Source organism: Phyllobates terribilis, unplaced genomic scaffold (assembly GCF_046119375.1).
Source record: "Phyllobates terribilis strain yellow unplaced genomic scaffold, ASM4611937v1 Scaffold_12__6_contigs__length_324123572, whole genome shotgun sequence".
Taxonomy (NCBI): domain Eukaryota; kingdom Metazoa; phylum Chordata; class Amphibia; order Anura; family Dendrobatidae; genus Phyllobates; species Phyllobates terribilis.
Window position 1 is genome coordinate 186,056,814 of NW_027362772.1, and position 144,179 is coordinate 186,200,992.

General features: G+C 44.7%; 2 protein-coding genes across 5 annotated transcripts; one reads left to right on the forward strand and one right to left on the reverse strand.

Moving 5' to 3' along the window:
• Positions 1-3,960: 3,960 nt before the first annotated feature.
• KLHL21 (kelch like family member 21) lies at positions 3,961-59,335 on the forward strand. 2 transcript variants are annotated; one of them, XM_073656531.1, is made up of 6 exons: positions 3,961-4,120; positions 7,451-7,576; positions 38,670-39,731; positions 48,399-48,804; positions 53,009-53,081; positions 54,286-59,335. In XM_073656531.1, exons 3-6 carry the CDS (start codon positions 38,687-38,689, stop codon positions 54,601-54,603), a joined length of 1,842 nt encoding a protein of 613 aa, XP_073512632.1. In that variant the 5' UTR covers positions 3,961-4,120; positions 7,451-7,576; positions 38,670-38,686; the 3' UTR covers positions 54,604-59,335. The 2 variants fall into 2 exon arrangements, with proteins under 2 accessions (XP_073512632.1, XP_073512631.1); XM_073656530.1 differs by lacking the exons at positions 3,961-4,120; positions 7,451-7,576 and adding an exon at positions 35,929-36,114.
• A 297-nt stretch (positions 59,336-59,632) lies between these two features.
• Positions 59,633-80,030, reverse strand: ZBTB48 (zinc finger and BTB domain containing 48). 3 transcript variants are annotated; one of them, XM_073656529.1, is made up of 11 exons: positions 79,840-80,008; positions 73,086-73,790; positions 71,182-71,450; positions 70,914-71,025; positions 68,994-69,086; positions 67,133-67,219; positions 66,317-66,471; positions 65,688-65,824; positions 64,598-64,762; positions 63,547-63,635; positions 59,633-61,475 (listed from the first exon to the last, which is right to left on the reverse strand). In XM_073656529.1, the coding sequence occupies exons 2-11, from the start codon at positions 73,785-73,787 to the stop codon at positions 61,176-61,178; spliced, it is 2,109 nt and encodes a 702-aa protein (XP_073512630.1). In that variant the 5' UTR covers positions 73,788-73,790; positions 79,840-80,008; the 3' UTR covers positions 59,633-61,175. The 3 variants fall into 3 exon arrangements, with proteins under 3 accessions (XP_073512630.1, XP_073512629.1, XP_073512627.1); XM_073656528.1 differs by having other exon boundaries at positions 59,634-61,475; positions 79,844-80,008; XM_073656526.1 differs by having other exon boundaries at positions 59,636-61,475; positions 79,940-80,030.
• Between the last annotated feature and the right edge of the window lie 64,149 nt (positions 80,031-144,179).

Here is a 144,179-nt window from a genome sequence, read left to right on the forward strand (position 1 = left end):
TCAAGCCACTGCAGACGCTGATGCAGAATTGTCGGTCAGATGGATTACAGCGTGGGACAGTATGTCGGACAGATGAGTATTGTTTATTTTATTTTTATTTCAGGGAACAATGGCTTCAGGGAATTAGGTTGTAAAGGGGAGTATAATGTTTTTTATTTTTATTTTACACCTGCTGGACACAGCAGGGGCTGAATACAACTGTCAACATTGTCCACGGCTCACGCTGATCGCAGCGCAAGCAGTGGACAATGATGTGCCTGCAGCACCCAGCGCTCGGGAATAGTGCAAACTGTACCGCTGATTCCCAGGCGCCGGTACGTGTCACACGGATGTCATCCGTGTGTCATCAGTGTGCACTTGTGTGGGACATTTTGCGGCCCGTGCTGTGGGTGAAAAACGGACATGTCAGCGTGTTTTGATCCACGGACACACGGTCCGTGAAAAGACACTGACATGTGCACAGACCCCTTCATTTGAATGGGTCTAACGTGTATAAGTGTCTCCGGTATTTGTGGAAACGGACACAACACATACTCGAAACATGGACGTGTGAAAGAGTCCTAAGGAGCTGTGATGTCCTGGCTCTGTACAATTTTTACTTCCAAATGCCACAAGACCTGCAAACAGCTGATCAGTGGGGATGCCGAATTTCGGACACTCACAGATCTGACACTGATGACTTGTCTAAAGGATAGGTCATCGCAATCTATGCCCTGAACAACCCGTTTAACATGTACGCACATGCTAGGGATCATAACTGCCATTCACGGCATCTTTCATATGGCAGTTGCCCAATATAATCTCTGATTTGGATACCTTTACCTTTGATGGTGACTTTACACTCCCGTATGGGGAAAGGGAACTTACAACTCAACGAAATAGCACCCAGGGGTGAAAACTGACAACCTACGTGTGAGTTTAATATGGAATATCTGGTGCAAAAATTATGGACAGCCTCAAAATTGTACTACCCATTTTAAAAAATTAATTATCAAGATCATGAATCCAATGCTGACTGTAACTATATAGCTGGACTTACCTGTCCCTTTTGTCTGCTTACCCCAATGGGATCCCGTATCTCCACATCCACCTGCAGCATTTTCAAGTCGGTGCAGCCTTTTTGAGAGGCGCAATGCTTGATGTTTTTCAGGTCCTCAACTCACAACAAATGTATACTGGTCCGACAAGTTCCAATGCACCAGGTTGTCCACTTACCCTCTTAGAGCTGTATTTAGTGTCACACCATTGCCTTCTCGTTACTCACTATTTCTATGCCCTATCTAAGATCCTACAACAGACCCCGGGGAGAGAAAAGCTCGGCCCACCTGAGTAGACTGGACAATTAGAGCAAGAGCGTAAAACTATGCTTGTCGTAGGTGATCTCCAATTTGTAGCTAGCGTTTCTGAACAAATGCTGAAGATTTGTAAGGTGCCTGTGTGCATCATCAACACTGCCCACTCCTAGGTGCATGCACATGGTAGTTTATTGTGCATGCGCCAACCCATGCCTTACCGGATCTCAGGTTTGTATGGGCCAACATTCAAATCCCTATTAACATGCATGCACAGATTGGTCAATCATGCACGTTTACTGCCACATAGAGGGAAGGATAAGAAAAAGCCAGATATCTATGGTGGTGCATATCTCCCAGGAGCAATGGAATGGCCATGCTAAAGTTCAACATGCCCATTCCTTTTTTGCTTCCCAACAGCAGGATACAATGAATCTGCAGCCATATGGCATCACAAATCAGATAAGCAGTTTTGCAATTTTTAAGCATAGTAGTCCTCACCACTGAGGTCCGGCTCTCAATGCCGTGCTACTTTGAGTGCTATGGTAAAGTGCTTTCACCCAATACCATATTATGAAGATTTCTCCTCTAGAAGTAATACTTTCATACGATGGAGAATGCCATAATTGTTTTCTTCTTTTTTTTTTTCGTATGATTTATAGGTGTAGACATCTCAGCTGCGATGTAGACTTTACTTGCCCCGTCGTTTCCTTATGTTGTTTCACAGCAGACATTACGAAACAACACATTGGCCCATAATCAGTTCATGGTAGTATGGGATGTAAATTGTGCTAAAAAAAAAAAGTTGCAAAAGATGAATTGCAACAAATTTGAGCAAAAAAACTCACAAATTTTCTGATTGCCTAATCTAAAAAGTGACAAGAAGTGGCCAAAGAGATGTAGTTTCAGTTACATTTACTAAGTAGAAAGCCTGAAAATAATGCATACTTAAATGCAAATGTACAGTACTTATAGCAGATGTACATTTGATTTTCTGCACCTTTTAATAAATTGACTCGCTCAATTAATAGACGGGAGCCAGTCATAGTCAGTGGATCATCGACTTTTATGGAAAGTCAGCATGCTCCTTAATAGAAGGAAGAAAGTCCTAATAAGTTGGCCACTGACTTCTAAGGAAAGTGCAGAGAGCATGCTCCTTGATTAGTGTAGAGGTAATTGTGTAGGGAGGAGGAGGAGGTGAGCTGTTCTCGTCACACATTGTCAATAGTGCATCATTTGCTCCTGTTGCCTCCAGCCTTATAAGGGCTCATGCACACCACCGTTTTAATCGGACGAGTGCTATCTGGGCCTGAATGGTCCGAGGATAAAAAATTGCTGCATGCACGATTTGCCTCCAAGAATCGGATGGCACTCGCCCATTCATGTCTATAGATCCGTGAAAAAAATCAGACCGTACTCCGATGAAATCCAAGTGCAGTTTGATTTTCACAGACTTACATAATGGAGAAGGTGGAGAATTTTTTTTTATCTCCACCTCCAAGAAAATTGGATCCCACTCTGATCAGAGTGTGATTGGCATAATCGGACCAATTTTCTAGGATGGAGAGAAAACAGTCAAGTGACACTACCCTTTTAGAGGTGCTGCCTTTCAATTTAAAGTGGTTTTCCAAGACGATGGCCGATCATTAGAATAGGCCACCAATATCAGATTGGGGCAGGTCTGACCCTCGGCACATTTGCTCATCAGCTATTTCAAGCATCTTTAGTGCATGGACTAGTGTAAAAACACAAGAAAAAGTGCTTTCACATAAATGTCTGTTCTCTTTGGCTCTCTGCAGCTTCACACAAAAGTCCGACTCATGGACGGATACAGAAGATATGCTGCATTAAAACTAGTACAGTATGGTCTGCAAAACAGATGGGATAAGTACATGCAAACATTTCTTTGGTCCTTGGTAGTGATGAGCGAGCATGCTCGTTACTCGAGATTTACGAGCATGCTCGGGTGTTTTCCGAGTATCTTCAGCGTACTCCGTGATATGTTTGAGTCACTCCGTGCTCATGATTTGCGACTGTTTGACAGCTTTAATAAATGTGATGAATGCCTGTTTCTTAGGCATTCCTCACATGTATTAAAGCTGTTAAACAGTCGCAAATCATGAGCACACCCGAACTTGCTCGCCGAAAGGGTTAACAGAACATACTCGCTCATCACTAGTCCTTGGGCATATATTTAGATATTTTTTAATGTGCACATTTTTAATGGATCATTCAACTTTTAGCTTTAAAAAGGCAACAGACAAGAATAAAAGGATCTTTAATTTTGCACAAAATTCTTTGAACTGCATGCATCAGGGCTCCTTCAGACGTCAGATGTTTTATCCACAGATAGCACTCGTACCTATGATAGTGAATGGGGTTGTTCACATGTCCGTGATTTTTTTGCAGTCCACGCACAATCACAGAGACATGTCCGATAACGTTGTGTCAGATCAAAATCGGCAATGCAAGTCTATGGGTATGTGAAAAAAATAGGACCGCACTCAGATGCCATCACAAAAACACTGATGAAGTTCGGATTGATTTTCTCCTATTAGAAAAATCCCTATCGTCTGAACGAGCCCTTACTGTTTCCACCTTTCACTACTTTCAGCACAGGTCACACCCATTGTGCAGATCAGTAACAGGATGTTTGAGCGGCCGGGATCTCCTGAGTGCTGCGTGTTTGCACAATATTTCATGTCATGCACATTATGGAGTCGGCCCGGTTTAGAGCGCGGAAGGAAGTGCCGTGTATACACCTTTATTTCTACAGAGACATACACTTACTGCAGTAAGCCAGAGGCGATAATACAGAGCTCAGCCAGGTGAGACGTCTGCCAGGTCAGTCAATGTGTAAGGTCGTCGTCACCTGTTGAGAACACCTGTGGCTATTAGGGCATGCTGAGAGTTGTAGTTCCCCAACAGCTTACAATGTTCTCTAGTTGTGGTGCCTTATGTACTGATATAGGTGGAGATATGGTGAACTACATGGCTAATCTTATGAATCTGTAGACATATCACTCTGCATGATGACTTTGGCTGAATGCATATTTTTTATTTTTTTTTTTAATTTTGCCATCAACATTGTGAATATGCCAACTTTTTTTCAAATTCAAGTTTTTTATTTTTGTGTTGAAAAAGTACAAGAAAATACAATATACATAGTAAAAGGGGTAGCGTAACTATAAATCTATGCATAACTACAGTACATTGGGGGGTACAGGGAGGGTTTTCCATCAATATCCAGATCAAGCATGTATTTCTCCATATGAAAGATAGAGAGAGAGGGAGCGGACCATGGCAGACCACCAATCAATAGAGTGCGATTATGATCATTGTTGTGCCGACATTCCGGATAACTTTAGTTGGGGGCTAGATGGTAGGCGTCAGAGTTTTGGAAATCCATCCAATCCCTCCAAATCACACAGTATCTATCAACATCAGCAGGTGAGAATGCCAACTTTTTAAGCATGTGAGGATAGGTTCACAAGTTGCATATTTAATGTGTATTTATGAATTGAAATCTGCATCGAAAATCCACATGTATTTTCTGCACTTAATCATGTGCTTTTTTGGGGGGGGGGGGGATGCAGAAATGCACTAATAAATGCAACAAAACAATGCCAGGCCAGTGGTCTAACCTGCGGATTCAGGGTCCCTATTAAAATGAATGGTTAAAATCCATAGCAAAAGGTGTGTTTCTGCAACAGAAATTGACATGGTGCTGATTTGAAAAATGCAAACAAAAGCCAATTTCTGGGCTGATTCCACACAAAAAAAAAACTCTCTCTGCATGCAGATGAGATTAAGCTGGAAACTTTGTACACATAGTAAAATTTGTGTAAACCCTTTGTTTTAGTGGGATTACCCAGCCAGCTAGGGTTTGTGCACAGGGAGTCTTTTTGCAGAGTTTTCGGAGCTGAATCTTTGAAGAGGATTTGGAGAATTTCCACTCAGTTTTTGCTCTAAATCCACATAACCTTAGGCCAGTTTCACACATTCACATGAACTCAACAGTCTCATATATATGCCTACGAGGCTGTTAAGGTCGACTAGGATACCCTCGGCCAGTCTGTATATTGCGGTCTGATTGTGGAAAACAGATGAGTGGCTCCCCGAGATCAGAGGCGCCATGTGAAGAATAGTCAGGCATATTGGATTTAAATTTTTCCATGGAAAATGAGCTGATATTTTTCAATTAATACAAACCATCAGCATCACGGACAAACTTTTTAGACTTTTGTTTCCATGATGAGCTTTTGGTGAGTTTTTAATGTCTGCACCATTTCAGCACCCATTAAGAAAATTTGGTTATTTTTGTTGCGTTTTTTTTTACATGCGTTCGTATCACTTTTTTTTGTCTCTTGTTGATATGTCGTGTTTTAAACAAAGCTGCTTTGTTTTTGATACGTCACAGTATTTGCCTTTGACAAAACTATATTGATACAGTCATGTGCGGATTACATGCGTTTCCACAGAAAAAAAATGCATGTGAATTTTTTTTACCTGCAGATAAAATGCAATTCTATGGGGAAAATCTGTACAGAAAACTCAGCGTACTGTCAAGAGAAATTGACATGTTGCAGATTTGAAACACGCACCGCAAGTCAGTTTATGCAGAGTCAAAAACTCATGCCCAGCTCCTACACATTGCATGTATACCAACTCCAGTTCACTTTTTGGTTTTGCTTTATGTTCTTGCACTCAGTGTAAACAAGCACCTGGCCTCCCTTTCTTTGAGCTGGGCCTTATACAAGTGCTTCTCACAAAATTAGAATATCATCAAAAAGTTAATTTATTTCAGTTCTTCAATACAAAAAGTGAAACTCATATATTATATAGAGTCATTACAAACAGAGTGATCTATTTCACGTGTTTATTTCTGTTAATGTTGATGATTATGGCTTACAGCCAATTAAAACACAAACGTCATTATCTCAGTAAATTAGAATAATTAACAAAAAACACCTGCAAAGTCTTCCGAAGCATTTAAAAAGGTCCCTTAGTCTGTTTCAGTAGGCTATACAATCATGGGGAAGACTGCTGACTTGACAGATGTCCAGAAGGCAGTCATTGACACACTCCACAAGGAGGGTAAGCCACAAAAGGTAATTGCTAAAGAAGCTGGCTGTTCAGAGTGCTGTATATTGCTGTACATCAGGATCCATTTGGCCACTGCTTTCTATCCTATAAATAAAAGTACTGCTGTGTTGTTGTTTTTTTAGCAATATAACCAAACAAACATATGCAAAGTTTTTTTTCCCATAGAAACCAATTCCCACGATGAGTATTTGGTGCGTTGTTTTCAGCCGCGCATTTTTGTGGGCAAAAAATGTCAGCATCTTACAGTTCTACTACTGTGGATGAGACTTATGTAAACCTCATGCCCACTGTACTGTTTTTTTCTTTTTTTTTTTCTTTTACTCTATGGAAATTGACCTGCGGTGCTTTTGTTAAATCCACATGTCAATTACTCTTGCGGTAAATATGCGTTTTGTTTTCAGATTTACCCCGTAGACTTGATTGAAATTCGAAACAGTCGCAGATAAAAAAAGGAAAAAAAATATGCGTTTTAGTACAACCGAGGGTTGGATCAAAATCGACGGTGTAAGTCAACGGATCACACTCGGATGTCATCTGAGTGCAGTCCGATTTTCACATAGGAGGTGGCGAAAGTTTTTTTTTTTTAAATTCTTCACATATGAGAAAAACATACTGATCAAACTCCGATAAGAATAATTGGTCCCTATGTGGAAATCAGCCCCTTGTTTGTATATCGCTTCTCGATAAAGAATCGTACACGTCAGACGTATGAGCCCCAGACGGCGGGAGCTGAACCTTCCCTGCTCCTCCTTATTAGAGCTGTCAGAAATGGTAGAAAGAACAGACGGGGCTGACACCAGCAGAGCGCAGTTTGCATACCAGGACAATGCTATTCATTCAGGTTGGATTATACCATCATCATGCAAAGGAGGAAGGGATCCGCTTTCATCCCATAAATGCAAAAGCCTTTGAATACGCAGCACAATTTTGTGTCTTTTTCGGTCTTTTTACTCCACAACAAGAAGGGACATGGCTGACAGGTTGAATTATAGTGAGAATTTTTTATAAGTACTGCAGAAAAGACCTTGAATTTCCCCTTTTCTCGCTCCCAGTACGCCGCCCCTGGTTTAACTGCACTAGCTGGCTGCAGCAGAAATAGCCCAGGGAGAGGAATGTGAGGACGCCTAGCATATTCGCTGCTCCTAAGGTGAAGTGGGATCGCTGTGCAAAGACCCTGTGTAAGTATAATCGTCCTATCCGTTATTTATATAGCACCGACATATTCCGCAGCCCTTTAAAAGCATAGTAAACCGCAGACGTTGTGCAGCAAAACAATGTGCAACAATACTGATGCACTAATGCAGAAACGAGCCTGCCCGATGGAGCCTACACTCTCTATGTCATCTTTTGCCAAAGCCCAAAGTTTATAGTGCCGGTATCCAGAATTGGAGCACTTGCCCACTGAGCCAGGTTATCAGCGCTCAAGTATTGATTCCCATAAGCCAAGCATTTGTCACGTGTCAGGATCTGAAACTCAAGCAGGCAGATCATTATTTTGGAACACTAAGCCTTCACAGGGGCCTGTCTTGGCTTTTTTTCTTTTTTCTGCTTGTAAGGCGTGCATCATGCAGAGCGAGTACTGTGTGTGCGCGAAATACACTGGCTCCAAACCAAAGAGCGTTGTAGCTTACGGCTAGAGGCAGCGCGAGACCGTGAGCTCAGCTGAGCCGTGGCCTATGTGGAGCAATGACGGGAAAACTTTCAAGGAAGTTTTCACATAGTTTAGATTGTAACCTTCTTGCCCCAGAAAACTTGGAGGAGTTCTAAAGAATCTTCCTGCTTTCCTGACATGTCTACATTAATAATTGTATTAATTTCTCATGAAATAACAATTCTGGAGCATCTTTTCTTAGAACTCTATTTTGTGCTTATCCTCTGAGAAATTTGTAAATATATGTCACAAGTTGGGTATTATAAGAACACCTAACTGACAAAGTTGTGAGATATGCTCTTCTGTGACCCCACCAAATATTAGGGGTTTTTGGAGGGGGCAGGGTCCAATAAGAACTTCTGCTATGGGACACCATGATTTCTTTGTACGCCCCTGCTCATGAGGAAATGCCCAATGCTTCTGTCTCTTAAGATTTATTAATTAAAGTCTACTTTTTTTGTGCGACAACTCTTTTAAGTTTGTTTCCATATTAGATAAGGAAAAACTTCCTTAATTGTAGACTTTTTTTTAAAATAAACATCAAGGTTGGCCGGTGACTTTGTCCAAGTTTCTGTATTTGTGTTTGGCATCCCTGCTCTTGACGGTCTTTTGTTTTTTTCATTTTTATCAGGAAACTTTGTTCTATTGATATATTCAAGTTGTAAGTGTTAGAAGCTATAATCTATCCACAGAAAAGGTGGGAACTTCTAGATTGGTGGTGGTCGTCCTCTGATTGCAGAATGGGGCACTTTTATCCACATTGCAATGGAACACAGTGCTCATGTTTGACCTCCTCTCCGTTCAGTACACATGAGATTGCTGAAGAAAGCCAAGTACATTTCTCTAGCAGTTCCATAGGGATTGACTGGAGCGGCGGCCAAGCATGAGCACTACGCTCCTTTCTAAGGCCACGGCCCCACTATTAGTATTTGGTCATTATTCGGTCAGTAATTTTTCTCAGGACTGGGAGACAAAACCAGGTGAGGAACAATCAGAGAAAAGGTATAATAGAAACAAGTCACCAATTCTGCATTTATCACCCACTCCTGGTTTTGGCTCCCACTCCTGAGAAAAAATACTGAACGAATACTGACCAAATACTGATAGTGGGGCCGTGGCCTAATGGGGATAAAAGTGCCCTTTTCTGGCAGTTGGTTGGGGTCTCAGGTGTTGGACCACCATCGATCTAGACATTATCACCTATCAAAGGGATAGGTAATAACTTCTTTTAACCGGAATAACCCTTGAATATGCTAAAATGTAATGTGAGGGCAACCAAAATAAAATGAATTTTGATGCCCTTATCTCTACATGCTTGTATTGGGACATGGAGGACCAAAATGCATGTGTATTCCCCACCATTAGCTCCATATTCAGGACCCTTCAAATACAGAATTAATAAGGATAGAATATACGCTTATGTGTAACTCCACTTTCAACAACATAATATATATAAAAGTTTTAACAACTCCGCAAATACTTTCTGTACTAATTTTGCGTTTTGACCAGTGGCTTACCGCCAATGGCGGCAGACCACGCCACTGCTGTGGGGCCCGTGACCGCGGGGGGCCTATGAGCCGAGGGGCCCCAAGCAGCGGGGGGACCCAAGCAGCATGGGGACGAGTTGTATTGGTGGATAGTGGAGGGGGGAGGGAGGTTGCGGCAGAGCGGAGCACATCACGTGTGCCCGCTACTAAAGGGACATGAATATTCCCTCTTCTCCACTCCCATGGGCGTGGAGAAGAGGGAATATTCATTCTCTTTAGTAGTGGGCATGGAGGAGCGCTGAGTCGCAGCTCCTGCTGACAGTGCCTGCTACTAAAGAGAATGCATATTCACGCTTCTCCACGCCCATGGTCCTGGCGTGGAGAGGAGTGAATATGCCGGCAGCAGCAGCTCACCTCGGGATCTGAGAATGCGCGTTGCTCAGATGCTGACATGAGCTGCTGCAGCAGACAGGACGCAGCGCTAGAGGAGAGGTGAGGAAGGAAGGTGAGTATTAGTGTTTATTTTTTTGTGTGTGCAGTGATTGGGGGATAAGGGGGCCATATATACCAGGATTGGTGGTTTGGGGGGGCCACACATACCAAGATTGGGGGATCGAGGGGACCACATATACCAGGATTGGGGGATGAGGGGTGCCATATGTACCAGGATTGGGAAATTTACTATTAGCTGCTGCATTTCCCACCCTAGGCTTACACTCGAGTCAATACGTTTTTCCAGTTTTTTTGTAGTAGAATTAGGGGTCTCGGCTTATACTCAGGTCGGCTTATTTAAAATATACGGTATTTTAAAAATCAGTGAGTACGTGGTGCCCATAATACCGCAGGACTGTGAGGTGCATTATACCATATGGGGGCTGCATTTTACCCTATGGGTGTGTAATATACTGCATGGAGGACTGTCTCCATTCAAAAATGTTAGATGGGGCTGAGGACTAGACTAGTTCATGTTATTCCAATCAAAATCCTCTTACAATGCCTTTATGGACCTTGTGGGCACAGTCATGGGGAACAGAAAAGGCCTTCCCCCAAATTGTTCCCACAACGTTGGAAGCTACAATTGTTCACAATGTCATATACACTGAAGTATTAAGAATTTCCTTCACTGGCACTAAGGGGCTTTGGCTGATCACTGAAAAACCAGATACTAATAGGAAGGACAAGGCAGTTTGTGACTAAAGTGCAGGAACATATAGGGGAAATATAAAACTGGTCTACCGGATAGTCCTGTGGTACACTGAATGATTCAGATCAACTTGGAACAAATGGAGAAGTAAAGCTTGTGCGGTTCTTTGCAAGGAAAGTGGTAACGTGTACATGGATTTTATATGTGGCTTTGGCTAAAGATATAAGAGTATATCAACTCAGCCTTACAATATAAATGAATATATTGGTGAAAGAAAGGAGATCATAACAGCATGTGTGGACCAGTGTGTGCAGTCAAAGGTTTAAGCAACTAAGTTGATGATTCATCAAAGCTTTTATGCCTGAATGCACTTTGAAAATGCATTTTGGAGGAGCCAGTATGGTCTCAAATTCACCAAAAATGCAGTTTGTTTGTTTTTACTACCCAATGCTGATCTTAATGAATCAGCCCCAAAATGTCTGAAGACCTATGCACACTGTCCATGTTGTAAGGATTTGTGTAGACTGCGCTGGGTTCACACTGTACTTCTGTTTTTATGTAACTTTCTATAAAGGCAGACATTTTGGCATATTGTATCATACACTGTTATGGAGATATTCTTTCCTGGAATCCTCACTTCTAGTAGAGAATACAGTACACAGCACCATATGGCGGCACACAGATTTCCTAAAGTGCAATGATACAGAACTGTACCAGATGTATTATGTAGTCTGAAGGTGTCCTGTGGAATCTGGCACCAGGACATTAAAAAAAGTATTAGTCCTGTAAGTTAATCCTTTATAGATCAGACTTTCATGCATTGTAGTCACTGCCACTGCCAATTGTGAATGCTATTGCCATATAGGGGTTTATTTAGCTGTTAAAATGTTTGAGTCAAAATGCCATCCACATGCATACCAGGACCCAAGGTTACCCAGCAGAATATTACCCAGAGACAACACCTCCGGTGGCTTGCCACCTTCTTAAAGTGCATCCTGGTGCAATCTCCTACTCAAGGACACACTCCTGGATGTCCACATGATGTAAAGGGCTGTTCACACTGTGTTTTGCAGAGCAAAGTTTTGGGTGCATGCAGCCAGCCACAGTGTGTGGCATCACCCTAAGGCCTCATTCACACATCTGTGTTTAAACACATGTACGTGATAAAATGGTTCGGTGTTTTGCATCAGTGTATGGTCCGATTTTACCATCAGTGTTTTTCACAGATGGATCAATAAAGAAATAAATTACAAAGCTTCTTCTATACTTACAGGGATCTAAGGTGTAATGTTTCTCCTTGTGGAGAGCGACAAGCCAGGCCTGGCATGTCAGAGTAAGGAGACTTAGGCTGCATGCCCACGTAGCGTTTTTCAAGCGTTTATGCTGCGGAATTTCCGCAGCGTAAACGCTTGTGAAACGCTAGGTAATCCGCACCCCATGGTCCCCAAGGGGATTCCGCATGTTCTATGCACATGCTGCGGATTTTTCCGCAGCGTTTATGCTGCGTACAAAAATCCGCAGCATGTCATTTAATTTTGCGGAAGCGCAGCGGAACTCCCGCCATTGACTTGCATTGAGACGCACAGAAACCGCGACTGTACATTTTTACAAGCGGCTTCTATGCGTCTCTATGTGCGGATGGTACCCAGTTCTGGAGGAGAGGAGACTCATCCAGACCTGGGTACCATTCTACCTGTAAAAAAAGAATAAAATAACAAAGTTTATACTCACCTGTCCGGCGGCTTCTCTCTGAATGCCGGCAGCGCTGAAGGACCTTCGGTGACGTCACAGTCATGTGACCGCAGGCCCTTCACCGCTCTGTCTCGCGATATGCCGGCAGCCGGGAACGAGCGCTGCTGCACACACCGGGGCCTCGGGGGTGAGTATAGCTTTATTTGTTTTAATTTTTACGGTTCACACTGTATAAATCCATGCTGTTTGCATGGATTTATATAGTGTGACCTAGTTGTCAAGCACTTTCCTAGTGATGCTATCGCCTGGAAAGCGCTTGTCAATCTGCATGCGGAAACGCATGTGAATCCGCATGTATTCTGCAGGAAAAACGCATGTACAATCTGCATGCGTTTTTTCTGCCAGGGAGATGCAGAAATGCTGCAGAAATTTTCTGCTTCATTTCTGCATCGTGGGCACATAGCCTTATAGGCCATGCATGCTCCTCTAGGAAATTAAATATACAAATTACCTCTTGAGAGAGGAAGAGGACTAGAACTCTAGCGCCACCTATTGGAAGTAGCAATCCTAAATGTCAATATCCACTCTTTAATGAAGTCACATGGCAAGGCAATATTGACTCTTTAGTGAGGTCACATGGCAATGCAATACACTGTGTCCCCTGATTTTGTGTATGTATGCACATATTTTTAAAAAAAGAAAATGTTTATATATATATATATATATATATATATATATGCGACGCCCTCCCTGAGCGGTGGGGTTACTCGGAGCCGGGCGAATGCAGGGTGGCAGAGTGGGATGTCGTCGTGGCCGTGACCCGTTCCGTGCCTAGGGCAGTCACATGAAAATAATGGGCTTCTTTTAGGATGAGTGGTATTTCAACTACGCCACCTGTGGTGTCTGGTGAGGGCCACCAGCGCTGCTACAGTCCACTGAGGCTGGTGATATGGGCAGCTAAGATGGGACGGCTCCCCACAGGTGGAGCGGGCCTCAGGGCAGTGTTTGGTGATGGTGGGTGTATTGCCGCGCGGGAAATAACAGGCTGAAGCGGGGTGTGAAGTCATCCAGGGTTTTTACTCACTTTAAGATGAACTTTAGCCGCAAAGCTTCCCTCTGCTCCTCGCAGCGTACTGCGGCCACCAGGAAGGTCTCCACTTGACTGTTTGTGTGGTTAGAACTAGGTGTAAGGCCGGGTCCCACTGGATGAACGCAGGTAGAGAGATACAGGTGGCGTATGCCGCTCCGTCCGAATCCCTCCTGGGATCCACTAAGCCTCCGGGCTTTTCTGACTGAGACTTGAAGTAACAAAGTCAGATATCGGGGGCCGGTACCCCTCTTGCAGCAGGAGTCCCTCTGACTAGGCCAGAGTAAGAAATACAGGTGGCGTATGCCGCTCCATCCATATCCCCCTGGGATCCTTTTGCCTGTGGAGCCTATCTCCTCCGCTCCCCTCCAGGCCTTCTTAGGTCAGGACCTTGACCGGGTAGAGGCAGTGGTTAACTCAGACCCGCTCCTCGTCTCAAGGCCAGAGAATGAGGACCGTGTATCTTCAATCGGATGAGGCCTGTAGATGAACTCTGGTGGGTGACCACAATCAGAGACGGAGACCATTATCACTGATGAAGATCACAATCAAAGACCTTGAACTCAAGATGGCTGTTGGTTAAATATGATGCTATTAGTGCATCCTAAAAGTGTGTCCTCCACCCTCACCCACTACATGGTTCCCCCTATTTTTGGTTCCCCCCCATCTCCTCTATCCTGGGCCGGGGCAGCACCCTGGTGCATTTAGGCCCCCCTACAGGACAGGAGTGGTGTAGTGCTGAGTGGTAAAGTAGGGTCCTGAGAAATGCTCCATCCTTACCTGGAAGAGGAGATACCACACCTCTAACTGAGGTGCAGTACCCCTGTGGCGACTGAACCCTCAGCGGTACTATATATATAATATATATATATATATATATATATATATATATATATATATATATATATATATATTTTTTTTTTTTTTAAATTGTAAAGTGCTGCGGAATATGTTGGTGCCATAAAAAAAAAAAAAAAAATATATAATAGCTAGTTATGGCTTCAAGTAGCGGCATTGCTTTATTCAGTTGTATCCGTGTTTTAAAGATGTGGAGACATGTCATCAGCGCTGCCGGAGGTCTATGGCCAGAAAGACGGGCAGTTTTGCAATAACGAACATGCTTTTGATTTGTTTTTGGATTGCATATTGTTTAGCAGGATCATTATCACAGGTTATTTTACATCTACTAAGTTTGAATATCAAATTTGGGTGCATACAGTCAAAGGCAGTAAGTCATGCGTGTGTATGCAGCTTCTGCATGAAGCATTGGGTCACGCTAGCTGCATCATCACTATGTAACATTTTATATATTAGTTATTCAGTATCTTCACCTACAGTTGTAATTCAGCCTTTGTATTGTATCAACATGAGGAGGCATATATTTGTTAGTTTGGGTGCAAGCAATGCCTAACTAAAAATTTTTTATTTTTGATAAATATTAAATATTTTTCCCATCTGCCTGAACACTGAGTTCAGTTCTATTGACCATGCTTCTTGAGAAAACCAGATTGGCCTTTCAGGTGCTGGGTAGAGTCGGAGCGGGCTGGAAACTTGTCTGGACGTCTCCCTGCACTCATTAGTTTAAAATGTATGTATCTTGACTGCCCCTAGAGGAAAAGATAAAAACTGCGCATAAAAGCAAGGACATATTCACACCAAGTTGTTTTTTTTTTTCCTTCCACAAAATTTAAACCAAATAAAAAATGAGTGAACATACTCTTCATCTAAGCCAACACTTCCTTATGGTATCAGACTATGGCTGTCAGTTTTGTTCTTCACATTACAGAGAATATGAGAAATTCATTATTAAAAATAAATCAGTCAGTGCTACAGCATTCAAGAAATAGCCGCAGTGTCATCAGCTGTAAAGTGTGCAAGAAGCCAGCAGGAAAGTCTGCCATACAAAGTAAGGCCAGTTTCACACGTCCGTATATTTCCGGTACCGGAGATATCTGTGTCCCCTGTGTCACATCTGTGGCAACCGTGTGCCGCATCAGGAGCACACGTACCGGCGCCTGGGAATCCGTGTACAATTAGCCCTGTTTCCAAGTCCCGGGTGCTGAACGCTGCCCTCATCATGGTTGCTGCGATCAGCACCAGCAGGGACAGTGATGAGGGTAGTAGTGTCTGCTCCCGCAGTGTCCACCTGTAAAAATAATAACTAAAAAATCCTTATACTTACCGGTCCTAAGTGTCCCCCGCTGTAATCCATGCAACCAATCAGCATAGAAGCCGGGGAGAATGAAGTGCTGCAGCGCTTCATTCTCCCCGGCTCCTGGCGGCGACTTTAATGAAAACCTAAAGATCTTCTGCTAAGACCGGATCCTTCTCTTCCCATACATAATCACAAGTTGGAGAAGAGTTGGGGCGCAGTAGACTGTCAGCCGCATTAGACTGTCTATGGGGGCCTTTAAACTAGGAATACTCACAGACTTTTTTGTACTGAGATTTTCCAATTTTAAAGAGAATTTATGCTCAAAAAACGAGCTATTGGTGAAATCAGGTTTTTGTCTAACTTGTATTTAAAAAATATATAAAATTGCAACTTTTTTTTATTAATAAAAGTGAAATCTTGCAGTTTTCACAGTGGCCACTGGGGCTTTTTTTGACTCATACTTTCTGTCCTTTCAGGAGGAGTTTACAGCAGACTCATTATCAGCAGAGGCAGGTAACACCTGTATATACCGCTGATCCTCCAATCACAATAGATGATGTCACCGCTGACCCTGCTACACCTCCCTTCACAAGGATCTTTGCACACACTCATTAGATGCCTCTGTTGGGTCTGCCTATTGATGCTAATGTACATATTAATTTCCTGAAATCTGAAGTATTAGACTAGAATAGCTGCAGTGACCAATGTGAAAATTGCAAGATTTCTCATTTTTTATTTTTAATACAGATCAGGAAAGGAGAAAACTAGTTGCCATTTTTTTTTAAAAATACATTTAACACAAAAACCTGATTTAATCAATATCTAATTTTCTGATGACCCGTACCCTTTCCCATCTCCTAAAGTGATAGCTAGGCCATGCCATTATTACTTTATGATCGGTTGTGATCCGTCCTCTAGGAACCCCATGATGTTGAATATTGCGGGGCAGAGCACTGATGCAGCTCTTTGTCCTCTTCAGTGCAGGGAAATGTAGTGTGGTCCTGTGTAAGCGAGAGAAGCCGCTGCTGCGCATGGAAAACATGCAAATAGGACAGCAGTGCTGCATCCCCCTATAATGACCTGTTGGGGGTTGGCCAGTCCGTGCATTGTGGTCTGATCTTGGGCCGATTTACATGGTCGTCTGATGAGCCCTTATTGTAGGATTGGAAAGGAAAAATCTCTGCAAAAAAAAAAACGAATGTTAGGGGACAACTGTACACCGTAGATATTAGACTGTTCATGGATCTATACGTCAGGCGACCGTACACATGGTGTCTGTGACTGATGGGGTGAGCAATGGAGCCTGAGCGTCCGGTGGTACACCTGCCACAGCCATAAATTGTTCCACCATCACACGTCGCTCATTGCTATTGTGTTGTCACACATCTTGCATTAATCCCTTCCTATATTTCACAACTGTCTCACTCGGGGTGGTCTTATGCAGCAGAAACCGCTTCCTTTTTCCTTACCCGGGATGATGATGTGTTTCCCTTTCAGTAACTGTATATGGCTGCCGCTTCCTGTGCTTCCCACACGTCCCCATGATTGTCACTTCTCACCTTCTGTAGTAGTGCAAGTGGATGACTCAGATCTGGGGAGATTGTGTTTCAGACATGTAAGAATATATTACAGCACACAGGGGGATATATCAAAAGGGCTTCTCCATAGCAACAGCACAACATGGGCTCTACGGACAGGCAATTAAAGGGACATTTCACATACATGCAAAACTCAATATCCTGTGCTGAACGAAGATGCTGTGATATATAGCAGCCCATTTGAGTGATGGCCCATTGACAATTATTGATAGCTTCCACCGAGCTTCCCTCTCAGTATGTAACTCTTCCTGCCAGGAGACCAAATACATAATGTGTCTGTACAAGGGGTGTACATACCAAAAAGGGGGCTCATGCAGCTGCTAAGGGGCTCAATTGATTTGGAGGCCGATCCAGTTGGTCCTATCTCCTTTACTACTTGGCGTGGCAGCCTGGGCAGTTAGCAAACCGGGTGTTGGGAATTGATTTGATCTAAAAGCCACAGCATTTAAAGGGGTTATTCAGGACTATTACATTTTTTTTTTATTATGGGCCTGTAAGGTGGTAGCTGGACAGGTCGTGGATGGGAGGTATGTGTCCCTGAGGTGACAAGCCTTTATGATGTAGGACCTGGAGAAGCAGGCTCCAGCACACACAGGGCTGAGAGGTGTTTAATGTGCCTGGATTATGGGTCCAGGTTTTACGACCAGCTGAAAGAGCTGGGTGGGATCGGCTGCTCTCCTATCTCCAGTCCAGGTCTTGAAATGTCCTGATTTGGGGCAGCTGGGGCTATCTCACTCTGTGTGTTTTCAAGGTGAGGAGACCTTGCATGTGCTGCTCAGACCCTGCTGGAGTAAGAGAAAAACACTTATGGCTGAGCCCATGCTTGATATGGACTGGTTATTTCCAATTTTTGTTCGGTTATACCTTTTGTACCTGGAAGAGGCTGTTTTATTGTTATTCTGAATGGTTTATGGACATTTAATAAACCGCCTGTTTGTTTGAACCGACGAACTGCATTCCTGTGTGTGAACCAGCGTCTACCACAGAGCTGATTCCTTACAGGCCGAAGAACTAAAAGGCAGGTAGTTGCTAACAAAGACATCACACACACTCCTGTCAGTGATTTAGCGGCTTTTACTAAAGGCCCCGTCACACTTAGCGACGCTGCAACGATCCCGACAACGATATGACCTGTCAGGGATCGTTGCTGCGTCGCTATGTGGTCGCTGGTGAGCTGTCAAACAGGCAGGCTCACCAACGATCAGGGCAGCAGCGACATCGTGGAAAGAATCTTTCCACGATGTCCTGCTCCTGGTTACCAGCCTGCTGAAGCAGGAGCAGGCTGGTAACCATGGTAAACATCGGGTTACTAGGGGCACACGCGCACCTAGTAACCCGTTGTTTATCATGGTTACCACTCCGCCACAGTGAGCGGGAGGTTACCACTCACTTTAGCAGGCTCGTAACCATGATAAACAATGGGTTACTAGGTGCGCCTGTGCCCCTAGTAACCCGATGTTTATCATGGTTACCAGCCTGATCGCTGCTCCCGCTGGTCACACACAGCGATGTGTGCTGACCAGCGGGAGGGCAACGACCAAAAAATGGTCCAGGACACTTTGCAGCGATCAGCGACCTCACAGCAGGGGCCTGATCGTTGCAAAGTGTCACACATAGCGAAATCGCTGGTGAGGTCGCTGTTGCGTCACCAAAACCATGACACAGCAGCGATCTCGCTATGTGAGACGGGGGCTTAACGTCACATCGACAGAGCAGCGGCTTCTAATCCGCTCTGCTCTGTTGGTGGGGCGACTGCTGACATCATTCTGATTGATAGCCAGCTCCCCACTGTCTAACTGCGGGAACCAGCTGTCAATCAGCATGATGTCGGCAGTCAAGCCTTGTCGATAGAGCAGCCCGGAAGAAGAAGAGCTGCTCTGATGACGTAGAGGAGCTGAATCGCTGGCAGGAGCGGTCAGTGATCGCTCTGAGCCAGCGCCGGGTAAAACAGGCAGTTAGTTAACTACCTGCCTGTTAGCTTTTAGGCCCAAAGTAAAAAAATATATTCTTTTAAATGATAAAGTATTTTTTTTATTACAGGCTTTCAAAAACCATTACGTATAATGCAAGTGAGCTGTACCAATAACATGTTTTCGAATGCCACCTCATTCTTAATCATAGCTATTGGGGAATTGTCCGACAGATGATGAGAAAATTGGTGGAAAGGAGACAAAAGATGAATTCCTTATTTCCTGGATGGCAAATTTAGTTTCATAAGGGCCTCAGTTTGATCTTGCTATGGAGAACCATTTGCACCGATTAACACTGCGGAATAAAAGACCGTATAGTGCTCTGGCAGTATCATAGAGAATGAATGGTGTGGCAGTCGAGCATGCTCCATTCAAATAGGGATAAAAGTGCCCTGTTTTTGGCAATTGGTAGTAGGCTCAGCAGATGGACACCGATCGATCTAGAAGTTATCGTCGATCATGTGGATAGGTGATAATTTTTTCCTACTGAAATCACCCTTTAAAGTGTACACATTAGCTGAACATTAGCAACCATCTAATGTATATGGCGGGATCATAAATCTTCCAAGATGTCGAGGAAAAGAAGGGTCTATGCCCAATTATTTGGTTCTGGCTGTTTTCACTTCTCCCTCTTGAGAACATATGATCAGAAGTAATAGCTGTTGGCCAAATGAGTCTATGGACACCTTTTAGACTAGATAGGACTTCCTGAGACTGCCTTTGTGCACAAGTGACACTACTCTGTCCTCTTCCTCCTGGACCTGTCCTCTGCTTTTGACGCAGTGGACCATTCCCTCTTACTACAGACTCTCTCATCTCTTGGCATCAAGGACTTGGCCCTATCTTGGATCTCCTCATACATAACAGACCGGACATTCAGGGTCTCCCACTCACACACCACCTCCTCATCTCGCCCCCTATTTGTCGGTGTCCCCCAAGGTTCAGTTCTAGGACCCCTGATCTTCTCCATTTACACCTTTGGCCTCGGACAGCTCATAGAGTTCCATGGCTTTCAGTATCACCTCTATGCTGGTGACACACAGATCTACCTCTTTGGACCTGATATCACCTCCTTACTACCCAGAATCCCACAATGTCTGTCCGCTATTTCATCCTTCTTCTTTTCTGCTAGATTTCTAAAACTTAACATGGACAAAACAGAATTCATCATCTTTCCCCCATCTCACTCAACGCCCCCAACGGACCTATCTCTTAAAGTCAATGACTGCTCACTCTACCCAGTCCCGCAAGCTCGCTGCCTCGAGGTAATCCTGGACTCTGATCTCTCCTTCAAACCACATATCCAAACCCTTTCCACTTCCTGCCGACTCCAACTCAAAAATATTTCCTGGATCCACACATTCCTTACTCAAGAATCTGCAAAAACTCTAGTCCATGCCCTCATCATCTCCCGCCTCGACTACTGCAACCTCCTGCTCTGTGGCCTCCCCTCTAACACTCTCGTACCCCTCCTGTCTATCCTAAACTCTGCTGCCCGACTAATCCACCTGTCCCCCTGTTATTCCCCAGCCTCTCCTCTCTGTCAATCCCTTCACTGGCTCCCCATTACCCAGAGACTACAGTTAAAAACCTTAACCTTGGCATACAAAGCCATCCACAATCTGTCTCCTCCATACATCTGTGACCTGAACGCAACCTCCGATCCTCTCAAGATCTTCTTCTCTACTCCCCTCTTATCTCCTCTTCCAACAATCGCATACAAGATTTCTCCCGTGCGTCCCCCCTACTCTGGAACTCTCTACCCCAACATATCAGGCTCTCGCCTACCGTGGAAACCTTCAAAAGGAACCTGAAGACCCACCTCTTCTGACAAGCGTACAACCTGCAGTAACCACCTCTGCCCTCACCTACTGTATCCTCACCCATCCCTTGTAGACTGTGAGCACTCACGGGCAGGATCCTCGCTCCTCCTGTACCAGTCGGTGACTTGTATTGTTCAAGATTATTATACTTGTTTTTTATTATGTATACCCCTTTTCACATGTAAAGCGCCATGGAATAAATGGCGCTATAATAATAATAACATAGCTTCATGAAATGAGGTCCTGGAGCGACAAACTGCAGCATATACTAAAGAGAAGGCTGCAAGAGGAAAAGTAAACATAGACTTTGCATAGGTGTGTGATACTAAAGGGTCATTCCCAAAATATGAAGCTATCCCCTTCTCTAAGGATAACTTACTGATTGCTGACTGTCTAACCAATGGGACCCCCCCCCAATTATCTCTGAAACCCAAGTCTTGAATGGAGTGGAGGTGCACATGCTCAACCTTTGCTTCATTCTTTGCTTATGGGACAGTCAGAAATAGCAATGCTGCACTCTGCTTTCTTTAGCAATCCCCCAGTGAATGTCGAGCATGCGCACAGAGGTGAGGTCAAGCAGGCGCACCCCACACGTTGCATTCAAAAGTGGGCTCTGCAGAGTCCAGGTCTCAGGTTCCAGGACCCAATGTTTGGGATTCCAGACCACCAGCAGTCAGTAAGTTACACTCTATCAAAAAGATAGAGAGACTTCATATTTTGGGAATAACCCTTTTAAGTAAACCATGAGTATCTAGTTATCTCAGTGGAGATATTCTTTAATTTTTGGTTTGCAGAGATCTTTGGTCTGTATGTGACCCCCATCACTATTAATAAATGTGACTGATGGGATGGTCTTTCTAGGTGAGGGGAGTGTATATTTGTACCTAAATAACTTTTGGTAATATTTTCCCAGATAATGCCGTTTCTTCTGAAGGATATTTGTGAGGGTAAATCAGGACGGTTATATTTGCTCAGTATTAATATCTGACACATTTACATCCTCTTTTCTGTATAATCCCCATTTGTCAGGAGGAGATGGTATAATGTACCTGCCACCTTTTTATGAGGCCATAATGAAAACTACTTTTGTTCCTGTAATAATTCCTGAGCTTTTGTGACGGGAAGCGTCCGCTCTCAGATTTCGCAGAGCGAAAACGTTTTTTAAATACTCTTTATTACACCTGACTTGTATGAAAGGTGGATGAGGAATTTGAGAGTGGAGATAATAATCCAGATAATTTGCCCTGAATCTTCACAGCAGGAAGCTGAAGGGATATGTATAGTACAAATAGTGCTATTATACTGGGAGGACTGAGGGAAAGGAGCCGATCCTATTAGCATGCTATTATAGCCGTATAGAGCGCAATTTGTTACTATTACTACAGTGATATCGGTAGGTAAGATACTATGTCGTGGGAGATACAACCATACTCAAATACACCATATTTCTACACCAACAGATTAGGGGACAAGGGATGAGTGTGAGAGCTTAGTGGTGCGAAGAAGAGGATTGATGGAGTATTGGGGAGCCTGGTAGAAAATAATACACTTCCTATTTATCAGCTAAGCTGCAAACCTTTACAAAGATGGTACATGAAATGTTATTAGACCTTGACAAGGCTTAAAGGGGTTGTCCAGTATAAAAAACTCATTTCTATCTAGCTCTAAGTCAATATAGGGGAGTTTTTGTTCAAAATCCTCATCTCTTGGCCAGAGGGGAGAGCGTCTTGTCCTACAGTACACAGAATTATTGATTTTTAAATGGGAAAGGCGTAAGGCTTAATCCTTTAGCAGAAAATAATGTACATACAGTATACCTCAATGCTGGGGGTCACGGTGTGTGGAGGGGGCTGAGGAACTGAACTCCCTCTACAACCGCTAGATACTGGCTATGTTACATAGCCATCATCTGACTCTTAAAAGCAGCACGCTGCTGTCAACCATTTACATGCCACCATCAATCACTGAGTGGCACTTAAAGGGGTTTCTCCTCTGCTCAGACCTCTTCTTAATCCTCATGTTTCCCTCTTGTATAATAACACATATACTCACCTCTAGTGCTGGCGCTGTTCCAGTGATGTCGGTACTGGCCCCCCGGGGATTGTGTGACATTAGGTCACGCGATCCCTGTTGCCAATCAACGGTGGCTTCTCTCTGCCCTCCTTTGGACATACCACATACATCCGAAGGAAGTGAGAGCTGCTGTTCTCTCACTTCCTCCAGATGTATGTGACACATCCAAAAGAGGGTGAGAGTGAAGTCAGCGCTAATTGGCAGCAGGGATCGCGTGACCTAATGTCACACAATCCCTGGGAGAGCCAGAGCGCCAGCATCGGAGGGGAGTATAAAAGTCATTATTTTATAAGGGGGGGGGGGGGGGACATGAGGATTGAGAGTGGTTGTCTGTGTAGTGGACAACCCCTTTAAATGGAGCAGTTGCTGGTGCGCACATGCACTAATTTGCCCCACCCTGCTACATGATTCTGGGGCACTGCTGGCCCGAGGCCTGCTGAAATTAAAACGCCAGAATTGTGGTGTTTTTTTTGGTCATGGCACAGTCCTAAGAAACATGAAATAGAAAATGTTGCATTTACCCCAATTTGGTATCAATAAAACTATCGTTTGTCACACAAAAAAAGCAAACCCTCACCCAGCATCATTGATGGAAAAATAAAAATGTGACAGACTTCAGAAAATGGGAACACAAACCAAATGTTTTTTTTTACAAACTTGTAAATTTTTTTTTTTTTACCATTTGAAACAGAAAAATACCTACTTAAGTTTGGTATCGCTGTCATCGAACTCACCTGAAGAAGAGTAGTTTTTACTATGCAAACAATACTGTAAAAATAAAACAATTGTGAACTGCAATTTTTCACCATTTCATCACACTTGTTTTTTTTTTCCTGTTTTTTCTGTTCATTACATGGAAAAATTGAATGTTGTAATTCCAGACTACTACTTGTTGTGGGCTAAGGTCATGCAGGTTTGTTTTTTTTTTTTTAGACTATCCTCTCCAAAATCCTCAAAATTTTTTTTAAAAACTTTTCCTATTCATTTCTGTGGGAAATCAACTTTAATGTTCATGAAGATCTTTTTCAGTATTTTTTTTATTTGAAAAGGATTTGAAAAATGCCTGATTTTCCTAGGCAAAACTGCATTAGGAAAAAGCCGGTTGTCTTTTTCCTGCAGCAGCTTCGCTGGTGGTTTTTGCTGTCTTTTTTGTGGCGTCCCTAACCCTATGCTTTCAACCATAAAGAGTGGGTGGCTTCCAAATGAAGCCGTCTGAAGAATGCATGTTACTTTTTTTTAACTGCTTCACAGTTTAAAAACCCTGAAGCTGTTAAAAGAACTAACAAAAGACTGAACATGTGCACAGCAATGTCGTTTTTACATTGCTGTGCATTATGTTTAGTGTCGAGCGAGCATGCTCGACACTGCTCGGTACTCGCCCGAGCATCTCGCTACTCGGAATGTTCGGCGAGCACGAGCATTTCCGGGTTACTCGGGCGGGAGATCGGGTCTCCGCCCTGCACGTTTGGCGCTCTTTACAGAGCCAATGAACATGCAGGGCTTGCCAGCCAGTCAATGTAATGCTGTAGCCATGTTGTTTGTGGGCATTACCGTGATTGGCTGGCCGCACAGCGTCACCTCGAGTATTTAAAGCCGGGCGCCGCCATCTTGGACACAGTCGCTCCGGATCAGACAGTGTAGGGTCAGTGCTGCAGAGCTAGGGAGAGATTTATACTCTGAAATAGTTAGTGTAGGGTCTCTAAAGCCTGCCAAATCAAACAGTCCTTCTCAGGACTAATATCCATCCCAGATATCAGGCAGGCAGGCAGGCCGTATAGGAGACACAGTGGTTATACCAACAAACGCTGCATTACAGTCCTGTGTGCTCCTGTTGGTCAAATTGCTAGACTTAAACCCCCAGGCTCAGGGGCCAGGAAAAATCTTTTTTTTTTCATCTAAATCCTGCATTTTATTTTTCCTCAGTCAGACTGTACAAATACGCGTCTTATTAACCTTTTGGTATTCCCCCCCCCCCCCCCAAAAAAAAAAAATTGAGTGTGTCTGTGACTGTTCAGACACCAATATATCTGTTTTAAAGAGTCTGGTGTAGGTCAGATAACTACAACTGTGGTTTTGCAGTTCCACGGTTCAGATCTCTGTATTATCCACCTTTTTGCCTTTTTTATATAAAAAATAAAAAAATTGATTGTCTCGCTCAGTGTTTAGACACAAATATATCTGTTTAAAAGATTCTGGTGTAGGCCAGAGAAATAGAACTGTGGTTTTCCTCTTCCATGGTTCTAATCTCCTTTTTATTACCCTTTTATCATTGAGAGTGCGAGTCTAAGCTATTTTACTTCATTTACAATGGGCAAGGCGCGTGGCAAGGAACGTGGAACTGGACGTTCTGGTGATGGTGCGTGTAGAGGATGGGGCCGTGGCCAAGGTGAAAATGTGCCACAACCAACAGCACATCTTTTCGCTCCCACTTCTTGACCAAATTACTAGGGAAGCACACTACAACACCAGTATTGCAAACTGATCAGTGTGAACAGGTTATTAATTGGATAGCAGATAATACTTCCAGTTACCTGGGCACCACCACCTCCGGTCTGTCTTCCACACGGTCAAGTTTTAGTAGCCGTGAGTCTCGACCGCATACTCCTCCTCACCCTGATGCTCCTTCCTCCCACCATGCCGAGTGTCGTCAGACAGCAACTGATCCCACAGTTGGACACTCTGAAGAGCTGTTCACTGGTCCATATCCATATTTGTGCCCCTCGCCTGCTCCGCTTGAAGTGGTGGAAGAGGAGATCCCATGTAGCGATGCCCAAATATTTGAACAGCCACGGCCAGAGGAAGTCGACGCTGGCAATTTGTCACAAGAGGTGGACAATGACGAGACACAATTGCCACGTAGTGAGGAGGAGGATCGTGGTGCGCAAGTGGAAGAGGAGGAGGTGGTGGATGATCTAGTAACTGACCCAACGTGGCAGGAGGACACGCAGAGCGAGGCCAGCAGCACACAGGGGGAGGGAGGCAGAGTACCCCAACAGACAGGAAGAAGCAGTGTGGTGGCCGCACACAGAAGGCGGGCAACAGTTCCCATAAACACCAACACGAGGGACGTTGCCAGTACAACGGATAGGTCTTCCAGAGTCTGGAATTTTTTTAAAGACTCTGCTGATAACCCCAGAAAGGCCATTTGTACCACCTGCCATGCCAGCATCAGCAGGGGTGACAAAACTACCAGCCTGACCACCACCAGCATGATCAGGCACATGGCAGCAAAGCACCCGACTTTGTGGGGCGAACCCCAGGGTCCACGACCAGTGTCAGCGGGTGTCACCACTGCTTCTTCTGCTGTTGTGCATGTAATAAAACCCCCTGTTGTGCGTGCAAGGCAATCCCCTGTCCATACTGCATGCAAAGATGCCCCCTCCTCTCAGTCTTCACTTGTTATGGCAGTATCTCAAGAAACGGCATCAAGGTCTACATCCACGTCCCACCGCAGCGTTCAGTTGTCTTATATCCCAGAGCTTTGAACGAAAGCACAAATTCGCAGCCAACGCCCCACAGGCCACAGTCCTAAATTCGCACATTTCACGACTGCTTGCGTTGGAAATGCTGTCTTTTAGGCTGGTGGAGACGGAATCCTTCCGCAACCTTATGGCGGTGGCCGTCCCTCGGTATTCGGTCCCCAGCCGACACTATTTTGCCCGGTGTGCCATCCCCGCACTACACAAGCACGTGTCCCAAAACATCTGCCGTGCCCTCAACAACACAGTTACTGGGAGAGTTCACCTGACAACGGACACGTGGACAAGTGCTTGTGGCCAGGGGCGGTACATCTCCCTGACGGCACAGTCGGTAAACATAGTGGAAGCCGGGATCCAGTCGGACCATGGGACGGAACACATCCTCCCCACACCGAGGATTGCGGGCCCTATGTCAGTCAGAGTTGCCCCCACAGTGTACAGCTCCTGCGCATCATCCTCCTCCTCCTCATGTTCAGCCTCCATCTCAGATATCACCACATCAGTTACAAGCTGGAAGCACTGCAGTACTGCCTCAGCCAAGCGGCAACAGGCTGTGCTGAAACTCATAAGCTTAGGTGATAAACCTCACACTGCTTGTGAGTTGTGGACAGCTGTGAAAGAGCAGGCAGATCTGTGGCTGAGACCGCTGAACTTACATCCAGGCATGGTCGCGTGTGACAATGGCCGTAACCTGGTGGCGGCTCTGAGGCAAGGCGAGATCACACAAGTACCATGCCTGGTTCATGTGCTTAACCTCGTAGTTCAGCGGTTTCTTAAATCGTACCCCGAGTTGCCAGATCTGCTCGTCAAAGTACGCCGCCTGTCAGCTCATTTTCGGAAGTCGGCTACAGCTTCCGCCGCCCTTGCTGTGTTGCAGCAGCGTTTGCAGCTTCCGGCACACCGACTGGTGTGTGATGTCCCCACACGTTGGAACTCTACCCTCCACATGTTGGAAAGGATTTGTGAGCAGAAGAGAGCAGTTGTGGAGTACCAGCTGCAACAAGGCCGTTGATATTCAGTTCAGACTCCACACATAAGACCTCAGGAGTGGACCTGGATGTCTGACATATGTACCATCCTGACAAACTTTGAGGAGTCCACCAAGATGGTGAGTGGCTATGACGCCATCTTTAGCATCAGCATCCCACTTGTCTGTCTTTTGCAACGCTCTCTGCAGAGAATTAAAGAGGAGGCATTGCAGCCAGAGTATGATGAGATAGATCAAGAAGCCGTAATGGGCGATTACACACAGCCCAGCCTCATCTCATCCCAACGTGCATTGGGGGACAATGAGGGAAAGGAGGAGGAGGAAGAACAGGAGCTGGTATCATGCGCTGTAGATGGGAGTACCTGTACAACTGTCATACAGTCGGTTCAGCGTGGGTGCCCTGAGTACAGGGGGGAGGAGGAGGAGAGCATGGTCAGTCGTCATCTTGGTGAGGACACGGAAGTCTTGCCTGTTACCAGTCTGGCACGCATGGCTGACTTTGTTACGCTGCCTTAACCATGACCCTCGCGTTGTCAAAATGTTGGGTGACAGTCATTACTGGTTGGTGACACTTTTAGACCCCCGCTACAAGGAGAACTTTCACTCTCTTATTCCTGAGGTGGAGAGGTCTACAAATATGTGGCAGTACCAGAAGGCCCTTGCTGCAGAACTGTTAAAAAAATTCCCATCTGAACACGCTAGCGGCAGAGGTCACAGTTCGTTGACCAACCAAGGTGTACAGGCGAGAGAGACGCAACTCCAATCCAGCAGAGGCAGGGGAACACTGTCAACATTCTGGGACAGTTTTCTGAGACCCGCCCAGCTTACAGGCCCTGAGGCGCGGGGTACTCTCACAAGAAGTGGAAAGTTTCAAAAGATGGTGAGGGAGTACCTTGCCGACCGTACCAGCGTCCTCCGTGATTCCTCTGTGCCTTTTAATTATTGGGTATCGAAGCTGGACACTTGGAATGAACTCGCTCTGTACGCCTTGGAGGTCCTGGCCTGCCCTGCCGCTAGCGTGTTATCGGAGCAAGTTTTTAGTGCCGCTGGGGGAATTATAACTGATAAGCGCACTCTCCTGTCAACTGACAATGCTGACAAGCTGACCCTTATCAAAATGAACAAGGGCTGGATTGGGCCAGACTTCTCATCACCACCAAATGACAGCAGAGTAACATAAAGTCAAATCCACTGTGTTATTTCGGGAGGTGTATTCCCATGCACCGCTTTACACCCACACATGGGTATACGCGTCCTCATTTCGGCTGTCTTTTGCTCTTCTCCTTATCCTCAGCCTCCACCACCATTATACCATCAGGGGGACCGTGGTCCGTGTTGCCAGAATTGCAAGTTCCTCCGTCCTAATTTTTGGCAGCTTTTGCTTGGAAGGCATAGGCAAAGACTATGGGAGACCCACTCCCCAATAATGGGAATAATGTTTTTAATATGCTGTACTGCATGGCTCTTGTAAGGGGCATTAAAACCGTCTTGTTAAGCTACTGCGACCTCCACCACTTCTCCAAGGGGCATTAAAACCATCTTGTTAAGCTACAGCGACCTCCACGTCTCTTCCAAGGGGCATTAAAACCGTCTTGTTAAGCTATTGCGACCTCCACCACTTTTCCAAGGGGCATTGATATTGTCTTTTTATTCCACTGCGACCTCCACCATTCTTCCAAGGGGCATTAAAACCGTCTTGTTAAACCACTCTGAACGCCACAGCTCTTCCAAGGGGCATTGAAATGTTGTTTTTAATTACCTCTAACCTCCACGACTCTTCCAACGGACATTGCATTTCCTCCTAATTTTAGTCAGCTTTTGCTTTTCAATGCATAGGCGAACACTAAGGGAGACCCACTCCCCAATAATGGGTAGAATGTTTTTAGTATGCTGTAATCCACGTCTGTTTCAAAGGGCATTGCAGTTCCTCATAATTTTTGGAAAGCCTTCCATTCACTCAGGGCCGGCGTCAGCACCCGGCGTACCCGGGCAAGTGCTGGGGCCCTGGAAAATCAGAGGGGCCCACCGCCCAACCACTGTCGGGGCCCACCGCCCACTCACTGTCGGGGCCCACTCACTGTCGGGGCCCTGGTCGCTTCCTCGGCACCTGTTCAGTGACACAGGTGCTGCTTGATTGCCAGCACTTCAGACATGGCCGCGCACAGTGTGCTGTGTCTGCTAGTAATGACACGGCAGGATCGATGGCACTGCACCTTTAATTGTGCTTGTGTGTAGCCCCTGCCGCGTCATTACTAGCAGGCACAGCGCGCGGCCATGTCTGGGGGAGTGCCGGCAATCAAACACCGTCGGAGGTCCTGCACAGATGGAGGGGGAGCGGCCCGGACCCGACCGCAAGTGGGCCCCTCTGATGTTCCAGGGCCATGAAGTCTGTGACACGCCGGGGGCCCTGCACTGCCCCATACCCGAGGAGCTGCTGGACAGGACACTGGACCGGGGACAGGTGAGTGAGGATTCCCCAATCCCCATATTAAAAATATTTGTAATGGGTCTGTGTGAGTGCATGTATGTGAATGTCAGTGTGTGTATATATATTTGTCTGTTTTATATATGTTTTTAAGAATTTGTGTAAAAATGTGTGTATGTCTGTATGTGTACATATCTGTCTATCATGTGTGTATGCGTACCGTGTGTGCGTGCATGTGTCTGCGTACCGTGTGTGCGTGCGCATGTCTGCATATGTGAAGGATGAGGTGGCAGGCTGGGCCCTGTGTACTATATATATATTTCTCTGCCGTATCTGTGCATCATGAATCGTGTATGTGTTAAAGGGGCCCACAGAGACTCTTTCGCCCGGGGCCCAGAAAAACCTGGAGCCGGCCCTGCATTCACTGCTTAGGCCAACAGTGTACAGGAGACCCAGTTGCTATAAATGGAAAAAACGGTTTAGTTAAGGCCCTCTGACCTCCACGTCACTTCCAAGGGGCATTGGAGTGCATCGAAATTTTTGGTAGGCATTGCACTCACTGTATGCCCTATAACTGTGTAGCCGAACCGCTCCTTTTGGTACAGAAACATATCCTACAAGACATGTGTGGTTGACTGGCCTGATATTGATGTGAATAGTCCCTGTTCCTCCTGCTCTTTCTCCTTTGCCACCACTTTATCCGTCATTCATCACCTGAAGCTTTGTTTTAACGGGAGTCATAGAACTGGGATAATAGCAGGAAAACATCCAGCAATCCTCGGAGGAGGTAGGATATGCGCCAAAACGCTGACCACCTCAGGCCTAGCCGCTACTACATACATGCGCTTGCATTCTAAGGAACAGAAAGCTAAGGAGATGGATGGTCTCATGATCATGAATAATTTACTCGTTGTGTAGGAGATCCGACCACTGCTGCTGTCTACCTTCTGAACTTTGTGTTGAAGCCTGATTGACCCACGACCCGCAATCCTCTATGTCTGGAGGACGTGTTGCATCCCAGTGTCCAACTTTGTCCCGGCTTCCACAATATTAACCCAGTGTGAAGGCGTCAGTGAGATGGACCATCCCAGGCCACATTCACTTTTCCACGTGTTTGTGGTTAGGCTGTCCTTCAAATAGGGGCGGCTGGGGACCGAGTATGGATACCCGGCCGCCCCCTGGCGGCTGGGGACCGATCGTGGACACCCGGCCGCCGGGCGGCTGGGGACTGAGTATGGATACCAGGCCGCCAACGCAGCCATGACATGGTGGCCGGCATCTGCCTCCACATGCCTAAAAGGCCCAATTTCAAGTGCAAGCAAGCTACCAGTATGGTGTTGCAGCCTGGGGGTGGGTGGTGGCAGGTTGCACACTTATGCTTGCATTCCAAGAAAACAAAGCATATGCTAACTTCTATCATCATCATCATGCTCCTCACCTTGGCACTCTCAACTCCCCTGATGGAGAAGCCAGGGCCCACCGGAGGAGTCTGGTTCTTTGGTGGGTGCGCCCAATGCTGCCCTAAAGCAGGCCAGGCTAATAAAAGTGTGGGGGAAGTTCCCAGGAGAAATAGGGGCGGCTGGGGACTGTTTATGGACACCCGGCCGCCCCCAGGCGGCTGGGGACCGTATGTGGGCACCCGGCCGCGGTGCCGCTGGGGACCGAGCTTGGACACCCGGGCTGCTGGGGACTGAGTATGGATACCAGGCCGCCGAGGCAGCCATGACATGTTGGCCGGCGTCTGCCTCCACATGCCTAAAAGGCCCAATTTCAAGTGCTGTTCCCATGTCTTTTCAGCACTGTATGCATGTGTCACACAGCACATGGCCAGATAAGGTTGTAAAATGTTAAAATTACATTTCCCGGTGAATGCATTTGTCACGGTTGAAAGCAATACAAAAGTGCAAAAACGCATAAAAAATGCTACTTGTGAACATAGCCCAAGGTGTGGAGGAGTATTTTTGTTTTTGGTTATTTATTTTACCTTCTACACAAGTCTTTACCCTGGAAAGGAAGTTCCTTAACATATTTCACAGGAAAACTGTTTCAGTTTCGTTTTTGAACGTTTTATTGTGAGCCTGTTAAAGTGACTTAATACCTCTGACCATGTTGTTGACAGCAGTGACCTGGGGGTGAGAAATGCTTCCTGGGGCGATCCCCATGCTGTCCCCATGTCTTTTGAGCACTGTCACTATCGTTTAGGGCACTTTTTAGGCTTTCTACAGACTGCCGGGGAAGCCGCCGCAACAATGCTCGGGTCTGCCATAGACTAACATTGGGCTCGTTGCTCGGGTCGAGCACCCGAGTATCACGGCGAGCTTGGCCCGAGCTTCGAGCACCCGAGCATTTTAGTGCTCGATCAACACTAATTATGTTCATTTTTGCGGCTCTTCTTCAGGCGGTTGTTTCCATGTGTTTGATTTTCACAAGTGTCTCGCTTGCATTAGACATCAATGAAAGTTACATGTGACTACAACTTGTGTACTATTGTCTGCAATTTGTTTTTACAGCAAAATCGCAGCGCTAAATTGCTATGCAACTGCGTGACACAGACAAATTGCACAATTGGTTGCTTGTTTTGTCTGAGAATTGCTGTTGTGCCACACGTGATCTGCCTTACTTAAATATATTTTTTTACAATTTTTTTTTCTCCCTTTTTAGCCTTCACTGTTCCAGGACTAAAAAAGGACCTTTCCATGTTCCGTTAGATACTGCCCATTTCACCCCCAGCTGTTCCCAAAACCATAATTTCTTTTCCGTGTCCTCTCTCACTATACCTCCAAGCTTAGTACACCTGGAGGGTACAAAGGGCTTTACAATCTGTCGCTCCCTCTTTCCCCCACGTTCACACTGGGTAACGGCTCCTTCTTCCGGCTGTGAACCATAATTACAGTGTGAATTACTTTGCATTGCTGTAAATGTTCTGTGTGTTCCTGTACTGTTAAATAGACCACAATATTTGTGGAGTCCACATTGGCGCTCACCAATATCTGAATGGACTGCCTTGTTCAGACGTCTCAGCTGCCAGGAACCCCCAAAATATCCTGACCTCTGACAGGAATAAGAAAAAGACTCCAGTGTTTATGCGGTCCTGATATATATAGCTTTACTGTGTGCACGACAGACAATAAACCTAGATTTATTGTTTAGCACAGATATATTCGGCACACAATACCTTAAAATAGACTAGGGGGCAGCATAGAGTCAACGGCCATTCTTATAATTTTGGGACCACCAGTTACTCAAGGGACAGGCATGTCCTTTCACTGCTGACTACAGACTATATAACCACCCACTGCTGTCATACAGTATGACAAACCATGGCTGACATTGAGTCTACCCTGGCTGTCATCTGACAGGTCACAGATGACGAATGCCTTCAAGTGGAAATATAATCTGTTGCTTAAGAGGCCGAGACCCCAGCATGTACTGTCACTGCTACTTTTTATAGTAAGGTGACGCTACTCACACAATTGGTATTTTTCATCAGTTTGATTCTTGTACCTTCTAGGAGTATTTTTTAATGTCTTAGATCCAGGCACCCCTTATTCAAATAAAATACATTCGTACCCCCCCAAGGCTGAGCTGCTTTGTGGTGAACCTCATTAGGGCAGTGCATGAACACCCCTGAGATATAAAGGACCACAGGTAGTGCACTAAGGCTTTAGGGAATATTTAATATAGCAACCCTAAAATTACATCAACCTGCATGACAGTTAAAGGGGTTGTCCAGGCTTTGGGTTCAAGTCTGCAGTCACGCTATGTGACTACAGACTTGTGAATCCTCACAGCGTGCAGTGTGTGCTCTGTCAGGATTCCCAGGTGCCGGGAATGCAAGTATGTAATTTAAATACTTGAGGTCACGTCACATGCCAACTAGACATGCGTGGCCTTGCTTAATACAAATGTATTGAGTGAGGCTGGATACGTCAAGTTGGAATGTGGCTGGAAGTATGAAAATTACATATTTGCTCTCACGCGCCCGCCAACTCCCGGCGAATCCTCACACAGCCCACTGTGAGGATCCACAAGTCTGGAGTCATATAGAATGACTGTAGACTTGAGGTGGACAACCCCAATAAGGTAGGCAAGATATCATCGATCTTTCTCAAATCCTGTCTAGTTATACAGGGACATGGCCTCTGCATCAATATCGTTCTGGACGAAGCTGGGTGACAAGCCTTGTGGTCTGTGAAATGGCAGCCATATAGTTATCACCCTGCTTTCCCCAGAAAATAAAAAATATAACCAAGATCCTTTTATACTGGTTGATATGTCATTAAAAGGAATATATCAGCAGGCTTTGGTGTGTAATCCAAGAGCAACATGATGTGGGGGCAGAGACCATGATTCCAGAGATGTATTACTTACTGGTTTGTGTGTTGCTGTTTAAATAAAATCAGTGTTTAAGCAGCAGATTATCACTACAAGACTAGGTATCTCATGCCTCCTAGTCAACTTCTCTATATAATCCCACTCCTACCACTGATTGACAGCTTTCTGTGTACACTGTGCATAGGCAGAATGCTGCCAATCAGTGGTGTGTGTGTGTGGGGTTATACAAGGCTCCTCAGAGAACTGCTAAATCTGCAGCAGAGAACAGTGATTATAGCAAAATGACACCAAGCAGCCCAGTAAGTGACACATCACTGGAATCCGGTTCTGAGAGCAAAAATACAACTACTATAGTGTGGGTACATAAAAGTTTATATTACCTGGAATTTTTCTCTTAAAACCCCTATTAGGGCATATGATAGTAGGATGCCCACCCTTCCCACGCCATCTTTACGGTTTTCAAAAACCACAATGGCTTCGTACGGAGCAGTATTTAGTTTTTGGGTGAATTTGACCAAACTAGTCCGAAGTTGATCAGGCAGTGAACCATGTAATCAATATATTGTCAGTACAAACAGCATGGGATATAGATCATGAATGTAACGAGCCCTGCTGCCACCACCATCATTTCTGTGTACAGCGTGTGCCCTCGTGTTACAGTTCACATGGGCCCACAGGGCATTGAGTGCAGGGTCAGCCATGTAATGATTGTAGCCTTCAGGCATACAGTGAGGGGCACTTGTATCCTGATATGCCTACAAGAAACAATTATTACGCGTTCTCCACTTCTCGTTAAAGGAGCTGTAAAATTATACATTCTGGTTCCTTTTATGCAGGCATCCAATAGCTTTAAAAAATGGAGATTACTTTCTAGCAATGGAGCAGAATTAGATCAAAAGTGAAATGCCACCTACCCCCTCCCCTCATCATTATACATAGGGATGTATGGTGTATCTGCCAGAATGCTGCCCCCTGCAGGTGATGGCTAGGTGCTGACTAACACTTTCCCCGCATTCCTGGCACAGTCTTCTAGGAGCAGATGGTTATGAGCGCTGTGCGCTCTGGAAATGATGCTGTTAACATTTCCTAATCCCAGCAGACTGAGAAAGCAGATATTCAGGGTGGAGTGCCCATTAGCACATCCTTTTAACTCTTTCCATCTCTGAGTGCTCACCGTTAGGCTCGGTTTAGTATTTTACATCAGTATTTGTAAGCCAAACCCAGGAGAGGGTGAAAAAACGCAGAAGTGGTGACTTGTTTCTATTATACTTTTACTCTGATTGTTCCGCTCCTGGTTTTGGTTTACAAATACTGATGTAAAATACTGAACGTGTGAACGTGGCCTTAGGGTGAATTCACATGCTACAGATTTGTTGTAGAAATTTTTGCAACTAAAAAATCCTGTCCTAATTAGATAATTGGGACAGTTGCAGTCATTTTTGCAAAAAAACCCCATAAAACCTGCTATGCATGAACATACCCATAGAGGGCACAGCGGGTCTGTGCTGTGATAATGGGTTAACAGTATGTTGCCTGTGAGCACAGGGAACAATCTGTGGGGTCTGCTTACAGCCTGGGACACGTTTTTCCTTTTGCTGCGCCCACTGGGCGGACACTTTCATGACAAAGCCACCCTTGTAATGTAATGGGAGCAGCTGCAGTGTGGGGCGGTAGAGCAGAGCAGCAGCCAGTCAGTATCCAGGCGAAGGTTGGCACAGCACACAGCCCTCTCAGTACAGGAGATCAGCGCCACTCCAAAGGTCTGAGTACAGCTGACGCCAGAGCTCTCCCTATATCTAACAGCCACAGGTCAGTATGGGCAGAGATCACACCTTGGCGGCGACTTACTACTGCGAACAATCTACTTATAATCAGCAATTCACATTAAATGGTTAATAACCGATTAGAACTGTCCCACTGGCCGAGTCGTCGGGATCTGTACACCGCACCATTATATACTGCATGATATTTTTTCATACACATATATAATTCCATGAAAAAAAATTCATAGTCTACATATCCCAATGGTTGTGAAACTACAACTCCCAGCATTCCTAGAGAACACATCAGGAAGAATTTCTCATTGTAGATGCGCCACTTTTTTCCCTGTAGATTATTATTTTACTTATTTACTGCCATTAATTCCACAGCGCTTTACAGACCTTATCACTGTCCCCATTGGGGCTTACAATCTAGATTCCCTATCAGGATGTCTTTGGAGTGTGGGAGGAAACCGGAGAACCCGGAGGAAACCCACGCAGACACGGGGAGAACATACAAACTCCTTGCAGATGTTGTCCTTGGTGGGATTTGAACCCAGGACCCCAGTGCCACAAGGCTATAATGCTAACCACTGAGCCACCGTGCTGCTCCGGGAGGCGATTTTCATCGCTTTATAGAATCCTACCAGATTTAGGATTTGTTCAGTATTTTGCATCAATGTTTATAAGCCAAAACCAGGAGTGGAAATTACAGAGGAAAACGATAATTGAAAGAGTGTCACCTGAAAAATACTAATGTGTGATTGAAGTGTTTTGCGCTGTCATTTTTTTTTTTGTTGTTTCAGTGATGTGTATTTTTCCGGCAAAAATATTTCCCCCCCTCATATGTTCAACAGGGGAGCTCAAAAGAATATCAAGTGGGTAAAGACATCATCATTTAGTTCAGTCCATAGTGACTTTGGCGTTGCTTGAGAAGATGCTAATTAGTACCATGTAAATGATATATGACACGAGAGCTGCGGCTGCTGCTTTCTGCTATATTCTCCTTTTTATGACTGCGTTGGTGCTATCAGTTTACAGCTGCAGGATTCGAATCAGGATTTTACATTTTATATTTGTAAGTCAAAACCTGCAGTGGGTCCAGGAAGAGGTGTAAAACTTTGGATTTCACTCCTTTTTTGGCTTCCAAATACTGCGGTGTCTGATAGGTGGGGGTCACAACACTAGGGCTCATATCGGTCTGGCTACAAACTCTGAACAGTTGGGGGGGGGATTAATATGGAAACAGCCGAGCGCTGATTGCTCTTACAGTAAATCCCCAGGCTTTTAATTTAGACAAAGGGTGGTCCTGTGTGTCTGGTCGTTTCTATAAGGCCTCATTCAGACATCCTTTTTTTTCTTCATGTAAAAAAAACAGACCTATTTTCATCAGTATTTTGGATGTGATTTTCATCAGTTTGGTCAGTTTTTACTATCAGTGTTTTCTAATATTCAAAAAAAAAAAGCCAATGCTACACTCGTACATCCATGTGACCCGTTGTACATGTCCGGCACGTAGAATGTGTCAAAATAACCGACATACATGAAATCACTCGGGAAGGGGGTATCAGTCGGGGAGGGGTGCATGGGAGTAAAGTTGTGCCAAATTCTGCAACTTTTTAAAACCGTTGTATGTGATGAATCGATCAAACATCTGGAAAAGCTGCGAGTGATTATTATATCAGTGTGAGGGGGTCCAGCCTTTTATTCTCAGGCTGGGGCTGTTCTATTGTTGTGCCACATTGGCTAGTTATCTTTTTTTTTTTTTAAATTGGCAGCAATACAGATGACACACAAGGGGAAAACCGGACTGTTTTATATGGATGCAAGAATAGATAGGGATGGGTGATTCCAGCCACACGGCACTAGGATGCCATACCGATGCTGCCACCGTTCTGCACAACCCATAGACTTGCATTGAAGTGTTTTTTTTAATTGTTCTTAGGTTGGAAAATAAAAGCAGTGATCTGATTTGGTTGTCATGGGTACTGCCCTCTATTCATCTGTGTACATAACAGATTATTTGTTTATACATGGTATATTGGGGTCATATTTGTGGCATCCCTCCCCCCAACAACCAGTCAGATTCCAGTTTTCATTCTCTCTGGGAGGGATTGTAAATGTAAGCTGATTTGTGATTGGTTGGTGGCTTTGACCCTGATAACTAATCATTTTCTAGCTTTCCTTCTCTCAGAGAAGGGTTGCAAATGTAAGCTGGTTTCTGATTGGTTGTAAGGGAAACACCACCAACCAATCATTTTCTAGCTTTCATTCCCTCAGGGAAGGGTTGCAAATGTGAGATGGATTCTGACTGGTGGCTTTTCCCCTGACAACCAATAATCTTCAGGTTTCATTCTCTCAGTGCAGGGTTCTTTTGTAAGCTGGTTTCTGATTGGTTGCTAGAGGCAAAGCCACCGACCAATTATTTTCTATCTTTCATTATGTCATGGAAGGACTGCAAATGGAAGATGGTTTCTGATTGGTTTCCCTGGGCAACAACTGCTGTATTATTTTCCGGCAAGATGGTGGCCACGTGTGAGGTAGTTTGCAGCAGCCGGTGAGCGCCCTGTTATTCTCATGGTTTCTTTCTCTCGCTCTCCACAGATGATCCGGCGCTGACCATGGACAGAGCGCTCCTCTCCTCCTCGTCTCCCCCGGGCTCGGCAGAGTCCTCTCTTCCCTTCTTTGACTCCTCTCACGCCCTACACCTTCTGCGCGGCATCAATGAGCTTCGGACGGAGCAGAAGTTCTTCGACATGACGCTGAGCGCCGGCGGCCACGACTTCCCCTGTCACCGCACGGTCCTCGCTGCCGCCAGCACCTACTTCCGCGCCATGTTCGCCGGGACACTGAAGGAGAGCCAGGCGGAGCGGGTGGAGCTGCACCACGTCACTGGGCCCATCCTCGGCCTGCTGCTGGATTTCTGTTACACCGGGAGGGTGACGGTGACCCGGGAGAACGTGGAGCCGCTGCTGCAGGCCGCCGACCTCCTGCAGTTCCCGTCGGTGAAGGACGCGTGCTGCGCCTACCTGGAGCAGCAGCTGGATGTCAGCAACTGCCTAGAGATCCAGGACTTCGCCGAGGCATACGCCTGCCGCAGCCTGGCGGAGAGCACCAAGCGCTTCATCCTGGCGCACATGGCCCAGCTGGCGCAGGCCCGGGAGCTGGAGCGTTTACCATGGCAGCGGATGCTGGAGTACATCACGGACGACCGGCTGTGCGTGGACAAGGAGGAGACGGCGTACCAGATGATCCTGCGCTGGGTCCGGGCTGACCTGCCCCACCGCCAACACCGCTGGTCCGAGCTGTTCCAGCACGTCCGCCTGCCCTTCATCCGCCGCTTCTACCTGCTGGCCCATGTGGAGAGCGACCCCCTGGTTTATTACAGCCCCTCGTGTCTAAGACTCATTGGGGAAGCCCGAGCCTTCCAGTCCAGCGAGTACGACCGTCACGACCTGCCCTGCGAGCGGATGAGACCCCGGCCGTCCACAGGCCTGGCGGAAATCCTGGTGGTAGTCGGCGGCTGTGACCAGGACTGTGATGAGCTGGTCACCGTGGACTGTTATAACCCCCACACTGGGCAGTGGAGGTACCTGGCCGAATTCCCAGATCACCTGGGTGGTGGCTACAGCATCACCGCGCTGGGCAACGACATCTATGTCACAGGTGAGATGTCGCCTACGGTTGCATGGTGATTTTATGGTGGGCATAATCTGCAGGGAGAGGAGATGTAAGGCCACGGCCCCACTATCACTATTTGGTCAGTATTTTTTTCTCATTAATGGGAGCCAAAACCAGGAGTAGGTGATAAATGCTGAATTGGTGACTTGTTCCTATTATACCTTTTCTCACCTGGTTTTGTCTCCCACTCCTAAGAAAAAATACTGACCAAATACTGATCGTGGGGCCGTGGCCTAATGGGAATTATCCTTCTGTCCCTACAAAACACAGATCCCATATGCTAAAGGTACATTAGGACGAACCAATTAATCCCATGAACGAGCAAAATACTTATTCAATGGGTGATTAGACTGCTTGAGCCTGCCTAAATTCATCGCTATCAGAAGCACATCACCCAGTGTAAACAGGAAATGTGCTGCCGATAGTATGGTGCTGGATAGGGACAGAAAGATGGTAGGTAAGAGCTTTTCCAGTGTCAAATCTGTGCTGCGGCTCCCGGCGTTTGTTACTGTCTGAAGTCCTGGCGTCAAGTCATCAATACTGCATCCAATCACTGAGCTCAACAGTTGCTGCCTACAACTCGGGCAGAGCCATTTAGCTCAGTGATTGGCTGCAGTGCTATCGATGTAACGTCAGTGCTGCAGACAGTAACAGCCGTCAGGAGCAGCGGCAAAGATCCAACGCTGGACCCAGGGAGGGTGAGGAAAGTACCAGGGCTGTGAAGTCGGTAAACCAAACCTCCGACTCCTCAATTTCCTTGACTCCGACTCCACGACTCCGACTCCCTCATACATGGCTCATGTTTAAGTGATAAATTTACTGTAGCAGATTCATCTCAGCTAAAAGTCTAGACCCTTAGATCAGGAATAGGACAGACATTCATAACTTTCCCAAACTCTTATGGAAAAAAATATTCCCCACAAACTGCATTGAACTACTGTACCCAATTTATTATATATTTTAGGAGCTGGATTTGGTCCATTTTATACCGACTCCACGGCTCCAACTCCACAGCCCTGGAAAGTAGTTTGTTTAAAAAGTAAACTGTAGCTGGGGATGCGGTTTTCAAAACCAAAAACCCTTTTTAATAATTGTTCTGTTCCCATCATTTTTCGTTGTCTCATGTAAACAGGCTGGTAAGCGACAGGTGACAGGCTATGAAACAGTCTATCTAAGATGGCCATAAATTACAACTGGCATGAAAGGGTGTATTTGTGTATTTTGGTGCAGGGTAAACTCCTGACACATGCATGAAATGTATCTATATACCCGTTTTCATAACATAGGCTGAATTTCATAACATAGGCTGAAAGAGTGATCCAGGTACCAGGGCACCAGACATCCTCCTTTTGGTAACTTTATTAGTGCAGAACAATCACAATGTTTCGGCTGCACAGGGCCTTTATCAAGCCATAAAAAAAGAGAGATATTCGTATCATTTTTATTTATTTTTTTTAGGCTTGGTAAAGGCCCTGCGTGGCCGAAACATTGTGATTGTTCTGTACTAATAAAGTTACCAAAAGGAGGATGTCTGGTACCTTGATTCCTCTGTATTGCTATAATGAGAGAGTGTCCTTTTGACCATTGTCAGACAGGTATATATTGTGAATATGCATTTTAGAATAGCGTAGGCAATCTTACATGCAGGACATCAAGTAAGAAGATGTAAAAACCATGTCTTAAGGTGGCACACAGACTGCGGCTCAGTAATATTCTGCCATGTGCACGAATCCTGCAGTAATTTCCTAATCTCCAGATCAGTGTTTTGCACCGCTCTCCCTACCTTGGCTGGGCTCCTTATTGGGGTAGATGGGTTCATGCTCTGCACACTTCCTCGGCGAGTCCTTCTGTCTGATCATGCGCTCGTGTATTAATAGCCCAGAAGGTCTAAAGTATTGAATAAACAGCTAGAACCAGATGTAAATAGATCCATTTTATTTGCAGCTATATGAACATTTGCAGACTTTGAATCATGATACAGAGGAATCTGAGCGTGTTGAGGAAGACAAGTGCTTTGTAGTGTAGGGATGGTTTTGTGTGTGATGCCTGCCTGATCCAAAGATATTATTTGTGCCCAAGTGAAAGGTCCCTTAAATTGGCTATTTAAGTGAAGTGCGTGTCTGGCAGATGGCTATTCCTATGCACACACACACACATGCACTCTCAACTTGGCCTAGCATGCATGTGTTCTTAGTAGCAAGAGAGGAAATAAGTCAAATAAGTCACTGCCAGATGCCAGACATCTCTAGCTACACAACAAAGAAATTGGCATGTTGGTTTTCTTTTTTTTTTTTTCCCTCCTGGGACATCATCATCCATATACATTCAGCCAAATTTTGTCTAAAACATGACTTCCTTAATGAGAACATAAATGTAAATTTATAATACCTGAATAAAGCTGTTAGACTTCACTATTCTTAGAGAGTTTAGAGGGAAAAAAAGACAAAGGACAAAACACATAGATGAGGTAATTTAGTATCAGGCATAGCATCTTAATGCACTACTCTATTTTTTCTTTATTTATTTTTTAGCTTCACAGCCAGAGTGGTATCACTAATTCAAGTTCCCTAGTGCCCAGTAATATACTTACCAGCCGTCTTCGGCTCTTCCCGATCCCACTTCTCCATCTTGTGACTGCAGCTCCTGACTGACCAGAAGTCACATGTGATGGTCATAAGCTGTCAATGTAAGTCTATGAGGGTCTTGTTCTGCCTCTCATAGAATGACATTGAGTACTGACCTCCGACTCGCCCAGCAACCACTGGAGCTATCTGGCAAGTCACAGTCTGCAGAAGATGACCTGAATACTGCCGAGAACAGCAGAAGATGGCTGGTAAGTATATTACTAAGGGCAGGGAACTTGCATTAGTGATACCACCATGTTGGTAGAATAAAAAAAAACAAAAAAATGGTGGAGTGGTGCTTACACACGTTAGACAAAGGAGGCTAAACCTACCAATTCTATAAAGGGATTGTCCACTACTCAAACAGCCCCCTTCTCAAATGCTGTGTTTTCCCCTTGTAAAATAATAACACCTATACTTTCCTGTCAGCACTGTTCCAGGAGGGAGTCGGCGCTGGCTCTCCCAGGGATCGTGTGACTTTGTCACGAGATCCCTGGAAGAGCCAGTGCCAACACCGCTGGATTGGCGCCGACATCAGAGGTGAGTATAGGTATTATTATTTTACAAGGAGGGATTCAGAAGGGTTTTTTTGAGTGGACATTTCCTTTAATATGTGTGTGAGGATATTTCGACCCTTCCCCCAATAGACTATGATTGGGAACGTTGAATTTAAACACCCAATCTTTTGTTTTCCTGGAAGATGAGCTGCACCCAGAGGTGTGTGGTAGGAGACCACTCATTCCCCCTATTCTCATTAGAAAACGCATGGATGCTCCGCTGAACTGAGCTTGCATTTGTTTAGGGGGCGTTGTGTGAGAAGTGTACGGGTACCATTACTCTTATATCCCTACACAGCTGTTTATGAACACAGGAATATTGGCACAGATTTCTCCGTAGTGATGTACAATGTGTGCATTAGGAAGTAAGTGACAATACTGCACATTGCACCAAGTTTATCACCGATATAGGCGTGCATGGCCCATATTTGCAGCAGTCCATCTGATACATTATCTTGTCCTTGTGGCTAGCATAATAAATCATTTCCAGTGACAGTGTGACAATATAGTGGCACCCTGAGCCTGGTTCATGTCGGCCATTGTGTGTGATGGCTTGTCATATGGTTAATAGAGGAGCGCCACCCAGTGGTTATATTTGAGAGTTTTCACATTAGATCACCTGGATCTTTATTTCTCAGCTGTAAACTCTTATCTGTGCCAGGGATTTTTGACACCATGTCTCCCATAGAAATGAGCATGCTGTGTGTAAATACAGTAGTATTTGCTGAGCCTTGACGTTAAGAACTTGGCTCCTTTAGTACCTGGGATTGGTCATTTCTGACGGCATAGAGCAGATTATTAATGTTTTGCTGCTCATATTTGTGGGTCATCAGCACATACAGAACATCTCAGCTCAGTGACATGAACACAACTGTATAGAGATGTATAGATTAATCTCTGGGCGCAGATTATGTGGGGAGGGAGCATGCATATACTGGCCATATAGAGAACACATTGGTATATTGAAAATCCTTGCATATTAAATACACTTTGATTATTTTTCCTGCCATTTTTGCATTGTAATGTAGGAGTACACTTTGTGGTGTTCAGAGCTTGGCCCTGTGTGTAATTCTGCTTTAAGGACTGTGGTTACCACTCCCCCCCCCCCCACCAGGGTCTATTAATAACAATATGACTAGTAGAAAATGACATCAGTCCCCGGAGAGATGGAGCAGCAGGTGCGGGGACGCACAGGAGTACATATGGCTTTTCTCATAATCACCACTTAGATATGGAGGAGTAGAGGCTCAGCCGCTGTCACACTCACAACGGCTCCATTCTGCTGCAGAACAAACCTCCTCTGCTTGCCAACACTTGCCGATAGATCCGGATACTAAAGCTCCCCATTTCCATGTGGATTTTGCATATTTTATGTACTGTGCCCTTTAATTGTTGAAAAACTCTGGAGAGGGACAGAAGCGCACATAAAATGGGGCAATACCGTCTGGCAAGGGATAGGTATTATCGATGGTAGCACTCACCTAAGGGTGTCGTGTTAAGGCACAACACCTACAGTACAGACCAAAGGTTTGGACACACCTTCTCATTTAAAGTTTTTTCTGTATTTTCATGACTATGAAAATTGTACAGTCACACCGAAGGCATCAAAACTATGAATTAACACATGTGGAATTATATACTTAACAAAAAAGTGTGAAACAACTGAAAATATGTCTTATATTCTAGGTTCTTCAAAGTAGCCACCTTTTGCTTTGATGACTGCTTTGCACACTCTTGGCATTCTCTTGATGAGCTTCAAGAGGTAGTCACCGGAAATGGTTTTCACTTCACAGGTGTGCCCTGTCAGGTTTAATAAGTGGGATTTCTTGCCTTATAAATGGGGTTGGGACCATCAGTTGTGTTGGCAGAAGTCAGGTGGATACACAGCTGATAGTCCTACTGAATAGACTGTTAGAATTTGTATTATGGCAAGAAAGAGGCAGCTAAGTAAAGAAAAACTAGTGGCCATCATTACTTTAAGAAATGAAGGTCAGTCAGTGCGAAAAATTGGGCAAACTTTGAAAGTGTCCCCAAGTGCAGTTGCAAAAACCATCAAGCGCTACAAAGAAACTGGCTCACATGAGGACCGCCCCAAGAAAGGAAGACCAAGAGTCACCTCTGCTTCTGAGGATAAGTTTATCTGAGTCACCAGCTTCAGAAATCGCAGGTTAACAGCAGCTCAGATTAGAGACCAGGTCAATGCCACACAGAGTTCTAGCAGCAGACACATCTCTTCAACAACTGTTAAGAGGAGACTTTGTGCAGCAGGCCTTCATGGTAAAATAGCTGCTAGGAAACCTCTGCTAAGGACAGGCAACAAGCAGAAGAGACTTGTTTGGGCTAAAGAACACAAGGAATGGACATTAGACCAGTGGAAATCTGTGATTTGGTCTGATGAGTCCAAATTTGAGATCTTTGGTTCCAGCCACCGTGCTTTTGTGCGACGCCGAAAAGGTGAACGGATGGACTCTACATGCCTGGTTCCCACCGTGAAGCATGGAGGAGGAGGTGTGGGGGTGCTTTGCTGGTGACACTGTTGGGGATTTATTCAAAATTGAAGGCATACTGAACCAGCATGGCTACCATAGCATCTTGCAGCGGCATGCTATTCCATCTGGTTTGCGTTTAGTTGGAACATCATTTATTTTTCAACAGGACAATGACCCCAAACACACCTCCAGGCTGTGTAAGGGCTATTTGACCAAGAAGGAGAGTGATGGGGTGCTACGCCAGATGACCTGGCCTCCACAGTCACCAGACCTGAACCCAATCGAGATGGTTTGGGGTGAGCTGCACCGCAGAGTGAAGGCAAAAGGGCCAACAAGTGCTAAGCATCCCTGGGAACGCCTTCAAGATTGTTGGAAGACCATTTCCGGTGACTACCTCTTGAAGCTCATCAAGAGAATTCCAAGAGTGTGCAAAGCAGTCATCAAAGCAAAAGGTGGCTACTTTGAAGAACCTAGAATATAAGACATATTTTCAGTTGTTTCACACTTTTTTGTTAAGTATATAATTCCACATGTGTTAAATCATAGTTTTGATGCCTTCAGTGTGAATGTACAATTTTCAAAGTCATGAAAATACAGAAAAATCTTTAAATGAGAAGGTGTGTCCAAACTTTTGGTCTGTACTGTATGAATGCATGAAAAGCTGCTGCCCTGGGGCTGGAGGAAAGAGTTCTTCCAGAGGTAATGGCAAAAATGGAAGCTGGCACATTTAGGCGGGCTGCCCTGCGGGAATGAAGAACCTTGGGATTATTAATACCAACGCGTTTCTGCGCCCGACCGATGCCTTTCTCAAGGTATAAAAACCTAGAGGCTGTGTGTTGTATCAGTGGCGAAAATTTCCACAATTAAATCACCCGTGTCAGGAATGATATTTAGGGCACAGTCAGACAGCCATATAACATGGACGATTATCGCATCGCAGTGCTCGGACTGGCCGGTGGGTCTCTTGACCTCGTTGGCATGTATTTCTATGCAGCCGTCACACGCGTGTCAAGAGAGCCGCCGGCCAGTCCGTGCACTGCCAGGCAATCGTCGTCCATGTTATAGGGCCGCCTGATTGCGCCCTTAGATAAAATATCAGCCCCGTCCCTAAACTTTGTTCATGAACTGTAGAAGCACCCAAAGGAGGTGGTGATATAGCAGTTTAGGTCTTCTCTTCTCTGCTATAATGGCCACAGCTTTCATTGCTTTTCTCTCCAGTAGCGCCTACGGTTCTGCTTACTGTTCCTCCCATGCAGGTACGGCTAGCAGGGAGTCGTCGGATGGACTCGTGCCGTCAGGGCAGTTCTTGGGTTGTCTGATCGTGACTGCCTGGTGAAGCTGTACCTGGCCCGTTTGAGAATTCACTCTTTTATATTTGAGAGCCAGGTGTATATGCTGCTTGATAAAGGCTACAAAAAGTGCTGAAACGTAGGTAGTTTGGGTGAATTAAGGGTCCTTTTTAATTTTTTTTTTTTCATCAATTTTGGATGTGCTGCCCCATTTTTTTTGGGTTTTTATATAAGGAATAAGATACATAGCCAGTTTGGAGGAGTTTTGCACCCACTTAGGCTGTGCTGCTGTTTAAAAAAAATAAACACATATATTTGCAGCTGCGTGAGCAGGATTATGTCTGTAAGTGTTTTAAACCTGTAAACACAGAGATGTTTTAATTCATGAGCTGCAAACAGAAGTAATAAAAGTTTAAAGGGAGCATGTCATAAACTAAACTTAGGCCTAAACTGCTTTCTAAATATGTTCTTGCCACTATCGCTGTAGATCAGTGACTTTACACATGTGCCTCACAGTATGTTGTCTTGTGGGCAGGCCTAACCCTCCTCAGCGCCTCTTGCCAGACTCATCCAGCCGCTTTGGCTGTGATTGATTGCCACATCTCGTAGACCTTGCTCTGTCTTTGTTCACTTCGGTCGGCGCTTGCATTAAGTCATATTGAATCCACAGTTATGAACAGGGCAGAGTGTGATTTGACATGTGTCGGCTTTTAGGTGACAGACGATGGGGCAAGGCTTACAGCTTAATGTGAATGACACAGGGTATGGTCTGGGCCCACTCATCAGAACAATGATTTATGTACGGTGCAGGACATGTATAAAGTTATGGCGGGCTGCAGTGGTGATGTAAGAAAGCTGTCTAGTACGGGGACATGCAATGACAGATTTCTTTTACCGACTTTTTTGACATGCATATATTCCACTAGTAACAGTCTACACCATGACTGCGCACCCGGACCATGGGTTGTCAGGTATTTTAGCTCAGCTCTGTTAAAGTGTGTGAGACAGAACTGAACTACCAGACATAACCAGTGGACAGGGAGTTGCTGCTTTCCTCAAAATAAAGCACTATTTTTCCTGGACAGGCCTTTTTAAGCCTTTTTTTTTTTTTTTTTTTTTTTTAAATCTAAGACTTCTATAACTACCAGGAGCAGAAGTGGCTGATTGTCTCAAACAGAAGGGGATCCTGAGGATAAGGTTTATAACTGCTCCACCCTACAGACCCCAATCACTTAACCCTAAGTGCCCTAAACATAGTGGAGCTGTTGGGTTTTAGGAGGCCCAGATCAGGTCTGACGGTGACTAAACTCTGCACATGGGGTTGTTTTTCCCTGTAACTGGGGCATCTGTGGTGAATGTTACCAGATTTGTCATTTTGATTATGTAACCACATAAGTAAAAAATATTATAAGCAAAAGAAAAATAATCACTCATGCCTATTCACACTTGTCCTGTAGCCGTCCCGAGACTATGCACATTACATATCGTGACAAAATAGTTAACACATTACAAAACTTTATTCACAGTGTTGATTTGCACATTTAAAGAATTTAGATGACATGACGCCTCTGAAAAAAAACTGCATTTTAAATTCTGAAAAAACAAACGGCAGAAACATTTTGTGGTAGGGCTTTTAAACCACCAAGCACAGAAAATCGTTAACTTTTCTTGACTTTTTTTTTTTTCTTTTCAGGAGGTTCTGACGGGTCAAGGCTTTATGACTGTGTCTGGAGATACAATTCCAGTGTGAATGAATGGACAGAGGTCTCTCCAATGCTGAAGCCCCACGAATACCACAGCTCGACAGTGTTGAAGGGTCTCCTTTATGTCATTGCCTCAGACAGCACCGAGTGCTATGACCACACCATTGATTCTTGGAAATCCTTGCGGCCGATGTTATACCCAATGGATAACTGCTCCACCACCTCCTGCCGAGGCAAACTCTATGCTATAGGATCATTAGAAGGCAAGGAGACCATGGTCATGCAGTGCTATGACCCAGAGACTGACTTGTGGTCACTGGTGAACTGCGGGCGTTTGCCCCCATGGTCATTTGCACCAAAGACTGTGACACTAAATGGATTAATTTATTTTGTCAGGTGAGTGACATTTGTAACATCAGTGTGGCACAGTCCAAGTATTATTATCCGGGCTTGTAATTGGCTATTATAACATATATCTGACAGTGACATTAAAGCACCACTCCAGCATTATTTTTTTTTTATTGCGGGTCTGGAGTGGTGCTTCTAATGTATGGTCCCTGCACCTAGTCTGATACTTGCATGCCGCCGTTTTCCCCGTCTATCACCACTGCTTCCGTCAGTCTCTGGTAGTTTGTAACCTGGCCGATGGTTCCAGTGTTTCATTTAGCAAGCCAGAGGTCGCAACTCCATACAAGATGGTGCCACAGGACAGGTTTCTTTTGAAGGTTTCCATGGTAGGTGAGAGTCTGATATGTTGAGGTAGAGAGCTCCAGAGTAGGGGGGATGCGTGGGAGAAATCTTGTATACGATTGTGGGAGGAGGAGATAAGAGGGGAGTAGAGGAGGAGATCTTGTGAGGATCGGAGGTTGCGTGCAGGTAAGTACCGGGAGACTAGGTCACAGATGTGTGGAGGAGACAGGTTGTGGATGGCTTTGTATGTCATGGTTAGGGTTTTGAACTGGAGTCTTTGGGCAATGGGGAGCCAGTGAAGGGATTGACAGAGGGGAGAGGCTGGGGAATAGCGGGGGACAGGTGGATTAGTTGGGCAGCAGAGTTTAGACTAGATTGGAGGGATGCGAGAGTGCTAGAAGGGAGGCCACAGAGCAGGAGGCTTCAGTAGTTGAGGAAGATGATGAGGGTTTGCACTAGTGTTTTTGCAGAGTCTTGGCTGAGGAATGTGCAGATCCAGGAGATATTTTTGATTTGGATTCGGCAGAAAGTTGAAAGGGCTTAGACCTCAGATTTGAAGGAGATATTAGAGTCCAGGGTTACCCTGAGGCAGTGAGCTTGTGGGACTGGGGAGAATGGGCAGCCATCGACTTTGAGGAATAGATGAGATGGTGGAAAGATGATGAATTTGCTTTTATCCATGTTAAGTTTTAGAAATCTAGCAGAGAAGAAAGATGAAATAGCGGACAGACATTGTTGGATTCTGGTTAGTAAGGAGGTGATACATTTTTTTCTTTTTAACTATTAGGATGAAAAAAAAAAAAAAGTTTGGTATCACTATAATCATACAAAAAAACAAGCCCTCATACAGTTATGTTGGCAGAAAAATGAAAACGTTATGGCTCTTGGAAAAAGGGAGGAAAAAAGAATGCCAAAATGAAAAATCACCCACTTGGAAAGGAGTCAAACATGATCTAAATTGATTTGTTTTAAGTCACCTCCCCGCAAAAATTGCAGTACAAAGCTATCTGAATTCCTAAAAATGGTACTAATTCAAAAGGCCATCTCGGCACAAAAAAGACAACTTCCATCAACTGAAAAGTTGTGGAAAATGGCGGCGCAAACCAATTTTTTTTTTTCAAAGTTCAGATTTTTTTTTCCATCCACTAAAATGATAAAAAACAAACTGATTTCTTTATGTTTTACTGACCAGAAGAATCATGTTGCATGGTAAGTTTTAGTGCACCATGACCTCCATCAAAACAAAACCTAAAAACCCCTATAGGTCCCCACTAGTTTTTTAGCACATTATTTGGTAAACTGAATTCTGGCATTCAAAACTACTAAAAAACAAACCGTATATGTGCAGGAAAATAATAATAAAAAAAAAAGTTCTGACTGTTGAAGAAGGGGAGGAAAAACCGAAAACACAAAAATTAAAAATTGGCTCCAAAAACGCACCAGATTTTTCCATCTCATCTCAATCCAGTGTTGTAAAATGTGCCAGGTTTTATAATAGTGTGCCCCATTATTTTGGTTTTAAGTAAATCAACTAATGTGGCATAAAGGAAAGTATCTAAAATCTCCAGCAATATGTGCCATATTTGTTTGGTGCCATTTGTGTCTATCTCATTTTGGAATAATGCTGTCTAAATGTAGGACAATATTAATAAATCTGCCCAGTGTGTCCACAGGGTGAATGCTTGGACCCCCTATATACTTATTCTGTAGCTGAGGACATTCACCATGTATACAAAGTAGTCCTAGATATCTGATCTGAGGGATCGGCTCACTTCTTCAGTACATGATACGAGTCTGAGCTCTTAATGCCTTTTCCAAGACAAATGATCTCCTGGCCTTGCTGCTGCTTTGTGCATCCTGTTGGGCACTTCTCCTGTTGTACACAGACAGCCTTGTGCTCATGTCCTGTGTCTTTTGGACGGCTCCTTAAAGTGTCGCTGCCTGTTTTTCCTTAGGGTAAATATAGCCAGCCGTAGGAGCTGAAACTCCATCTTGGCAACAATGTCCTCCCTTACGAGAACATGGCGTTCCCTCAAACACCCAGAACATAAACACCACTGAGAATGACAATCCCACTAAATATAATGTCGGAGGGCTGTGATCTGGAGAAGGTCCTTCAGGCGTTACGCCATATTGAAATAAATCACATTTCCTTTTTTTTTACTTCCCTTAATACCTCCTAAATGTCATTCTTCAGTACGTGTCTTAAGATGACAGCTGCCAAGTCCTCCGCCAGTAACAGCTAATGCTCCTCACCTGCTCCTGCCACACAGGGGAAATATCTGCAGGGTCGGGTTCCTGCCCGGCTGGAGAACATCCGAATGCGTTGTGTTCAGGCCTGCCACTTTCACTTCCAAAAGTGGCATTATTTTTCTGTGCCAGCATATTCCTACCCTGTTCTCATGCCGAGCTTTATTACCGCTGGGTAACGGTCTCGCATAGCTTATTGTTTTACCTTTTGTATAGGAAGCCTAAATCCACATTTCTAATAGAAAAGTCTACAACACTTCGAGGGGGGAACTAGACCTTTTTCGATCTACTCTGTTGTTTAAATACTCTCCATTTGCAAGATCTGTGCTTGATGTGAGTGAATGAGGAGCTAAAACTCTATGCTGGACTAATAGTTCTGAGGCTTTGCTAGAAATGTATCCCATCTGGTTCGAACTGGCCCACAGGAGAACAGGAGAATCCTCCGGTGGGCCACCACCCTCTTATATGAGCAGTACTTGGCACAATATACTTGAATCACTATGTACAAAGGCAGCATCTTATTCATTTAGCAATCTACCCAGTTCATTGTTATATAAATTTGTTATTGATGATAAAGTCACATTTGCATGAAGCTGAAAAGTGGGGCCCTGGAGTTGGTTACTGTTGGGCCCTTGGCACCCCAGTCCGACACTGTATCCCATCTAGACAGTCCTCTGTGAGCGAAACACATGAGCTGCCGCATCTCTTCTGGAGGTCAGGCTGTTCCTAGACTGGATGCAATGAGGCAGATTCCCAGCTTTGAGAAGTATTAGATCTGTATCAGTCTCCAAAAGAAAACAAGATTACAGACAGGTTGCAGAGAAATTGATGCTTGAAGTTTATTATAAAGGTAGAAAAGCGACTGGTTACATTATTTAAAGGGAACCTGTTACGTCCTACTAACCCTCTACACTGCCCTCATAGCATTGTTAGTGATGCAATGTGCATCACTAACAAGCTTTTTCCATTAAAATTGGTGCAGCTGTAATGATTTTATAATCTTTAATATACTTAGATCCTACCTTTCAGTCATAGGGGCGTGCTTGTCATATTCAGTCATGGGCGGGCGCAGCATTCACTCACTGCTGACGCCGCCCATGCTCCCGACATTACATCACTAACAGTGCTATGGGGGCAGTGTAGAGGGTAGCTAGGACATGACAGGTTCCCTTTAAAGAAAATGGTATTAAAATAGCAGGTGAGAAACAAGGAGAAGAAAAGGGGAGGATGACTAGTTTCTAGCTCATCAGCATTAGACTGGGTCACCCCTGGGGACCTCTCTTCTTCAGATGGCCTTTTTTCATGGTGCATATAAGGGCTGCAGTGACTAGACTACTGTCCTCAGGTCTCTTGAGCTGAACGAACATCTTCGTAGGTGTATATATGAGGCTGGTGAAATCAGGGCAGGAGACCATGCTCAGTCCAGGCATTGTGGACCGTGAAGACTGTCTATCTGATCCTGGTTTAGACTGCCTCCGTAAAGAATCACGTCAGCAGAGTGTGATCCCGGCCTGAGATGTCACTTTGCAGCCACTTTTTTAAAGTAACACTTATGGCTGAGCCAAATATACAAGGCTGCTGGGTGTGACCAACAGATACTAAATGTCTAGTAAGACAGTTTGATCCTGGTTTTCTGACCTATTTATCTCCTTTCATACAGAGATGATTCAGCAGAAGTTGATGTATACAGTCCGCTGGAGAATGAATGGAATAAAATACCTCCCATGAAGCAGGTAATGTATTGCTCATCACTATAATGTATTGGTAGGGGTTTAAAAGAGTAAGAAAATATCATGTATACATGCACATTTACAATGAGGGAAAGGGGAGGAAGCAGAAAGCCACCTTAAGTTGGAGCTCATCAGAGTTTTGGGCGCATGACAGGTGAAATCTGTGCAAAGACTGGCAGAAGCCGCTTAGTGACTGGTCCAGCGAGTTGTACAGGCTCTTGGATCTAGGTGGCACAAGATTAGATACACACAAGTAACATAACCATTCCATTACTTTCATTTATATTGTCATGAAATGATTCAGTTAAATGGAATCTGTCAACAGGTTTTGCTATGTAATCTGTCTCCACCTAATGCTGCTGTCAAAGACCCCGATTCCAGCGATGTGTCACTTAGTTTACTGGGTGCCGCAGTTGTGATAGTCACAGTTTTCTCTGTTGCAGAGCTGTATATAAACCTGCACACATGACGGCTGTCTGTGTACATTGTATAGTGACAGTAAGCTGTTAATCAGTGCTGGAAGCGTGGTTGGACTAGGAGGCACGTGCCAACTTGTCCTGTCATGATAATCTCCTACTGATAAAACGCTGATTGTATGGAAACGGCAAAACATCCAAGTAAATGACACGTCTCTCGAATCGAGGACTCTGCGCCTACTCTAAGGTGCTCTCATGTTATATAGGAAAAACCTGCTGAAGGAGTCTCTTTTTAATGGGTTTATCTGGTGCTTTAAAATAAATGGCGTTTCTTAAGGATAGACTGATGGGGGTCCATGATCGGCTTCCCCCCCGCTGACATAGTATGTGCTGCATTTTTAATGGAGTACTGTGCTATACTTGTACAAGTGCCTGCTATCATAATGTACTACAGCTGCTTCCTATTGAAGTCAATGGGACGGGATGTAATACCAGGTACAGCCACTGCCAAAAGTACAGCGCTGTGTCTGGTAAATCAGTAACTGACTACAGCGCTTCCAAGACCCCATTCAGTTGATGGATCAGCGGGAATGTGTCAGTAGAAACCCTCACTAATGTAATGTTAATTTAATCTACACTGTAAGATTTTTTTTCTATTGGTTTTGGTTGGTAATGTTTTTTTAAACCTCTATATCTTGTTTTTTTATTTTTTTGGAAGGGGTGGGGTTTTATTGTGATGAATGAATGTTTTCTCCGACAGCCATTAATACTGTGATGCTCTATAATTTCAGGTACACGTTGGAGGGAGCCTGGCTGCGCTGGGTGGGAAACTTTACGTGTCTGGTGGGTACGACAACACCTTTGAACTCTCCGATGTAGTGGAGGCTTTTGACCCACAAACAAAGGAGTGGCGCATCGTGGGTCATCTTCCCCAACCAATGTTCTGGCATGGCAGCGTCAGCATCTTTAGACAGTTCATGCCTTACACACAGTACAGCTTTGATGGCGTCACATTAGACAATGCCAACCATGAGAGGAACACTGTCAACCTGAACAGGCGACGACAGCACTTGCACAATCACAACCTCAATGAACTGCACCGGCGATAGAGTGATGGTCAACGATGGGTCAGTATTAGGAGCTGTGTGGACTCTAGAAGATATGAGTGGGTTTCTATTAATAATGTTATATATTTATAAATCTTCCATCACGTGTGATGACCTCCTGCAACATCCTAAAGGCTGTTTCTCTTCTTTTTTTTTTTTTTAAGAGCTAAATTTTAAACTCAGAATGTTTTTTAATTTTTTTTTTTCTAGCAAACAAAATTATGTAAAAAAACTCAACGCAGAGGGTTTATGACTTGTCTGTAATGGATGTATCCAATGTCATGTCTGTGGTCATTGTGCTGGCAGAGAGGAGCCTGGGGGAGTCTACACCAACCAGTGAAGCAGCCGGCACGTATTAAAACCAACATCAATGTGCAGGAGGCCCCATCCTATTACTGCTACATATCAGGCAGGAACACATTCCAGCTCAGTGTACAGCAGGGGTGTCAAACTCAAACATACACAGGGTCAAAATGAAAAACTTGGACAAAGTTGCAGGCTAACAAGTATGCAGAATAATGGGCCCCACATAGCCCTCTATAGAGAATAATGGGCCCCACATACAAGTGCTTCACACAAAATTAGAATATCATCGAAAAGTTAATTTATTACAGTTCTTCAGTTCAAAAAGTGAAACTCATATATTATATAGCGTCATTACAAACAGAGTGATCTATTTCAAGTGTTTATTTCTATTAATGTTGATGATTATGGCTTACAGCCAATGAAAACACAAAAGTCATTATCTCAGTAAATCAGAAAAATTAACAAAACACCTGCAAATTCTTCCGAAGCGTTTAAAAAGGTCCCTTAGTCTGTTTCAGTAGGCTCCACAATCATGGGGAAGACTGATGACTTGACAGATGTCCAGAAGGCAGTCACTGACACACTCCACAAGAAGGGTAAGCCACAAAAGGCCATTGCTAAAGAAGCTGGCTGTTCACAGAGTGCTGTATCCAAGCATATTAATGGAAAGTTGAGTGGAAGGAAAAAATGTGGCAGAAAAAGGTGCACAAGCAACCGGGATAACCGCAGCCTTGAAAGGATTAAGAAAAGGCCATTCAAAAATTTGGGGAGATTCACAAGGAGTGAACTGCTGCTGGAGTCATTGCTTCAAGAGTCACCACACACAGACGTATCCAGGACAAGGACTACAAGTGTCGCATTCCTTGTGTCAAGCCACTCATGACCAATAGACAACGCCAGAAGCGTCTTACCTGGGCCAAGGAGAAAAAGACCTGGACTGTTGCTCAGTGGTCCAAGGTGTTGTTTTCAGATGAAAGTAAATTTTGCATTTCATTTGGAAATCAAGGTCCCAGAGTCTGGAGGAAGAGTGGAGAGGCCACAATCCAAGCTGCTTGAGGTCTAGTGTGAAGTTCCCACAATCAGTGATGGTTTGGGGAGCCATGTCATCTGCTGGTGTAGGTCCACTGTGTTTTATCAAGACCAAAGTCAGCACAGCCGTCTACCAGGACATTTTAGAGCTCTTCATGCTTCCCTCTGCCGACAAGCTTTTTGGAGATGGAAATGTCATTCTCCAGCAGGACTTGGCCCCTGTCCACACTGCCAAAAGTACCAATACCTGATTGGCCAGCAAACTCACCTGACCTTAACCCCATAGATAATCTATGGGGTATTGTCAAGAGGAAGATGAGAGACACCAGACCCAACAATGCAGACGAGCTGAAGGCTGCTATCAAAGCAACCTGGGCTTCCATAACACCTCAGCAGGGCCACACACAGGCTGATCGCCTCCATGCAACGCCGCATTGATGCAGTAACTGATGCAAAAGGAGCCCCGACCAAGTATTGAGTGCATTTACTGAACATACATTTCAGTAGGCAAACATTTGGGATTTTAAAAACATTTTTCAAGCTGTTGTTATAAAGTATTCTAATTTACTGAGATAATGACTTTTGTGTTTTCATTGGCTGTAAGCCATAATCATCAACATTAACAGAAATAAACACTTGAAATAGATCACTCTGCTTGTAATGACTCTATATATGAGTTTCACTTTTTGTATTGAAGAACTGAAATAAATTAACATTTTGATGATATTCTAATTTAGTGAGATGCACCTGTAGTCCTCCATACAGAATATTGGGCCCCACATAGCCCTTTATATAGAATATTGGGCCCCACATAGCCCTCTATAGAGAATAATGGCCCAAAATAGGGATGGTGGTTCTTGTTTCATGGGTCAAAAAAAACCCACTCTGTGGGCCAGAGTTTGACATGTATGGTGTAGACAGTTGATATATACGGTTCTGACAAATGTTTTATCCCAATACCGTACAGTGTGTGGCAGGTTTATATCTCACATGACTTGGGAGTCGAATAAGGAGGAATCTGTCATCTGGACATATCAGTCAGTACTGCAGGTACTTTGTGCAGGTCCTACAACCAACTTATCCCTGGGAAAGTCTTGTTTTTTCCATATGACATGAACACTTGGGGAATCTAATGCATTGCTTTGTTTAGGATTCCTCGGACGTCAGTGGGGACAGCACTAACCATACATTACAAGCAAATAAAAGGCTTCTGTCTTCAGCAGTTGGTGAGGGCTCTTGTGATGATCCATTGACTCTATGGACATTTACTTGGTTCTGATTGGCTGACTAGGATTAGTACTGTGGCGATGGTTGAAGGAGTATTCCAGCTTTTTATTTCTGCATGCATTTAAAATCCTGCTCGTATTCATTACCTATGTATCCTATGGATAAGTCCTGTGTAATGCATCTATGGACTAACTGAATAGGACTCGATGTGGTGTTGGACATGTGCCCACAAGCAACAGGTTTCCATGCTATAGTTCTGCTGGGATTAAATAAGGTTAACGGTACATGACTAATAATGATGTATGTTGTGCTTATTACAACTCCTTCAGACATAGATAAGACATGATAACATAGAAATTATGATGTTTGATCCTCAATCATGATTCATTTGTTAAGTGAATGCTGTAGTCACAGGACTGATTCCATGTTTATGCCCATTCACATCTATTGATGTGTTAAGGTGTAGTTGCACTAAACGACCACCAGTCAGTAAATTGTTTGCTGATCAGCAGTCGTTTTAAAATCCTGTTTATACACAGACCTCTCTAACGATGAATGATCTGTAATGGATCATTCTGTGCTATTATTGTCGGCAGCACAATCCTATTAACACAAGATGATGTGCTGCCGAGAACGATGATCGTTTGTGCAGCACAAAAACTAGTTTCACCCTCAGGTGATCGACAGCCTGTTTACATTGCAAAACGAGCGTTCCTATCTTTCAGTGTAAATGGACTTATCCAGACTGCAGCTCTGGTACCAGAAAGAAATGTGAGCAGGACTGTAAGCCATGTATATTAGGACAGTCTATGGGTTTCTCTTCTATACATTTATGCTGGAATACTCCCTTATATGAGAACAAGGAGCTGCATCCTTCCAATAGGACTTTATGCAGAGATACTGTTATGTCTATGTTTTTAGGCATAGCAAACTTATACTAGACTGTCTGAAAATGTGCCGAGATTAGCACACTGGTTGGTAAATCTGCGACCGCTACGGACACTTTCTGGCGGTTAAATTAGCTGCAAATGTTTTGATGCAATTATTAATTTTCATCCAGTGAATTATCGTTGTGTAGATGATGATAGAGCCTGATCATATTGAGCATAACAAGTAGATTTATAGAATTTCTCACTCAAATGCCTAATCTAATAAACTACACGTATGCTAAACTACATAAAAGGAAGCGGTCACTAGGAGAATTTCCTGTAAGTTAGGGTCTTGTTAATGATGTCTGTCCAGCCTGACCCCTGTGTAGAGTAATGGGGCCAGCTCCTAGTGTAAGTACGTCTGCTCTGAAAATAGGAATGATGTGACAATGACTGGATGTGTTCTCTGTATCAACAGACATCACTACTCCAGTATTCATCAGTCCTGATGCAATGCCTACATATATAGGGACCAATCCTATGGATGTGTTCCCTTTTAAAGCACTGCCCTACTCGTAACGGTAGTCAGCGTGACTATGCTCATTGATCCACCGCCGCAGCTTTCACTATGTTTAGAGAGGGATTAATGTGAAGACAGCTGGACTTAATTCTGCAGTGCAATTTCTTAACTGTGTTTTCCAATTTTGGAAAGCCCCTGTTTCTTGGCTGCAATTTCTTTTCTTAAACTGCTTTACTCACCCGCTCTGTGTCCATCAGTAAGTCTCCGCCGCTGCTCCCAGTACCTATTATTGTCTGCAGCGCTGACGTCCCGTCGCCAGCCCGGCAGCAAGTAGCATAGTCGCTGAGCTTAGTTGTCAAGTTCGGGCAGAGCCAGTGAGCTCCAGTATTGGCTGACACCAGCGTTGCAGACAATAATTGACTACGGGAGTATTGTCTGACCCAGATTCATCTTATTAATAAACTGCAGCCAAGTGACAGTTTTTCCAAAACCCCCCAAAAAACTTTTTAAAGTCACATTCTACAGCAGAGGTGGCCATTATGATCTTAGAAGTTCATCATTGAAGCATCCAGGAATTTACCTAAAGCTGGTCCTTGTGACTCCTATTCTGTCCTATAAAATGGCCCACGGTCAGTCAATATCACGAGGACATACACACAAAGCTTGTTACTTTAGGTTTGTTCTCAGTCACTATTCAGTGTTTTCTTTATAACAGCACAAATTTCTGATGCGTTAATAATGTTTTGCTTTTTTGTAGGATGTTTGCAGTATTATAGATTTTACACTTTTATTATGGTTTTAATAAAGTTGTTTAGAAAAAAAAATTGCGTGTTTTATTGTAGCCATAAAAAGAAAAAAGTTCACTACTGCACTCTTTTTTTTTTTTTTCCCAGTTCTTCTATTCAGAGAGTACCAGTTGAGTTCTGAGATATTAAGAGATCATAATTTGACTTTGAGACTTAGCAATTTCTGGAAAAGTATGTAGATCTTTGTAGAAGAGGATGGTCTGACAAATGTATGCCAAAAACTAGTACATTTTAATACAAAACTATGGCAGCTGACGCAGGACACACATTTGACTTACTGGCATACAGACGGCTAGAAACGCAGCAGACTTAAGAAAGTTCATCTTTGTATGGCTAACCTCTCGACAAGACTGACATGTATGAAACACCCGTTTTAGTATAGTTGCCTTATCTTCCCCCAAAATGGTGCCGTTAAAAGTACAACTCATCCTGCAAAAACAAGCCCCTATATGGTTACATTCAGTATAAAAAATATTACTCTTGGATCGAAGTGATAAACTCAATGTCTGGTAGGAATCTACTGATCCATTCCAAGTTTGGCAGGCTTTTTCTTTTATATGGTCCTACTGCAGACAGCACAGGGAAGGTATTGAGTGGGCAGGGAGTTTGTGCAGCTTCTGCTGCAGACAGTTGTCCTGCAGCCAGACAGAAGAATGAGAAGGGAAATGGCCGAGACCTTGAGACAGATTTAGTCGATTCTAGTTTGTCTCATGTTACAATTATTTAAAACCAAGAAATTGTTTTTTTCCTGTGTATTTTCTTTTATTGCTATATTTGAGGATTTAAATAACTAAATGCCTTCTCATTGCGCACGTCCTTTGCTCCAGTCTAGGATGCAGCTGTACAAGCTTTGCTTATTTTCTTTCTTTCTTTCCTCTTGCCAAAAACAAGAATGGATTTCCAGCAGTGAGAATGAGTCCCATAGCTGCTCCGTTATAAAGTGCTATACCGTCATCTCGCCTTTAATTATCAGCTGTATTATATAATGAGCTCATGGTGTCCTCTTTGTCTACAGCTCATCCCTGGATACCCCATCAGTGACTGCAAGTATAAAATTGTAGCTTGCGTCTGGTTTAAAAAAATAAGTGGGCTACAAGGGCTGTCTGAAGCCATGGATACCAAGCAGTAGGATATTGCTAAGCTATTAGCAAAGTTGCTATATATAATACTGGTGTTCCAATGGTAACTATATAACTATAATATATAGTGGAACTGATCATGTCACAGGTGGGATGAGCTTTCTATTTGCACTGGGCCGGCATCCAGTTCGACCCTCTGCGGCAGCCGCCTCTCACTTCTGTGCCTGGCATCTCATCCTTAGCGACAGCAAATCTGGTCTAAATTAGGGGGTGATCTTTCGGAGAGGTCTCCTATGCACAGCTTTCCTACAGGGGGCCACCCCAAAAAATGTGTAGCACATAGTATACATATTTTTTCCTTGCAATAGTTCCCAAAGCATCTATCCCCGCTGGTTACTGACAAACGAATCACTCGTATCTCACAGTAGCCAAAAAGGCTGTGCACTTAGCCTACAAGCTATTGGTTCAAAAGCAATGATCTTGAAACATACGCCATTAGTAATGGGGTCCAATTCATGGTCCTCCAACTTATCAGTAGCCTCTGCGACACACAATGGGGCGCTGCTGCAGTACCAGAAGTGTTGGGTACTACAATGAACGGGCCATAGCATTGCTCACTTCTCTGTGGTATACATATTCACTGTGCATTACTTCCATATTCTTGTATTTATTTGGTAATAAAATGCACTGACCTAATAAATTAAAAGAAAAAAAAAAAAAGTTCTTTTGAGGGCACAGATCACGTCTCACACTCATCAATAGGGATGGCGGTGGCCGTGATGATTATAGACTGTTCCATGACTTCAGCCGGAAAGACATCATCTGCGCACAGTCTCTGCTCTGTGACCTCCTCCGGCAGGGTGCTGGAGGTAATGGACTCCACTATGATCTCTGTCGACCCGACTTCTAGGTCGTGGGTGTTCTGTAATCCAATGACCATGCTTTTTTCCTCATCGATGACAAGATTACGGAGCTTCCTTTGACGGGGATTGTAGTTCTCAGTTCGGTTGTGAATTTCCATGTGTCGTCGAAGGTGAGCCTTAAAAAAAAAATAATAAAAATAATAATAATTTTTCTTCTGTGGTGAGCCAGCAAGTTACTAGGAGGTCTGAAACTAATTAAAAAAAAAAAGTGTTCCCATCTTTTAAAGTGATAACGTGCAGTGATGGGCAAGTGTGCTCGGGACTGCGACACTTCCATTATGCTCGCTACTCGAGTCAAGCACATCTGAGCGTCTGATGTGCTCAATTAGAGTGCAGAGCACTCGATCAACACTAATATCATGTATCCAAGATGTACTATCACTTTATGATCAGTGGAGTTCCCTTGAGCATTGCGTGGCTGCAGTACTGTGTTCTTCTCCACTATTTCACACCTGCACAGGGAAGTTCTCGGCCATCGTGCTGTGCAGCAACGGCTGCGTGACCTCATTCAAGTCCTCAGTCATGTACTGTGCAGGGAAAACTTAAAAGGGGACACAGCTCTAAGGCAGTGCTATAGCCCCTTAATTCCAAGAAGTCTCAGTGGTTGGAACCACATATAGGATTTTGCAATCACTTTGGCCAAAAGGAAATTCCATCTTAAAGGGGATTTCCTATCCTACAAAGTCCAGATGGGAATAAAATGCTGTGGATTTTACCCTTAAAGTTTGCGAGTATAAAATCCACAGCAGAATAAATTAGTAGGCAAGTGTTTGGTGTGGATTTCTCTTGCTGATTTCCCTACATACTCTTCGTCTCATTTGCTGTGAAATTATCTGCAGCAAATCCGACCAATTTTATTATTTATCATGCATTGCTTACCCTTTAGGCTATGTGCCCACGTAGCAGATTTGATGCAGAGCGTTTTTGCCTCTCTCTGGCAGAAAAAAACGCATGCAGATTTACATGCGTTTTTTCTGCCAGAGAAGCATTTTTTCAGCGTTTTCGCATGCGTTTTTCCAAGCAGTTTTCCAAGCGATTTTGAGCATCACTTGGAAAAGTGCTTGACAAGTTGGTCACACAATATAAATCCATGCAACCGGCATGGATTTATAATGTGTGAACAACTGATGCTTTAAATGCAGCATCTATAGCAAAAAAAAAAAAAAGAATTAAAACGTTAAAAATAAGAAAAAACCCATATACTCACCTCTCCGGTCTGCTCCCGGCGGCGTCCACTCTCCTCGGCGTCCCACAGTGTACTGTCAGGACCTGCGGTGACGTCATTTAGGCAGCTGATGGTCACGCGACCATCACCTGACCGCCGACGTCAGCGGTCGCGTAACCATCAGGTGACTAAATGACATAACTGCAGGTCCCGACAGTACACCGCGGGACGCCAAGGAGAGAGAACGTGGCCGGGAGCAGACCGGGGGCCGCCGGAGAGGTGAATATACAGGTTTTGTTTATTTTTAACTTTTTTTGTTTATTTTTTTCACCGCGTGGTAGCCGGGATGAAGAGGAGTTGTAGTCTCCTCTTAATCCCGGGTACCACACGCACCACGATTACGCTGCAAATTCGCGGCCATTTAATTTAATTGAAACGCAGCAAATCTACATATACCTGCGGGTTTGCTGCGTTTCAATGTTCCTCAATGGCCGCATATTTGCAGCGTAATCGCGGTAGAAATGGTCATGCTGTGTTTTGCAACGCAATGCGAATTCGGCGCGCAAATTAGCGCATCATGTGCACAGCACATCCAAATTCACACTGCTTTGCATGGCAGACTGTTTTACAAGCGTTTTCGTGGCCTCAAAAACGCTACGTGGGCACTTAACCTTAGACTTTAACTTAGCGTATGTGCACACGTTCAGTATTTTCAGCAAAGAATCTACTGCAAATACTGATATGTTGGCAGGAAAAAAGCTGTGTGATTTTCCCTTTCAGCGTTTTTCACCCATTTTATTGAAAGAATTGACATGCTGTAGATCTGAAACTGCATCAAATCTGCAAGGAAAAAATAAGCAACGTTTGCATGAGACTTCAGAAAGCTCATTCACTTTACTGGAACAGTAAAATGCTTTGTTTTTTGTAGCAAAAACACAACGTATCAACATGGCCTTAGTTTCTATTTCCACTTCTGATCTAAATGTAGAAAGTTCTTTTAATGTTACGGATTGTATCCTTACCTGCCGGGTGAACTTGTATCCGCATTCTGTGCACTCAAACTTCCGAACACCACGATGTCTGGCCACGTGAACACGTAATTGATCAGCCGCTAGAGAGGGCGAGAATGAAGCTTTGAAACAGTGGATGCATCACATAGCGGAATATATTCCTCTTGACTAGAATTGAGCAAAAAGATTGGCAAGAGTCTGGGTCCAGCATCCAAAGTCTGTGGCAGCCCGATAAGGGCAGCGAGAATCTCCTCGCCTGGCAATTGAATGCCGGACTCCTGGGTGACTCATGACTACTAGGACCCTGCGGCATCGCACCACAATGTGACGATATCGTGGGGGACTAGCAATCACAAGGGACGCCCACAATGCCAGCAATCGAGTGTTTGCCAGCAGCCACTTAGTGCCAACACTGCAGGTTCAGCGATGACGTCCCTTTGTCAGATTGTCGAATATATAAGGCATATATTCCCCACCAAGAAGCCTAATAATTGCTACCAATACAATCCGAGTAATGTAACTATATCTCTGCAGAAATCCCTGGGTTCAGACACGACATCTCCATGCCCAAAAATTCACCAATGCACTTTAACACTCCCCTAATAGCTATAGTGAGACACGGAAAGTGGTTGATTCCCAATGGCAGATGGTGATGTGCAATGTGGCTGCAGATACACCACGTAGTCACAGATTGATGGGGAACGAGCTGCACTGCTTACCGCAATTTGGAAATAAAAGAAGTAAATGCACAGAAAAGTGCTATACATTGCCTGGCATTCAGCAAAAAAAGGACATTTGGGAAATGCATTGTTAGCAGTAGACAGGCAGAAAATGTTCTCGCCAATGCTGACTGACTAACTGCAGATCACCTTTTTCGTCCCACCATACCCAAAAATAAAGAGGCCGCAGCGCAGTGAACTGAATTTGTTGCCTGAACTAAATTCTCAGGATCTTAGAAGTCTTAAAACCTCGACTCACCAGATCATATGGTGGTGGGAAAACCACTTGATTAACTAAGCCCTGAAGAAGTCAATCCAAATAACTTGTGTTCTACCACTTTTACCTTTGAACGTCTTGCCGCAGACTTGGCAGTAGTAGGGTCTCCCTTCTTGGTGTCGGCAGGCGATGTGCCGCAGGAGCGGAGTCTTGTCTGTAAAGCGCTGGTCACAGAACTCGCAGCTGAAGGGTCGCTCCCCTGTGTGTGTCCGGTTGTGCTTGAGAAGACTGGCTGAGATAAGACAAGGACAGATAAAACTACACATGGACAGAAGGAGTGCTGGCTCGAGCCCAAAGTGAATGGAAGGTGATGAAGCCAGATTCCTGACTTCCGGGGTGAGGGTTTATTTTTTGCGCGCAGAGCTGACGTTTTTATTGATACAATTTTTGGATAGATATGATGTTTTGATCGCCCGTTATTGTATTTTATTGCAATGTTGCAGCGACCAAAAAAAAACATAATTCTGACATTTTGATTTTTTTTCTCATTACACCATTTACAGATTGGATTAATTCTTTTTATATTTTGACAGATCAGGCACAGCCCTACTATGTGTAAGAAAAATGCTCATAGCAGTTCGGCAATGACAACCACAGGGGTCTCCTGCAGACCCCGGGTTGTCATGCCAACCCATCGGCGACCCGCGATCATGAGAAAGGGGCACCGGCGTGATCATGTTAACTGCTGCTGTCAGATTGACTGCAGCATATAACATAAAAAGGGAGGCGACCTATGACGTACCTATACGTCATAGGTCATAAAGGGGTTAATGGGAGCCAGTCACCTGATTAAAGCTACGGGCAGCATGAATCAGATCCTGGCAGCATTATCGCAGAAAGGTATAACCTCCTCTGACACACTCCGGCGTTTGGTCTGGGGACCATGACTGAAGACGAGACTAGTCCGGCACTGCCCAACTGACTCTAAGCAAATGAAAGCGCTCTTGCCTTGGCAGAGACCTGTCAATCACATGCAGCAGCACTGGGAAGAGCCCGCCAGGGGCAACGCCGGACTATTCTAGTCTCCGGCTATGGTATGCAATGGCCGCCATGTTGGTTGTCGCCCAGCTTTTCCCAATCTGACAGCTGACATGAAGGATGATGCAGGGACTTCTGTTCGCCGCCAGGGACTATCTTACACCAGAGTCTCCTCTTACCTTGTGTTCTGAACGTCTTGCCGCACAGGTGACACTGGAAGGGTTTCTCCCCCGTGTGCGTCTTCAGGTGCATGTTCAGGTTGGTTTTCTGGGTGAAGGCATGGTGACAAAATTCGCATATGAATGGACGTTCATTTCTAGAAGAAAAAGTATAGAGAGGGCAGTTATATTAGACCAGTGATATTTTAAGCCCCCACACTATAATCAGTGGCTCCAACTTAGCTGCATTATCTAATAGGAATGTGAGGTTGTCTTAAAACGGCCATCAGTAATTCAGAATGCTGCTTTGTCCACCATGCTTAACACTGCAGCTATTTTTATTTGGATGATTGGCTGCTGTATATAAACAAATGTTCATTAGAATTTGGAAATCAGTGCATGCAGAGCAGACTTACATTAAAGCAAGGACTGAATGATTTAAAACTGCATGCAACTTATCCACCATTCTCCTCTTTTTGTGGAGCATTGCTGAACACTGAAAGAAGACCCCCATTCTCCACGTAGGTGCGGGGACCTGCATCTATCAGACATGTATGACTTATCGTGTCAGCAGGTCACACATCCGAGATGAGAATTTCCCTCCAGATCATAGGAAACATAAAAGATGTCTGCAGACACCACGTGAGGACCTGTGCTTGGCTTTGATATGCATCTGTAATCCGCTTCTGCTCGAGGCTCGATGTCCACACTCCTCACAGACGAAAAGCTTCTCCCCCCGATGCTTAAAGGCTTCATGTAGACGCAGTTCTGTCCGTGTGAAGAAGCATTTCCCGCAGGTTGGACACTATAACAGAATGTTATGGACAAGTCTAAGCCCACATAGCAGTGCTATCTCGCTGACGTAAAACTACAACCCCCAGCAGGCCCGGCGGGTTGCTATGGGTAACGCCATACTTTTAACCACAGAAGTATTTACATTCCAGAGTAGTTTTTCTTATTGTGCTCGCTGCTGCCCTCTGGTGGACAGTGGTGTTTACAACACATAAATCTCCGTTTTGGAAATCCACATTTACTTTCCCATATAAGGAGACAGAGAGGAGCGAGAATAACTGTGTCCCCGGCCTCTGCACACAATTCAGACAGACATTTTAAGTCACAAGATAGATGGTATTTAATATACCGCAGACCGTGAATGAATTGAAATGCTGTGAATAAAAGTAGCAAAAACATCCGGGGAAAAACCAGACCATTGCCTCAAAAGACCTTATCAATTAAAAATGGCGTCACACATCTATCAAACACACATATACAAAACCCACAGGTGTTTTTATGTCAAAGCAATGGCTGGCCAGCTCTGGAAGATCATATTAAGGAGCCTGACCCATCAATGGACCACATTGTGATCCTCAGGGAGCAGGTAGGTGTATACCCATGTGGAATAATAGATAATCCAGCAGTCACCCAGCTGCAGGACAGTCTGCACTCCGCGGCCTTATGATACTCACAGCATGGGGTTTTGGTTCTCCGTGCAATTTTATCATGTGGTTTTTGAGATGCTTCTTCTGCATGAACTGCTGAGGGCATGCGGAGCACTGAAATATAAAGAAAGAGGCAATGAAAAGGGTTAATGGATCCCGGCGGCACATTCCTGGGCACAGTATGACAACTATTCAGCCCTGATGTCACTTCTAATGTGTCCTAAGTGAAACTTATTTAGAAATAAAAAATGAACTGCACCCCCTGGTGGTGACACAAGGGTAACAAGTTTACAAAAATCCCGAACAGTTTTAATTTTAATTTTTTTTTTTTGCCTTATGAATGAGGCCTAACACAAACAGCATAGACTCTACTGACATCTGCTGGTTCCCATAGTGGTGGTGCTAACATACATTACATTAACCCATTTCCACCAAGGCAAACTTTTGATTTTGTGTTTTCATTTATTCTTCCCTTCTTTCTAAACCATGACTTATTTTTCAGTTAAGATAAGTGGGCTTTTTTTTTGTTTGTTTGCTGAACGTGTTGTAGTTTTGAATGGCACCATTAAGTCACCATTTACCTTATAATGTAATGGAAATGCAAAAAAAAAAACTACAAGTGCAGTAAAATGGTGAAAAAAAAGCAATTCCACCAATTTTTGTTGTTGTGTTTTTACATTGTTAATTTAGTGGAAGAATAGACCTGGTAACGTGATTCTACAGGTTAGTGCGATTACAGCGATACTAAACGTGTTTAGTTTATTTTTTATTTTAAGTAATGAAAAAAAATGTAATACCGTCAATAAAATAAAGTTTGGTTTGTGTCGCCATTTTGTTTGAGTCCTGTAACTTTTTTTTATATTCCCACAATTGAGCTGTGTGAGGACTTATTTTTTTGCATTTTGAGCTGACGTTTTTATTGATACCATTTTAGGTTACATGTGTCATTTTGACTGATTTCTATTGCATATTTTGGTGGGGAGGTGAAAGGCGTAAAAAGCCCTCTAAAATATGGCATTTTAAGATTTGAAGCTCATCAAGAGAATGCCAAGAGTGTGCAAAGCAGTCATCAAAGCAAAAGGTGGCTACTTTGAAGAACCTAGAATATAAGACATATTTTCAGTTGTTTCACACTTTTTTGTTAAGTATATAATTCCACATGTGTTAATTCATAGTTTTGATGCCTTCAGGGTGAATGTACAATTTTCATAGTCATGAAAATACAGAAAAATCTTTAAATGAAAAAGTGTGTCCAAACTTTTGGTCTGTACTGTATATATATATTTATTATATTAGATTATATTATAAGGAGGCAATTCAAAATATCATTTTTAAAAACTTTTAAGCTTTTTTCATTTAAATTGTTTTACTTTATTTTTAACCCCTTAAGCCCTTGTTGATCGGATGTTCTACATACTGCAATACTACAGTATTGCAATATATAGATAAAATGACATTGTCATATGAAGCCCAGCTGCAGGCTAGGCTTCACAGGACAATAAAGATACCAGCTACGGGCACTTTCAGGAGGCCCTCGCTGCCAAAAATGGCAATCAGAGCATGCTCCGGTCACTGCTGTTACTGGCAGATGCTGGCAGTGTAATGCAGCCAGTACCTGTTGGGTATAGAGCAGGCTCAACTCCTAAGCCCACGCTATACATGGGGACCTGAGGCCGGACATTCTACTAGGTCCTACATTGGGAAGGGATTAAGCCTTAAGAAATGTAATCAGGAATCTTATTAACTGCAATAAAAAAATAATAGAAGTGAATTATTATATTTTGCATACAAATATCAGTGTCCTGTGTCTGGTGCTGGATCACAGGTACTTTATTATTTTACAGATGCGTTATTCACATCACTACTAGATAAATATACTGTTGCTTACCTTGTAAGGCATTACCCCTGTGTGTGACACCATATGTAACCGCAAATCCATCTTTCTTTTAAAAACCTCATTGCAAGAAGAACAGTTAAAAACCTAAAAAAAATAAAAAATAATAATAATACCAAAAAATCAGATTCAATAGGTCTAGCCAGAAAAGAAATGAGAGGCAATATGAGAATCTGTGATGTGTAAATCTGGAACTATAGAGGGAAACGCCAACCACCTGCAGCCTGGAAGCATCACTGCAGCCAAGAGGGGAGCACGGAGGGGCTGGAGACCGCCCATGCAAGTCACACTATTACAGCCAAAGACAACTTGTGTGCAGTCTCCACTGTAGGTTTTTGAGTTCATTTATATTGTTTTGTTTACAGTGATGTTATGCATTACATTGTGACAAAAGAGCTGACATTATATACAATTTTTGTCTTAGGATCTTCTTTTTCCACCCAAGTAAAAAAAAAAAATATATATAATTTTTGACTTGGGGTATTCTGTTTCCACTCAATAAAATATTTGCTTGAAAGAAAGAAAAGATATCTATCTATCTATATATTAATCTTTTTTTTCTTTCAAACAAATATTTTATTGGGTGGAAAAAGAAATCCCTAAGGCAAAAATTGTATTCTATTGTGTGACAATAATTTTGATAAACTATATGCCCTAGTAAGAGTAACTGTGTGCAGGTCAGGGTTTTATATATGATTGGTTGGCAGGGATTTTATTTTATTTTTACATTTATTATTCTTTGGTTTTCTATGTTACACATTTATTTTCACTTCTGCTTCTTTTATGACGTGTCCAGAGCTGTGGCGTTGTTTTTTTGTGTGCAGCCGGATGAATTGTTTCAACTCCAATTCTGGTTTTATAGTGAAAATATTAAGTATTATGTATATATGGGCAATTAAAAGTTTGATGTTAACATTTTAACACAATAAATGTGTCACTTATGTTTGTATAGGAGCGATATAAGGAATCTGAGTGCCTCTGCCTGGATATGTCTGACCCAAAACTTGACGACTTGTGTGTTCTGTAGATTCTATCTGGTTTTTAATTACTTATTTCCCATATAAGTGGAGCTGCCGTTGCAGCTTTAGTTATAGGAAAAACAGCCCCAGACCCAGCTGTATGATCATGTGGATTGTCACACTGTGACATCCCAATGCATGATCGCCCATTAGTGAGAAGCTGAGGTGGACTTGCTAATGGCAGCCCCAGACTGGTTGCATAACTTGGGATCATCTTGCTAAGGGTAATGGGGGGGGGGGGGGGGGGGCTATAAGTAATAAAGGAAGCCTTCTCCCAGTGTTTGTATTTTTAGGTGCGGTGGTCACTACTAACCATGACAACTATATGATTGAACAGCCAGGTTTGGAGCCATCTCCTTCCTTCCATTAAAGGGAATATGTCACCAGGTATTGCTATATAATCTGAGAGCAGCGACCCCGATTCCAGCGATGTGTTACTTACTGGGCTGTGTTTTTCTGTTCCACTAAAATCAGTGTTTTATCAGCAGGTGATTAGTACTACAGGACTAGGTGTCTCCTAGTCCAACCACTCCCCCAGCACTGATTGGCAGCTTTCTGTAAATATACAGAAGCAGCCAATCAGTGATGTGGGGGCGGGGTTATACAGAGCTCAGCATTCCGAGATCTGCAGCAGAGAAAACTGTGATTGTATCACAACTACTGCAATCAGTAAACTAAGCGATACATTGTTAGAATTAGGGTCTCTGTCCCTACATAATGCTGCTGTCAGATTACAGAGCAAAAAACCTGCAGCCAGAGTCCCTATATTGTGGGAAGTCAGCTGCTGGTGAAGGAGTGTGCACAGGATTATCACTGTGGCATGGTGAGGGACAGGGATAAGGGGTATTATTATGTCACCTCCAATCAAACACACACAGGGTCTGCCTAGATTTACCTGCTCTGAGCGGCTCATACAATTTCGGGCCTGGTGCTCCAGCAAGTTCTCCTTCCTGAAGTAACATTTCCTACACTTCTGACATTCAAACGGCTTCTCTCCTGTGTGCTGCCTGCAGGAATATAGATACGTTAAATACAATTTCCTTCCAAAATGATAATAAAAAGATAAAAACAACATTGCAGCACTTGGTCTGTCCCATGAAGTGAGGCAGCACATTGCCAGCATCTCGAGACCCTCACGTCTGCTCCTGAGATCTCGGATTTACCTGTTATGGACTTTCAGATAATATTTTCTGAGAAATTTCTTGTGACATATAGGACACTCCACCGGACTGTTGGCGTTTTTCTTGCCCTTCAGATCTCCACAGTCCAGCACGGAGTCATTAGGAGAGGGAAAAATCCTCTTAGACATGCAGCTCCTCTTCCTGGGGTTGGGGGTCTTCTTCTCTAGGACGTAGTCTTCATCCAGATCATTGTGAATGTAATCTGCCTCCTCCGTTATGACGTCATGGATCTGGTCCACCTCCAAATCCCACTGCAATAGAAAGAGGCAGCATCTCGTTAGCAGCTTGACCATTCTGTTACATTTCTTTGTGTACAGGAGCTCGCCATGTTCACAATCTCTGCTTCTTGTCAATGAATTTGGAAAAAAAAGCCCACTTTACCAGTCTTTGCCAGCCTCAAAGACGGTGATTTTCAACCTAATTAGCATGGTGAACCCCATAAACTCCCTTCATCCCAAAAAAGCTTGGTGTAAGGGGTAAATCATTTTTTAGTAGAGCGAAGACTTGTTGTACACAGTTTGACCACTAGTGGACACTATTGTTCACTTTAATAATTGTACTGCAGTTTCACTCCTTACCACTGGAGGCTGCTGTTGTGTGCTACAATTGCCCTGTACCAAGATGGCGGTTTCTGAATCTATGGAATCCATCTTGTTTCCTGTTTGGGCCTACTTAAAGTTATATGGACCTCTCACTCATTGCTTGAGTATTGTGTCTAGCTGTTAGCCTAGTTTCAGTCTCCAGCTCCTGAACATTCTTACCCAGGCTGTTCTAATTCATCTACGGATTGTTTCCTAAAACTCCTTGCTAACTCCAAGAACTTCTACTACCGCTTGCTGTTCCTGCTTGTGCTCCTTCGGTCACTGGTTTCCAGCAGTACTACGCCAGTATCGTAACAACAGCCTAATATATTGTCTATGAAGCTGTCAAGTCTCGTCAGGAGACCTATGGCCGTGCCGTAAAACACGGATGTTTGAATGAAGCTTAAACGATTTGTCCTGCTTCTTTTAGTGTAAACCCTGACCTTGTGAGAAACTCTTGGTTGGAAATCACGGTACAAAAAGAAAATCAATCAATCTAGACTCCAGGCTGATTCATTTTTAATGCACTGGTACAGTGTAGGAGGATTTAAAGGTAATATGTCAGCAGGTTTTTGCTATGAAATCTAAGAGTAACATAATGTAGAGACAAATCCCCTGATTCCAGAAATGTGACACTTACTGGGTTGTATTTTGCTATTTCAATAAAATCAGTGTTTTATCAGCAGGAGATTATCACTACAGGAGTAAGTGTCTTGTTCTCCTGGTCCGAACCCACCACCACCGATCGGCTGCTTTCTGTCAATATTCAATGCAAAAAGAAAGCAACCAATCAGTAGTGTGCATTGGGTGATACACAGCTCAGCATTCTGAGCTCTGCTAGATCTGCAGGAGAGAAAACTGTGATTGTATCACAACTATTGCAATCAGATAACATCGTAGCAATATCAGGGCTTTTTTCCGGAATGGGTATATCATCATGTACTGATCGGGGCCCTGCTCTTCAAATATCACTTCAGATTGCAGGTTTAGTAAGCAGCTCCATTTCTAGTTTGTGCTCAACACAGGATAGGGTCTCCTGTGTCTGTGGTTTGACTGAAGGGGGCTAGCTGATTGCTCATTTCAATATATAAGTCAACCCCATTCGGTCTATGCATGGATGTGAGACAAAGAGCTGGCTTAGCTATCGGTATAGGTAATGTGCAACAAAGCGTCAGTAGTGAAGATTTAAATTACATTTTTACAGATTTTTAGCCAGATTTTGATTCACTGATGGCAAGCAGAGATTATGAATATGGTGAAAAACAAAATCTATTAGAAAGTTGTACATATGAAGGGAAACCATACTACGGTCATGCATCCGCCGTCTCCACCGATGCAATGCTCGCTCTTCTGACCTCTTCTCTTTCGCTTAAATTCTCTGCTTTCCACGGGGTGTGTGTCGATATCCGAACTCTTCAAGACATTTTCCTGGAACGGAGAGTGGGGAGAGGTTTCCACGGTCTCCTGCAGCAAGGACAGACCACCGTCCTGAACATTATTTTGTCCTGAGGGGACTTCACTATCGGCAAGGACATTGCTGAGCTCAGAAATGCCCTTTAAAGCCTCCTCCCCGTCAGACTCCTCCGCCTCCTTCAGGTGTCCATTTAAGGTCTCCATTGCGCCGGACCCTTGAAAATACTGTTCACTTTGGAAACATTTTGCCTGGAATCTCTCACAGACCTCGGCCGCTTCGAAGATGGCGAGTTCCTTCGATGCCAGGAGAACTTTGTCCACATTGTGTTGTGACAGAACCAACTCTCCGGTATACAAGAAGTCCAGGAGAAGACCGATGACCTCAGAGAAGCGTTCATGGAGGAGGATGCTGGGGGAGCCCCCGTCTCCATAAAGGCTCTGAAAGAAATGGCTGCTGCAAGCCAGTATGCTCCAGTGAGCTTTAAACTGAAGGTTGCCTACGACCAGTGTGGCGTCACAGTAGCGGCCATCTTCCCTTTGCTTATTAAGAGCGTGGAGGACTTTAACGCTGTGCTGGATGAACGCATTGTCCATGGTCTGCAGGAGGGAAGCACAAAATTATATTGTACTGAGGATCATGGAATCAAACATGCCATATAGAAGGGGAGAGGGAGGAGGGGGATGCAGCTGCAGCTTGTCACTAAATGTGTTAGTGGCACAGAATGTAATGGGAAGAGGGCAGCAAAGGGAGAAATTCTGGCATCACACCTAGCAGAGCCTGTAACCCAGCAGGCACGGAAACAAAAAAAAAAATGTACAGAAAGAAGCTTAAAGACCGACAAAGTCTGCAGGATAAACTTATAAAGAAAAAACCTGAGAGTTTGAACTGAAACGTAAATTGATGTGCATGCAAAATGTAAATGCATGTTCACACAAGGCCACTAGACAGAGAAAAACCAAAGACAAGCAAAATACCCAAATAACTGTAAGTAAATGGACAAATCGAATATGATAAATAATAAAGGGCGGCCACACCCTTATATGCACTTAAGCATTGTCTTTGGTTTTTCGCTGTCTAGTGGCCTTATGTGAACATGCATTTACATTTTGCATGCACATCAATTTATGTTTCAGTTCAGACTCTCAGGTTTTTTCTTTGTAGTTTAGTGTGCTTAAGTGCATATAAGGGTGTGGCCACCCTTTGTCTGAGCTGAAAGGTTCATTCTGCCTCTCAGGTCTATGCTTCTACTAGGGGTTCAGTCTCTCTGTCACTTGACAACTGGTAAGGTTTTAATATTAGAGTTAGGACTGTCCCATAAGGGTTGACGTGACGTGCCGGGATGGCTTTTACATTATTTTGATCAAAATTATGTTAACTAAATACCCTTTATTATTTATCATATTTTTTTGCACTGTGCGATTTATCCATTTACTTCCAGTTATTTGGGTATTTTGCTTGTCTTTGGTTTTTCCCAGGATAAACTTATGTGTAAGTGATGGCAAATTTCAAGGATGTGCCATCATTTACTGATCGGGCATTGATCTTAGGGTATCTGCCCCGGCTCGGGTCATGTTGTCTCACGTGTCGGCACAGCCATCAGTGTTGTGTGTGAAAGGGGCTGGCTGACTACTTATTTCAATAGCTAAGCCAGACCCCTTCCGTCTATTCCTTGACTGTGGTAAAGAAGGGGGCTGGCTTAGCTATTGAGATGAGTAGTCAGCCATCAACCTTCACTCACAGCTCTGATTATGAGCATTTATGTTTCATTTTCTTTAACTGGACAATCACTTTAAGTTGTAATGCAGCCATTCATTTTAGGGATCAGTAGGTGTTCTGGCATTATTCCCCCTTCCCCATAAAAAAATTATGTTGTACAATTTAGACATGTATAACACTATATATACAATACCTATTAAAATGGATCTGTCACCAGATTTTACAATACAAACAGTAAATATATCTTAGACCTGGGGAGGCCGGTGTACTTACTTTGACAATCCAAGTCAGTATGGCTGTATAATCCCAATGTTAAACCGAGCACTGCTAGACTCAAAAAATATTCAAATCAATATCAGACTTGACAATTATCACAGGATTCTTCAGCCACTATGAAACTTTCTTACAAAGTAAGTTCGCCAGCCTCATCAGGTTTGATATATTTAAACACTGATGCTGTTAGTACTTTAAGATCTGGAGAAATAAACCCCTTTAACAGCTAATAAGTCATTATTATTATGTCTGTACTGTGACATGAACCTACGTATTATATTCTGTGAATTGGTACAGCAATGGAAAGATTCTGACATCAGAGGGACACAAGTGATGAGCAGGTTTTATAATATACGTGTCATTTGTTCAGTCCTCCATACAAAAGTAACGTCGCCTGAAGCCGCTGATATTGACAGGTTTGGCTGACAGTCTAATGTGTATGGAGGCCCCCAACAGGTGATGCCAGGGGGATAAGGATTCGGGATGTCTGATTTCGGACTGCAGATCCTTTTGTTCTCTAAGAGATAGGCAGCTGCCAAAGATGTCTGACAGCGGATCTCTCACAGAGAGCACAGGAACACCCCATGTCTGGTGAGACAGCTGCCGGCCAACCGTCATTTGGTTGAACGCTATCCAAAGTGTATGGGGAAGGGGGGGGATTTATTTCCCTCCCCCAAAATACAATGATGTACACTGCTCAAAAAAATAAAGGAAAACTTCAACATCAGAATATAACGCCAAGTAAATCAAACTTCTGTGAAATCAAACTGTCCACTTAGGAAGCAACACTGATTGACCATCAATTTCACATGCTGTTGTGCAAATGGAATAGACAATAGATGATGTTTTGGTCACTTTTGAATGTTGGTTGTGCTTTCACACTCGTGGCAGCATGAGATGGACTCTACAACCCACAGAAGTTGCTCAGGTAGTGCAGCTCATCCAGGATGGCACATCAATGCGAGCAGTGGCAAGAAGGTTTGCTGTGTCTGTCAGCGTAGTGTCCAGAGGCTGGAGGTGCTACCAGGAGACAGGCCAGTACACCAGGAGATGTGGAGGGGGCCGTAGGAGGGCAACAACCCAGCAGCAGGACCGCTACCTCCGCCTTTGTGCAAGGAGGAACAGGAGGAGCACTGCCAGAGCCCTGCAAAATGACTTTCAGCAGGCCACAAATGTGCATGTGTCTGCACAAACGGTTAGAAACCAACTCCATGAGGGTGGTATGAGGGCCCGACGTCCACAGATGGGGGTTGTGCTCACAGCCCAACACCGTGCAGGACGCTTTGCATTTGCCACAGAACAGCAGGATTGCCAAAGTCACCACTGGCACCCTGTGCTCTTCACAGATGAAAGCAGGTTCACACTGAGCACATGTGACAGACGTGACAGATTCTGGAGACACCGTGGAGAGCGATCTGCTGCCTGCAACATCCTTCAGCATGACCGGTTTGGCAGTGGGTCAGTAATGGTGTGGGGTGGCATTTCTTTGGTGGGCCACACAGCCCTCCATGTGCTCGCCAGAGGTCGCCTGACTGCCATTAGGTACTGAGATGAGATCCTCAGACCCCTTGTGAGGCCATATGCTGGTACAGTTGGCCCTGGGTTCCTCCTAATGCAGGACAATGCCAGACCTCATGTGGCTGGAGTGCGTCAGCAGTTCCTGCAAGATGAAGGCATTGAAGCTATGGACTGGCCCGCCCGTTCACCAGACCTGAATCCGATTGAGCACATCTGGGACATCATGTCTCGCTCCATCCACCAATGTCACGTTGTACCACAGACTGTCCAGGAGTTGGCGGATGCTTTAGTCCAGGTCTGGGAGGAGATCTCACAGGAGACCATCGGCAACCTCATCAGGAGCATGCCCAGGCGTTGTAGGGAGGTCATACAGGCACGTGGAGGCCACACACAATACTGAGCCTCATTTTGACTTGTTTTAAGGACATTACATCAAAGTTGGATCAGCCTGTAGTGTGTTTTTCCACTTTAATTTTGGGGGTGACTCCAAATCCAGGCCTCCATTGGTTAATAAATTTGATTTCCATTGATGATTTTTGTGTGATTTTGTGGTCAGCACATTAAACTTTGTACAGAACAAAGTATTCAATGAGAATATTTCATTCAGATCTAGGATGTGTTATTTGAGTGTTATATAAAGAAGGTAAAATCCGGTGCCACATGCGATAAATCCTTTTATTCCAAAAATAAAAATCACAACATGTCCCTAGGAGGGGAACAACTGGATGCGTTTCAAGGACACAGCCCCTTAATCGTCAGTATACAAATGAATTAAAAAAACAACACATTTATAATAAAAACTGTGACCACCCCTAAACATGTGTGATAGATTAGTATAAAAATTAGGATATTAACTCCTACTTAGACAAGATTTGCGTGCAAAGAATTCACATAGAATATTCAGATATAAACTTAGGGAGGAAAAAAAAAAAAACATACAACAAAATTTTTTTTTTTTTTTTTATAAATGTACAGTAAGGCTGTGTGCCCACGTAGCATTTTTCAGGTGTATATGCTGCGGAATTTCCGCAGCATAAACGCTTGAAAAACGCATGTATATCCGCACCCCATGGTCCCCAATGGGATTCCGCAAGTTCTATGCACATGTTGCGGATTTTTCCGCAGCGTTTATGCCTCGTTCAAAAATCCGCAGCATGTCATTTAATTTTGCGTTTCCGCAAGCGGAATTGCCTTAGTCCAATGCATAAAAAACGCAAGGCAATTCCGCATGTGGAAAACGCGTGATAAACACGCGAAAATTGCACGATAAACGCGTGCGGAATTCCGCATGCGTTTTTCCGGGAGAGGACTTGCATTTATGCAGCAGAAATTTTCTGCTTCATAAATGCAACGTGGGCACATAGCCTAATAGATTTGCCATATAAATGCACAGAAACAGAACATGCATATAATATTATAAATGCAAGCATATATGTATAATTTAATAGAAAAACATTAGATGTGATCTATAATTCATACCTTACTGTATCCGTGCATTTAATTTCAATATCCATAATTTTTCTTTGTTATGGAGCATTTTTTCCCAATGGTGTGGGATGGCATTTCTTTGGCGGGCCACACAGCCCTCCATGTGCTCGCCAGAGGTAGCCTGACTGCCATAAGTAAATCCTGCTTCAAAATCCATCAGGTTATCAGGTCTTTCCAAACATTTCAGGGAGGTACATGCGGGCAATATAAGCACATTAAATATTAGAGGCATAGAGAGAGTACCACGTCCCCATCGTGGCGGGAATTGGGAAAAAATGCTCCATAACAAAGAAAAATTATGGATATTGAAATTAAATGCACGGATACCGCAAGGTATGAATTATAGATCAGATCTAATGTTTTTCTATTAAATTATACATATATGCTTGCATTTATAATATATGCATGTTCTGTTTCTGTGCATTTATATGGCAAATCTATTACTGTACATTTATAAAAAATATATATTTTTTTTGTTTTGTGTTTTTTAGTGTGGTTTTTTTTTCCTCCCTAAGTTTATATCTGAATATTCTATGTGAATTCGTTGCACGCAAATCTTGTCTAAGTAGGAGTTAATATCCTAATTTGTATACTAATCTATCACACATGTTTAGGGGTGGTCACAGTTTTTATTATAAATGTGTTGTTTTTTAATTCATTTGTATACTGACGATTAAGGGGCTGTGTCCTCGAAACGCGTCCAGTTGTTCCCTTCCTAGGGACATGTTGGGATTTTTATTTTTGGAATAAAACGATTTATCGCATGTGGCACCGGATTTTACCTTCTTTATATATCCTTGCAAGTGTATGCTGGACACTAATCCGTGAGCCTGGGATTCCTGTGAGTATCAGGTGATATGAGCTAATTATCTTTTTTCAGTTTGAGTGTTCCCTTTATTTTTTTGAGCAGTGTATATATAATGCATCCACTGACTTCTGTAATAAAAACCATATACTGAGTGTTCTTCTGAAAAAATAAAAGGGGGACGAGAGAATATGTACTGGAGCAGCAAAGGCAAAAGAAGTCACTTTTTGTACACATGGGACATTATTAGAGAACGAACGGTGAATTTAAAGCAAAAAGGAAATGTGAGCAGACCTCTAGTACATAAGTTATGTATTACAACGTATATCCACAGAGGGTATCTATACAGACATAGAAAGATATATACACACTTACAAATGCATTACATTATATGCAAGATTATATATATGCACACACAAAATAGTGTGTGTAATAAATATATATATATATATATATATATATATATATATATATATATAATATACATACATACATGTTATATGCGTGTGTTACATTATGTTGAATTAGATATATATGCACTCATGGGACAATATATATACTCACAAATAAATGTGTTACAATATATGCAAGTTTAGTATATATGTGTATGTATGTATCACGTGTGTGTGTGTATAGATAGTATGCGCGCACACACACACAATAAAGTATATTTTATATATATATATATATATATATATATATATATATATATACACACACACGTTCTATTATATGCATTTTCACATGTATGAATACATGTGTAGAATTAATATCAAAATATAAATATGTCTATCTCCAGGATACATGCAGTGTGTGTGTGATATGAGCCGCGCTCTGTATGGTACCAACAGCTCTCGCCGTGTGCTGTGGTGGTGAGGCCTCCTGCACGCCCTGGGACTTGTAGTTCCCCCGCCGTGTTGCTCGGGCAGCAGAACAAGGGGTTACCAGGTCTGACGTCCCCGCAGCTCCAGTAGCCGCAGTATCAGCTCAGCCTCAGCGGCACAGCTGCTTCCGGCCAATAACTATCGCGAGATCTGACGCGAGAGCTCGTCGTGGACGCCATATTGGTTGTGGCTACATGAACGGGAAGTAGGAATAGCAGCTCGATAGCGAGCGCCATGTTGGAGGTGAAAGTGGTGTGTGACTAGATGCTCAGTAAAATGAAAACAATGAAATGAGAGAGATGGGAATCTAATGGCACTGTGGCTGCCCCATTACCCCTCTAGCTGTGCCTGCTGTGCTGCTGCACACTCACACTGCGCCCAAATACTGTGCCTCAGAAACCAGGTTGTCATAGCTACAAGGTTCCCCAAAATAAAGCCACTCTCTTAGCAGCCTTGAAAACAATAGTGCCTTACAGAAAAGGGCCTCATATCCCACCACCACCCAATAAAAAAAAGGGATCGCATATTAGTACCTCATTTTGTGCCACAGGCAGTGATAGCGCCCAACACAGTAATGGCTCCATAGTCTGTGCTCGTACGCAGCAATGCTACCCCTGCTGTACCTCAATATACCAATAACGTGCCTCCGATATAGTAATAGTGCCTCTTCACCATAACAATGACCACTTTTGTGCCCACCATAGTAAAAACTACCCCTCAGGCACCAGAGCCGGGTTTCATTTCTGTCATACCTACAGTGGCTTGTGAAAGTATTCACCCCCTTGGCTATTTATTTTTATATCACATGCTTAACGACAGAACATCCCACTGTGTGCAATCTAAGTGTCACGATCATAGGCGGATTATAATGAGGGCAATCCGGGCGACCGCCTGGGGCCCCAAGCCTGCAGGGGGCCCGCGGCTCCGGGCGGGGTGTCTAATGCCGGATTGACCTAATTATATGCGCGGGCTGCCGCGGCACATACCGGTAGCAGTGGCGGGAGGGGGGGCCCCGGACCACTCCCCCAGCAGCAGCAGCCGCCGCTACTTCTTCATCGGCTGGGCCAGCACTGCAGCAGTTAACATCCCTGTGCTGGCCCAGCCGCGTCACTGCTAGGAGACACGGCCCTGTGTGCGCCCGTGTCTCCTAGCTCTGACGTCACGCAGTGCGCCCTGGCCTGCAGTTATGCAATGGAGAAGTCAGAGCAGGCAGGAGGAATGGAGCCGGGGGATGGTGAGTGTGTCTGTGTGGGCAGGTGTGTCTGTGTGGGCAGGTTAGAAAGTCTTGCCCTGTTGAACACTACACCTGACTTGAGGCCACCACCTCTTGGTTGTCCAATTTTCTTGCTTCTCTAGGGCTCTTCTCAGATATTCATTATACCAGCTCCCCAGAATACCAAAGCTAGGGTGAGAGACCGCGAGCCCTGGTGGTGGTCATAACTGCGGCCACCCAGGGGCATTACTCCATAACAACAATCCCCTGAGGTGGTGTAGGATGTAAGGACCTATTCACGCTGCATTCAGGTCTTTACACAAGGCTTACAACTGAATCCCTGAAATTCAGGATTGTGCTGTCTGAAATGAGACATCTGAAAGCAGAGCAAATGGAGCCTAAAGATTCAGACTTTAGCCTCGGTTTGCCTTTGTTCAAATCAATGGCTATGTCAAGGCACATCTGAATGCCATTTTTCAGGGATTTAGATAGAAGACTGGAAAGAGGAGATGAATGCATTGCAAAATTCAGTGTGAATAGGCCCTTATATCTGGAGTCTTGATATTGATGCCACATGCATTTTACTTGTTTTTAACTTAAAAAAAAATACACACACACAAATTATACACATACACACACACACACACACACAGGTGTGTGATTGTGTTTGTGTGTGTGTGGGCAGATGTCATTGTGTGATGTCTGTATGTATTTTTGTGTTTCAAATGTGTTTATGCGTGTCTGTATATGTTTGTGTGTGTGCATGACTGCATGCGGCCTCCTGCTGAGTATAGTTGGCGCCGTGCGGCCTCCTGATGTTTCTGGGGGGGGGCGCCGTGTGGCCTCCCGCTGTGTATAGATGGCTACGTGCGGCCCCCCCCGCTGTGTATAGATGGCTACGTGCGGCCCCCCGCTGTGTATAGACGGTGCCGTGCGACCCCCCCCCCGCTGTGTATAGACAGTGCCGTGCGGCCCCCCGCTGTGTATAGATGGCTACGTGCGGCCCCCCGCTGAGTATAGATGTCGCCGTGCGGCCTCCTGCTGTGTATAGATGGCTACGTGCGGCCTCCCGCTGAGTATAGATGGCGCTGTGCGGCCTCCTGCTGTCTCTGGGGGGAGCGCCGTGCGGCATCTATACTCAGCAGGAGGCCGCACGTAGCCATCTATACACGTATACTCAGCAGGAGGCCGCACGTAGCCATCTATACGGTGCCATCTGTACACAGCGGGAGGCCGCACGGCGCCATCTATACACAGCGGGAGTCTCAGTGCTTTGCAAGAGCAGTCAATAAATTCTGCTTGACTAATTCTGAGCACCATAAAGTCTGGTTCGCTTCGAACCTGCTGTCTTCATTTTCAGCTTGCTGAATTCTAACTCATTTACTGTCATTCGAGACGATGCCTTTGCTGGTCTCTTTCACCTTGAATACCTGTAAGTGCTCCACTTAATGTCATATTTTTTATTCTGTTCTTCTTCATCTTTTGGCATGTGCAATTGTATGAGCAAGTATTCATATGAATTTATGACCTACTTAAACCTTCGAGGACCTTAAATTTTATTCAATCAAATTTTTTTCCAGTTTAAAACTATGGGACATATATGTGCCTTGGTCCTCAAAGGGTTTTTAAAGGGGCTGCAAACATAAATACGAAAAAAATAATTCAATTACTGCTTTTTGTGTTCATTTAATTTTTATTTGAAGTCCATTTTTTATATACCTTGAAATTAAGCCCTACCTACATGACATCTGAGAGCTACATGGATCCCGCTTGTGAGGTGCCTGTCCGTCACTACTATTCAGTTTTAGGGTCCACTCACTATGCCATATATTCTCTCATGCAAGAGAATAGGGCCAATTATGCTAATGACACTCGGCTCAAACTCTGTCAGAGCTTCACTTGAGTGTGATCCGATTCTCTCGCAGCACAGATATGGAGAAGATGGAGAACTTAATTTCTCCATCTTCTCCATAATCTTTGTGAGTGTTCATCGGACTGCACTTGGATGACATCCGAGTGCAGTCCAATGTTTTACGTGCACCCATAGACTTGTATGGGTGCACATGGTCCGAATATCGAATGAGATTATTTTCTCATGCCAATAATCGCACTGTCCCATAGTATAACATAGGGCCGAGTCCTATCCGATAAAACATCACATAGCATTCGGCCATGTTATACGACAGTGTGAGCGAGCCCTTAGAGTCAAGGAATATTTACATGCAGATGATGATATTACTCTCCAAGTGTATATTTTTTTAGGCGAGTTCATAGTAAATGCTTTGCCTTTTTGACATGTGATCAACTAAAGAACAAGAAAGATTTAGGACCTCCCCTATAGAGAAACGGAAAATAGTTTGGAGGACTTGCATGTCCTTTTTTATTTATTATGAGAAAATCATAAAAGATCCCTTTTTTTAACCATGCTGTGACTTTCTGCTGAGGGAGAGGGAGAGAGCTGCCCTATTCAGAGTCTGTAATAAGACCTGCTGACAAAAGTGTTGAAGATACAGTCTAATGTGAATTAACAATGAAAAAAAGTTAATTTCACAAATGGCTTGTATTTTTTTTAATACAAACTTTTTTGTGTTTGCAGCTCCTTTAAAGGGAATCTGTCATCAGGTTTTTGCCACCTAATCTGAGAGCAGCATAATGTAGGGTTAGAGGCACTGATTCTAGTAATGTGTCACTTACTGGGCTGCTTAGTGTTGTTTTGATAAAATCATTGATTTGCCAGAAGGTAATTATTACTAGATGACTAGTAAGTTCTGTAGGACCCCACCCCCATCACTGATCAGTAGATTTCTGTGTACACTGAGCATGGGCAGAAAGCTGCCAATCAGTGGTGTGGGTGGGGCTATACAGAGCGCAGCATTCAGAGAGCTGCTAGATCTGCAGCAGATAAAACGGTGATTTTCTCAAAATGACAACAAGCAGCTGAAAAAGTGACACATCGCTGGAATTAGGGTATCTGCCCCAATATTGTGCTGCTCTCAGATGAGGCAGCACAATTAATATTGTGCCAAATTAAATTCCCGTGAACTATCACATGATCTATCACAGGGGATCATGTGACATGTCACGTGATAAATCAGGTGTGTGTGTGGGGGGGGTCCCGCACCTTGTAAACTGCCCGGGGCCCTTGCTACTCTTAATCCACCCCTGGTCACGATGTCTGTCAGTATATACACTTTACCTTTTCTGAAAGGCCACAGAGACTGCAACATTAAGCAAGAGGCACCACTAACCAAACAACACCATGAAGACCAAGGAGATCTCCAAACAAGGAGGGACAAAGTTGTTGAGAAGTACAAGTCAGGGTTGGGGTCTAAAAAAATATCTTAATCTCTGATGATCCCCAGGAGCACCATCAAATCCATTATCATCAAATGGTAAGAACATGGTGCCACAACAAACCTGCCAAGAGAGGGCCGCCACCAAAACTCTCAGCCCGGGCAAGGAGGGCACTAGTCAGAAAGGCAGTAGAGAGACGAAATGTAACCCCGAAGGAGCTGCAGAGTTCCCAAGCAGGGACTGGAGTATCTGTCCATTCAACCACAATAAGCCGTATACTCCATAGAGATGGCATTTATGGAAGAGTGGGCAGAAAAAAGCCTTTACTTGTGCCCAAAAATTGTAAGGCTCGTTTTGAGTTTGCCCAAAAACGTGGGAAACTCCCCAAATGTATGGAGCTGTGGTCAGATGAGACCAAAGTTAAACTTTTTGGCCTCCAAGGTAAACACGATGTGTGGTGCCAAACCAACACAGCTCATCACCCCAAGAACACCATTCCCACAGTGAAACGTGGTGGCAGCATCATGCTGTGGGAATGTTTTCAGCAGCAGGGACAGAGAAAATGGTTTGAGTCGAGGGGAAGATAGATGGTGCGCAATATAGGGATATTCTTGAGCAAAACCTGTTTCATTCTGTCAGTGATTTGAGGCTGGGATGGAGGTTCACAGTCCAACAAGACAATGACCCAAAAGGATACTGTTAAAGCAACACTCAAGTGGTTTAAGGGGAAATGTGTAAATGTTTTCGAGTGGCCTAGTCAAAGCCCAGACCTTAATCCAATAGAGAATCTATGGTCCGACTTGAAGATTGCTGTTCACCAGAGGAAAACATCTAATGTGAAGGAGCTGGAGCAGTTTTGCCTTGAGGAATTGGCAAAAATCCCAGTGGCAAGATGTGGAAAGCTCATAGAGACTTATCCAAAGCGACTTGCAGCCGTAATTGCCACATTGGGAGGCTCTACAAAGTAGTGACTTTAGGTGGGTGAATAGTTATGCACGCTGAAGTTTTCAGTTATTATGTCCTATTTGTTGTTTGCTTCACAAACAAAAAGAAAACCTAATGTTCACAAGTGTAGGCATGTTCCTTACGTGACCTGATTCAAACCCTCAAAAACAAAACCTCTGAAATTCCAGGTTGAGAGGTAGCAAAAAAAATAAAATTGCGAAGATGGTGAATACTTTCGCAAGCCACTATTTATGCTGTAGCTATCTTAGGGTATGTCTCTTCTTTTACACAGGTGTTGAAGCCTGAAGGAGAAGAAGAGCAGAGAGAAAAGAGAAGAACTTCAGGCAAAAAGGAAGGGACTAAAAGAGAAAAGTAGATGGTGGTAGTGGTGGTGGTGGGGGTTGGGGATGAGAAGGGAAAAATCAAATAAAAAATCCCACTCCAATCCCGACAACCATTCAAACAAAAAAACTCCAATAGCAATCAAGTCGAGCTGCACAAGGCTTCCATATTCATTAGATTGCTTAAATTCCATCCAATAGATCCACATTTTATAGAACACCTCATATCTACTGTAGAGAGAAGCCATCAAGTCCTCCATGTACATTAAATCATTGACCTTAGAAATCCAGAGGGACGGGCTAGGTGGATTAACTTTCTTTCATAACAACAGATCTCAAGCTCTGGCAGCCATCACCAAAAATCTTAATAGGGATCGTTTGTAGGAGGAAACATAAGTCTCACAGAGCTGTAGAAGGAATAGTTCAGGACCCATTTCAGATGAAATGCCTGTAATCGACCTGATAATGTTTTTCACTTTAGTCCAGAACAATATTAAAACCGGACAGGACCAGAAGATATGAAGGAAATCTCCTTCACCTGATCCACATCTCTAACACTTAGGGTCAATAGAAGGGAACATTTTGTTTAACTTAACCGGGACCCTGCTCCACCTTGAAAGGAGTTTGAAATTCGCTTCCTGAAGCCGAGAACTTATGGAAGATTTATGCGCTAAGGACAGCACCTTTTCCCTTTGTTACATGGAGAGTGTGATACCCAGGTCCTCTTCCCATTGTGTTAAAAATCTGGGAGGAGGCTGATACATTGGGTTAGTTAGCATTCAGTGTACGGAGGAAAGTGCATGACGAATCACCCTGTTACGGTAAATATTTATACTTTGTTTTATTATTTAGACAATTCACATATCTTTGATAATTTTGTATTTTAATATTAGCTTTATAAGTGTTATTCGTAAAAGCCAATAACATAAGTCGTATCTAATAGAGCTGTCTTTGTATTAAAGCCTTCCTTTGTTCTGAATGTATAGTAAAACTAGATATAGCCAGTTGCTAAGGAATTTAGACATAGTTTGCAACCATGTTTTTCCCAAACTTAAACATTCCTTTTTAGGTAAAGCCTGTAAAGACATTCCCCTTTTTTTCCCTTATGTCTTTGCTTGTAATAAAGATATGTGACCAGGCATCTGAGACTCAAACGAGTCTGGGACACAGAATTGGTTGTGTGTTCTCTTGTCTCCGATCGATCGACTCCCTGATTTGGTCAAAACTGGCAAACGTGTGAAACCTTTTGAGTTTCTTCTAAAACTTTCCATATCAACCCCCTAACCCATGCAAATGCGGAAGGGGTTCGTGTATATGGAGAGTAATTTGGAACAGAGTGAACATCTGCCATGCCAGCATCAGCAGGGGCTGCAAAACTACCAGCCTGACCACCACCAGCATGATCAAGCATATGACAGCAAAGCACCCGACTAGTTGGACCGAACACCAGGGTCTAGAAACAGTGTCTGCGGGTTCCACCACTGCCTGTTTCGCTGTTATGCGTGCACACCAATCCCCTGTCCATGGTGCAGGCGAAGATGTCCCCCACTCTGCACCTGTTGCTGCACACTTGCAATCATCACCATCAGCAAGCACGTCCACATTTTGTCCCAGCATAGTGTACAGTTGTCCCTACCCCAGTCCTTTGAACGCAAGCGCAAATACACAGCCAATTCCCCACAGGCCACACTACTATACTCCCACATTTCAAGAATGCTTGCACTTGAAATGTTGCCTTTTAGGCTTGTGGAGATTGAAGCTTTCCACAACCTGATGGCGGCGGCAGTCCCTCAGTACTTGGACCCCAGCCGCCACTATTTCTCCCAGTGTGCCATCCCCGTCTTACACAAGCACGTGTCCCAGAACATTACCCATGCCCCCAACAACGAAGTTACTGGGAAGGTCCACCTAACCACGCACACGTGGACAAGTTCTTGTGGGCAGGGGCAGTACATCTTGCTAACGGCACACTTGGTTAATATAGTGGAAGCTGGGACCCAGGCGGACCCTGGGACGGAACACTTTTCCCCGACGCAGAGGATTGTGGGCCCTGGGTTAATCAGGGTTGCCCCCACATTCTACAGCTCTTGCACCTCCTCCTCCTCTTTATTATTATTATTTATTATTATAGCGCCATTTATTCCATGGCGCTTTACATGTGAAAAAGGGGTATAATACAAGAACAATTACAATAATCTTGAACACAATGTGACAGCGACTGGTACAGGAGGAGCGAGGACCCTGCCCGCGAGGGCTCACAATCTACAAGGGATCGATGAAGATATAGTAGGTGAGGGTAGAGCTGGTCATGCAGCGGTATGGTGGAGCAGTGGTTACTGCAGGTTGTAGGCTTGTCGGAAGAGGTGGGTCTTCAGGTTCCTATTGAAGGATTCCACGGTAGGCGAGAGTCTGATACGTTGGGGTAGAGAGTTCCAGAGTAGGGGGGGGGGAAGCACGGGAGAAATCTTGTATACAGTTGTGGGAGGAGGAGATAAGAGGGGAGTAGAGAAGGAGATCTTGTGAGGATCGGAGGTTGCGTGCGGGTATGTAACAGGAGACTAGGTCAGAGATATATGGAGGAGACAGGTTGTGAATGGCTTTGTATCTCATGGTTAGGGTTTTGAACTGGAGTCTCTGAGCAATGGGGAGCCAGTGGAGAGATTGACAGAGAGGAGAGGCCGGGGAATAGCGGGGGACAGGTGGATTAGTCGGGCAGCAGAGTTTAGGATAGATTGGAGGTTAAGTTTTAGAAATCTGGCAGAGAAGAAGGATGAAATAGCAGACAGAAATTGTGGGATTTTGGTTAGTAAGGAGGTGATATCGGGTCTAGAGGGGTAGATCTGTGTGTCATCAGCATAGAGGTGATAATGAAAGCCATGAGATTCTATGAGCTGTCCCAGGCCTAAGGTGTAGATGGAGAAGAGCAGCTGTCCTAGAACTGAACCTTGGAGGACACCGACAGATAGGGGGCGAGATGAGGAGGTGGTGTTTGAATGGGAGACACTGAATGTCCTGTCTGTTAGGTATGAGGAGATCCAGGATAGGGCCAAGTCTGTGATGCCGAGAGATGAGAGAGTCTGTAGTAAGAGGGAATGGTCCACTGTGTCAAAGGCAGATGACAGGTCTAGGAGGACAGAGTAGTTGTTATGATCTGCTACCAGAGCTAAGGAAAGAGAGGAGATCTGTCCCTACGCTAGAACTCAGCTTAATCCCTACGATGTAACAGGGGACCTGATCCTGCGATCAGACCTGCTAAAGTCCTAAGCTAGTCTGTACGGAGACCTATAGATGTGGGGAAGGAATCCCTACAAGTACTAAGGACTGGGAGGAATATGGGACACCTCCTAACAGAAATAGTAGCAGACAGACGAACAAACAAAATATATAGAACATAGAGGTCAGTAGACCAAGCAAACTAACAGAGCAAGACACAGAGCACAGGCTAGCTAGAAAGTAGATATACAATGAAGTCCAGCAAAGCCAGAAGGGCGGAGCAGGATTAAATAGGCCAACAAGGTCATGTGACCAGCAAAGGAAAAAAAACCTAAGAGCAAGGTTCTAACAGTACCCCCCCTTCTAAGAGGATCCTCCGGATCCCCTAGGACCAGGCTTATCAGGAAATCTCCTGTGAAACGCTCTGATAAGTCTGGACGCGGAAACATCATCCGACCTCACCCAAGAGTTATCCTCGGGTCCGAAACCTTTCCAGGCCACAAGATACTGCAAACTACCTCTATACCGTCTAGAGTTAAGGATGCGAGAAATTTCATATTCCCCGTCCACCACCGGAGGAACAGAGGCAGAGGCGTCACAATCCGATACAACAGCTTTTTTCAACAGAGAGACATGAAATACCGGATTAATTCTCCAGGAGGTAGGAACCTCCAACCTAACAGCAGATTGGTTGACAACCTGAAGCACCTTAAAGGGCCCTACAAACTTGGGACCCAATTTCTTAGAAGGAATCCTCAACCGCAGATTCCTAGAGGACAACCAAACCATGTCACCAACAGCGAACAAAACCTCCTGTCGTTTCCTATCAAAGTAGTCCTTAGATTTTCTGTTGGCCTCCTGAAGATTACCACGCACATCCGTCCAAACTCTCTCCAAATCACCGGAAAAATTCTCCTCCTCAGGCACGGCAGATCCCAACTTGGAGAACGACCCAAACGACGGATGTCTCCCAGAACAACAAAAAAAAAGGCGAACAACCAGCAGAAGAAGATGTATGATTGTTCAGAGCAAATTCAGCAAGTGGCAGAAACTCAGACCACCCCTCTTGATTGTCTGCCACAAAACAACGCAAGAACTGCTCAACATCCTGGTTTTTCCTTTCTGTCTGGCCATTAGATTCAGGATGATATCCGGACGAGAACGACAAATGAACTCCCAACCTATCACAAAAGGCACGCCAAAAACGAGCCACGAACTGAGGACCCCTATCAGAAACAATGTCAGTAGGAACGCCATGAAGTCTGACCATTTCCTTGACAAAGGCCTTAGCGAGAGTTTTAGCGCAGGGCAGTTTGACGAAAGGAACCAAGTGACACATCTTGCTAAAACGGTCCACGACCACCCAGATGACAGTAAAACCCTCAGAGGGGGGAAGGTCAGTTATAAAGTCCATAGCCAAATGTGTCCAAGGAGCACTGGGAACCTCCAAAGGACAAAGCAACCCCGCAGCAGGAGTATGTGAGGACTTAGATCTAGCACATATAGTACATTGACGCACCCACTTAATGACTTCCTTCTGCCATCCAGGCCACCAAAAACTGCGACCCACCAGTCTCTTGGTCTCAGAGATTCCGGGATGACCTGCCAACCGAGATTCGTGACACTCAACAAACAAATCTCTCCTAAAGGTCACAGGCACAAACAACCTCCCATGAGGAGTGTTAGAAGGGGCATTCTCCTGTGCTTTAAGAATCTCATTTTCCAAAACTGAGTCCAAAGCAGCTATCACAACACCTTCTTGTAAAATGTTCTCCTCTTTCTCAGCACCGACTATGGGAGAAAAACTGCGAGACAAGGCATCCGCCTTAACATTCTTAGTACCAGGAATGTAAGTAACGGAGAAATTAAACCGCGAGAAAAACAGTGCCCACCTAGCCTGACGGGCATTCAGGCGCTTGGCAGCATCAAGATATATCAGATTTTTATGATCCGTAAGAACCTGAACGGGAAATTCCGCACCTTCCAAGAAGTGGCGCCAGTGTTCAAATGCGAGTTTAATAGCCAATAATTCCCGATTACCAATATCGTAATTCAGTTCAGTCTCCGAAAATTTTTTTGAAAAAAAGGCACAGGGATGTAATCCATCCCCGTTATCCTGAGACAATACTGCGCCAACCCCCACAGAGGAAGCATCAACCTCAACCAAAAACGGCCTAGTCACATCAGGCTGCATAAGGATGGGAGCAGAGGTGAACCTCTCCTTGAGATACACAAAAGCTTCAATGGCCTCAGAAGACCACTGAACCGCATCAGCACCTTTCCTGGTGAGATCAGTCAGAGGTTTGACAATACTAGAAAAATTTTTTATGAATTTTCTGTAGTAATTGGCGAAACCCAAAAACCTCTGTATCGATTTCAAACCAATAGGCCTAGGCCATTCCTGCACAGCCTGAACCTTAACCGGATCCATCTCAAAACCTTTGCTGGAGATAATGTAGCCCAAAAAACTAATTCTCTGTACAGCGAACTCACATTTCTCCAGCTTAGCAAAAAGCGAATTGTCCATTAATAACTGTAATACCTCACGCACGCTCCGCCAATGAGACTCCAGATCCGGCGAATAAATCAAAATGTCATCCAAATACACAACCACATTTTTGCCGATCAAAGGTCTAAGGATGTCATTAATCAGATTCTGAAAAAATGCAGGAGCATTAGTAAGACCAAAAGGCATAACCAGATTCTCAAAATGACCCACAGGAGTGTTAAAAGCAGTCTTCCATTCGTCACCCTCCTTCATGCGCAACAGATTGTATGCCCCCTTAAGGTCAATTTTAGAGAACCACTTGGCCCCCATTAACTGGTTAAACAGATCAGGAATCAATGGCAGTGGGTAAGGATTGCGTACAGTAATTTTGTTAATCTCACGAAAATCCAGACAAGGACGTAAACCGCCGTCCTTTTTTTTTACAAAAAAAAAATCCAACCGCCACAGGAGACTTAGAGGGCCTAATGTGACCGGCGGCCAAACTTGTCTGTATGTATTCCTCCAAAGCCTTCCTCTCAGGAATAGTAAGGTTAAATAAACGACTTTTAGGGAGAGTCGCTCCAGGGACAAATTCAATAGAACAATCATAGTCTCTATGGGGAGGCAAAACCTGCGATTCCTTCTCAGAAAAAACTCTCCAAAAATCCTGAATAGGAACAGGCAATTCTCCCCTATCCAAAGCTGCAATACGCCCGTTACAACACTTGTCATAACATTTATGGCTCCAGGATTTAATTTCACTGGTAGACCAATCCAGTACAGGATTGTGAAATTTTAACCAGGGCAATCCCAATATTACTGGAGAAGGCAAGTTATTCAACACTACCAAATCCAATTTCTCATGGTGAACACCATTAATAGTGAGAGGAAATTCACAGACCTTGAGAGTAATATTCTTCAAAGGGGAACCATCCACAGAAACCACAGCAATGGGGGATGATAAAGGTTCAGGTTTTAAATTGAGTCTTTCCACGAATCCCCCATCAATTACATTCAGAGTAGACCCGCAATCAACAAACACCCGAAATTCCATTAATTTTTTCTGAGCAATCGTGGAAGCAGCTAAAAATATACCCTTGGAATTTAAACAGGCAATACGGGCGTGACTGACCATTTTTTTTTCTTTCTTCATACGAAGCTCACAGCCTTTAATCAAATGACCAGATTTTCCGCAATAGAAACACAAGCCTTCAGAAAATCGACGGTCTTTTTCTTGAGAGCGAGGTGCCACCGATCCAATCTCCATCGGTTCACCACTGTTAGTACACACATTCTCATAACCAGAAACTGACATAGCAGAGGATTTGCTCTCATTAACCCTAGCACGCAGTCTCCTATCCACCCGTATAGCTAATTGCATAGCCTGTTGCAAATCTTCAGGTGTAGGATAAGCAATTAGCAGGTCTTTAACCCTTTCACTGAGCCCAGCAAGAAATAGACTTTTCAGAGCAGAATCGTTCCACCCTGTTTGAGTAGACCAACGACGGAAATGAGTACAATATTTTTCCACATTACCTGATCCCTGTTTTAAACGTCTCAACTCAGTCTCAGCTGATGCGACACGGTCAGGATCATCATATAATAGTCCCAAAGCAGAAAAAAAACTATCCACTGATCTGAAGCATGTATCACTAGGTTGCAAAGAAAAGGCCCACTCCTGAGGCTCTTTGCGCAAAAGTGACATTATGAACCCTACGCGCTGGGATTCATCCCCAGAGGACTTAGGTCTCAAACGAAAATACAATAAGCAAGCATTTTTGAATGAAAAAAATTCTCGGTGTTCACCAAAAAATAAATCCGGCAAACATACCTTAGGCTCCAAGAAATGTGCTCCAGGACAGTTACTCACGTGCTGACGGAGCTCGGCCACCTCCAGAGAGAGTCCCTGCAGGCGATGAACCAAATCCTGAACCGACACCATGATGGAACAGAAAAATCTTTCCTTAGAGAATTTGCTGGCTGGACTTACTGTTATGATCTGCTACCAGAGCTAAGGAAAGAGAGGAGATCTGTCCCTACGATAGAACTCAGCTTAATCCCTACGATGTAACAGGGGACCTGATCCTGCGATCAGACCTGCTAAAGTCCTAAGCTAGTCTGTACGGAGACCTATAGATGTGGGGAAGGAATCCCTACAAGTACTAAGGACTGGGAGGAATATGGGACACCTCCTAACAGAAATAGTAGCAGACAGACGAACAAACAAAATATATAGAACATAGAGGTCAGTAGACCAAGCAAACTAACAGAGCAAGACACAGAGCACAGGCTAGCTAGAAAGTAGATATACAATGAAGTCCAGCAAAGCCAGAAGGGCGGAGCAGGATTAAATAGGCCAACAAGGTCATGTGACCAGCAAAGGAAAAAAAACCTAAGAGCAAGGTTCTAACAGTAGTGTCGCTTAGATTTGGCGGTTAGTAGGTCGTTGGTGACTTTAGTCAGTGCAGTTTCAGTAGAATGGTGCTGTCGGAAACCAGATTGTAGGCAGTCGAAGAGGGAGCAGGAGGAGAGGTGGGAGGACAGCTCAGAGTGGACGTGTTGTTCCAGTAGTTTTGAGGCATAGGGGAGAAGTGATTTGGGGCGATAGCTAGACACAGAGGATGGGTCAAGGGAGGGCTTTTTGAGGATGGGTGTGATTGAGGCATGTTTGAAGCATGAGGGGAAGACATCAGTTGTTAGTGACAGGTTGAAGAGGTGGGCTAGGGTTTGGATGAAGATAGTGGGATGGGATTGGGTCAAGTTTACAGGTGGTGAGGTGTGATTTGGAGAGTAAAGAGGAAAGTTGATCTTCAGAAATGGTGGAGAAGGTGGTTTTGGAGGAAGAGGGTTGAGTAGGTGTGGGGAGGGGCTGTGGGGGCTTTAGGCAAAAGCTTTGTCTGATGGTGTCAATCTTTTGCTTGAAGAATGAGGCAAAGTCTTTGGCTGAAATAACAGGAGAGGGAGGAGGCCCTGGGGGACGGAAGAGAGAATTGAAGGTGTTGAATAGTTGCTTGGGGTTGTTAGACAGGGATGATATGAGAGATGCGAAGTATGTTCTGAGGCCCTCCTCTGTCTCTTCAAAGGGGCATTGGGGTGCTGTCATGGGTGTGTCAGAGGTGACAGACAGTTGCCTTGCAGTGGTTTGCAGGAGATCTCCACGTTTGGCAATGCAGACAGCTGCCTAGATAGGAGGCTGTGTTTAGGACCCAGCGACTACCTCACTTTAGTCTAGGTGTATATACCTGGTGTATCTAGGTGGGTTTCGCCGGTTATACTCATTTCTACTTGGAACTTGGCTGAAGCAGCATCACGTCCGTGTGCCCTGTTGGAGTTCTTCTAAAGCTGAGTTGTTGTTCCCCTGTGTTGTCTTCCCCTTTTGTCTTTAGAGTGCTAACGGAGGTTGACTATTGCTCATCTCCTTCCACCCCCAGCTATAGCCTTACACCAGGGATAGTAGGGCAAGGCACGTGATCGGCGACAGCTACGGAGGCTGTATAGGGACGTTAGGGGGTTGACAGGGTGACGCTACTCCAGATTAGGAGGTCACCTCTTCCCCCTTTCCCTAGTGTCTAGGCTCTCTTTCCCTTTCCCCTCTGTGTTGCACTCACACCTGGCGTGACAGTTGCGTGCAAATTTTTGGCAGCCCTTGTATTCACTGCATAGGCAATAACAGTATAGGAGATCCGCTCCTTAATAATGGGTCATTTTTTTAAATGAGGCTCTCCTCTATGTGTCTTCAAATTGGTATTGGGTTTTCCAAAATTTGGCTAGCCCTTACAGTCACTGCACAGACAATAACAGTATAGGAGACCCACTCCATTATAATGGGAACATTTTTTGAAATTAGGCCCTCCTCTATGTGTCTTCAAATTGGTATTGGGGTTTTTTAAAAATTAGGCCAGGTCTTACAGTCACTGCATACGCAATAACAGTATAGGAGACCAGCTCCTTATTACGGGAACATTTTTTTAAATTAGGCCCACCTCTGTGTCATCAAATTGGTATTGTGGTTTTCCAAAATTTGGCAGGCCTTACAGTCACTGCATACACAATAACAGTATAGGAGACCCGCTCCTTTATAATTGGAACATTTTTTGAAATTAGGCCCTCCTCTATGTGTCTTCAGATTGGTATTTGTTTTTTTTCCAAAATTTGGCCAGCCCTTACAGTCACAACATACACAATGACAGTATAGGGGACCCACTCCTTTGTATTGGGATTTTTTTTTTTACCGAGGCCTTCCTCTATGTCTTTTCAAAGGGGTATTGGAGTGCATCCAAATTTTTGGAAGCCCTTGTAGTTAGTGATGAGCGAGCATGCTCACCACTGGTCGTTACTCGCCCAAGCATCTCACTGCTTGCCATGTGGCGACTAAGTTGAGCGGGAGCTTGGGTCCCCACCTGAGCATGCTTGGCGCTCTTTAGACAGCCCATGAACATGCAGGAATTGCCTGCCACTCACTGTAATGCCATAGCCATGTTGGTTGTGGCATTACAGTGATTGGCTGGCCGCATAGCGTCATTGGGTCTATATAGGACCCGGTGACCCTATGCTCGTCACAGTCTATCCTTCAGACAAAGTAGAAAGATCCCGGCACGTGTATACGATCAATTCATTTATTCCACATGTAGGAAAACTACAACAAAATGTTTCAGCCCCTTGCAGGCTTTTGTCAATTGCTTTTTTTTTCTACTTTGCTTGTAATCTATCTCTCCACATGCACCACCAACCACTAACAAGGACTACGGAGTGCCGACTATTTCTTTATAATCTATATTATCCATCAGACAAGCAGGGTAGCGAGAGGTGCTGCTGAGTGAGGGACAGGATTGGCGGTTTAATAGTTCGATTTAGGTATTCTACAAGTATAAATATCCATCTGAACTACTAGTCCTTCTGAGGACTAATCCTGCTGCATATATTACTGGTGATAGCAGGAGTTAGGCAGAGATTGTGGATACTGTATACAGCACAATAGGGTCCATTGTGCGTTCTGTCTGCTGCTGCTGTTACATATCTACATAGCCCTAGATATCAGGGCTAATTTTTTTTTCTCTTAATCCTGAATAGTAGCTTAAATATCAATATAGTACACAATTTTACTGCTCCATTTGCTAGTTAGGAGAATACAGCCATTTTTTTTTATTTTAGTCACATTTCTGTATTGTAGAAGCAGAGAAAATGTTCCTTCATCACATGTGATCCCATATTACTGTGGTAATAATACAGACATTTTGTGGACCGTGACAAATATACTCCATTTAAAGTCAGCCAGCTGTGTGTTCTTGAACCTATTTACACTTGGTCGCTGACTAATACTATAGTACAAGGCCACCGTGCGGGGGCGCGAGGATTTTCACTCCATACCCTTTTCTTAAACATGTACAGGTACATCTTACTAAATTAGAATATGATCAAAAAGTTAATTTATTTCAGTTCTTCAATACAAAAAGTGAAACTCCTATATTATATCATTACAATCGGTGGCGACACGCGTTGGGCATTGATTGCCCACTGACACCATCCCAGTGTAGGCTCTCCCGTATTTGGGGATTAATGATCTCCATGTTAATGGGAACAGCAGGGGCACTAACAGCATGAAGGAGGGGTTTATTGTGGTCTGGACATTGTTTTTTTCTGGTGTGGGATTATATATGATTCACCAGTTTAATGCCCTGGTCTTGTGTTGTTTGTGCCTTGGATTATTCTACCAAGTATTTTGAAATTTACATCTTCTGTTATAGTATACTAGATGGTGGCCCGATTCTAACGCATCGGGTATTCTAGCATATGTCTCCCGACCCTCCTTTATAATGCCCCATGCAGGAAGTCACATCCCCCGTATATAATACCCCATGCAGGATGTCACATCCCCCGCATATAATGCCCCATGCAGGAAGTCACCTCTCCCCCATATAATGCCCCATGTAGGATGTGACCTCTCCCCCCATATAATGCCCCATGCAGGATGTCACCTCTCCCCCATATAATGCCCCATGTAGGATGTCACCCCCCCATATAATGCCCCATGTAGGATGTCACCTCTCCACCCCATATAATGCCCCATGCAGGATGTTGCCTCTCCCCCCATATAATGCCCCATGCAGGATGTGACCTCTCCCCCCATATAATGCCCCATGTAGGATGTGACCTCTCCCCCCATATAATGCCCCATGCAGGATGTGACCTCTCCCCCCATATAATGCCCCATGCAGGATGTGACCTCTCCCCCCATATAATGCCCCATGCAGGATGTGACCTCTCCCCCCATATAATGCCCCATGCAGGATGTCGCCTCCCCCCCCCCATATAATGTCCCATGTAGGATGTCACCTCTCCCCCCCATATAATGCCCCATGTAGGATGTCACCTCTCCCCCCCCATATAATGCCCCATGCAGGAAGTCATATCCCCTGTATATCCATCCCCCCATAGTGCCCCATGCAGATCCCCTATGGCCCCATACAAAAAAAAAAAAAAATCCAATACTCACCTCCCTTCTCAGCTGCTTCTCTGGACTCCAGCGTAGCCGGCATGTTGACTCTGTGCGCTGTGACCGGTCAGGAGAGAGCGCGGGGTAAAGATGTCACCGCGCCGTCTGACCTGAGACGTCACAGAGCATCAGCGGAAGACACAGGAGCTGCTGCGGAGGCACGGGGAGGGGTAAGTATGACGCCGGGGTCCTGATCGAGCGGGGGGAGGGACGGGAGGAGAGGGGAGGGGAGAGGAGAGGAGAGGAGGGGAGAGGAGGGGAGGGGTAAGTATGACGCCGGGTGCCGGGGTCCTGATCGAGCGGGGGGAGGGACGGGAGGAGAGAGGAGGGGAGAGGAGAGGAGAGGAGGGGAGGGGCGTCACACTTGTCCTCGGGAGATAAGCGGCCGTAGCCGCTGATCCCCCGACGATAGCCGCATGTAGGTCAGCGGCGCCTGCGGTCGGGGGACTTATGCTGCGAGTAGCCGGCTGCATCTCCCGGCTGCATTGCCGCTGACCTCCATGCCGCACATGAGCCGCTAACGGCCGCCATGTTTTTCAGAAATGCCGCATCGCTGATTGGCCGCAGCCGGACCAATCAGCGACCCGGGATTTCCAGGACAGACAGACAGACAGAAAGACAGACAGACGGGATAAGACAATTATATAGTAGATTTATTTTTTGATATTCTGTGGTATTGTGCATTCCCTTTAACACTGGTGGCGGTTAGCCACAGTTATTGCACCAATGTGTAAAATTGATCACCAGGGACAGCCTAAGTGTGTATTTTAACCTGTTACTATCTGATTTATTGTGACCATGTGTTTCTCTGGGATGGTTTTTGGAGTAGGTGGGTTTCAAACAGTGGATAATCCCACTATAATAAGTTTTACTTGTGTTTTAATGAATTGGATTGTGACGTGGTTTTGTATGTATTTATACAGTTATATGAAAAAGTTTGGGCACCCCTATTAATCTTAAGCTTAATGTTTTAGAAAAATTGGTGTTTTTGCAACAGCTATTTCAGTTTGATATATGTAATAACTATTGGACACAGTAATGTTTCTGCCTTGAAATGAGGTTTATTGTACTAATAGAAAATGTGCAATCTGCATTCAAACAAAATTTGACAGGTGCATAAGTATGGGCACCTCACCAGAAAAGTGACATTAATATTTAGTAGATCCTCCTTTTGCAAAAATAACAGCCTCTAGTCGCTTCCTGTAGCTTTTAATGAGTTCCTGGATCCTGGATGAAGGTATTTTTGACCATACCTCTTTACAAAACAATTCCAGTTCAGTTAAGTTTGATGGTCGCCGAGCATGGACAGCACTCTTCAAATGATCCCACAGATGTTCAATGATATTCAGGTCTGGGGACTGGGATGGCCATTCCAGAACATTGTAATTGTTCCTCTGCATGAATGCCTGAGTAGATTTGGAGCGGTGTTTTGGATCATTGTTTTGCTGAAAGATCCATCCCCTGCGTAACTTCAACTTTGTCACTGATTCTTGAACATTATTGTCAAGAATCTGCTGATACTGAGTGGAATCCATGCGTCCCTCAACTTTAACAAGATTCCCGGTGCCGGCATTGGCCACACAGCCCCAAAGCATGATGGAACCTCCACCAAATTTTACTGTGGGTAGCAAGTGTTTTTCTTGGAATGCTGTGCTTTTTTGCCGCCATGCATAACGCCTTTTTGTATGACCAGACAACTCAATCTTGGTTTCATCAGTCCACAGGACCTTCTTCCAAAAAGAAAATAGCTTCTCCAAATGTTCTTTTGCATACCTCAGCCAACTCTCTTTGTGGCGTGCTTGCAGAAACGGCTTCTTTCGCATCACTCTCCCATACAGCTTCTCCTTGTGCAAAGTGCGTTGTATAGTTGACCGATGCACAGTGACACCATCTGCAGCAAGTTGATGCTGCAGCTCTCTGGAGGTGGTCTGAGGATTGTCCTTGACTGACCTCACCATTCTTCTTCTCTGCCTTTCTGATGTTTTCTTGGCCTGCCACTTCTGGTCTTAACAAGAACTGTACCTGTGTTCTTCCATTTCCTTAATATGTTCCTCACAGTGGAAACTGACAGGTTAAATCTCTGAGGCAGCTTTTTGTATCCTTGCCCTGAACAGCTATGTTGAATAATCTTTGTTTTCAGATCATTTGACAGTTGTTTTGAGGAGCCCATGATGCCACTCTTCAGAGGAGATTCAAACAGGAGAACAACTTGCAAGTGGCCACTTTAAGTAGCTTTTCTCATGATTGCATACACCTGGCTATGAAGTTCAAAGCTCAATGAGGTTACAAAACCAAAAAAAGTGCTTTAGTAAGTCAGTAAAAAGTAGGTAGGAGTATTTAAAACAAGAAAATGATAAGGGTGCCCATACTTATGCACCTGTCAAATTTTGTTTGAATGCAGATTGCACATTTTCTGTTAGTACAATAAACCTCATTTCAAGGCAGAACCATTACTGTGTCCAACAGTTATTACATATATTAAACTGAAATAGCTGTTGCAAAAACACCAATTTTTATAAAACATAAAGCTTAAGATTAATAGGGGTGCCCAAACTTTTTCATATAACTGTATATAAAATAAAATTTATTGTAATTTATTGAATTATTGTGTATATTTGGTGATCACTGTACAAGAGCATACCCCTTTCGATGTTTGTTCAGGTCTACTTATATTTGGTATGCTGCATGTTGATCCCATATTAATTGGATGGTGCCCTCCATAGTCTCTAGTGTGTGAAACAGTTATTGCACTTTGCATGTGTAATTTCTCATAAAAATATTTTTTCGGCATTATTTATTTATTGACTTATCTATTTAACTAATTAGAGTGTTTTTTTGAAGATAACTTCTTTCTATATACATGTACTTAAGTCTTGTGATCATGTTTACAACTATGTATATGTAATCATTACCAATCGGATTATTGCATGGAATGTTGATCGCTTTCTTGTAGTACTGTGTTGGTTTTTAAAATAAAAAAAAAAAATTAAACGTTAGTTAATAATAAAATAATTTTGGTTTTAATATACTCTGGTCGTCTGGGCTTATTTAGGTCTTTTTGTTGATTTGGATGCAGTTTATGGAGTTAAAAAACTTATGTATTGAATTGGTCCCGTGAATGAGTATTGTTATTAGTACCGGGGCACCGCCTAAAACCGTGGTCGTCACACGTGATCCCATATTAGTGCGTTAGGAATCCTGAAATTTTTGCAAGCGTAGCAGATATTACACTCCCTTTAATCTGTAGCAGGTGCATGTTGTTCCAAAGTATTCATACTTGGTCTCTGAGAAATACTGTACAATTAGGCGACTGCATAAAACCGTGGTCAGCAGACGTCATCTTATATTACTTCGGTAAGAATCCTGAAATTTTTAAGAGCGTAGAAGATATTACACTCCATTTAAACTCTGGCAGGTGTACGTTGTTCCAAAGTATTCACACGTGGTCGCTGAGAAATACTGAACAATTAGGCGACTGCATAAAACCGTGGTCAGCAAACGTCATCCCATATTACTGTGGTAATAATGCTGAAATTTTTGGGAGCGTATCAGATATTACACTCCCTTTCAACTCTGGCCAGGTGTATGTTGAAAGGAATGCAAAAGTGCAAAAATGTATGAAAAACGCTACTTGCGAACACAGCCTAATGTGTGGAGGAGTATTTTTGTTTTTTGTTATTTGTTTTGCCTTATATACAAGTCATTACCTTGGAAAGAATGTTCCTTAACATATTTCCCAGGAAAATCCATTTTAGTTTCTTTTTTATATGTTTAATTGGGAGTCTGTAAAAGTGGCGTAATACTCTGACAATATTGTTCGCAGCAATGACCTGGGAGTCAGAGATGCTTCCAGGGGTCTTCCCCATGATGTTCCCATGTCATTTAAGCACTATGCCCATCGATTTAAGCCCCCTGCAGGCCTCCAGTGGGGCCCGCCGGAAAAAATGTTCGAGTTTCCCATAGACGTACATTGGGCTCGTTGCTCGGGTCGAGCACCCCATCATTCCAATTTGCTCGAGCATTTTAGTGCTTGCTCATCACTACTTTTCAGTACTTATGTTCATTCTTTTTGACATTTTCCAACTTTTTTTTTAATCATCTATCCACCTGTTTCATCTATCTATCCATCTATCATTTATCATCTAACCACCTGTTTTTAACACCACGTTATGGCATTCCCTATGTGCATAACATGCTAATTAGGTGAAAGACACAGAAACAATATAATTGGCATAACATTCTTGATTTTTATAGTAGGCCATGAACAGGGTCATGTCATACTCGTAACCGAAACGTTGGCCTGTTGAACACAGGCGTTTGCTGATGATGCTTGTGGTAAACTTCTAACTCTCAATTTATATTGGAGCGCCTTGTTTCTTCTTTTATGTCTACATTCCTGGGCATCCTCCAGATCTCCTCACAGAAAAGAGAGAAGGGAGTTCATCCAAAAATCGCCATGTGCAGGAGCAGGTTTCTTCTTTGTGAAAAAGAAAGACGGGTCTCTGAGACCATGCATAGACTATCGAGGTCTCAAGATCACAGAAAGAAGACTGCTGTTCACTGATCCTCAGCTGAGAACTGTATGAAAACAGGTGTTCTTTGTGATTGTCAGTGTTACCCAAAGCTGATGGTAAACTAAAGAAAAGACAGAATAGAAGTAAATGAGAATTTTTTGTTTTAGCATTTGAAAATAATGCAGTTGTAATCTATATGTTCTCTCTTACCTGGGCTGAAATACAAGATGGACTCTTCTGCTGTCACTGCCAAATTCTTAACTCCTCCCTTGAAGCTTTAAGATGTTCCTCTGAATTTTAAAATGAAGCAGTGGGTGCGACACAGGGGGCACCGAAGGTTGGAGTTGAGCCAGGTAGAGATGCAACCCTGATGGAAACAATGATTGCATGGTAGCACAGTGACTTCCTCTCCGGTCTCTTAATCCGTCATGCAGATGACACATGACTCGGCCTCCTCCTCCGATGTTACAGTTCTTGTTGGGAGGTACCTAATCTGCTGAGCTCGCCAAGTCTGCTGCCTTTCCTGCAGAAGATTATATTGTGCAGGTGGTGATGGTGGCCGCATTTGTGGCGGAGGCGTCATCACTCCCATTCCCTGCCGCTGAAAGATGATGTTGAACAGACGGTTTGCCTGCTGTAATTGTATGGGAGATTGACTTGCAGCTGGAAACTCCCTGGGTCTGCGGCTGGGTGGAACGGGAAATGGCCGTCTGAACTCAAACTCAGTGGCGGTATCTGAGGATCCTCTGCCATTCCTTCTGCTCTCTGATGTTTCTCTGGAAGGCTCTGCAGGGATCGGTCTAAGTGGAGAGCGGCTTCTTTCCCTGCTCTCTTGTCCTCTTTGCCGCAGAGGAGTTCTGGCCTATCTCCCTCTCGCAGTGACGACAGTGCTGTCTGTTTGGTGTCCATAAGTAGCAATTGGTCTTCTCTGATCCCTTTGAGAAGATCTCAATTGATGGACTAGTATAGCCTGACCTATAAAGAAATAAAATGTACTGTAATTATACAAAATTTGATAAAAAAAAACACTTTGGGGTCAAAGGGATAGAGCCTGCTGTTACTTTGGCGTTTAGGGAGAGAAGGATAAATGGATTCATATTTGGGCTAAATAAACCTGCTCAGTGTATCCCCTCTCTGCAGACCCCACAAAGCAGGGGTGGAACCAGACTGCAACTAACACAGCCCCCAAGGAATATGAATGGTGGAGAATGCACTGAGTGTCCTGAAACTGCTTATTCCAGGGAAAACTCTAAAAGCTCCTATACAGTGGGAATATTCTCTCACTTACCCTGATTTTCTGGTCGGCTCATCCGTGCCTTGTTGTCAGCCATAAGCTGATGCAGCTCCTGGGAAGTCATGGCTTACTTTCCCTGGGCTGAGATGTCAGAATGTTATAAAATGAGAGCTAAGTTCTCTGATGGCACAGATGTTATGGTGCCAAATATCAATAAGACGCTGTAGAAGTAAAGCACTAGATGTATGAAACAAACTAGCTCGCACTTCCAAAACCAAAGTGGAGTCTCAGCGAAAGCTTCAACTCTGAAAATGGCGCTGATGTCACCGTGCGCAGAGATTGTATAACCTCACAGCATTCTATGTCGTTGTGACATCACATGTGAGAGCAACAACGCGCTGTCATTATGGCTGACTGTCCAATCTGTTATGTAGATTATAAAATGGTATATTGTTATATATTACAATACATATTGTAAAAAACATTATTATTACTAGCCATCTAATACTCTTAAGGAGTGTATGTATGTCTTAAACATCTTAAGAATATTATATATTTATATATTTACATCCTAAGAATATCTCATGCCTCCGAATAATAATCTTATACTCACCTTTTAGACCCCCAGTAGTGCTGGTGTCAATGTCCCCCACCGAACTTCTGGCTTCTCCTTTTAGCAGGGGCCATTGGGTGACCGCTACAGCCAATCAGTTAATAGAAATTTCCCATTTATATGTTTCATCTTGATGTAAAAATAAACACTTTTGGACCTTAAATTTTCATCCGGCTGCCATGAAGCATCAAAGTGGTGATGACAGTGGCCCCCTGTGTAACTGCTTAGATACCATGATGGCTGCTCACCATTTAATCTAAGGGTTTAAACTGCTGCAATCAGAGTTAGCTTGAATTGCAGCAGTTACGGGTGGGTGTCTGCTGTGTAAAACAACCAGCACCCACTGAGTATGGAGAGGGCTCAGCATGTGAGTCTGCTCCTTATAAATCATCCTAACGTATGCTGTACATATACGGTATAATCAGGGGATGGGGCTATTCCCTGTTAATGGGAGCCATAGCAGTTTTGCGGTCTGCCACTATTGGCTGCATGCTACTGAGATCATACATAGCCGTAGCTAATTATTTCTAAACTAATTGCCCCTCTAACTATCACCCTACACCTAACTAAAGCTACCTAATGATGTATGGATAGAAAGTTAAAAGTACATAAAAAAAAGATAGAAAAATATAGGAAAATAATATACAGTATATTTATTCGAATCAGAGTTGTGCTGCTGTTTACACCTTTCTCGCATCGGATATGTGCTGTGATTGGATATTTACATTCACTACCCAATCACAGTGATTAGAGAGCGGGGATCGTTGTAATTGGTCCCTGCATTGATAGCCAACAGTGACAGTTCTAGTACATGATGGGTATAGCATATCATATTGCGGGAACTGACATCTGCTCATGGTGTACTATGCCCGTAATTCAGCGTTAAAGGTTTAATAATGTTTCCAGTTATCGCCAACTGCAATGCTTCTCCTTTGCTCCACTTACTAGAGATAAGACCTTCCCGTTGGGTACACCTTGTCGTGGTGGATGGCTTTTATGATTTTTTGATCAAAACAGTGTTAACTAAGTACTGTATGTTATTTACATGTACTATTACTGTTTACTTATTTCCTTGCTTATTTTTGTTTTTTTCTTGGGTTTTATAAGTAAAAAAGATGGCAGGATTTAAAAATCATGGCCATTATCATCAATACACCTGAAATGGCTGGAAATGCTGTTCAGCCCATCACTGGCCTCACCAATGTTTCTGTCCATTTACATTGAGGCAAGGATGGGACCAGGAAGCGCAGACCAGTGAGATGGGTCTATAGTTTGGCCACAAAGTTTGGTCTGAATTTGGCTTGGGTATCATAGTTATTGAGTCCATAAAGGGTGACTGTACCAGGTGCACACCCATTTCTTAAGGAGTTAAAATAGCTAGTGAGGTGGGGGCTAAGGGTAGTCGCTTTATATAGCATAGGGATGAAAACCCACGTGGACCTACTTTTATTTGAAAAAAAGTAAAAGGATAGTTTTTTTTGTACTTTAGAAGAAGCAATAAGTTGGTTTAGAAGGTTTGCTAGGAAGGATCTGTAGCATCGGCGTCTCTGCCTCCTTCCAGGCAGAGACGCCGTCCCTCTCACCTCCTCTCTCTCCGCACTCCCCGCTCTCTTTCTCAGCCTGCTGTCGGCGCGCGCAGTCCCCCGGTCACTGTGCTTAGGGGGCGCGCGCTCCCCCCCTCTTAAAGGGGCCGCGCGCGCCGTCCTAAGGAGTCCCCGGCCAATAGCCGAGGGTCCTCCCATATTTAGGGCACCTCCTCCAAAATGGAGGTGCCCGAGCAAAGTTGTTGCACAGTTTCTTATGTCTGCTTCAGCTCTCAGGTCCCGCTGCTAGCCTGACTCCTCGTCCTGCCTGCCAGCCTGTTATCTGCCCGTTACCTGCCGAGCCTGCCAGCCTGTTCACCTGGAACACTCACCTGTTACCTGCCTGTTACCTTCCCTGGCTGTCAGTCCGCTCACCTGGGAGCACCCGCCTGTTACCTGCTGTGTCCGTCAGCCCGCTCACCTGAGAGCGCCCACCTGTTACCTACCTGTTACTTGCCTTGTCTGTCTGCCCGCTCACCTGGGAGCACCCGGCTGTTTCCTGCTAGCCTACCTGGAGGCTCTGCCGTCACTTGCTGTGACCACCTGCCTGGTAAACCTAGAGACTTCTTCCTGTTTGCTGTGTCCATCCGTCATACCGGTCAGTTCCAGCCATCTGACCCGTGGGAGCCACCGGCTCTCTTACAAGGTCGTCCCCAGAGTAGCACCTGGTCCCTCTCCCCGGATCCTCCCTGGTCACGGAGTAGTTAGCCGCCGTCCGACCAGGGTCGGTTCGGGTTGATACTTAGTTACGCCCCTCTGGGTCCCTCCTTGCACCACGGCACAGAGGTTCCACCACCCATAACAGGATCCAGACCAGGGAGCAGGATAGAGCTAAGGAGACAGGCAATCGTGTGTTGATCACAAGAGGAGCGGTCACCGTGTAGTTTTTAAGGTTTAGTGGCATATAGTTTATAAAATGAAATTTCAACGAGAGATGATAGAGGGGCAAAGACGGCACGGAGATATATTTCTATATTTGTGCAGGAGATAATTACGTCATTAACATACAATCCAATAACATGTTCAAAGTTATCGACGCTAACACCAGAAATGTCTGATTTGGAAAGAATGAACTCTGCCAAGTGCTCCATAATTAATGCAAAAAATATTGGGGATAACCAGCAGCCCTGGCAGGTTCCATTCATGCTTTTGAAATCAGATGATAAGGAACTGGAAGCAAGAACCATGGCACTGGGGTTGGAATATAGGGATATTATAGACAATTTCCTAAGGTCAGTGAACCCTATGAAAGTGGTTTTCGCCATCTAGAGATAGGAATACTGCCTTTATCATGGGGATTTGCTGCATCCTGTTAGTGCGTTGCTATTCTGACCTGTTCTGTGATAGAACTTGATGTAACTTTTAAGCGAGCAATTTAGAAAAAAAATCTTCAGATTGCAGTTTAGAAAAGCTATTGGCATGAAGTTCCCTGGTGTGACTGGAGGGTTACCTGGTTTCTCTGATGCTGCTAGTAGATGTAGCTTTTCCTCTGCAGCTTCGAAAGACTGCGTAATCCATCAATACTGCCAGCTTCAGTGCAGCGCTCACAAGTTCTATAGCAGATCTTGCCAAGGTGGCTAGTACTTTAGGCAATGAGCTGTAAACTATAGAATTAAACAGCCAACTAGAAAAGTTGCATGTTTTTAGAAATACCGTATTTTCCGGACCATAAGACGCACCTAGGTTTTAGAGTAGGAAAGTAGGAAAAAAATTTAAGCAAAAATGTGGTCATGATGCACTATTATGGGGGAGGGGGTCTGCTACAGACACTGTTATAGAGGTAATGTCCCCCAATTTTTAGCCGCCCCAGAAATGGCGCATCCATTAGATGCGCCAGTTTTGGTGCTTAGATTCGGCTTTTCCCACTTGCCCTGGTGCGGTGACAAGTGGGGTAATAGTATTTGGGTTAATGTCAGCTTTGTAATGTCAGCAGATATCAAGCCCAGGGGATAGTAATATAGAGAGGCATATATAAGACACCCCCATCACTAACCCTGTTAGTTTAAATAAAAAAACACACCCACAAAGCAAAGTCCTTTATTTCAATAGAACGATCCCCTTTCCTCTTTTATCCATTTATTAATATCCAAATAAAAATAAAAAAATATAGAATTCCTCACCTGTCCACTGATAATCCATATGTCGTGCGACAAGCCCAACTCAGCTACATCTAGATGCATTGCTGAGCGGTGGCATGATGTGACCGCTCAGCCTGGCATCCAGGAGACACTGAGCGGAGCGTGAGAACGCACCTTCAGTGCAGAGCGCTGATGTCACTAAGGTGACTGAAGTTCATAGCTGATGAACTCCGGTCACCTTATACTGACATCATCGCTCACATCGTGAGTTCTGGATGAATGTTCACAATAAATGGTTGATGTAGGGGCAATTTTACAATCAGTATGTCCTTGCCTGTAAACACGTTTTGATGCAAAGAAATAATGATTGCATATGTTTCCTTGGAGGTAACCATGATTAACAGAAAAAGACAATGATTTCGAGCACCAGCCCCCTTTTAAATAACCTGTGCTCTTGTAATTCAATCAGCATGACAGATTTATCAGCTGCCTTATTAACTCTTTCTCCTAATCTTACTAGAAGATCACTGAAGTGATGTAATCAGATCATTTTGTGGCTGGGTTGAAATTCAGTGGAAATTGGATTTTTGTGATTAAGTTAATTTTTATGCCACTATAAGATCTGAAGCAGCAAATTCTGTAAAAACTAAAATTTGTGTAAGTTTCAAAACTTTTGACCACAACTGTATATGTGTGTTTGTTGTATACAGTGCATATAAGGCTATATTCATATGTTACTTTTTTTTCTGCAGGCACAACCTGCTCTCTGAGCAGTAAAGAATCTGCTTAAAAAAAGCAGGTTTTTGGTGCAGCTTTGCTGCCTTTTTTGCGTGCATTTTTTGCTTCTTTTTTTGGTGCAGATTATATGTCATTTGTCTACAGAACATGTTTAATAAATGTAGTTCTTATTCACAAAAAACACAACAAAAACATGGAAAAAAGCAGGATTTGTTTTTTCCAGTTTTTTTACACTTTCTTATTGCTTTCTATGGTGAAAAAATGCTACAAAACACTGGAAGCTGCAGATTTTAAAAATAGGAGCAGTTTTTCAATTCAGTCAGGAAAAAAAAGAAGCGTTTGAATGAGATTTCTGAAATCTCATAGGTTTTGCTGGTACTGTAAAAAGTAGCTTTTAATTTCTGCAAGGCCTTGTTCACACGTTCAATATTTGGCCAGTATTTTAGATCAGTATTTGAAAGTCCAAACCAGGAGTGGGTGAAAAATACAGAAGTGGTGACGTGTTTGTATTATACTTTTCCTCTGATTGTTCCACTCCTGGTTTTGGCTTACAAGTACTGGTGTAAAATATTGACCAAATACTGAACATGTGAACGTGGCCTAAAATCGCACTATGTGAACATAGCCTAATAGTGCCTATATAGTAACATATGTAGTATATAGTGCATATAATAGTGTGTATATACAGTGTGAATGAAGTATATGTGGGGTGGCATTATGTGCAGTAGGCGGACCCCTCAATTCTTCACTCCAGGTGCACTAGCAACTCGGTGTTATATTGATTTGGTGGTGAAACCAGTGGTGCAGACATTTCTTCAAAGTGTCCAGGAGCCATTTTTCAACACAACACCACCAGGCCACATGTTGCTCGGGCTTCTTTGAGCAGCCTGCCTGGCCTAAATGTGCTACCATGGCCTACTGCATCTCCAGACTTGTCTCCCATCTAGCACATCAGGGGCGTCATTGGTCGGCACTTACAAAGGGAGCTGCCAGCCTTGGACGCACATACAGCTGAAAGGTATTGCAGCTCGTGGGTCTGCATACCACAATACACGATATCGGCCAATCAGAAGCTGATGTTGGTGACGCGCCCCCTGGGCCTGTGTTGTGCGTGCACGTGTGTGCGGGGAATACCCGGAGCCGGATCGCTGGGGGTTGTAGTCTCCGTGGCGTTGACCCGGTCCGTGCCCAGGGTGGTTAAATCAGTGGCAGTCTTAGTATTATTACAATTGTCCGACTACGCCACCCGTGAATTGCGGTCAGTGGGGACCGCGGCTGCAAGGCAGACCGCTGAGGCCGGTGTTGTGTGTGCAGCTAAGAATGGGATGACTCCACACGGGAGAAGTATAGCCACAGGGCAGTTAGTGTGGATGATGGGAGTGATGGTGCACGAGCGCAGCAGGAATAACTCCGAGTCCGTGCAGTGCAGTTCAGGGTCTTTACTGGTGTTATAAAGCAGACCCTCCCGGGAGTACTGGCTAGCAGTAGAGGCCTGGTCAGTCTGAGAGCGAGCAGGATCTCCCCTGGCCAGGTGGAGTTGTAGGCCTCCCCGTCTATCTGCACTCTTCCTCGCTACCTTGCTGTATGCGGGTAGAAGTAGCCCACGTCCCTGAGTATACCGTGTGGTGCTCACCCATACGGCCGGTGACTTGGGGCCTTCTGTTAGCCTCCGCTCCACGATGGCGGTGCTGGTCCCTTGCTTGTGACCGTGCCTCCGGGCTTCTATGGCCAGAGGGCCTGGAATCCCCTGCCGGTTGGATTCTGCTGCTGGACCTGGATGTCCCCACAGCCTCGGACTCCGTGTCCGGTCTTAGTGTCTTCAGCCAGGGGGAGCTATCTGGCTTCCAGCCCCTGGCACTCACTCCTGCTCCTACAGAGCTCCTAGTTCTTGCTTTCCCTCTACAGGCTCTGACTGACCTAATCCCGCCCCAGACCCAGTTTATAGGGGCAGATTCCTCCCCTCCCAGGTCTGGGCGGGCGGTGTTGCATGCTTAGGGCTCCTGACAAGAGAAACCTCCCACTTGCTCTCAGACGTAATATTTCTATTACTGTGGTAACCAGACCCCTGGGGTGCCACATTCCCCCCTAGTAAAATTTTAGTACTCCTGGAATAAACACATTTTTAAAGAAACATAAATGCAGGGTATAACAATAACAAGACAACATGAAAAAGTACATTTTGTGGTCACGGCGCTTCCGTAACCGGGTGTCCATATCACCCAAGGTGAAGTTTTTGAGAAGAGGTAGGGGACCTGTCCAAAGAAAACCCCTTGCGTTGGCCTTGGGCGTGGCTGCAAGGCTGAAGCTAGCTACTTTGGGCCGCAAGGAGACCACGCCAGACAGGTTTTCTCTTCCGCGGCCGTCTTCGCAAGAGGTACAATGTGCAACTATCTACAAAATTGTTCCGGTTATCCAGCATCCATAACCTGTTAGTCCATAGAAATCTGCAGGGTAACTGAGAAACATAATTAATAACAGGCAACAACAAGAAACAGGTAAATTTACAGTGCATTACTTTATATTCTCCAGCAAGCGGGCATCTGACCTCTAGTGACTCTAGTGGACCTACGGAGCTCACTAACTGGTCCTGCACTACAGGGTGTAGGAGGTGTTATGGGTAAGCTGGGCAGCTGTCTGCGTACTCTTTGGCTCACTAGGGGCACGGCAGGCTCACTACTAGCAGAGGGTTGATCCTCCTGCGCTGCTGTTGTGGACTCTTCTGCCTCCTGGGCCGGCTGCTGTTCCAGCTCTACCTGGTCTTCTGTAGGCACTTGAGGGGCTGGCTGGAGAAAGGTGAGGACGGGCACCACGATAGCGTTGTTTACTTGTGTCCAGGACCGGGGAAAGTCTCCGAGTACGGTGCTGATCATTTCCTCCTTTTCCTCTACGGGTTGAGGGTTTTCCTGATCTTCATCCGTGCTTTGCAACTTCTCGGGGCACTTTTTCAGGTGGTCTCTGGAGACAGTGGCTGTGGTCTCTCCTCCATTCCTGCTGATGACGTACACCTTTGGATTATTGTGGCTTGAGGGTAGTACGGTGTACGGGTCCTTTTCCCACTGGTTGTCCAACTTATGGAGCCGCCTTTTCCTTTTCAAGACCTGCTCTCCAGGTACCAGGGGAACAGCGGGAGCATGTTGGTTATAAGTCCTCTCCTGCCTTTCTCTTGATTGACAGAGACTTCGCTCGACGCTCTCCTGTACTTTCCGGTACTGCTGCTGCCGTTCTGTATCCCAGTCTGCCTCTGGCGAGGTGTCCTCGGGTGTCAGGACTCCTATATCCAGGTCAACAGGCAGCTTACCAGGTCTTGCTCGCATTAGGTAAGCCGGGGTACAGGTGGTGGAACCTACCGGGATGTGGTTATACAGGTCCACCAGATCAGGCAGTTTCTCAGGCCACAGGCTGCGTTCTTCCAGGGGCAATGTTTTTAGCAGATCTATCACCACCTGGTTCATCTTCTCGCAGAGTCCATTGGTTTGGGGGTGATAGGGCGTTGTTCTTATCTTCCGGCAGCCGTACAGGTTGCAGAACTCCTGGAAGACCTCCACTTTGAAGGCTGGCCCTTGGTCTGTCAACACCTGTTCCGGATACCCGTGTGGGCGGCAGAAATGCTGCTGGAAGGCCCTAGCTGCTGTTTGTGCTGTTAAGTCTTTGACGGGGACCACCACTAGGAATCGGGAGTAGTGATCCACGATGGTTAGGGCGTAGACATACCCGCTTCTGCTTGGAGCCAGTTTAACATGGTCCAGAGCGACCAGTTCCAGCGGCTGCCTGGTGATGATGGTCTGCAGGGGAGTCCTCTGGCTGGCACGGTCCCTTCTTCTTAGATTGCACGGGCCACAGTCTCTACACCATCTCTCAATGGCTCCTCTCATGCCTATCCAGTAGAACCGTTCACGCAGCAGGAACTCCAGCTTCTTCCATCCGAAGTGCCCTGCCCCATTGTGGTAGGCCTCCAGCACCATAGCTGCGTCCCGTCTCGGTACCACAACATGCCAGATCAGTTCATGTGTCCGGGAATTGACCATTCTGCGGCACAACTTCTCCTTGTAGAGAAACAGTCTGCTTTTTCCGTCCACAGTTGCTTGGTCTCTTCCGGAGCGTCTGGGTCCAGGCGGGCGTCAGCCTGGGTCAGCATCTCCTTCACCAGACGGACAGCGGGGTCACTTTCTTGCGTCTCCGCCCAGTTGTAGTGGGGTAAGGGGTTGAACGTAGCGGTGGGAATACTGGGTAATCCCATGACGGTGGAATGCAGGGAGTTCGACCTCTTCCAGTTCTTCTGGATCTTCCCCTCCGTCCGGTAGGTTTGGCATCCTGGACAGGGCGTCCGCGTTGGTATTGGAGCGTCCTGCCCGGTATTTGATCGTGAACTCATAATTGGACAGGCGGGCCAACCATCTCTGCTCCAGGGCACCCAGTCTTGCAGTGTCCAGGTGTGTCAACGGGTTGTTGTCCGTGTACACGGTGAACCTGGAAGAGGCAAGTTAATGCTTAAAACGTTCGGTTACCGCCCACACCACTGCCAGGAACTCTAGCTTGAACGAGCTGTAATTCTCAGGGTTTCTTTCCGTGGGTCGCAGTTTTCGGCTGGCGTAAGCAATTACCCGTTCTCTCCCCTGCTGGATCTGGGACAGTACGGCTCCTAGCCCGATGTTGCTTGCGTCCGTGTGGAGGATAAAGGGCTGGCTGTAATCAGGGTACGCCAGGATTTCATCCCCCGTGAGGGCCATCATCAGCTTTTCCCATCTGAAGGGTGGCTTCTGGTTTTTGGCCTTCCTGGACTGGCCTATCAGGAGGTCCTGCATAGGAGCTGCCTTCTTGGTAAAACCGGGAATGAATCTTCGGTAGTAGCCTACCAACCCGAGGAACTGCCGCACTTCCTTTTATGCTGGATGGTCTTGGCCAGTCCTTAATCACGGTGATCTTGTCAGGGTCGGGAGCCACTCCGTCAGCACTCATCACGTGTCCCAGGTACTGTACCTTTGGCTTCAGTAGATGACACTTTGAGGGTTTTACCTTTAGGCCATAGTTTGCCAGGGCTTCAAACACTTCTGCCAGGTGTTCCAGATGGTCCTCATAGGTCTTGGAATAGACGATGACATCGTCCAGGTATAATAGGACCGTCTCGAAGTTCCAGTGTCCCAGACAGCATTCCATCAACCGTTGGAAGGTTCCTGGTGCGTTGCAGAGCCCGAACGGCATACAATTAAATTCACTGAGTCCCATCGGGGTGGTGAACGCGGTCTTCTCCCGGTCCGCCTCTGCTACAGGAGCCTGCCAGTACCCGCTAGTGAGATCCAAAGTAGAGAAGAAGTTAGCAGATTTTAATGCAGCTAAGGACTCTTCTATCCTTGGTAACGGGTACGCATCTTTGTGTGTGATACGGTTGACCTTCCTGTAGTCTACACACATTCTCATGGTGTTGTCTTTCTTTTTCACTAAGACTAGTGGAGCTGCCCAGGGGCTACAGCTGTCCCTAATTACCCCAGCCTCCTTCATGTCTTTTAACATCCCCTTGGCGTGTTGATAGTGTGCAGGGGGTACGGGTCGGTATCTCTCCTTTATGAGAGGATGGTCTCCCGTTGGGATGTGATGTTCTACCCCCTTTACTCGCCCAAAGTCTAGCGGGTGTTTGCTAAACACTCTCTCGTACTCCTGAACCACCCGGTAGACTCCCTGTTTTTGGTGTGAGGGAGTGGAGTCAGTACCCAAATGCAGTTGCTGGCACCAGTCCCCCATTTGTTTCTTAGAGCCGTTACCTTCCTCTGTTTGAGATGGAGGCAAGGGTTCCACGGCCTGTACAGAGTTCTGGTTTATGGTGAACAATTTGGCTAGCGTGGCATACCGGGGCAGTTGTACTTCTCTCTCCCCGATGTTTATGATGCGGACCGGTACCCTCCCATGGCGTACATCGACCACCCCCCGTGCTGTCAAAATGGTGGGCCTACTGTCTGAGTAGACGGGTTCTACCATCGCTTGGTAGTCTCTACCCCTTAGACCAATAGCTGCCCGGCACCAAATCATCATCTCACTTTTCGGGGGCATGGCAATAGGGAACGGGTCAAACATTCTCACGCTACCAATCTCACCACCAGATAGTTCCACCTGTTGCCGTTTCATCAGTGCCCGGATCTCTTTTTGGAGGACACGCTGCTGGCTGGAACTGGCGTTCTTGGCAACCTGTTGCAAAATAAGAATCGCCTCTGCAAGACAGTTTTCGATTACGTTAGTACCTAGGGTTATTTTTGGGTGACTCTCGCGACGGTCAATGTCCACAATGATCAGTCCTTGTGCCGGCAGTTCAACTTTACCGACCTTGATGGTCACCTCTTTAAATCCTATCTGTGGCACGGGCTGGCCATTGCTGGCGATAATGCTCAGGTCGTCATCTGGGTAGCGGGTTATGTCCGAGTCATTCCAGTACCGCTTGAAGAGCACGTACGGGATGGTAGTCACCTGTGACCCAGTGTCTAGTAGGGCACTCATAGGAATGCCGTCCAGTACCACAGGCAAGACCGGACGTCCCCCTATGTATTTATCACGCCAGTTCGATGGGCATGATCTTATGCCTGGGGGTTGGCCCTCTACCCCAGGTTGTGCCCGTTTAAATGACAGTACCTTGCCATATGTCCGGGTTGATTGCAGCGGCGGCAGATGGGTTGTCTGTCCTCGTTGTATCGGTCGCTGGGTCTTCCTCTGGCCGGTGGGGTCCTCCTCAGTCGGCGCCACGGGGCGTCCTCCGGTCCGGATGCCAACTGGATCTTTCCTGGAGAAGAGACCTGTAAAGACTGCACAGTTCTGGTTAGTGCAGCAACGCTCTTAGTCAGCTCTTGGACCTGATGGTGCAGGTCTGTAGCCGGGTTATTGTTCAAAGCCTGCGCATCATCTCCCACTGGCCCTACAGACAAGGGCGCCGCGTCCTGGTGATAAGTGATAGCAGGGCGCCTGTGGGTCACAGCGCCACCTGGTGCCGGTTCTCGGAGCACCCGGATGGCTCTGTCCTTGAACTGTGCAAAGTCCAGGTCAGGGTCCTGTAAGGCCATTGCCCGCAACTGGGTTCGGTGGGCATTGCACAGTAGACCCTCAATAAATTGTTCGGTCAACAGCTTGTCTTCATTCCCCACGCTGTCAGGGTCTGTCTGCTTAATGGCTCTCAGGGCCTCTTGTAGGTTTAGAGCATAGTCTCTTATACTTTCGTGTGCCCTTTGTTTGCACCCGTAAAATCTGAGTTTTATTTCGGCTGAGGTTCGGGTATCAAATGTGTCTTTCAGCCGGGCTAGTATTTCTCTGACAGTCCTCTTCTTCCTAGGTGGCCAGGACTTTACCTCCCTTTGGGCTGCCCTGATTAACTGGGCCACCAGGACGCTCACTTTTTGCTCTTCCGTGAGGGGGTATACCTGGAAGAGGCTGTCCAGTCTTTCCCTAAAGTCACTTAGGGTATGTTACTCCCCTGAGTACTGGGGTAGCCAGGTTGCCCCCGGGATATAGGGCATGGTGAACGGCATGACCGCAGCAGCGGTTGCGCTGGCGGTGGCTGTGGCGGTGGAGCGCCCCTCTGTATCCGACATCCTCCTTCCCCCCTAGTGGACCGTGGCCTACCTTGCGATGATCTTCCTCCGTAGGCCGCGGCTCCGCAGTCGATCGTCGGGGTTGAGGACCTTGCGTCGCGCTCCTGTGACGTCAGCTTCGCTCTCTCTCCCTTCCAGGACCTTACGCAGCGTCAGTGCGTGGGGCGGAGTTTCGGATCTCGCGCGCTTTCGGCGTCCACGCCCGTCTTCTTCCCGCGCGGCGTCCCGAAGATGGCGTTCGATGGCGGGAAGCGGCTGTGGATGGCGGGAAGACGGCAGAAGATGGCGGGAAACGACCCAAGATGACGTGCGATGGCGGGAAGACGGCTGCAGATGGCGGGAAACGGCTGCGGATGGCGGGAAGCTTCTCTCAGGTAAGTGCAAAAGTCTTTTTCAGGCACGCAATACCCGTTGGTGGCGGGTTGGTTTGAATCCTGCCGACTACGCCAAAGTTGACGCGCCCCCTGGGCCTGTGTTGTGCGTGCACGTGTGTGCGGGGAATACCCGGAGCCGGATCGCTGGGGGTTGTAGTCTCCGTGGCGTTGACTCGGTCCGTGCCCATGGTGGTCAAATCAGTGGCAGTCTTAGTATTATCACAATTGTCCAACTATGCCACCCGTGGATTGCGGTCAGTGGGGACCGCCGCTGCAAGGCAGACCGCTGAGGCCGGTGTTGTGTGTGCAGCTAAGAATGGGATGACTCCCCACGGGAGAAGTATAGCCTCAGGGCAGTTAGTGTGGATGATGGGAGTGATGGTGCACGAGCGCAGCAGGAATAACTCAGAGTCCGTGCAGTGCAGTTCAGGGTCTTTACTGGTGTTATAAAGCAGACCCTCCCGGGAGTACTGGCTAGCAGTAGAGGCCTGGTCAGTCTGAGAGCGAGCAGGATCTCCCCTGGCCAGGTGGAGTTGTAGGCCTCCCCGTCTATCTGCACTCTTCCTGGCTACCTTGCTGTATGCGGGTAGAAGTAGCCCACGTCCCTGAGTATACTGTGTGGTGCTCACCCATACGGCCGGTGACTTGGGGCCTTCTGTTAGCCTCCGCTCCATGATGGCGGTGCTGGTCCCTTGCTTGTGACCGTGCCTCCGGGCTTCTATGGCAAGAGGACCTGGAATCCCCTGCCGGTTGGATTCTGCTGCTGGACCTGGATGTCCCCACAGCCTCGGACTCCGTGTCCGGTCTTAGTGTCTTCATCCAGGGCGAGCTATCTGGCTTCCAGCCCCTGGCACTCACTCCTGCTCCTAGTTCTTGCTTTCCATCTATAGGCTCTGACTGACCTAATCCCGCCCCAGACCCAGTTTATAAGGGCAGATTCCTCCCCTCCCAGGTCTGGGCGGGCGGTGTTGCATGCTTAGGGCTCCTGACCAGAGAAACCTCCCACTTGCTCTCAGACGTAATATTTCTATTACTGTGGTAACCAGACCCCTGGGGTGCCACATTGGGACTTGACGGGGTGCATGACAATGACATCACACGCTCTCGTCGCACACCGAGTCCTGCTGGCTTCACAAGAGGATGTGCACTTCACGGGAGCGAAGAAGTGGTGAGTATTTATTTATTTTTAAAAAAATCATTGGCCATACTAGTATAGATGTGTATGGAGGTGCATTATACTAGTATGGATGTATGAGGTGCATTATATTACTATGGATGTCTATGGGGGTGCATTATACTATTATGGATGTCTATGGGGTGCATTATACTACTATGTATGTGTATGGGGTGCATTGTACTACTATGGATGTCTATGGGGGTGCATTATACTATTATGGGTGTCTATTGGGTGCATTATACTATTATGGATGTCTATGGGGTGCATTATACTACTATGGATAGGAGGAGAAACGAGTATATTGGCATGAATAAACTTTATTAATAATTCTAATAAAATTTCATATAGAAATGACAAAATACATAGTGCCTCTTGAAAAAGCACCCGCGAAACGCGCGTCGAGGCTGTCCTCTACGACAGGCACCTGCCCCCCCTGTGGTCCCCTTTCTACATGTGATATTATCGTTGGGTGAGTCACCACTGTCCTGTTAATGAGATGCACTATGGCAGTTGATTAATACAACAGGACTGTGATAGATGTGATCCCAATATATTCTGTGTTATACTGATACAGTGCTGGCCAAAAGTATTGGGACCCCTGCAATTCTGTCAGATAATACTCAGTTTCTTCCTGAAAATGATTGCAATCACAAATTCTTTGGTAGTATTCTCTTCATTGAATTTGTCTTCAATGAAAAAAACACAAAAATAATTTTCCTAAAGCCAAATTGGATATAATTCCACACCAAACCTAAAAAAGGGGGTGGACAAAAGTATTGGCACCCTTTAAAAAATCATGTGATGCTTCTCTAATTTGTGTAATTAACAGCACCTGTAACTTACCTGTGGCACCTAACAGGTGTTGGCAATAACTAAATCACACTTGCAGCCAGTTAACATGGATTAAAGTTGACTCAACCTCTGTCCTGTGTCCTTGTGTGTACCTCATTGAGCATGGAGAAAAGAAAGAAGACCAAAGAACTGTCTGAGGACTTGAGAAACCAAATTGTGAGGAAGCATGAGCAATCTCAAGGCTACAAGTCCATCTCCAAAGACCTGAATGTTCCTGTATCTTCCGTGCGCAGTGTCATCAAGAAGTTTAAAGCCCATGACACTGTGGCTAACCTCCCTAGATGTGGACGGAAAAGAAAAATTGACGAGAGATTTCAACGCAAGATTGTGCGGATGATGGATAAAGAACCTCGACTAACATCCAAACAAGTTCAAGCTACCCTGCAGTCCGAGGGTACAACAGTGTCAACCCATACTATCCGTCGGCGTCTGAATGAAAAGGGACTGTATGGTAGGATACCCAGGAAGACGCCACTTCTTACCCCGAGACATAAAAAAGCCAGGCTGGAGTTTGCCAAACACTTACCTGAGAAAGCCTAAAACATTTTGGAAGAATGTTCTCTGGTCAGATGAGACAAAAGTATAGCTTTTTGGCAAAAAGCATCAACATAGAGTGTACAGGAAAAAAAAAGAGGCATTCAAAGAAAAGAACACGGTCCCTACAGTCAAACATGGCGGAGGTTCCCTGATGTTTTGGGGTTGCTTTGCTGCCTCTGGCACTCGACTGCTTGACCGTGTGCATGGCATTATGAAGTCTGAAGACTACCAACAAATTTTGCAGCATAATGTAGGGCCCAGTGTGAGAAAGCTGGGTCTCCCTCAGAGGTCATGGGTCTTCCAGCAGGACAATGACCGAAAACACACTTCCAAAAGCACTATAAAATGGTTTGAGAGAAAGCACTGGAGACTTCTAAGGTGGCCAGCAATGAGTCCAGACCTGAATCCCATAGAACACCTGTGGAGAGATCTCAAAATGGCAGTTTGGAGAAGGCACCCTTCAAATATCAGGGACCTGGAGCAGTTTGCCAAAGAAGAATGGTCTACAATTCCAGAAGAGCATTGTAAGAAACTCATTGATGGTTATGGGAAGCGGTTGTTCGTAGTTACTTTGGCTAAAGGTTGTGCAACCAAGTATTAGGCTGAGGGTGCCAATACTTTTGTCCTGCCCTTTTTTGGAGTTTTGTGTGAAATGATCAATGATATTTGATTTTTGCTTCATTCTCTTTTGTGTTTTTTCCTTGCAAGCAAATTAAATGAAGAGAATAATACCAAAGAATTTGTGATTGCAATCATTTTCAGGAAGAAACTGAGTACTATCTGACAGAATTGCAGGGGTGCCAATACTTTTGGCCAGCACTGTATCAGTATAACACAGAATATATTGGGATCACATCTATCACAGTCCTGTTGTATTAATCAACTGCCATAATGCATCTCATTAACAGGACAGTGGTGACTCACCCAACGATAATATCACATGTAGAAAGGGGACTACAGGGGGGCAGGTGCCTGTCGTAGAGGACAGCCTCGACGCGCGTTTCGCGGGTGCTTTTTCAAGAGGCACTATGTATTTTGTCATTTCTATATGAAATTTTATAAGAATTATTAATAAAGTTTATTCATGCCAATATACTCGTTTCTCCTCCTGTTTATAAATGCCTTGTTCGAGTTGGCAACACGGATATTGGGTGTGAGTTGCATCTCCTCCTCACCGCTTTTCCGTGAATCTCAATATGTGGGCTGTTGTGTTTTTCATACTACTATGGATGTCTATGGGGTGCACTTTACTATTAAGAATGTCTATGGGGTGTATTATATTGCTGTGGATGTTTATGGGGTGCATTATACTATGAGCTGTGCAGTATATTCTATGGAGGATTATGGGGAGTGTGTTTATACTTCTATGGAGCCCCATGACTTCTATGTACACCCCTGGTGAGTATAATGGATTATTTTCTTCTATAAGTTAAAGAACAGCGGCAGAACGAGGGACATATATACCAGGATGGGGGATATATACCAGGATGGGGCCCAGGATAAGGGACATATACCTGGATAGGTGATATATTTACCAGAATTGGGCCAGGAAGACGGACATATATACCAGGATGGAGGACGCATATATAAAACTTATTCAGGATGGGGGTCCCCGGTCCAAATCTTGCATCGGGGCCCATCAGACTATAGTTACGCCACTGAGTATGCATATCACATACTTGCAGTCACGTGTCTGCTCAGTCCAGCACCGGAGAATCCTCATAGCGTGCGCTGCTTGCGATGTGAGGATCCACCAATTTGCAGACACATAGAGTAGCTGCAGATTTTTGTGAAAAGCCTGGACAACCTCTTTAACTATTACAGTTATCACATGTAGGTCGCTATCATTGTGTTTGTCTGTTGAGAATGAGTTCTATTGATCACATAGTTCTAAGCATTTCTTCTTTGATCGTCTTTCATCCATTTTTATATATTATGTATGGAATTATGGAGGATTCACTACTAGCTGTATTGGAGTATTGTAGTGTCTCTACACAAACCACTTAGTGCAACTCCAGACAATGTCCCTGTATCCCAGGCCTCACTAACAACTAGTAGCCAGGGTATGAGCACATGGCGTCTTTTAGATGTCGGCGTATGTACATTTTTCTTATAGGAAAACACTTGCGTTAAGCTCTGATGGTGTTTTATGTGAAGCGTCTTTTGTAATTTTTATGTACGTTTTTATGTGGCGGCTTCACTGTCGAAATCTCTATATACTGTCTTTATATAAAATAGTGGCGACTTCCAAGCGGAAACTGCTATAAGAAAAGACCAATCACTTCTTTTAGCCACTCCTCAGATTTTGAAGCCTGAAGCAGTTAAAAGAAGTGACAAAAGACCGATCATATGCTCGGCAAGTCATTTTGACTTTTCAGTTCATTCTTTTTGACATTTGTACAACTTTTTTTTACAATAGACATTTACCATCTATCCACCTGTTTTGCACACCATGTTATAGTATTCTCAATATGAATACCATACAAATAAGGTAAAAGAAACAGAAATAATATAATTGGTATAACATTCTTTATTAAATATATATTTTAAATAATATATATATTTTATATTGTATACCACAAACAAGGTCATGTGACTGAAACGTTGCACATTGCACACGGGCGTTTGCTGATGGTTCTTGTAGTAAACTTCTAACTCTCAGTTTATATTGGAGCGCCTGGTTTGCTCTCTGTCTACTTTCAAGAGCGTCCTCCAGATCTCCTCACAGAAAAGAGAGAAGGGGGTCCATCCAAAAATCGCCATGTGCAGGAGCAGGTTTCTTCTTCGTGAAAAAGAAAGACGGGTCTCTGAGACCATGCATAGACTATCGAGGTCTCAATAAGATCACAGAAAGAAGACTGCTGTTCACTGATCCTCAGCTGAGAACGGTGTGACAAGAAAATAGGTGTTCTTTGTGATTGTCGGTGGTAGTAGCCCATTGTGCTTGGTATGATGTTGCCTAAAGCTGATGGTAAACTAAAGAAAAGACAGAATAGAAGTAAGGGTGATTTTTTTTAAGCATTTGAAAATAATAAAGTTGTAATCTATATGTTACAGAAGAAAGGCAAGTTGGTCGGCACTCCGTATAATTTCGTGGTGCACGTGGAGGAAGTGCCGTTCAGACCAAGAAAGATCCCGGCACTCATGTGTAGAATAATTTGCTGTTTATTGTAGTTTCAACACAAAATCATAATGATTTTGTGTTGAAACTACAATAAGCAGAAAATGATTCTACACGTAAGTGCCGGGATCTTTCTTGGTCTGATGTAATCTATATGTTCTCTCTTACCTGTGCTGAAGTACAAGATGGACACTTATAGTGTCACTGTCAAACTCCTACCTACTGCCTTGAAGCTTTAAGATGTTCCTCTGAATTTTAAAAGCAAGCAGTGGTTGCGACACAGGGGGTACCGAAGGTTGGAGTTGAGCCAGGTAGAGATGCAACCCTGATGGAAGCAATGATTGCATGGTAGCACAGTGACTTTCTCTTCGCTCTCATAATCCGTCATGCAGATGACGCACGACTCGGCCTCCTCCTGAGATGTTACAGTTCTTGTTGTCCAGACAATGTCCCTGTATCCCAGGCCTCACTAACAACTAGTTATAAAATAGTGGCGGCTTCCAAGCGGAAACTGCTAGAAGAAAAGACCAATCCCTTCTTTTAGCCACTTCACAGATTTTGAAGCCTGAAGCAGTTAAAAGAAGTGACAAAAGACAGGTCATATGCTCAGCAAGTCATTTTGACTTTTCAGTACTTATGTTCATTCTTTTTGATGTTTGTACAACTTTTTTTTTTTACAAAAGACATTTATCATCTATCCACTTGTTTTGCGCACTATGTTATGGCGTTCCCAATATGTATACCATGCTAATTAGGTGAAAGACACATAATCATTATAATTGGCATAACTTTCTTTATTTTATATATATGTAGTAGGGATGAACAAGGTCATGTGGCTGAAACATTGGCCCATTGCACACAAGCGTTTGGTGATGGTTCTTGTAGTAAACTTCTCTCAGTTTATATTGGAGCGCCTGGTTTCCTCTGTCTGTTCTCCAGAGCATTCTCAAAATCTCACAGAAAAGAGAGAAGGGGCTTCATCCGAAAATCGCCATGTGCAGGAGCAGGTTTCTTCTTCGTAAAAAAGAAAGATGGGTCTCTGAGACCATGCATAGACTATCGAGGTCTCAATAAGATCACAGAAAGAAGACTGCTGTTCATTGATCCTCAGCTGAGAACTGTATGAAAACAGGTATTCTTTGTGATTGTCGGTGGTAGTAGTAGCCCTTTGTGCTTGGTACGATGTTACCTAAAGCTGATGGTAAACTAAAGAAAAGACAAAATAGCAGTAAATGTGAATTATTTTTTTAAGCATTTTAAAATAATGCAGTTGTAATCTATATGTTCTCTCTTACTTGAGCTGAAGTACAAGATGCATTCTTCTGCTGTCACTGCCAAAGTCTTAACTTCTTCCTTGAAGCTTAAGATGTTCCTCTGAATTTTAAAATGAAGCAGTGGTTGCGACACAGGGGGCACCGAAGGTTGGAGTTGAGCCAAGTAGAGATGCAACTCTGATGGAAGCAATGATTGCATGGTAGCACAGTGACTTCCTCTCCGGTCTCATAATCCGTCATGCAGATGACGCACGACTCGGCCTCCTCCTGAGATGTTACAGTTCTTGTTGGGAGGTTCCTAATCTGCTGAGCTCGCCAAGTCTGCTGCCTTTCCTGCAGAAGATTATATTGTACAGGTGGTGATGGTGGCCGCATTTGTGGCGGAGGCGTCATCACTCCCATTCCCTGCCGCTGAAAGATGATGTTGAACAGTCGGTTTGCCTGGTGTAATTGTACGGGAGATTGACTTGCAGCTGGAAACTGCCTGGGTCTGTGGCTGGGAGGAACGGGAAATGGCCTTCTGAACTCAAACTCGGTGGCTGTGTCTGAGGATCCACTGCCATTCCTTCTGCTCTCTGATGTTTCTCTGGAGGGCTCTGCAGGGATCGGTCTAAGTGGAGAGCGGCTTCTTTCCCTGCTCTCTTGTCCTCTTTGCCGCAGAGGAGTTCAGGCCTGTCTCACTCTCGCAGTGACGGCAGTGCTGTCTGTTCGGTGTCCATCAGTAGTAAGTGGTCTTCTCTGATCCCTTTGAGAAGATTTCAATTGATGGACAAGTATAGCCTGACCTATAAAGAAATAAAATGTACTGTAATTATACAAAATTTGATAAAAAAAATCACTTTTGGGCCAAAGGGATAGAACCTGCTGTCGCTTTGCGTTTTTGGGAAGAGGAGGAAAAACTGATTCATGTTTGGGCTAAATAAACCTGCTCAGTGTATCCCCTCTCTGCAGACCCCACAAAGCAGGGGTGGAACCAGACTGCAACTAACACAGCCCCCAAGGAATATGAATGGGAAGGTGGAGGATGCACTGAGTGTCCTGAAACTGCTTATTCCAGGGAAAACTCTTCCCAGAAAAGCTCCTATAAAGTGGGAATTTTCTCGCAGTTACCCTGATTTTCTGGTTGGCTCATCCGTGTCTTGTTGTCAGCCATAAGCTGATGCAGCTCCTGGGAAGTCATGGCTTACTTTCCCTGGGCTGAGATGACAGAATGTTATAAAATGAGAACTAAGTTCTCTGATGGCACAGATGTTATGGTACTAAATATCAATAAGACGCTGTAGAAGTAAAGCACTAGACGTATGAAACAAACTAGCTCGCACTTCCAAAACCAAAGTGGAGTCTCAGCGAAAGCTTCAACTCTGAAAATGGCGCTGATGTCACCGTGCGCAGAGATTGTATAACCTCACAGCATTTTATGTCGTTGTGACATCACATGTGAGAGCAACAACGCGCTGTCATTATGGCTGACTGTCCAATCTGTTATGTAGATTATAAAATGGTATATTGTTATATATTACAATACATATTGTAAAAAACATTATTCTTACTAGCCATCTAATACTCTTAAGGAGTGTATATATGTCTTAAACATCTTAAGAATATTATATATTTGTATACATGCATCCTATCTCATGCCTCTTATAATCTTATACTCACGTTTTAGACCCCCAGTAGCGCTGCTGTCAATGTCCCCCACCGAACTTCTGGCTTCTCCTTCTAGCAGGGGCCATTGGGTGACCGCTACAGCCAATCAGTTAATAGAAATTTCCCATTTATATGTTTCATCTTGATGTAAAAATAAACACTTTTGGACCTTAAATTTTCATCCGGCTGCCATGAAGCATCAAAGTGGTGGTGACAGTGGCCCCCTGTGTAACTGCTTAGATACCATGATGGCTGCTCACCATTTAATCTAAGGGTTTAAACTGCTGCAATCAGAGTTAGCTTGAATTGCAGCAGTTACGGGTGGGTGTCTGCTGTGTAAAACAGCCGGCACCCACTGAGTATGGAGGGGGCTCAGCATGTTAGTCTGCTCCTTATAAATCATCTTAACTTATGCTGTACATATACGGTATAATCAGGGGATGGGGCTATTCCCTGTTAATGGGTGCCATAGCAGTTTTGCGGTCTGCCGCTATTGGCTGCGTGCTACTGAGATCATACATAGCCGTAGCTAATTATTTCTAAACTAATTGCCCCTCTTGCTATCACCCTACACCTAACTAAAGCTAACTAATGATGTATGGATAGAAAGTTAAAATTACATAAAAAAAGAAAAATATAGGAAAATAATATAGAGTATATTTATTCGAATCAGAGTTGTGCTGCTCTTTACGCCTTTCTCGCATTGGATATGTGCTGTGATTGGATATTTACATTCACTACCCAATCACAGTGATTAGAGAGCAGGGACCGTTGTAATTGGTCCCTGCATTGATAGCCAACAGTGACAGTTCCAGTACATGATGGGTATAGCAATGCTTCTCCTTTGCTCCACTTACTAGAGATAAGACCTTCCCGTTGGGTACACCTTGTCGTGGTGGATGGCTTTTATGATTTTTTGATCAAAACAGTGTTAACTAAGTACTGTATGTTATTTACATGTACTATTACTGTTTACTTATTTGCTTGCTTATTTTTTTTTTTTTCTTGGGTTTTATAAGTAAAAAAGATGGCAGGATTTTAAAATCATGGTCATCATCCTCAATACACCTGAAATATCTGGAAATGCTGTTCAGTCCATCACTTGTCTCACCGATGTTTCTGTCCATTTACAGTGAGGCAAGGACGGGACCAGGAAGCGCAGACCAGTGAGATGGGTCTATAGTTTGACCACAAAGTTTGGTCTGAATTTGGCTTGGGTTTCATAGTTATTGGGTCCATAAAGGGTGGCTGTACCAGGTGCACACCCATTTCTTAAGAAGTTAAAATAGCTAGTGAGGTGGGGGCTAAGGGTAGTCTCTTTATATAGCATAGGGCCGAAAACCCACGTGAGCCTGATTTTCTTTTGAAAAAAAAGTAAAAGGATAGTTTTTTTCTACTTCAGAAGAAGCAATAAGTTGGTTTAGAAGGTTTGCTAAGGAAGGATCCAGACCAGGGAGCAGGTTAGAGCTAAGGAGAGAGGCAATCGTGTGTTGATCACAAGAGGAGCGGTCACCGTGTAGTTTTTAAGGTTTAGTGGCATATAGTTTATAAAATGAAATTTTAACTAGAGATGATAGAGGGGCGAAGACGGCACGGAGAGATATTTCTATATTTGTGCAGGAGATAATTGCGTCATTAACATACAATCCAATAATATGTTCAAAGTTACCAACGCTAACACCAGAAATGTCTGATTTGTAAAGAATGGACTCTGCCCAGTGCTCCATAATTAATGCAAAAAATATTGGGGATAACCAGCAGCCCTGGCAGGTTCCATTCATGCTTTTGAAATCAGATGATAAGGAACTGGAAGCAAGAACAATGGCACTGGGGTTGGAATATAGGGATATTATAGACGATTTCCTAAGGTCAGTGAACCCTATCAAAGGGGTTTTCGGCATCTAGAGATAGGAATACTGCCTTTATCATGGGGATCTGCTGCATCCTGTTATTGCGTTGCTATTCTGACCTGTTCTGTGATAGAACTTGATGTAACTTTTAAGCGAGCAATTTAGAAAAAAATCTTCAGATTACAGTTTAGAAAGGCTATTGGTCTGAAGTTCCCTGGTGTGACTGGAGGGTTACCTGGTTTCTCTGATGCTGCTAGTAGACGTAGCTTTTCCTCTGCAGCATCGAAAGACTGCATAATACAGCAATACGGCCAGCTTCAGAGCAGCGCTCACAAGTTCTACAGCAGATCTTGCCAAGGTGGCCAGTACTTTAGGCAATGAGCTGTAAACTATAGAAATAAACAGTCAACTAGAAAAGTTGCATGTTTTTAGAAATACTTTATTTTTCGGACTATAAGACGCACCGGATCATAAGACGCACCTAGGTTTTAGAGTAGGAAAGTAGGAAAAAAAATGTAAGCAAAAAATGTGGTCATGATGCACTATTATGGGGGAGGGGTCTGCTGCAGACACTGTTATAGAGGTAATGTACCCCAATTCTTACCCGCCCCAGAAATGGCGCATCCATTAGATGCGCCAGTTTTGGTGCTTAGATTCGGCTTTTCCCACTTGCTCTGGTGCGGTGACAAGTCGGGTAATAGTATTTGGGGTAATGTCAGCTTTGTAATGTCAGCAGATATCAAGCCCAGGGGATAGTAATAGAGAGGCATATATAAGACACCCCCATCACTAACCCTGTTAGTTTAAATAAAAAAACACACCCACAAAGTAAAGTCCTTTATTTCAACCAAACGATCCCCTTTGCTATTTTATTCATTTATTAATATCCAAAGAAAAATAAAAAAAAAAAGAATTCGTCACCTGTCCACCGATAATATACGTCCTGCGACAAGCCCAACTCAGCTACATCTAGATGCATTGCTGAGTGGTGGCATGATGCGACCCCTCAGCCTGGCATCCAGGAGACACTGAGCGGAGCGTGAGAACGCAGCTTCAGTGTAGAGCGCTGACGTCACTAAGGTGACTGGAGTTCATTGCCGATGAACTCCGGGCACCTTATACTGACATCATCGCTCACATCGTGAGTTCTGGATGAATGTTCACAATAAATGGTTGATGTAGGGGCAATTTTACAATCAGTATGTCCTTGCCTGTAAAGACGTTTTAATGCAAAGAAATAATGATTGCATGTGTTTCCTTGGAGGTAACCATGGTTAACAGAAAAAGACAATGATTTCGAGCACCAGCCCCCTTTTAAATAACCTATGTGCTCTTGTAATTCAATCAGCGTGACAGATTTATCAGCTGCCTTATTAACTCTTTCTCCTAATCTTACTAGAAGATCACTGAAGTGATGTAAGCAGATCATTTTGTGGCAGGGTTGAAATTGAGTGGAAATGGGATTTTTGTGATTAAGTTAATTTTTATGCCACTGTAAGATCTGAATCAGCAAATTCTGTAAAAACTAAAATTTGTGTAAGTTTCAAAACTTTTGACCACAACTGTATATGTGTGTTTGTTGTATACAGTGCATATAAGGCTATATTCATATGTTACATTTTTTCTGCAGGCAAAACCTGCTCTCTGAGCAGTAAAGAATCTGCTTAAAAAAGCAGGTTTTTGGTGCAGTTTTGCTGCCTTTTTTGTCTGCATTTTTTGCTGTTTTTTTGGTGCAGATTATATGTCATTTGTCTACAGAACATGTTTAATAAATTTAGCTCTTATTCACAAAAAAACGCAACAAAAACGCAGCAAAAAGCAGGATTTGCTTTTTTTCCCAGCGTTTTTACACTTTCTTATTGCTTTCTATGGTTAAAAAATGCTGCAAAACACTGAAACCTGCAGATTTTAAAAATAGCAGCAGTTTTCCAATTCAGTCAGGAAAAAAAAGAAGCGTTTGAATGAGATTTCTGAAATCTCATAGGTTTTGCTGGTACTGTAAAAAGCAGCTTTTAATTCCCATAAGGCCTTGTTCACACTTTCAATATTTGGTCAGTATTTTACATCAGTATTTGAAAGTCAAAACCAGGAATGGGTGATAAATACAGAAGTGGTGACGTGTTTGTATTATATTTTTCCTCTGATTGTTCCACTCCTGGTTTTGGTTTACAAATACTGGTGTAAAATACTGACTAAATACTGAACGTGTGAACGTGGCCTAAAATCGCACTATGTGAACATAGCCTAATAGTGCCTATATAGTAACATATGTAGTATATAGTGCATATAATAGTGTTTATATACAGTGTGAATGCAGTATATGTGGGGTGGCACAATGTACAGTAGGTGGACCCCTCTATCCTTCACTCCAGGTGCACTAACAACTCGGTGTTGCATTGATTTGGTGGTGAAACCAGTGGTGCGGACATTTCTTCAAAGTGTCCCAGGAGCCATTTTTCAACACAACACCGCCAGGCCACATGTTGCTCGGGCTTCTTTGAGCAGCCTGCCTGGCCTAAATGTGCTACCATGGCCTACTGCATCTCTAGACTTGTCTCCCATCTAGCACATCGGGGACGTCATTGGTCGGCACTTACAAAGGGAGCTGCCAGCCTTGGATGCACATACAGCTGAAAGGTATTGCAGCGCGTGGGTCCTCACACCACGATACACGTTATCAGCCAATCAGAAGCTGATGTTGAGACTTGACGGGGTGCAAGAGAATGACATCACACGCTCCCGTCGCATGCCGAGTCCTGCTGGCTTCACAAGAGGAAGTACACTGCACGGGAGCGAAGGAGTGGTGAGTATTTTTTTTTTTTTTTTAAATCATTGGCCATACTAGTATGGATGTGTATGGGGGTCCATTATACTAGTATGGATGTGTATGAGGTGCATTATATTACTATGGATGTCTATGGGGGTGCATTATACTATTATGGATGTCTATGGGGTGCATTATACCACTATATATGTGTATGGGGGTGCATCATACTACCATAAATGTCTATGTGGTGCATTATACTACTGTGGATGTCTATTGCGTGCATTATAATACTATGAATGTCTATGGGGGTGCATTATACTATTATGGATGTCTATGGGGTGCATTATACTATTATGGATGTCTATGGGGGTGCATTATACTATTATGGATGTCTATGGGGGGCATTATACTACTATGGATGTCTATGGGGTGCATTATACTACTATGAATGTCTATGGGGTGCACTATACTATTAAGAATGTCTATGGGGTGTATTATACTACTGTGGATGTCTATGGGGTGCATTATACTATGAGCTGTGCAGTATGTTCTATGAAGGACTATGGGGAGTGGGTTTATACTTCTATGGAGCCCCATGACTTCTATGTACATCCCTGGTGAGTATAATGTATTATTTTCTTCTATAAGTTAAAGAACAGCGGCAGAACGAGGGACATATATACCAGGATGGGGGATATATACCAGGTTGGGGCCCAGGATAAGGGACATATACCAGGATAGGTGATATATTTAGCAGAATTGGGCCAGGAAGACAGACATATATACCAGGATGGAGGACGCATATATAAAACTTATTCAGGATGGGCTCCCCGGTCCAAATCTTGCATCGGGGCCTATCAGACTATAGTTACGCCATTGATTATGCATATCACATACTTGCAGTCACGTGTCCGCTCAGTCCCAATGCCAGCACCGGAGAGTCCTCATAGCGTGCGCTGCTTGCGATGTGAGGATCCACCAGTTTGCAGGCACGTAGAGTAGCTGCAGATTTTTGTGAAAAGCCTGGACAACCTCTTTAACTATTACATGTAACACATGTAGGTCGCTATCATTGTGTTTGTCTGTTGTGAATGATATCTATGGATCACATAGTTCTAAGCATTTCTTCTTTGATCGTCTTTCATCCATTATTATATATTATGTATGGAATTATGGTGTATTGGAGTATTGTAGTGTCTCTACACAAACCACTTAGTACAACTCCAGACAATGTTCCTGTATCCCAGGCCTCACTAACAACTAGCTGCCAGGGTATGAGCACATGGTGTCTTTTAGACGTCGGCTTATCTTCATTTTTCTTGTAGGAAAACACGCGTTAAGCTCTGATGGTGTTTTACGTGAATCGTCTTTTGTAATTTTTTATGTACGTTTTTATGTGGCGGCTTCACTGCCGAAATCTCTATATACTGTCTTTATATAAAGTAGTGGCGACTTCCAAGCGGAAACTGCTAGAAGAAAAGACCAATCACTTCTTTTAGCCACTTCACAGATTTTGAAGCCTGAAGCCGTTAAAAGAAGTAACAAAAGACGGATCATATGCTCGGCAAATCATTTTGACTTTTCAGTACTTATGTTAATTTTTTTTTACATTTGTACAACTTTTTTTTTACACTAGACATTTACCATCTATCCACCTGTTTTGTGCACCATGTTATAGTATTGTCAATATACATACCATGCAAATAAGGTGAAAGAAACAGAAATAATATAGCTGGTATAACATTCTTTATTAGATATATATTTTAAATAATATATATATATATTATATATTGTATACCAGAAACAAGGTCATGTGACTGAAACGTTGCAGTAACTCTCAGTTTGTATTGGAGCGCCTGGTTTGCTGTCTTTCTACTTTCAAGAGCGTCCTCCAAATCTCCTCACAAAAAAGAGAGAAGGGGGTTCATTCAAAATCGCCATGTGCAGGAGCAGGTTTCTTCTTCGTGAAAAAGAAAGACGGGTCTCTGAGACCATGCATAGACTATCGAGGTCTCAGCAAGATCACAGAAAGAAGACTGCTGTTCACTGATCCTCAGCTGAGAACGGTGTGACAAGAAAATAGGTGTTCTTTGTGATTGTCGGTGGTAGTAGCCCTTTGTGCTTGGTACGATGTTACCTAAAGCTGATGGTAAACTAAAGAAAAAACAGAATAGAAGTAAGGGTGATTTTTTTTTTTTAGCATTTGAAAATAATACAGTTGTAATCCATATGTTACAGAAGAAAGGCAAGCTGGTCGGCACGCCTTATAATTTCGTGGTGCACGTGGAGGAAATGAAGTTGAGACCAAGAAAGATCCCGGAACTCACGTGTAGAATAATTTTCTGTTTATCATTATGATTTTGTGCTGAAACTACAATAAACAGAAAATGATTCTACACGTAAGTGCCGGGATCTTTCTTGGTCTGATGTAATCTATATGTTCTCTCTTACCTGGGCTGAAGTAGAAGATGGACTCTTCTGCTGTCACTGCCAAACTCCTAACTCCTTCCGTGAAGCTTTAAGATGTTCCTCTGAATTTTAAAAGGAAGCAGTGGCTGCGACACAGGGGGCACCGAAGGTTGGAGTTGAGCCAGGTAGAGATGCAACCCTGATGGAAGCTATGATTGCATGGTAGCACAGTGACTTCCTCTCCGGTCTCATAATCCGTCATGCAGATGACACACGACTCGGCCTCCTCCTCCGATGTTACAGTTCTTGTTGGGAGGTTCCTAATCTGCTGAGCTCGCCAAGCCTGCTGCCTTTCCTGCAGAAGATTATATTGTGCAGGTGGTGATGGTGGCCGCATTAGTGGCAGAGGCGTCATCACTCCCATTCCCTGCTGCTGAAAGATGATATTGAACAGACGGTTTGCTTTCTGTAATTGTACGGGAGATTGACTTGCAGCTGGAAACTCCGTGGATCTGCGGCTGGGTGGAACGGGAAATGGCCGTCTGAACTCAAACTCAGTGGTGGTATCTGAGGATCTACTGCCATCCCTTCTGCTCTCTGATGTTTCTCTGGAGGGCTCTGCAGGGATTGGTCTAAGTGGAGAGCGGCTTCTTTCCCTGCTCTCTTGTCCTCTTTGCCGCAGAGGAGTTCTGGCCCGTCTCCCTCTCGCAGTGACGGCGGTGCTGTCTGTTCGGTGCCCATCAGTAGTAAGTGGTCTTCTCTGATCCCTTTGAGAAGATCTCATTTGATGGACAAGTATAGCCTGACCTATAAAGAAATAAAATATAATATAGTTATCAAAATTTGATTAAAAACAATTTTGGGCCAAAGGGATAGAACCTGCTGTCGCTTTGGGTTTTTTTGGAGAGGAGGAAAAACTGATTAATGTTTGGGCTAAATAAACCTGCTCAGTGTATCCTCTCTCTGCAGACCCCACAAACCAGGGGTGGAATCAGACTGCAACTAACACAGCCCCCAAGGAATATGAATGGGAAGGTGGAGGATGCACTGAGTGTCCTGAAACTGCTTATTCCAGGGAAAACTCTTCCCAGAAAAGCTCCTATAAAGTGGGAATATTCTCGCAGTTACCCTGGTTTTCTGGTTGGCTCATCCGTGCCTTGTTGTCGGCCATAAACTGATGCAGCTCCTGGGAAGTCATGGCTTACTTTCCCTGGGCTGAGATGACAGAATGTTATAAAATGAGAACTAAGTTCTCTGATGGCACAGATGTTATGGTGCCAAATATCAATAAGACGCTGTAGAAGTAAAGCACTAGATGTATGAAACAAACTAGCTCGCACTTCCAAAACCAAAGTGGAGTCTCAGCGAAAGCTTCAACTCTGAAAATGGCGCTGATGTCACCGTGCGCAGAGATTGTATAACCTCACAGCATTCTATGTCGTTGTGACATCACATGTGAGAGCAACAACGCGCTGTCATTATGGCTGACTGTCCAATCTGTTATGTAGATTATAAAATGGTATATTGTTATATATTACCATACATATTATAAAAAACATTGTTATTACTAGCCATCTAATACTCTTAAGGAGTGTATATATGTCTTAAACATCTTAAGAATATTATATATTTATATATATATATATATATACATCCTAAGAATATCTCATGCCTCCGAATAATAATCTTATACTCACCTTTTAGACCCCCAGTAGTGCTGCTGTCAATGTCCCCCACCGAACTTCTGGCTTCTCCTTTTAGCAGGGGCCATTGGGTGACCGCTACAGCCAATCAGTTAATAGAAATTTCCCATTTATATGTTTCATCTTGATGTAAAAATAAACACTTTTGGACCTTAAATTTTCATCCGGCTGCCATGAAGCATCAAAGTGGTGATGACAGTGGCCGCCTGTGTAATGGTTTCGATACCATGATGGCTGCTCACCATTTAATCTAAGGGGTTAAACTGCTGCAATCAGAGTTAGCTTGAATTGCAGCAGTTACGTGTGGCTGTCTGCTGTGTAAAACAGCCTGCACCCACTGAGTATGGAGAGGGCTCAGCATGTGAGTCTGCTCCTTATAAATCATCCTAACTTATGCTGTACATATACGGTATAATCAGGGGACGGGGCTATTCCCTGTTAATGGGAGCCATAGCAGTCTTGCGGTCTGCCGGTATTGGCTGCATGTTACTGAGGTCATACATAGCCATAGCTAACTATTTCTAAACTAATTGCCCCTCTAACTATCACCCTACACCTATCTAAAGCTACCTAATGATGTATGGATAGAATGTTAAAAGAACATAAAAAAAAAATAGAAAAATATAGGAAAATAATATACAGTATATTTATTCGGAACAGAGTTGTGCTGCTGTTTACGTCTTTCTCGCATCGGACATGTTCTGTGATTGGATATTTACATTCACTACCCAATCACAGTGATTAGAGAGCAGGGACCATTGTAATTGGTCCCTGCATTGATAGCCAACAGTGACAGTTCCAGTACATGATGGGTATAGCATATCATATTGCGGGAACTGACATCTGCTCATGGCGTACTATACCTGTAATTCAGCGTTAAAGGTTTAATAATGTTTCCAGTTATCGCCAACTGCAATGCTTCTCCTTTGCTCCACTTACTAGAGATAAGACCTTCCCATTGGGTACACCTTGTCGTGGTGGATGACTTTTATGATTTTTTGATCAAAACAGTGTTAACTAAGTACTGTGTGTTATTTACATGTACTATTACTTATTTCCTTGCTCATTTTTGTCTTTTTCTTGAGTTTTATAAGTAAAAAATATGGCAGGATTTTAAAATCATGGTCATCATCCTCAATACACCTGAAATGGCTGGAAATGCTGTTCAGCCCATCACTGGCCTCACCGATGTTTCTGTCCATTTACAGTGAGGCAAGGATGGGACCAGGAAGCGCAGACCAGTGAGATGGGTCTATAGTTTGACCACAAAGTTTGGTCTGAATTTGGCTTGGGTTTCATAGTTATTGGGTCCATAAAGGGTGGCTGTACCAGGGGCACACCCATTTCTTAAGGAGTTAAAATAGCTAGTGAGGTGGGGTCTAAGGGTAGTCGCTTTATATAGCATAGGGCCGAAATCCCACGTGGGCCTGGTTTTCTTTCGAAAAAAAGTAAATGGACAGTTTTTTTTCTACTTCAGAAGAAGCAATAAGTTGGTTTAGAAGGTTTGCTAAGGAAGGATCCAGACCAGGGAGCAGGATAGAGCTAAATAAAAAGGCAATCGTGGGTTGATCACAAGAGGAATGGTCACCGTGTAGTTTTTAAGGTTTAGTGGCATATCATTTATAAAATGAAATGTCAACAAGAGATGATAGAGGGGCAAAGACGGCACGGAGAGATATTTCTATATTTGTACAGGAGATAATTATATCATTAGCATACAATACAATAACATGTTCAAAAGTTACCAACGCTCACACCAGAAATGTCTGATTTGGAAAGAATGGACTCTGCCAAGTGCTCCATAATTAACACAAAAAATATTGGGGATAACCAGCAGCCCTGGCAGGTTCCATTCATGCTTTTGGAATTAGACCAGGGGTCTCAAACTCTGTAGAGTATATGGGCCGCACATAAAAAAAAAATTTAAGCTGGCGGGCCGCATTCCTTTCAAATTTAATACAGTACAAAATTATTGTTAAACAATTACTTATGTGAACTACTATAACAATTCTACATTAGTGTACTATAATACTGCTAGCTTTAAACTTAACGGAAATTTGCAGGCTTACTCCACATGCTTACTTTAACAATCCAGTTTTCCAGTTCAAGTGTCGCAAAATTCAGTCTGGCTGCTCAGTTGGCAGCGTTTGCCAGATACGAGAATGTCAAGATTGGGCTTGAAATCATGAGCATTGGCCAATCGCAATGTTGCACGAAGATGTTCATCTGACCGTAATGCTGATTTGTTAAGCTTCATTGAAGAGAAAAACTGTTCGCATACGTATGTACTTCCGAACATGGCCATGGTCCTGGCAGCGGCTTTAAGAAGTTTTGGAAACTTTTGTTGTGCGACAAACCTATAGAAATCTGGAACACCAATGTCCATATACTTCTGTTTAAGAACTGTGTCACATTGCAAGTCCACAATCTCCATCTGCAGATCTTCTGCAACACAAGCAATGTCTACCGCAAATGGAGTGTCGAAGAGTGTAAATTCAGCTTCAAGATCCTGAAACTCATGAAAACGTCTATCAAACTCTTGTAGTAACTGAGAATTATATTGGAATAGTAGTTCAAGCGTTCTGGTTCAGCTCGTACCAGAAACTGCATAGCTGAGAAATGAGCCAAATTGCCAGACTGCAGCTGCTGGGCCCACAAAGACAGCTTACATCTGAATGCTTTTATATTATCAAACATCATTGTAATCATATGCTTTGGGCCCTGGAGCTTCAAGTTGAGTGCGTTGAGGTGTTCTGTGACATCTGTTAGAAACGCTAAGTCAGATAGAAAAGCTGGGTCAGAAAGTTGGAAAGAGTCTTTATCTTTCAGTGCCATAAAAAGCGCTATCTCCTGTCTCAAAGCAAAAAATCTTTTCAACCCTCTTCCCCGACTCAACCATCTGACCTCGGTATGATACAGCAAATCTCCATATTCACTGTCCATATCAGACAGGAATGAAGTGAACTGCCTATGGTTAAGACCTCTTGCCTGTATGAAGTTAACAGTCTTAACCACAAAGTCCATAACTTCTTTCATTTGTACACTTTTTCCGCACAGCGCTTCCTGGTGCAGAATGCTGTGTATAGCACTGAAAGGACCTGACAATGAAAGCTGGTTTCGTTTTGCTTTCAATAATCCCACAACACCAATGTTTTCAGAACACATTGCTGGTGCACCATCCGTTACCACAGACACCAGTTTATCCCATGGCAGTCCTGCTGTGTTCTTCAAGTTCTTTAAAAATGTCCCGACCGGTCGTTGTGCCTTTCATTGGTAATAAATCCAATAATTCCTCGGTTATGTTTGGGTTTTCATCAACCCCACGAATGAACACAGCACAGTATGAAGTATGAAGTATCTGTTACCCTGGTGCTCGCGTCAAGTGCTATGGAAAATGCTTCAAAACTTTGCGCTGCTGTAGTCAGTTGCTGATGAACGTCACCAGCAGATTCAGTGATTCTACTAGCAACAGTTTTTGCCGACAAGCTTACACCATCGAACAGTTTTTTTTTTGTCCGGACAAATAATTTCACTTGCTTTTATAAAACAGTCTTTAATAAACTGACCCTCCGTAAATGGTTGTGAATGTTTTGCTATCATGTTACTGAGTACAAAACTCGCTTTTACAGAAGCTTCACTTGACCTGTTAATGTGTCACCCCAGGCCTGGATGCCACAAATATTAAAGGCTGTGTCTGAGAGCAGGAGGGAGGTTCCCTGGTCAGGGACCATTAGCATGCAGCACCTCCTGTCCCAGGCCAGTAGGGGGAGCAGGCTGCCCCTATAAAAGCTGGAACTGGGGCAGGGTTACAGAGACCAGGACCCACTTCTGAAGCATCCAGAAGGGTTCCCAGAGAAGAGGGACAGGTCAGCAGCAGCAGAAGACTGAGGAGCAGCAGCGAGCCAGGGATAGAGGCGACGAGAGCCGGTCCTGGCTGAGAGAGAACTACACAACCGGACATTGGGCTCCGAGGCTGTCAGGGTTGCAAGCCCGGCAGCAGAGAACCAACCGCGAGGGATTTCAGGTCCCTTGGCCTGAGAAGCCTGGAGGCTCTGCCACACAGAGGGACCGGTACAGCACAGAAAAGCAAAAGGTCCCTAAGACCCGAGCCGCAAGCCATACAGACGAAGTACACGGCCAGCTCAAGGACATGGGCTATCACACCACGAAAAGGGGGATAGTCAGCAAGGGCAGAGAGAGAACGGTAGGCCTATCCACTCACCCTGACCAGTGGGGCTCGCCCGAATGCTCTCAGACACCCAAGCCCATTCCTACCTGGTACTCCTGATGGGTCATTAGCACTACCTACAATAATGACCCTGGACTGTTTGAAGCGGACTCTGAACCCTTATTATTGCGGCCTGCACTATCACTCCCAGCATTCACATACGCTGCCCTGAGGCTACACTCTTCCCGTGGGGAGTTATCCTATTCCTGTGCTGCCCACCAACATCAGCCTCAGCGGTCTGCCCTGCAGCGGCGGTCATCCCTGACCACAATCCACGGGTGGCGTAGTCGGACATTCATAACTCTACAAATAGACTGCCACATAATTTGGTCTGACCACCCTGAGCCACGGAATCGGGACGCCACTACTACCCCCATCATCACACTGAAGCCCGGTTCCGAGTGCCCCACGGCCCAGGGGGCGAGTCATTAATACTTGAGAAGAAGTTTTGCTGTTTTTGAAGAGATGCTTTCAGCTGCTGAAGCTTTTCCTCTCTGTCTGCCAGACAGTGCTTCATACTGTTCTCCATGCTGCGTCATGTAATGTCGACGCACATTGTAGTCCTTAAGCACTGCGACAAACTGAAAACAAATCAGACTCTGGGCTCTCTCTCCTACCTCTGTGACAAAATATAAGTTTTCCCACTTTTCCTGAAATATTCGTTTTTCATCAGCAATCTTGCACTTTTTTGATGACGATGCCATTTATGATTTTAAACAGGTGCCCTGTGTATTGAAAAATATGTCTGTTAGCAACTCCGTCCTGCTCCCATAGAAGTGCATCATAGTCTGTGGGCGTATGCAGAGTATGGACTATAATGGTGCTGGCTGAGCGAACATGTGCTCTGTCGTGCATCGCCTACTTGAGGCCGACACTCGGACATAGTAGACTGTGTCCAGTAGGTGTATACGCCCGAAAATGATGCACGACAGAGCACACATTGAGTCTGTCAGCACCATTATATATTCTATGGCCCCGTCGGCACATACGTCCAAATCCCATTTTATACTTGTTCGGACATAAGCCCCGACGGGACCAATGAACATGGGGAAGAACACAATGTGAAAGGGGCCTCAGCAATATATGAGGCAGATGTGTTCTGCCCATACATTGCTTAGTTCACTGCCAGAGCAGTTTTCAGCTGATAAAGGGATGTGTCGGGCGCTCGCACCCCACTGATCTCATATCACTGATTTATTCAATGAAGTGACCATTTAATCATTAAAGGGGTTGTCAGACAATTTTATTTTGATGGCCTATCATTAGGACAGGTGATCGATATCTGATCGGTGGGATGCAACATCCAGCTCCCCCCACTGATGAGCAATTCCCGGTGCCCGTGGTATGTGCTCACTTGCGGAGCGGAACTACACAGCTCCATCAACTGCATAGTGGCCACGGCTGGGCACTTCATATCTACTCTTATTGAATAGGCGTAGATTTGCATTACCCAGTTGCAGCCATTATAAAGGATAGGCCATCAATATAAAAGCAATGGACAATCCCTTTAAGTCCTACAGAATCTCTTTATGTAGTTTCTCACCATAGCAATGCCATACATGTCAATATTAAAGAGAACCTGTAATGTCAGAAAACTCTATTTACCCGGAGATATAGAGTCAATCTGCAAGTAAATATCTTTACAATGCTACATGGCCGTCTTACTGTAAGTGCAGCTACCAGGAAAGAATTAACTTATTTCCTCCCGGGAGCTATGGGCATTCAGTCATAGAAGCTACATTCATCGCTCACAGCACTGCTCACTATACTGTAAGCACGCCCCAGAACTTTTGATTTTCTCCGCACAGATGCGCTGCACACTGAGCTGGCAATCCAAGTGCTGGAGCGTGCTTACAGCAACTACTCATAGTTTAGTAAGCAGGCTTAAGCAACTCCTTGCATGACTGAAAGCCGATGGCTCTTGAAATAAATATAGTTCAGTTTCCCAGTAGCTGAACTTTTAGTAAAGCTGCCAGGAAACGTTGTAACTCTATTTAGCTGCAGATTATTCCTGTATCTTACGTTTTCAGCTATACCATTTTTGGTATATGGCTTTTTGATAATTTTTTATTCTATTTTCTGTCAGTATGATGGAAAAGCTACATTTTTGGTGTGTTTATTATTTTTTATTCATCATAAGGCTATGATCACACATTACGTTTTTGCAGTGTTTTTTTCTGCAACCAAAATTTGCTCTTGCTTATAAGGGCTCTTTCACATGTCAGTATCTCCAGTACGAGTGGTGACAGTTTCCACATGTGCTGGAGACATTGATACACGTAGACCCATTCAAATGAATTGGTCTGTGCGCATCTCAGTGTATTTCCACAGACCGTGTGTCTGTGTGCTCCACATACTGACATGTCTGTTTTTTTGCAGATGCACGGTCCGCAAAATGTACCACATGGATGACATCCGTGTGTCATCGGTGTGACACATACCGATGCCTGGGAATCTGTGCTACAGTTAGCGCTGTTCCCAAGCGCTGGGTGCTGAATGCTGCCCTCATCATGGTTCCCTGCCGGCGCTGCGATCAGCACCAGCAGGGACAATGATGACGGTAGTAGTGTCTGATCTCGCAGTGTCCACCTGTAAAAATAAGAATAAATATAATAAAATCCATATACTCACCTCTCCTATGTGTCCCCCGCTGTAATTTTCTGACCGCTGCTGCCAAGGAGCAGGGGAGAATGAGCGGCTCCGGAGCTGCGCTCAGTGAGTGACAGGACACGGCTCCTGAGCTCAGCTCTGGAGCCACTCATTCTCCCCGGCTCCTCGGTATCAGAGGATTACATCGGGGGACACCTAGGAGAGGTGAGTATATGGATTTTATTGTTTTATTCTTAGTTTTACACAGGGACACAGCGGGAGCAGACACTACCACTACCCTCATCCTTGTCCCTGCTGGTGCTGATTGCAGCGCAGGCAAGAAATCATGATGAGAGCAGCGTTCAGCACCCGGTGCTTGGGAACAGCGCTAAGGGTATGTGCACACGATGCAAAAATGAAGCAGAAAATTTCTGCATCATTTCTGCATCTCCCTGGCAGAAAAAACGCATGCAGATTGTGCATGCGTTTTTCCTGCAGAATACATGCGGATCCACATGCAGATTCACATGCGTTTCCGCATGCAGATTGACAAGCGCTTTCCAGGCGATGTTAGCATCACCTGGAAAGTGCTTGATAACTAGGTCACACTATATAACCATGCAAACAGCATGGATTTATACAGTGTGAACCGAGAGAGTGTATATACTTACCTCCGATGGCCCGCGCTGTCCTGCTCACTCCGTTCTCCCGGCTGCCGGCAACTTTGAATTGAAAGACCTGCCGACGTCAGCGTCACGTGACCCGTCACATGACTCTGACGTCACCGCAGGTCCTACAACTCACTACAAGTGCCGGGAACCAAGCGGGAGCGCTGCGCGGGCCGACAGAAGGTAAGAATACATTTATTTTTTATTTTATTCTTCTTTTTACAGCTTTTTTAATGGTACCTGGGTGTGGATGAGACTCTCCTCTCCTCCACACCCGGGTACCATCCGCACATTAGAACGCACCATTTACGCAAGTACAAATGCTGTCTTGCGGAATTGGCGCGTTCTAATGCAAGTCAATGGCAGCGAAATCGCCGCGTTTCCGCAAAATTAATTGACATGCCGCGGATTTTTGACCACAGCGTTAACGCTGCGGAAAAATCCGCATCATGGGCACAGCACATGCGGATTTCCATTGGGGAACATTGCTGCCCTTCTACCATGCGTTTTTCATGCGTTTCCGCGGCGTTTACGCAACTGCAAAAACGCCGCGGAAACGCATGAAATACGCATCGTGTGAACACAGCCTAACTGTACGCTGATTCCCAGTCGCCGGTATGTGTGATCCTGATGTTGCACATGGGCCGCACACGGATGAAACATGTAAAACAGATATCTCCGGACCGTGGGGTACTCGGCAGCCGGGCCTCTGGTTGCTGGGGGATATCACGGTGGCTGGCCCGGTCCGTGACCCAGGGCGGTCAGTAAAAAAAAGGAAATATTTATAAGAGATTTAAAGTGTTCGTGGCGCCACCTGTGGAATACGGCTAAGGGGTGCCGCCGCTGCGGAGCAGTCCTCTGGAGCTGGTGTTACGGCAGCAGGGATGGTGTGGCTCTCCACAGGTAGAGCTAGCTCCAGGGCTGTGTAGGACGTGTAGGTTGCGCTGGGCGTTGTAGTGCCGGGAGGGAAAGATGGCGCAGATGAAAGAAGGGACGGAGGCAGTACGGTGCAGTCATCCGAGTTTTTACTCACAGTTCTTATGACAGTTCCACTGGTGCACTGTACAGTTGTCAGCCTCCCTCGTCGCGCTGCGTTCATCAGGCCGGGGTTCAGCACTTCCTCAGGCAGGTTAGGAGTACCTGACAGAACCCCACTTTCTCGTGTTCCTAGCTAGACCGTGTTCATTCTGGGTCTTTCTCCCTCCTGCCCTGCGCTTCCCACTCTCAATCCCGCTCGGGTGCTCTGAAGTCCCTCCTGTCTCGTCGGAGTTCCCGGACCTGCTTGACCCTCACGGGGATTAGAATGAGGCTTCAGCAGCTGACTACAGAAGCCAGAAGCCTCCAGTTTTCCCAGCCAAGACGTAAAGTAGCACGGCTGGACCAGGGGCCGGTCCCCTTCTTGCGGCCTACGATCCCTCTGTCTTCTGACAGATGCGGGGCATACGGGTGCCGTCCTGCACTCGCCGTACCCCCTAGGATCCCTTCCTAAGAACGGAGCCTACTCCTCTGCTCCCCACCTGGGCCTCTAGGACTGGGCCCTACTTGTGGAGCTGAGCTCCTAAAGAGACTCTGCTCCCAGACTGTCCTCACTCACTCACTCCTCTTACTGAACTGCCACCCTAAAATGGCTTCCTTTTTTATACCTACTGTCAAAGTGCTCCCCTAAACTGCTTCCTCCACCCACACCCACTACTGGTTCCCCCTACCTTTGGGTTCCCCCCACTCCAGCCAGGGACAGTGCTCAGCAGGAAAACACATTGCATCTTGCCCTTCCAGCCGGCCTGGAGTAGTGTAGTGTTGGATGTGACTCGCCCCCTGGGCCGTGGGGCACTCGGGACCGGGCTTCAGGGCAATGCTGGGAGTAGTAGTGGCGACCCGGTCCCGTGGCTCAGGGTGGTCAGACCAGTGGCAGCCTATTATAAGTTTTAGGTAATGTCCGACTACGCCACCCGTGGATTGCGGCTATTATGAACCGCCGCTGCAAGGCAGTCCACTGAGGCTGATGGTGTGTGCAGCTGAGGTAATATAACTCCCCACGGGAAGAGTGTAGCCTCAGGGCAGTGAGCGCAAATGGTGGAGATTGAAGTGCAGGGCGTCCCAGCACCGGTAATGCTGGCGTGGCAAGAAATGCAAAGACAACGTGTTGCAGTCCAGGGTCTTTTGCTCACAGTTCGTATACTCCAAGTCACTTCCGCCGGTAATGACCGCCCGAGCCGCGCTGCGTCCACCAGGTGAGGGGCTCGGTCAACCCAAAGGCAATTCAGGAGTATGGCACAGGACTCCCTTCTATCCTTCCTCTGGCTCGTGCCCCACCAGTGACCAAGCTTTTGTCCAGCTGCCGCGGATCTATGTGGGTAAACGTGGGCCCCGTTTCCCGCTATCCTATATGGTGCCTTCCTAGCAAGGTTTAGCAGGGGGTCGCACCAAGTGATGATCACGACCTCCGGTTCTTGGCTGAGGGATAATTTACCTCCACCAATTTGGGATCCGGTACCCTTTTCTTGCCTGACCCGTCACCCGATTTCACGTTGGTCCTTAGGGTCCCTTCTGCCTCCTTGTTTCTGAGCCCTTCTGTTTCTCTGTCACTTCTCCTCCTTTCCTGTTCCTTCTTCTCCTTCCCTCGGCCTCCGGCCTCTGTGCTAGGCCTGCCCAGGGAACAGAGCCCATGCAGCAGCTCTGCTCCCTGCCTTCCCCTCTCACAGAACTCCCTCCTAAGATGGCCCCCACCTTTTTATCTGCTTCTCTGTGTCTGAGCTCAGGTGACCTGCAACCAATGAGCTCCTACCTATGCTC

Excerpts from the sequence above, each read along its gene's own strand:
- KLHL21 (XM_073656531.1), top strand. The coding sequence starts at position 38,687 with ATGGACAGAGCGCTCCTCTCCTCCTCGTCTCCCCCGGGCTCGGCAGAG. Across the intron at positions 39,732-48,398 it reads CAACGACATCTATGTCACAG|GAGGTTCTGACGGGTCAAGG; the intron begins GTGAGATGTCGC and ends TTTTCTTTTCAG. Across the intron at positions 48,805-53,008 it reads GGATTAATTTATTTTGTCAG|AGATGATTCAGCAGAAGTTG; the intron begins GTGAGTGACATT and ends CCTTTCATACAG.
- ZBTB48 (XM_073656529.1), bottom strand. The coding sequence starts at position 73,787 with ATGGACAATGCGTTCATCCAGCACAGCGTTAAAGTCCTCCACGCTCTT. Across the intron at positions 71,026-71,181 it reads TATCTGAAAGTCCATAACAG|GCAGCACACAGGAGAGAAGC; the intron begins GTAAATCCGAGA and ends ATATTCCTGCAG. Across the intron at positions 69,087-70,913 it reads GTATGAGCCGCTCAGAGCAG|GTTTTTAACTGTTCTTCTTG; the intron begins GTAAATCTAGGC and ends TATTTTTTTTAG.